This window comes from Physcomitrium patens, chromosome 25, assembly GCF_059467195.1.
Source record: "Physcomitrium patens ecotype Gransden chromosome 25, ASM5946719v1, whole genome shotgun sequence".
NCBI classification, from domain to species: domain Eukaryota; kingdom Viridiplantae; phylum Streptophyta; class Bryopsida; order Funariales; family Funariaceae; genus Physcomitrium; species Physcomitrium patens.
This window is the reverse complement of record NC_143434.1, coordinates 2721943-2866121: the sequence shown is the minus strand read 5'-3', so window position 1 is coordinate 2866121 and position 144179 is coordinate 2721943. Positions and strand designations below refer to the sequence as shown.

Here is a 144179-nt window from a genome sequence, read left to right as displayed (position 1 = left end):
TACAATAAAAAAATCCTAATTCTAATAGAATTCTAAATAAACTCTAATTAAACCTTAATAGTACTAAATAAGCTTTAATTAAATTTAAAATAAATCTTAAAGAAATTACAAAAGAAATAATAAGAAATCTTAAGAAAATTGAAAGAAAATTCATAATAAATCTTAAAAGAGTCCTTAAAAAGTTCTAAAAACTATTAAAATAATCACAAATATATATTAAGTAAATTTCAACTAAGTTCTAATTTAATCCTAGTTGAAACTCTAATGGACTTCAATCAAATCCTAGAAAAATTCTAAATTAAATCCTAAATCTTAAATCAAATCCTAAATTAAATCTTAAATAGATCTTAAATCTTAAATCAAAGCTTAGATCAAATTCTAGATCTTTAATCAAATTTTCAATCAAATCCTAGAAAAATCCTAAATCCTAAACCAAATCTTAGATCAAATCCTAGACCCTAAACTAAATCTTAAATAAAAAAAATGAATATTAAACTTTCACCACCAATATCTCTTTATTAAATTATTGAATTATTCTCAATTTTTACATGTGTATAGAAAATCAAGTCTATTACTTTTAGACACAAATTTTAACTCAATCCAACTATTAAATTGCTAAAGATCTTAGAAATCCTAATTATCCTTCAAAGTCTAATTTTTGAGACCTCAAACTACTTGAAATTCAATAGCCTTTACTTCAATTGTTTGATCAAGCTCAAACTTGTAGCATATACTTTAGACAACTATTTTCATAAGACATCAAATTTTGAACTGTAGATCTACTATCAGATTCATAAAATTCTCTAAAACATAATATCTTTTTTATTTCATAAATTTTAGAATCAACTAAAATAATTGTAATTTTACAAAGCTCTTACAAAGTCATTACATACTCAATTCCTTCAAAATCAATGCTTAACAAAATTCTATTAAGTTTGATCTCAAATCTCATTCTTTAATCTACCAAAAAATCTCCAAATTGCCATAGGTGCTCAATTTTGTGCTTTAGGATCTAATTTTGATCCATGTTAATAACTGGTCTTCTTTCGGTATCAAATTTTATTCTTTTAAGTTAATTTTTATTCAAACCAACTTCTAACTTCTTCCTACATATATTCATATTCTTTATTTTTCTAATCTACCTTATTTTCACTTATTCACGGCCTTACAAAGTAATTAGAAGCCTACTTTGCAAAATGGTAGCATTTAAATCTTTAGTTCTATTTTCTTTTGGACTATTGTCTATTTACTAAGATAATTTGCTATAATATTTGAAGTAAGATCTTATATAATATAATAGATTCTTCACTTATTTTATCTATTAGCCATGTTACATCACAACATTATATTGATCTTTTTTCATTCTTAATTTTTTTTTCATTGCGCCTTTATTGTTACATGTAGCTATAATAAATAATTTTCTAAATTTTTTTCCATAAAATTATTAACTTTTGAAAAGTCAAAAATATCAAGTTGTAGATGATAACCATAATTAGAAAAAAAATATTTGTTGCATAGAAAAATACATCATATTATTAAAAGTAAACTTTACCAATGGCAAGAAAATTATCGAATTGTCTTATTGATAATTCATGGTACATCTTAAGTATTGCTCCAAAATTTGATTTATGTACTCCATTTGTCTATTAGTTTGAAGATAAAAGGTCAAAAAAAGCTTCAACTCTACTTTTAGAATCTTAAAAAAGGTTCTAAATATAAAATTGGTATAGAAATAAATATCAACTTCAAGGCTTTAAAAGATGCTTTAGCTTCTTTGCTTCAATTAAGTTTGTCTTTGCATGTAAAAAGTATAAGAAAAGCTACAAGTTAAGAAAAATTCTTGATGAAGATTTGATAGTAATTAGTAAAGTTTAAAAAGCATTGCACATCTATTATTATTTTTGGAATCTTCTAATTTATAATAGTTTGAACCTTCTTGAGATCCATCATAAGTTGTTTGTTGGAAATGATATATCCTAAAAAATCAAATTGAGTAGTGTAGAATATACACTTTTTTAACTTGGCATATACTTTTACATCTCTAAGTTTTTGTAATACACAAAAAACATGAACTTCATGTTCTTTTGTATTTTTAGAATAGATTAAAATGTCATTTAATAATAGACAATAAAATCATCTAGAAACTCACAAAAAATATCATTCATAAGATGTTGAAACGTAGTTAGTATATTTGTGAGTCCAAAAGGCATGACATTATATTCAAAGTGTTCATACCTTATTTAAAATCCACTCTTCTATTTATCTCCTTCTTTAATGTAGACCAAGTTGTACACTTCTTGTAGATCTATTTTTGTATAGATCTTAGCTTGATTTAGTTGATTAAGAAGTTTAGATATCAAGGATGAAAAATACCTATTCTTGATAGTAATCTTATTGAGTCCTCAATAATCCATGCACATTTGTAGTGATCCATCTTTTTTCTTCATAAATAAGATAAGACCTTTAACATGGAATTTTGAATGGTATATGAAATTCTTGGCTAAGTTTTCATCAATGTATTTCTTAAGTTTAGTTAATTCATTTTGTGATAAACTATAGATTGGACCAAATGGTGGCTGACTTTTCTCTTTAAGGTCGATTGAGCAGTCATATGGACCATGCTCTGAGAAAATATTTGTATTCTTTTCCTCAAAAATATCTTTAAAATTTTAATATTGACTTAGGATACCATTTAAATTCTTTTTATCATTAAAAATAGATGTGGCATAAATAACAAAAGATGATCTTTCTTTTGCAGTATGTAAAAAAGGTTTTGCGTCTATAAGTATAGATTTGGCTATATTAAACTTATGTTTTTCTATAAAATTCTTAATAATGCTCTATAAAAAGTCAAATTTATGAGAAATAAAATCTATCAGAGGATTATACTTTTCTAGCCATAATAAACCTAAAATGATCAAATTAGAAGGAAACTTAATTATATTAAAAATTACGCAACTATTATGACTATTTATTGTTACATCCACAAAAAGTGTTTCATGAATAATATCTCCCAAAAAATAATTGACGATTACCTATGACTTTTATATTTATGGATTTAATTTTTTACACTAATAATATTTTATGGCTTTTAATAAATTATTCATCTAAGAAACAAGTTGAAACTTTTGAATCTATTAAAGCAGAGGCTTTGTGATTATTAGGTCCTAAACCTACATTTATTATAAAACAAGGAGAAGATTGTGAGGAGAAGATAAGACCTTTATTTATACAAAATTTGAGTGGCTTGATCTCCATTGTAGCTTGATAAAAAAAATTCCAATATTTTATTAACTTTGACACTTGTACTCCTCATTTTGTAGTTGTATCGTTTCTTTGGACAATATCAAATAGTGTGCTTAGCTTCTCTACACTATAAACATAGTCCTTCTTCATAATAATGAGTCTTTTCTTTTTTAGTAAGAGATTTAAAATATACTATATTAATTAGTATATCTTTTACTTTTAAATATTTAGATTTAGAAGTTATTCATGTTGACATTAAATTCTAATGACATAAATATTTTCTTGCACAATTCTTAGATTGAAATTCAAAAAGTTGATTGTCATACTTTATAGCAAAGTCAATTATTTGACTTAATGTTTGAAGATCAAATAAGTCGAATATTAATTTCTTTACCTCATATTGTAATCTATAGAAAAATTGGCTGATAAGTGTAGCATCATCCTACTTGACATCAATTGCTAGATGTCAAAATTATAAAAAATATGATATCAATGATTAATTGTCTTGTCGCAAGATAAGGATCTTATTAGTTGCAACACAAATTACATCATGTCTTCCATACATAGATCATAACTCCATCTAAAAAGCCTCCAAATTATTCAATATTAGATCTTGTTATTCAAAAAAAGATAAAAACTATGATAATGTCAAATCTGAAAGACATGTACTAATGAATCTAATTTGTCATCTTGAGGTTGGATAGATTTGAGATTGAAGTTCAATCTTGAATTATACTTAATTGATAAATCTTCAAAACTTAGATCTTATATCATTGAACTTCTCAATTAAGGCAAGTCTGAGTTCTCTAACACTAGAAGGATATTTTATTATAGGAAAAGAGATGTGATTTGGAATAGATGTTGAAGCAGCTCCAATGATGTCTATATCTTCACTTTTTGCCATTTTTATTGCTCAAAGTGGTAATAAATTGAGTTGATGTATTGCAAGCATCAACTCTCTCAATTATTCTTGCATTTATACTATTATACTCTTCATTTCAAGAGCTTCTACCATAATAACACTTACAAAAAAAAAAAAAAAAAAAAAAAAAAAAAAAAAACCTAGTATCGCTTAAGACAAGCAAAAGAGAGGACTTAAGAACAAAGAAAATACTAAGAACAATATTAGTTTAAAAGAAAGTAATCTACAACTTCTAATATGCTTATGTCTCATCAAGAGAAATGAATAAGCTACTTTTAATCAAGAAAAGATAAAGCTCTAATATTATAAGTGCACTCTTGTTAATCTATTAAGAATATGAATTCAAAAAAAAAGATATATAAATCTAAGAAATTTGTATCAAAAGAAAATTGAAAAAAATTAATTGAAAAAAGTATGTATATTAAAAGAAAATTGAAATAATTATTGCTAAAAGACAAAGAAATTAGAAACTCTTGAAACTTAATTAAAAATAAGAAAGGAATTGACAAGAATAAAGAAGGCTTCATTCTTGCCTCTATATATATTATCTATCTAGGATCTATGTGGCGATATTTTATAAGATCTCTAAAAATGAGTTGACTTTGGATGACATGTATCTTAACTTGTAAAGCAAGTTTTTTATATGGGCGCGACATAGTTAGCTTGTTCCACAAGCTATCAATACATGTGGTATGTGAATAGCTTGTTGATCAAATTTCTAACCTACCAATCAACTACAAATATATGTAAAGTCAAAACAACATCTAAGAAGATTCTAGGAAGTTTTTTTAGAAGATATTTTTAAATTAATCTACTTTTATCTAATTCTACTTATTCACATTATCTAGGTAGTAATTATAATATATATATATATATATATATATATATATTCTTGACATAATGTCCTATAAGACGTCTAAAATGTGTTGGCTTTATAAGATATATATCTTAATTTGCAAGGCAAGTTTTTTATATGTGTGCTACATAGTTAGCTTCTTCTACAAGCTATCAACATGTGGTTAACTTGATGATCAAGTTTTTAATCTATCAATCAACTACAAATACATGTAAAGTCAAAGCAGCATCTATGAAGCTTTTAAGAAGCTTTTGTAGAAAATATTATGAAATAAATCTATTTGCATCTATTTCTACTTAATCATATAGATAAATATTAAAATAAATATGTATGTATGTGATAAGATGTTATAAAATTTGATAGAGTATATTTTAATTCTAGAATTATAAATTCATCTTGTTTTCAAAGTAAAGAAATTTTGATCTATTATTTATAATAATAAGCTCAAATTAACACTACTTATAATAATTAATTATATTATAACCACTTAAAGAGCCATTTTTTAAATAAAAAAATAAAAAAATAACTTATTAAAAAGAAAAATATATATATAAAAAAGATTGTATAATAATAAATAATAGTTTGGATATTATTATACTATTATATGTAAAAAGATACATGTCAATAAAATTAATTTGTAATAAATTGACCCAAATTTTTAAATACAAAGATTTTATTAAAATACATTTTAAGACTAAACTTAATTCTATTAGGAATTCACTTACATAATTAAATAAGAAAAATATTGAGAAAAAAAATTAGCAAAAAAAAATTAGAAAAGAATACTCTCAAATCTACAAGAATAAGATTCTACATAAGACAATATTATTTTTTGAAAGAAAACCTAATTCATTCAAAAGTCTAAAATCAAATTTATTTTGGAGACTTTGCTTCCAAAAACCCCCATAAGGGACATTGTTTATTGATCCTACTTACTAATTGGTCAACAAGATTGCTATAAAGGATGATGTTGCCTCTCTTAATTCCTCTATATTTGTTGAAAGAATGAATTAGACTCTAAAAAATAAAAAACTTCTATTAAAAATAAAATCAAATGACATTATTATAAATCATATTTAAAATTATAAATAATTAATCTAATATTTTGCTATGATTGATACTTAACTTAATGTCTATATTTTAATATAAAGTATAATTCTTTAATATTATATATTTATAAGATTTCTATGTTATTTATCAAATTTTAATATTTAATTATTAATTTTTAACTTTATATAAGAATTTTTATTAATGATGTAAATATTTATATTAATATAATAAATTTCTAATTACTTTATATATACATAGATATAAATTTAATTTTAATAGATATTAGAAGAAAAAACTTAATTATAAGGATATATTTTCTAATATCAAAGTATCAAATAACATAAGAAATGATACAAAAGTAACTTTTTCTTCAATTACAAAAAGCTAAGACATGAAATTTTTTAATTTTAATTCTTAAAATCAAATAAAAAATTGATAATAATTTCTAATAATACTAATCATATTTTATTCAAAATTAGAATTAGTCGAGACAAGCACCAATTATATGAAGTATTTTGTTTGTTTGTTTGTTTTTTCAGTTCAACCAATAAATCATCTCGAATTGATGATTTTTGATATGTAGATATTAGAGCCATCCTACATATGTCGTATGAAAAAGAAAATTTTATAAATTACAACAAATAGCCAAATGGTTCTATAGTTTATATAAATAACAATACTATCTATACAATCAAAGGTCAAGGAAATGTTGCAATAGAATTATTCAACAATAAAATAAAATAAAAATACTCAGTTTCTTTTTATGTTTTCTTGGTCTTGTTGAAAATTCATTCTTAATAACACTATTTGAAAAATATAATAAAGAGCTTAAAATTAACAATAGTAAATATACATTAAAAATATTGTTGTTAAAATATTTACTATTTGTTTATTAAAAATGATTTTTATAAAATCATTTGTGCCAACAAATTTAGTTTCAGTATAGCTCTTCATTCTACCATTTTTTAAAATAAAACTAATTTATGTCATCATTGCTTAGTTTATATAAACAAGCAGGTACTTCATCAACTAAAATCAATGTGTATTGGTGTGGATGTTTATGATGTCAGCAGTATATTATAATGTCAACCTTGTCTTATTGGTAAACAACTTAGAATTTTTTTTTCCAACAGCACCATTTTTACTGCTACAAATTTATTAGAATCAGTTCAAAGTGGTTTATGTAGACCTATTAGTTTACTAAATCATTTTAGACTTTTACATATCTTAACTTTTATCAATAATAAGTCTAGATATACAATGGTTTTATATTTAAAAATAATTTAAAAATATTTGATAAATCTTAAATATATAAATAATTTTAAAAAAATCAATACTTTTTGGAGTTAATTATTCCTTTAGGAATCATAAGTAAAAGATATAAGAAAGTAAATTTCTTAGTTTTAATTCTGCTTTTCTTCAGTAAAAGAGCTTTTTCTTACTTTTTAAGGCCATAAAAATGCAAAAAAATGAAGATTAGACACTAAAATATTGTGGGCATCTTTAATTGAATGTCAAAGATAGTTTTTAGCAAAAATTATCAAAGAAAAACATAAATTGATACCTGAAAAGTATTAAGTACTTAAAGTATTTTGAAACTAAATTAATATTTTTTAAATTTTTTTATAATTTCATAGATTATAATTTTAAAATGATATAAGTAAAATTTTGTTGAATTAAAATATTTTTGAAAGATTAGGATTGTACAAAAGATTTATTAAAACAATTCATGTATCTTTTTTGGATTATAAAAAATAAATTAAAGGGTGATTTAATTTCTTCCATAATTAGATACCTTGTATATTATTAAGTTAAATTTTTCATAACAATAATAAAAATTATAAGGCATTTCTCATCTTCGATCTTTATTCAAATTAAAGCTTGTATTAATAATTTAATTCATCAATAAACATTGATTTTAGTATTACTTGGCATCTTAGTGAAGATAATATAAAATACATAAATGTAGCTAATTTACATGATTTATTTTCTAAATTATCAAATAATCCTAGAAAAGATGATTTTTTTAAACTTCTATAATTTTATTTATTATTTATAAAAATATGTTAATAAATAATAAATCGTTATTAAAATTTTATTTTATTTTAAAAAAGATAAATTCATCTTGAATAAAATTTTTAAATAAAATAAAAAGCTTTGATTAATAATGCCATTAATAAATTTACTGCTCTTAAAGAAGCTTTTATTAATGCTTGTGCTAAAAAATAAAAATTATCTATTATTTTTGAGATTTATTCTTTATTTTAAAATAAAACATAGAAAATATCTCTTCTTTTAAAAAAGAAATTAGATCATAAAGTTTAAAGATAATTTTAAAATTAATTAAAATATTGATGTTTCTTTTAATAAATTTTTAATTAATATAATTGCCAAAGGCTTTACATATGTAGTTAATCTTAATTATACAAAAAATATTTTATCTAATCTTAAAATAGGCTTCGATTAGGATATTTCTTACTTTAGTCATTCAATATAATTTTAAAGCACATAAATTAAACTTCAAAATTTCTATTCTTAATAGAAATATAATTAAAATTATATACATAATAATTTCAATTGATATAATTATTCTTCTTTTTAACTCAAATAAGATAAATTTAATATTTATATAAAATAAATTAATATAAATTTTATTATATATATATAAATATATGATTGTATGTTTTTAAGTGATAATCTTGTTTCTATTATTTGTCTTTAAAAAAATTGTATAAAAAATTTGAAATAAGTGAAGAAGTATCAAGGATACACTTAAAACTTCAATCCAAAAAGAACAATTTCAAGTATTGAAGACTAAAATGTAGATAGAATAGAATAAATAGCTAAAAATTTAAAAATTAATGATTAACTTCAAGAAACAAGAAGGCTATAAGGCCAAAGAAAAACCAACTCAAGAAATGAGATGACAAGACTTAAGAAGGCATTACTCTTGTTTCTACTTATATTACTTGTAAGGCCAAAGGCTTAGAATCCAAGCCTCTTATGTCTTGCCAAACAAATCAGTAGATGACTTGTTGGTCAAGTTTCAAAAAGTCTCTCAAGAAGCTTTTTGAAAGGACTTGTGGTCTAAGCCATACTACATGGCTTCTTTTCTAAGCTATTCTAGAAGCTTTTTAGAAAGCCGATTGACATGGCTTAGCTTTTAAGTTACTTTCCACATATTTCTATAAAGTTCTAAAAATATTGTAGAAATATCTATCATAATAGGTAGATTCTTAGAAGGTTCTAAAATCTTCTTTGTATGATTGTGACATCACTTACTTTTTTAGTAATTAGTTTTACAAGCATCATTGATATTGTATTTTTTACATTTATAAAAACTCTATTATTTGTTAAAAAAAATTTATTATAAATGGGTGCTTATTAATCTATATTCAATAAATTGTCACGGACACAGAATACAGACTTGATATCTACCAAGAAGTTCAAGAAGAACTGGCAAGAACTAGATTAATGAGATGAATACAAGAACAACACCAGAGAGGTGAGCTAGAGCTCAAAGAGATGTGTTGTTGAGACTGAAGAACTCTTCAGCCTCGATTCCAATATATACTCCTATTTAGGAAGCTTCTCAAGCAACTTCTACCAACTAGGAAGCTTCTAGAAGGTTCCAGAGACTTGCTTCTAGAAGGTTCTAGAAACTTATCTCTAGAAGGTTCTAAGGACTATGTCCCTAACATCTTCTACCAACTAAGAAGCTTCTAGAAGGTTCCAAAGACTTGTTTCTAGAAGGTTCTAGAAACTTGTCTCTAGAAGGTTCTAAGGACTATGTCCCTAACATCACCCCTTCCTTTAGCTTCGAGGTCTCTGAGAAGTAATGTTGTCAATCAGTACCAATGCAAGAAAATGAAGATTTGTCGCATAACGTCTGCTATGAACTCCAACTGTTGTTCACGAGGTAAGTGGTTCATCGGCCCTTGAAGCCAACGGTAGTGGCCCACTCCTTCAACTTCTGACCAAGCATGAACTTCCATGTCTTCATTGTGAAATTGTCCTGCAAATATGCCTTCTGGTTGACCATCGTAAGCAGGCTCGGACTCAAATACAATCACTAGTGATCGGTTACTTGGTATCCTCCGTCGTCATCGTGGTACAGGTGGTTCTTCATCTCGGGATCGCCTTTGTGAACTAGTTGGTTGAGATAATCTGACTCGCATAGTATCTATCTCTTGGCTATCCATATCGGAAGACCAAACTATGGCTACTGAAAAAATTCTATTTTATCTTGGAGAAAATAACTACATCAACTACAAATTTTGGTGGTGCTCTCTCCCTTTCTTATATTTTTGGGTGAGCAAGCTTCAGAAAGAAGCTATTGTCGAACAGGCTTAGGTTTATGAGGATGTTGTTGATGAAACTCCTGTACCTTTTGCGGCGCATTGGTGAGATTTTCAGCTGGCTCCCACGTTCGCTCATTAATGTCGTAGCCGCACCAATGAACAAGATACTCCAACTTGCCCCACCTTTGCCGAGAATCTAGCACCTTTTCAACCTCATATTCCTCGTGGTTCTCGATCTCAATACTAGGTGGCGGACATTGCACTCTTCCAAGAAAAGATGACTCTCGATAAGGCTCCAACAAAGAAACATGAAAGACTGGATGTACCTTCATAGAAACTAGTAATTCCAGAAGGTATGCCGCTGGATTGATTTGCTTTTGGATGATAAATGGTCCCAATCTTCGATAGTCCAACTTATCACATGGTCGCTTGGTCTTGATATTTCGTCGAAGAAGCCATGCTTTATCTCCAATTTTGAAAGTAGGTGCTTGATTCCGAAATCTATCTGCAGATGCCTTGTAGGATTCTTGAGCGGATTATAATTAAAGCTTCAACGTATTTTGAAGCTCTGATAGTTGTTTCGCAAATCTTTCAGCAGCTGGATTGTTATTTATTGATGGACTCAATAAATCAAGCTTTGGATGATACCCATAGTTGGAAAAGAATGGTGTGTATTGAATCGATGCATGGAGGGTGTTGTTATATGCAAACTCGGCTAGCGGCAGATATGTGGTCCAATCGTCTTGCTGATAGTTGATGCTGCATCGTAAGTATTGTTCCAAGACTTGGTTCACCCGTTTCGTTTGACCATCAATTTGAGGATGAAAAGCCGAAGAAAGCTTGATATCCACCTTCAGTATCTCAAAGAGAGATCTCCAAAACTTTGACACAAACTGGGTTCCTCGATCTGATACGATATCATCTGGTAGTCCATGATATCGATACATATTATCGAGAAAGAGCCTTGCTGTGACTTCACTGGACGATGTCTTCTTGGAAGAGATAAAGTGTGCCATTTTTGTAAGTCGATCTACCACGACAAAGATGCTGTCAAATGAGTTCGATGATGGCAGGTCCGTGATGAAGTCCATGGAAATTGAAGACCATGGTCGACGTGGAATCGGCAATGGCTATAGGAGTCCATAAGGGCGATGCCGAGGATTCTTGGATCTTGAACAGATGTCGTAGGAGAGGACAAAATCTTTCACATCCTTCTACATTTGGGGCCACCAAAAATTTCGAGAAATAAGCTCCAAGGTCTTGTTGAATCTAAAATGTCCCACCTTTGGAAAATCGTGGCGAGATTGAAGAACTCGGAGTCGTGCTGGTCTTTTTGGGATATACAACCGCTCTTCAAAGTATAAAAGATCTCCCTCCACCTTGAACTTGTCATCATTGGCACGTTGCTTAATATCAATGGCTACTGAATCTTCAATGGTTACGGCACGTACTTGATTCAGGAAGTCAGCATCAATTGGCATAATAGTAGCGCAAAGCTGAAATTGCTCTGGCTTCAACAATGTCGTACATTGTTGATCAAACGCTGCTTCTCCAGCCTTTGGTACAAGATATGATCTCCTCGATAAGGCATCAGATAGTCCTTGCTGCTTTCCAAGTCGATAAGTGATAATAAAATCGAACCTAGATAGCAACATACTCCATCGAGCTTGACGTCGATTTAGAACTCGAGCTGACATGAAATACTCCAAATTCTTGTGATCTGTGTATACGGTCACTGGATGTGCAGCTCCTTCAAGAAAGTGACGCCATTCTTGGAAAGAATCCACTATAGCAAGAAGTTCCTTATCGTGGATCTCATAATTGATTTCAGCAACAGAGAACTTTCGAGAATAGAATGCAACCAGATAGGGCTTCTTGTCTTCTCCCATTTGTGAAAGTACAGCTCCGAAAGCAAAATCCGAAGCATCAGTTTCTAAATAGAAGGCCTTTATAAAGTCTGGATGTACCAAGATTGGAGCCGTAGTAAATGCGGTCTTCAGGTTTTGAAACGCCTTCTCTGCTAGAGGTCCCCATTCCAGCTTATCCTTGCATCTCAACCGAGTGAGAGGAGCAGCAACTTGAGAGTAATTCTTGATAAAGATCCGATAGAAGTTGGTAAAACCAAGAAAGCATTGTACGTCTCTAACCGTCTTCGGAACCTCCCAGGACACGATTGCTTCCACCTTCTTGGGGTCCATCTTCAAGCCTTCCGTAGTCACAACGAACCCCAGAAATTCCATCTCTATTTAGTGAAATAAACACTTCTCCAACTTGGCATATAGTCCTCACTCGCATAGTTTCTCCAATACCAAACGAACATGTTTTTCATGCTCTTCCTCATTTTTGGAGAATATCAAAATATCATCCAAATAGATGACAACAAAATCGTCAAGGTACTCTCGGAAAATGTCATTCATCATATGTTGAAAGACCGCTGGAGCATTGGTAAGACCAAAGGGCATGACATTATATTCAAAATGGCCATACCTTGTACGGAACGCTGCCTTCCACTCATCTCCTTCCTTGATTTGTACAAGGTTGTAAGCTCCCCTTAGATCAATTTTTGTAAAGATCCTTGCACGTCCAAGTTGTTCTAAGAGACCAGAAATCAAGGAAAATTGGTAACGATTCTTCTTTGTTACCTTGTTGAGGCCTCGATAGTCCACGCACATCCGCAACGAGCCATCTTTCTTCTTCAAAAATAAGATGGGTGCTCCAGTTGATGATTTTGAATGACGGATGAAGTTCTTGGCTAGATTCTCATCGATGTACTTCCGCAACTCCGCCAACTCCATCTGCGATAGATTGTAGATTGGACCAAAAGGCGGTTGTACTCCTTCTTGTAAGTCTATAGCGCAATCATATGGTCTGTGTTCCGGTAGCATGTTAGCATTTTTCTTTTGAAATACGTCTTTAAAATCCTTATATTGCTCCGATATACTTGCTGTCGAGATCTTCTCCCCGGTAGTTGGAGCCGCATAAATGACAAATGGTGTGCCTCCCTTGGACAATCTTATAAACGCTCTTGCTCCAATAAATAAGGATTTCTCTATTCGGGGTTTTCTACTAGGCTTGCTCTTGGGTGATTTTGTGAGAAAGGTCATCTTCCGCAACTTCCAATCTATGGATGGATTATGCTTTTCCAATCAAGAAAGACCAAGAATAACAAGATTTGATGGGGTTCTAATAATATTGATAATAATATGACTACTATGGTCCTTAAACATCACTTCTATAGGTTCTGATTCATGGGTGACACTACCAGACAATAAAGGTTGTCTATCTTTGACCTCAATGTGGACAGGTTTGGATTTTTGTACTAAAAGGATCTTATGATGCTTTGCAAATTCTTCGTCTAAGAAACAAGCAGATGCTTTTGAATCTAATAATGCTAAGGTTCTCAGTTTCTGAGGGCCAATAAGCAAAGGGATTGTAAAACAAAGGGCACGTTGAGCGGAAAGAAAGGAACCTGGATGTTGTTGCAATATTTCACTGTCCAGCCGCACGGTTCCTATTATGGCTGGGCATCCTCGTTTTCCTGAATAAACGCGCTTCTAGTCTTGATAATACGTCGATTTTGCTTCTTGGGGCAGTTTCCAACTTTGTGGCCTTCTTCACCGCAATACAAGCATAGACCTTCCTCCATACGCCGCTTTTTTTCTTCTAGAGTAAGAGATTTGACATGTACAATATCAATTTGTATGTCTTCTACCTTTGAATGTGAATTCACGCTGCTTGCCGACATAGTTGAGGTGTGGCAAATCGTATGTTGTCTTGAACGTTGGTCTTGGCGACGTTGGAATAGGCGATTATCGCACTTCACAGCTTGGCTAATAGCTTCGTTGAGCGTTTGCAGATCAGGAAGAGTTAACAGCAAATCCTTCACATCGTCTCTTAAACTCCAATAGAATTGACTCATCAACGCTTCTTCGTCCCAATTGATGTCGCATGCTAATTGCCTGAAGTCCGATGCATAGACTGATGTAGAACGCATCCCTTGTCGTAGTGACCGGATCTTTGTTGTAGCCCATCGAACCTTGTCGTGTTCACCAAATGCTTCCGCAAATGCCTCCAAAAAGGTTTCAAAGTTGTTTAGTATGGACGATCGTTTCTCGAACAAATGAGCAAACCATGATAGAGCTTGTCCTGTAAGTAAGGTTCCAACAAGCCCAACACGTGACTCATCCGTTGGATAGCGTTCGGGCTGTAAAACTGTTATCAACCTGATTTGGTTGACGAATCTTCGAAATTTGGAACATATACTATCGAACTTGTCCAGAAGGCTAACTCGAGGTTCCTTATGTTGTAGAACCGACGGTGCTTGTCGAACCTGAGGTAAAGCTACTTCTCCAAGTGTAGAAGTTTGAGGCTGGTGCAACCTAGATTGTGCCATCCCAAATGCTCCATCATTATGAAGGCTTGCCACGACTTCTTCAATCTCTGCAGTTCTTTGTGATAACGTAGCGAGGGCATTCATGATAGCATCTAACTTGGACTCTGAACTTTCCGTCATACTAATGTCTTAGCCCCCGACCATTCTAAGAGAAGGACAGAAATGACTCTATAAGAAGACAATATTGGTTTAGAGGACGGTACTCTGCAACCTCTAAAATGCCTTAAGAGCTTCAAGAAAAGGAGTAATCCACTCTCTCCAAGAAGAATAAGACTCCAATATTGTAACAAAAGAAGTATCAGTTTAGAGGAGGGTAATCCACAACCTCTAAAGTGCTAGTATACTTCCAAGGAGAGGGGTAATCCACAGTCTAACAAAGAAGAAACTAGCTCTGATATCTGAGGTGAGTGAAGTCTCAAAAAATTATCATGGACACAGAATACAGACTTGATATCTACCAAGAAGTTCAAGAAGAACTGGCAAGAACTAGATTAATCAGATGAATACAAGAACAACACCAGAGAGGTGAGCTAGAGCTCAAAGAGATGTGTTGTCGAGACTGAAGAACTCTTCAGCCTCGATTTCAATATATACTCCTATTTAGGAAGCTTCTCAAGCAACTTCTACCAACTAGGAAGCTTCTAGAAGGTTCCAGAGACTTCCTTCTAGAAGGTTCTAGAAACTTATCTCTAGAAGGTTCTAAGGACTATGTCCCTAACATCTTCTACCAACTAAGAAGCTTCTAGAAGGTTCCAGAGACTTGCTTCTAGAAGGTTCTAGAAGCTTGTCTCTAGAAGGTTCTAGAAACTTGTCTCTAGAAGGTTCTAAGGACTATGTCCTTAAGATAAATAAATAGGTCCATCTAACCATTGTTTGTGGCCAATATTACTTAGAGCCAAAGAATATAACTATAAGACTTGACTTGAATTGAGATCTTCAAAAGTTTCTTAAAAAATAACATCTTAACTTCTTGGTTCAACACTTCTAACTTGCAACACTACAACAAATGCTTGAGCATCTTCTTAAAGATTTCAATGCTAAAATGGATTATAGAAAAGATATATCCAACATTCAAATGGTCTAACTTTGTCTCAAAAATACCTATATAATGGTGATTACTATGATAATTGATGGATTTAATCTTTTAATGAATGTTCAAGTTTAAGATCTTCAAACTCTGTAAAAATATTCAAATTTTACTTATTAAAGTTGTAACAAAATAATTAAAAAATATAACTTAAAAAAATGATTAAAAGATTGATTATAGGATGTTAATTATATTCGTGGTTGAATCTCCTTTTTTTTTATATTAGATTTCATGATAAAGTATCTTTTGAAGTTGTTTTTGAAAAATTCATACCTATGACATTCTGATCTTCAATCGCTTGTCTTTGATTTGTAACAATTATGGCAAAAAAAGTCATAATCTTGTGTGGTTTATTAATAACATTACATGAAGGTTTCCATAATTATTCATTGATATCATTACTGATACACCCAAATTTTTTGCCACTTTTTTTTTTTTTTTTTTTTTTTTCCATTTTTTGTTCTATGAGAACCCCCATTCTTCTTTTGCCTCTGCTTTGATTGCCCTATTCTCCTTCTTTCAACGTCTCCTTGTCTCCTTCACCATCCTCTGTAACTACCTCAGCCTCTGTCATCACCTCTAGAGATTCTCCGACTGCACTATTGCCCATGTTCTCATTTGCCACTGCCTTGATCCCACGACCTCTTTCGAAACCTCTGTCCACCTTCATTCATTCTTCTCTACCAACAAATAGTAAACAATAAGATCCATTCGGTTCCAATTGACCTTTGTTCCTCTCAGCAAGTAATCCAGTTTCCTCTTTGACGCGCATGAATCTCCCTCAGACAGAATTTGGCAAACAATCTACTCAACCAGAGCTCCCGCAGGAGCTTGCCCAAAACATGACCCTATTTGGCGGGCGGGAATTAATTCTTGAATCCTCTCCCCACGTGTAAGATAAAAAGGGAGAGCCATCTCATTAAAACCATCTCACATTCTCACAAGGAATTCATGCTGTACACACAATTTTTCATGAATAGAGCCGACCTTGTTTATTCAATAGTCATGTCAAGAGAACTTGGAGTATGGACGTTGTGATTTTATTTTGTAGAACTGTACGAGAGTCTGAATGGATTTGATGTAAGCCTTACGAGAGCAAAGAGAATGAACACCATGACTTGCTTTAGTGACTACTCACGATGATGAGGAAGAACAAAACATTTTCCTAAAGGGTAGAAGATTGAATTACTTGCGTGTGTGGTCATATTCAAGACAGAGAGAAAACAATGAAGTCCCAGATTGACTCATAGGTAGAATCATCTTGACGATTATACATGACTAGTATTGTGAACTTGAAATGGATTGATTTAAGGATCTCTTTTGTAATATGCAATGAATGGTGTTTGTTTGGTCCATTTATTTTGTTGATAATTTATGCTGCAATAAAGAAATTCCTTTAAAGTTTGATTTATTTTTTTGTTTAAGCATTAGTTTATAGATGAAATGCCAAAGAAAGATTGATCTTTATTTTTAAAGTTTATAATAATCTCCTCCCACAATTAGAAATAAATTGTGTATATTTATTTGATATATCATTGGAAAGTCCATGAAGTCATTAAATATTAGTAAAAAGTACTTTAATAGGTTCTTTTTTAATTACTATTTTGTTGCATAGAATTAAATATGTCATCTTGGTTAATCTACCAACTACCACAAGAATAGATTCTATTGATTTAGACCTTAAAAGATCTATATACTTTTGCTCTTATAAAAATATCAAATGATTTTATGATCTCTTTCACAAATTTCTAGATTTGAAGCCATGAATAATTTCTAAATATCAATTCTATAGTGTTATTAAAACCAAAATGTCTAGCAATTAAAAAATCATAATATATTTATAAGATCTTTAGATATATGAATTCAAAAGGTATATATAAAAATTAATTGTAATAAAAAAATATCTCTTTTGAATTTAAATCCTTTCATAGTTTTAAAAAGGTATTTTTTAGTATTTAAATATTTTTTTATAGTCACAATAAATGCAACTTTTTTGATAGATTATTGGATTTTTTTAAATACTTGATATTTTGAGATAAAAAATATTAATAATTTTAATTGTAAAATAGATGGTTTTAATATTATTAGTTTTTGTTAATTTAAAATATCATTACCTGCTTTAGGAATCAAATTTAATTGCCAAGTTACACTATCTAGTTTTTTTTGAAGTTTTGTAGGTTTAAAAGTAACCACAAAATCAAAGTAGAATAATAATATTCTCCAACTTACTTACCATTGATTCAAAATTTGTGCACTCATAAAATATTTAAGGTTCTTATGGTTTGTATATATTGTGATTGTATATTAAACTCCTTCCAAAGAATATTGTCATTCTTTAAATATATTAATAATAGGAAGAAGTTTTTTATTACATATTTCATAGTTGATTTTAGATATGAATAACTTATGATATGAAAAAGTAATGGCATGAAGTATTTTATTTTTTTATATTCAAATAATATTCAGTCCATAACAAATTTTGATACATATACTTTCAAATAAAACGATTTTAAGAAATTTATATAAGTTTGTAATGGAGTTGATATAAATGATAGTTTTATTACTTTAAAAAATTCTTTGGTCTTTTTATCCCAAGTGAATTCTTTCTTTCTAATAAGAAACATATGAAGACCGCTCCATGAGAATCTAATTCTTAGAATGGAGAGGGAAGAGGATAATGTCATAGATATACATACGTATTTTAATAAATACATATATGATTAGATCAACATAGGTAAAAGTAGATAAATATAAGTTAATTTTATAATACCTTCTAGAGAAGCTTCCTAAAAGCTTCATAGATGTTGCTTTGACTTTACATGTATTTATAGTTGATTGATAGGTTAGAAACTTGGTCAACAAGTTAACCATGTGTTGGTAGTTTGTTGGATAAGCTAACTATGTGGCACACATAGAAAACTTGTCTTGGAAGTCAAGATATGTGTCTTGCAAAGTCAACACATTTTAGAGATTTTATATGACATTGTCATATAGCTCCTAGTTAGGAGTATATATGGAGGCAAGAGTGAAGCCTTCTTTACTCTTGTCAATGCCTTTCTAATCTTTAGTCATGTTTCAAGACTTTTTAGTCTTCTTTTTTTTGGCAATAGCCATTGTAATTCAATATTATATCATCTTTGAGTGACTTTCTAGTTTCTTTCAGTAACACAAGGATGTATTAAGGATTTTCTATCTTCAAGATTCATGTACTTGACACAAGCTTGGTATTGTAAAATAGGTCCTATTACAAGTAATTCATTTTTGTTGTCTCTTTATTTAAGACATGGATATATAATATGAAATTCAATTGAATTAAATCAAGTAATTACTTGTAGCTATAAAAGATAGCATTTATTAAATATAAAGTAAATAATTAATATAAATATTATTAAAAATAAATATTCATACCATTATATTTTAAATTAAAAAGACCATGTAATTAAAATCAGAATTTAAAAATATATACAATAAATATATCAATTAATAACAATTCATTTATGATTTATAGATACATGTATAATTTATAAAGATTAAAACTAATATTCTAAATTAAACATGAATAATCAATCAATATCTATTTAGAATAGAATTTGATTAAGGTGATTTTAGAATCATCAACAAGAATCCTATATATATATATATATATATATATATATGTGACTATTAAAAATATACTTTTAAAATTATTAAATCTTAAAAATTATGTAATTTCTTAGAAAACTTAAAGAATTTTTATATTAAGAATATTTTGATTTTAGAAAAAATTAATAAAAGATTTACATGTCTTCTTCCAAGAAATAATGGTGTAGTATTTTTAAATTAATAGACTTGTAATTTAATGAAATTTATTTTTTATATTTTATTTTTTGGATTATAACTAAATATTTTTTTATAGACGTAATAAGGTTCTTATCTTACTTAATAGAAAGTGTGATAGAAGATATAAGCATTATTTTTTATAATAAATTTTTTAGTTTTCTATTTTAATTTATATAATCATTTTTTTATACATATAATTTTTAGTTAATCATATGAACTTTTACAAACTTTTATTTATAAAAGATAATATATAAATAAGATGAAATATATTACATAAATTAAAAGGTGATGTATCAATCTTATATCAAAATATATAACAAGCTAAGATTAATTAATTTAAATTGATCAGGCAAATTCTACAATTGGTTTATGCCAAGATAAGCAATACAATGAATTAAAAATAAGATTGATGTAGAATAGCACTTAGCATAGAAAATATCATCAAGAAATGGATTTATGTAAACTTAGTCAAAAAAAAATTTAAATAAATGGTCTTATTTATTAATAAGTACAAATTTTAAACTAAAGAATATCTAAAATTTTATAAGCATTATTTTTACTAATTAGTTTTATTATCTCACTTTTTAATAATTAGACTTAAGAATATATATATATATATATATATATATATATATATATATATATATATTATTTAGTATAAAGGTTTTAAAAATTATATAATTTTACATGCACTTGACAAAAAAATAAATTTTATAAATAAATTTAAATTTTTAAATTTTTAAATTATTTGGTTAATTTTATCAAAAAATCAATAAAGATTCACAATTTTTATTCTTATCTTTTTATCTTTCATTTTGAATGTTTGGTGCAACGATTGTCAATTTTTTCAAGTGTTTAGATCCAAATAGATAACACATAAAAAACAAAGCTTAAAGACAATTCTGAAATCTTACAAAACTTAGTAACTTGATTCAAAATTTGAGAATTGATGAAATTTATGATTAATTTTTAAGATTTCATTTTTTGTTAAAAATTGCAATATCATACTACCTAACGGTAATTACCAGTTCTTTTAATTTTTAATGAATAATAAATAAATAAATAAATTTTTATATTGCAAAATACAAATCTTTAATGATACTTTTGTATATTGTAAAGACTCAAGTCTTTTAAAAAAATCATTTTTTTTTTATTTAAGCTAAGTGTTTAATCTTTGAAGATATCTTTTTACATCAATGATTTTAACACAAAATAGTAATAATTTTAAAAAACAACAATCTTAGAAAAATATTGTTTTAAATGAGGTAGATCTCTGGAAACCCACAATAAAATTCCATGTCATGTTGAAGACCCATCTTGTAAAAGCAACCCAACTTCCCACACCAAAAATCACTCAACAAGCTGCATTCTCATAAACTAGTTTCACTTTATGTCAAACTTCATACCAACTTTTTTAAACTAGATATACAACACGCATATGTCTTCACCGTGAGTCATTTCACTAAGTTAGAACCACAGCAATCTAAGAAAAGCCTTACCCACATTACTCAGCTTTCAGTTCAGAGGAAGACATAGTTTGCATGATGCCTGCAGCTTGCGCAATCCAAGCTTTGCATGCCAAATGCTACATAATACTATGAGGAGCTGCTAGATTGCACAAAACTGCCATTTATATCAGTTTTTTCAGTTCAAGTTGTACTGTATAGGGCAGATCATCACTAATGATTTCTGAGATTTTCTCTTTTTTTGTTGTAGTAGTCTGCAAATGAAATAGTGCATCCTTAGAGAGTACCCACTAGTAAGTTTCAAGGTGATGAGCAGTAATGGATACAAGGTCAAGACTTCATGACCAGTTTTGTTAGGCTTGTGTCTTGGACATCGAAGGCTGTGTTTGTTAGTAGCATTGTTTTGTCACATTGTTTGACAGCATTTGTGGCAGATTGCATGTTGTGAGATAGGTCGAAGAAGTCTCAGGTTATGTTTTCCCACACCAGTAAGGCTTGATGTAAGTATTAGATCAGTAGACTCAAGCTTCGCAGAAGCAGGTTGTTTCGAAACAATAATTTTGATGTGGCATAGCCCGAGAGTTGTCCAAATAAGTGCATGATTCGTATTGAGATGGACCACATGAATTGCAGGAGTACATGCCAACGTTCCATGACATGACCACGCTGAACCGCCCCCTATGGCTGTAGCAATGCGTCCTTTTGCTGCAAGAAAAGTCACTGAACTTATGAGCAATTTTAGAACTGATATTTGGAAAGAGGAATATCTGGAAGCGTTATCTAGGACGCTTTAGATGCTTGATGTCATTGTGTTTGTTCTTTCCGAATACACCAATCTCAACAGTTGCGTGTCCGTTTTCCATTCCGTGTAAAAGAATTAGCACACAAACAATCCTTCAATTGTCTCAACGTCTCGTGATCGTAGGAAGTGCAAAATCCATTCCGAGTTCTGATAACGGCTCGGTGGTTCTGTGAAAGGGTAGAGAACGGGTTCATGAACCCCACAACATCAAATCATTTCTGAAGAATTTAGGTTGGCGCATCTGTATACGGAACCTCTGTAGATACACAATGACAACAGTGTGCCAACGCTCTAACATAGCGTGAGATGCACGGAATGCAAGGGCTTCCAGGAGGCTCTACAAGGAACGAACCTTTGAAACAGCGTCCCTGTGTGAAACAATCTCTTGTCTCTGTTCATCGTATTGTTGTGTTGACCATCGTGCAATGTCCTGAGTCACGTGATCCGTTACCTCCCTTCAAATAGTTAAATGACCAGCATCGCGCTATATGCGCCCCAAACTGTGCGAGCTTATTTTACCCTTAGTTGTTTGGATTGCCAATTAAACTGACTCGCACTGTCATCTTCGAAACCGTTACTTTCGCGGGTACAGTGCTTCTTTGGAACACATGCGTAGGCAATTCGGACGTAAATGACCAGGGGTCATTCGTCACTTTCCTATGGGGTCTTCGAAAGGTAACAGACAGAGCCCCGATATTCTACAACAACGAGAATGCCATCAACCATGTCATATTGACCCCCCAGCACAGCCAACAATAGCTGTGCTTGGAATTACAAGGTGGAGCCTCCCGCGTCAACAACTGCAGTTGAAAGGCGTTGCTCAGGTCCTGAAAGGAACCTGCCTCTGGTGGTGGATGACTACCAGGAGAGGGGGAGGGCGATTTGAATGGCACCTTCGGGCCAGCCTTCCACTTGCAATTGTGTCTTCCTCAGTCGCTCTCACGTCGCCGTTGGAGGCAGAGTGTCCCCTCTCTCTCTCTCCCTCACTCTCTCACTATCTCGCACATGCAGGGTCTTCGAGGGAAGCTCCGGAAAAGGAAAATCGGTTCTTGACCAATTCGGCCAAAGGTGGGAAGCTTTCCGCGCTTGAAAGTTGCCATCCTCTTTCCATGATTGAAGCGACGACAACACTCGCTGTAGCTGTTATTACTCACTAACTAAAGGTAGGATCAGGGTGTCTTTCGGTAGGTCAAAGGATACGCCCGTTTTCCACCACCCATTGACGCAGATGAAAGAAACCTCGGACTAAATTGGCATAGAAAACAACGCCGTTTTACCTCACTACTCACGCGGACTTTTTTCTCCTCCCTCACCCCCCTAAACATTGGAGCTCCACGATATTGGCACCAACCTACCTCCCAACCTCAACGGCATTGCCGAACGCTCAGCGATGGTGTGGAGGTCTGTGACGAAAAGCGAGCTAGCCTAACACCCTAACCCTAAAACCCTAAAACCCGAAACCTTCATCGTTGCTGTGATACTATCCTTCACTTGTCAGCTTATGCATGTTTTTTCCTTTTTGGTCTATGTATCTGTATGTTTTTTTGGTGGGTGTAGGGTTCTCGTGCTTGCTGTTGATTAATACGCACTTGGTTGTGAAAGTACAATCATTGAGTCCTACAAAAGATGTGGTTTGTTGAACGTGAAAGTGCCACTTTAAAGGGATGGTGTTGATGCTTTTTGTGTAAGGAGAAAAAGAATGTATTTAATAAGGAAGGATGGGTTTTGTGTGTGGAGTGAACGAGTGGAAGAAGAAAGCAGAACAAACAGACATAAATGAGTTACCTTCTTGGTGAAAATGATGCTTTTACGCTTTATCAAGTAGACTGTTAACTTAGGTTTATTAAAGTTGTTTTTGTGCAAAGAAACAAAAAAATGATTAGAACTTGTTAGGAAATATTTTTGCAATGCAAAAGTATTCTTTATAATCTAAAAGAGAATAAGATGAGATATTTGTAAATTATAATATCAAGTAAATTTCACAAATAGTATTTTTGCACTAAATGACTCAAATTTATGCTGGCAGAAAATTTAATAAAAATATTTAGAAGACATCAAATAATATAATTTGCAAAAAAAAACAAAAAAACACAAAAAACCAATTGATGATAATAGGGTCTTTGTTTGTTTCATTTTTTAATTTTTAATATTTAATTACATCTAGAAAATTAATATATTATATACAATATGTAATCTACATAATTACTATCTTTTCTATCTTCACATATTATATTGAAGAGGTTATTTTTAATTATATATATATATATATATATATATATATATATAATTAAAAACAAATGATATATGTGATTAATACTATTATCATTATATATATATATATATATATATATATATATATATATATATACATACAGTTTTCTTTTATCTCTTATAAATTTAGGTGTAAAAAACTATTAAAATTGAAAGTGTAAGAGTATCAATACCAATAATTCTTAAATATTTAAGTGATATATTTTTTTATTATTATTCTATTCTAAACTTTCAAAAAACATAAATATATATATGAAAATATAATTGTCAACATTCAATTTTCTTTTAAGGTTTTTTTGTAGCACACTAATACTAGGCATTATTAAGATAAAAAAAACATAAAAAAAAAGGTGTTGGCAAAGTGATCCATAAGTATGTTTAAAATGGGTGACTACTTCAATATAAAATCTTGGATAAAATATAAAGTATAAAAAAAAAAAAAAAAAAAAAAACTGATTTGCTAAATAAAATTAAACATCATAATAAATCAAGTATTTTTAAATTAATTGTGCTCTGACTAATATGGTACAAATTATTGGTTTAAATAATTAATCAATTCATATTCATGACTTTAGTATGATCATCTTGTGGTTATAAATAGAAAAAATAAATCTTTTAAAATTTGTAATGTATTTAAATTTCTAAAACAGTTGATAATGTACAAAGCACAACAAATTGAATTCAAAGTAACAAGAAAAATCCTATAAATGAATAATACTTTTTCAATTACAAATTTAGTGCACATTATAAACCAGAAAAAACTTTCAAATCAACATATGACAACATATATCAAATTTTAAACCTATAATATGTTTTAAAACTTAATAAAATTTATTGAAATAAATTATTATTTTCTTAAAAAATAATAATATTTATATATTTACTTCAATTTGAAAATAATAAAAATAAAATTTAAAATAAATAAAAGATTTAATTATTTTTTTGTTCACAAATAAATAATTTTTACAATACTTAGACCTTGAGGTAATGTATATATATATATATATATATACATTTACTTTAAATAATATTATAATATTAAAATAAAATATTTAATTATTTAATAAATTACAATTATTTAAAAAAGATATATCTTTACAAAAATTCAATCAAAAGATGGTACATTTAAAGATCCAATCTAAAATTTATACATGTTTTGTTTTGTTTTGTTTTTTTTTGTTTTTGTTTTGTTTTTGTTTTGTTTTTGTTTTTTTTGTTTTTTTTTTAATAAAATATTACAATCAACATATGTTATAAAAAGTTTTATTACCAAATCAATTATATCTTAATATATTATATATTATTAACTTTGTAACTTAACAAAAATAAAATCTAATTTTTTTACACGTTCAAAAAATATTTAAATTTTATATATAAAAAATTAGATGTCTATCTATCTATATATATATTCTACTTAATTTTATAATCTTAGAAGATAAAATTCTTAAAACTATGCAAGGTTTTATAATTTATATGGAGATATGAAATTTATGGTTCCTAGGTAATTACATGTATTTTTTCAAATAATAGAATAAAAAGGTATCAACTCCTAAAGTCATTTCTTTATACCTTTCTCATACTTAACTTAATTTATGTGCAACTAAACTCTCTCCCTATTTTTGTCACAAATATACTTGATACTAGTTGTTACATAGACAAGAGGAATTAAGTAGTAGTAAGTAGAAGTAAATAAATGATATGATATCTTGTAGAATAGCTTCTTAGAAGTTTTATATATGTGGATTTGTTTGTAAGTGATTGATAGGTTGAAAACTTAACCAACAAATTAGCCACATATTGTACATGTTTGTCACTTGTGGTAAAAGTTGGCGATGTAGAGTATATATAAAAAACTTACTTTGCAAATTAGACATATTTCCTATAAGTTGGACATGTATTGGAGGTCTTATAGAACATTTCAATATAACTCTTAATTAGATAGTATATATAGAGGCAAGAATGAGGTCTTCTTTGCTCTTATCATTTTTTTTTTTTTTTTTTTTTTTTTTTGCTTTTAGTCTAGTTTCAAGAGTTTATAGCTTTTTATCCTTGGCAGCAACTATTATGGTTTCTTCTTAAATATACATTCTTATTCATCTCTTTTGACATCTTTTTTTCAGACACATTTCACAGATTTATTTTTATCCTTCAAATTCTTATCTTTGATAGTTTGATAAGAGTGTTATTTCACTATTCTTATTTTTTTTAGAAGTAAGTGAATTATCCCACTTTACTTTTTGTATTTTAAGGAATTTAGACTAGCCATCTTAAAAATAATATTCTTTTTTTATATCATTTTAATTTTTTTTTTAAAATATTCTTTTTTATTTAAATTTTTATTTTTCATTAAAAAGTAAGAATTATCTTCATTTAATTTGACTTATGGATTTATTGAAGTTTTTGTTGTATAAATAGAAACAAATTATGGGTGCTTTACTTCATAGAAGTAAGAATAAATATACAACTATTGCAGATTTTTACTAGCTTGTCAATACTCTTATGGAAAAACAATCATATATTACTAATATTAATTATGAAAGTACTATTCTTATGTCTATCAAAGAAATTAATAATAAGGTATAATATTTGTACTACGAAGTTGTATAGTTAAAAGAAGCAAGTAGATCAACCTCATAATTGAATCCAAAAAGTCTTGCTACCAAAAGAAAAAAAAGAAACAAGAATTAGTATTCCAAAAAAGCTACACATAACAAGATTAAAATTTGAGGATTCTTACAATCAATCAAGCTCTATTTAAATTCATATTTTTTCCAATATCTCAATGGATGTATTCAAGTTGAATTTATAGAAGCATTCATATTTCAAAATACTCTCTTTTGATTTTTACTTTTAATAAAAAATTATTTACAACATCTATATAATCTAAATCCATTTTTTAAAATATTTATAGCCATATTTGAAAAAAAATAATCAAAAAATGATAAAAAAGTTAAAAATTCAATCTTTACAATAAAGATCATGATCAGTTATTATCCATACTACATGGATTAGAATGATAAAACTTTTATTAATCAAATTCAATATGGATTAAAATATAATATCAAATAATTATTATCAATAATACTAAAAATAAATTTATTAAAACAATTGATTGCTTAAGCCATTGCATGTAACAATCAATTTTATGAAGGATAATAAGAGTAAAGATTTGGTTGAAGAAAAAAAGTCAAGTCTTAACAACAATTTCTAAGTTTTTAAAAACTTTTTTGTTATGGTAAATTGAAACAATATGTTTTAAAATTTTTACTAAATATAAAAAGCTTTGAATTTGTTAAGAAATATTATATTTATATTGTGAAGAACCTAAGTATATTACTATCACAAATATACATATTTACATCAATTAAAGGAATTCAATAGAAGCAATAGAATTAAGTAAATTTGAGAATATCTTATAAAAATGCTCAAAGATGCAGTTTTGACTTAAAACATTCATTTAGATGATTGGTTGTTTGAAAATTTAGTCACATATCATATATATTGGTGATTTGTGGTACAAATTGGCCATGTGGCGTACATGTAGGAAACATGTTTTGTAAGCTAGATTTGTGTCTCCTTACTTAAAAATGTATTAGAGGTCTTGTAGAACATTGTCACAAGGATCTTAGTTGGATAGTATATATAAAAGTAAGAGTCTTCTTCACTTTTGACAAGGCCTTTCTTATCTTTAGTCTTATTTCAAGAGCCTCTAATCTTTTTATCTTTGGCAATAACTATTATAATCTTAATATTATACCATCTTTGAGTGATTTTCTATTATGTTTTAATAACATAAGAATATGTTAATTTTATGGTTCTTTGTGATTTATATCTTTAGTGCTTTGACTAGAATAATAATTTACTATTTCTTATTTTATTTAAAAAATAAGTAAATTATCTTGCTTCTTTTATTCTACTTGAAGATTATGAACTATCCACTTTTAAATCAATATTTTTTATTTTATAACATTGATTTTTTCTTTAAAGAGAATAGACTATCCATCTATTTAAATTTTATTTTATTTTTTATGAAAATTTGAGAATTATTCTTTTTTAATTTAATTTCTAAATTTATTTAAATCATTTGTTATTTAAATAAAAAGAAAAATTATGGATGCTATACTTGATGAAAGTGAAAATAGATTTGTAATTATTTTAAAACTTCACAAGCTTATGAATATTTTTAGGATATAAATATCTTGTATTACCAACATCAATTATAGAAATACTATTGTCATGTCTCTAAAAGAAATAAAAAATGAAGTTGAATGTCAAAACCAAAATGTTGTACAATCAAAAGAAGCAAGTTGATCAATCTCACAATTAAATCTAAGAAGTCTTGCCATTACAAGTATAAATGAAAGAAGGATGAGTATGCCAAAGAAGTTTGATAGAAGAAGAATAAAATTTTGAAGTTTTTTATAATAAATCAAGCATTATATAAAGTTGCATCTTTTCTAATATTCTTAAAGATTTATTAAAATTAGATTTATAAGTTTATTTTTATTTGGAAGTAATTTTTCTTGGTTTTTATCTTTGATAGAAAAGAATTTTTGATTCTTTAATGATTTAAATTTATTCTTAGAAGTATTTACGATCACATTTAGAAAAAGTGATTGAAAAATGGTAATAGAGACTAAATTTCTATTATTATCACAAAGATGATATTCAACTACTATATATGCTATTGAATTCTAAAACCTTGCTTGCAATGTGGATTGCAATGACAAAGCCCTTATCAATCAATTTTGATATGAATTAAAAAATATTATCAAAGATTTATTATTGATAATATTAAAAATATATTTATTTAAATGATTTATTGTTTAAGCTATGACATGTAATAATCAACTTCTTAAAAGGCAAAAAGAACAAAGATTTGATTAAAGAAAAATAAGATTTGTCATAAGAACAACTTCTAAGATTATAGAAACTTATTCATCAAAGACTAAATCTATGCAAATTGATGTGATTTAACTTATTCATCAAAGACTAAATCTATGCCAATTGGACCTCTATTATTCAAATAAAAAATTATAAGTCCAAAACTTTATTGATAGATAAAAGAGCCTTCATACAAGTTGCAAAAGAAAATTCATCTTTTGCTATTTATACCACATCCATTTTGAATAGTAGAAAGTTTTTAAAAGGCATTTCAAGCTAGTATCAAGATTATTAAGATGTTTCAAAATAAAAACATAAATATTTTTCTAAAGCATTTTCCTTATGATTCCAAGTTAAAAGCCTTTTGATTTCTAAGAAAGAACTCAACTCCCATTTGGATCAATTTATAGCTTATTAAAAAAATTTAAAATCATCTATTTATTCAAAATATATATATATATATATATATATATATATATATATTAGATTTTTTTTTCTCCTTATCTTATACCAAAAAAAAGAGATGTAATTTTGATCAACAACAAAAAATTCTTTTAAATCCAATGCAATCATATCTTTGAGCAATGAAATCAACATTGATTGTTGATTTAATATTTCTTAAACAAATTCAATTAAGTATATTTTTTGATCTTCTTATTTATGATATTAATAATCTATTTGAATCTAATAATACTTCTAAATTTGAATATAAGAATAAGCTTTTCTATTTTGAAAGATTCTTATATATTCCAAAAAATAAAGATAAATTTATATATTCTTTAAGCTTGTCATAATTTTCTCACTGCAGAACATTTTAAATACAACAAGAACTTAAAATTAATACAAGAGAATTTTAATGGCTTCAAATATAGAAGACAATTAAAAACTTTGAAAAATCATATGATATTTGTTTAAATTTGAAAATTCCTTATTATTGATCTTATAGACTTTTTTAGCCATTATGTTTATAAGAACAATCACGGTCTTTTATTTTTATAGATTTTAGTACAAAATTTTTAATCTTAAGTTTTTATGACTTTATATTTGTGATAATAGATTATTTTATCAAGATAGTATATTTTGTACTATATGTAAAAATTGTTACATGTCAAGAAATAGCTAAATTTGTAAAAACATACTAGTCATATGTGGTATAAAATATAATAGAAGTAAATAAGAAAAAATAGAAAAAATAAATCTCACACAAAAAATATCACAATACTATAGTTGTTATAAGTTGAGAGATCAATTACTTAATTTTATAGATAAATGAAGGTACTTATAATCTTATTATCTTTTGACATCTTTCAATTGAGGATGTAGTCTTTTAATTACTATTGTCTTCAATTAAAGGCACTTGTCATCTTTTAATACCTTTTCTATAATTTGTTCTTCTACACTCATTTTATTTAGTTTTTAAATAATTTTTATAAAAAAAAATTACTATTAGAATTTTTAACGTTCAAAGATGTCATATTGCTATGTATGTGATTTTTCAAATTTAGCTTGGTCTTGTTAGTTTCATGTCTTGTTGCATTGGTGTCTCTTAAGAAGATGTTTCATCTTTGTTTGTTGTATGCTTTGATTCTTATCTAATTAAAGGACTTTGTTTATTTCTTATTTGTTTATGTATTATGTATTGATGATGTTATCAATGTTGATGAAGGAATATTGATAATAGAGGATACTTCTCCTATAACTTTGGCAATAAGGTAGGATCTTTGAGTACTTATGTTTAAAAACTATCACCCTAAAAAATCCATAGTATTTTATAAAGCTTTTAACTTGGAATCTATATTAGTTGCAAAGATTATAAGAAACAAATTGACTGATATAATAGAATATAACATATAATTTTTTTAACTCTTACAAAAATAGAGAGTAATTATAGATTACTTTATGTATAATTTATTTCTTTGAGTGACTTAATACTAAGCTATGATCTGAATTTTTTTAAATTTAATTTTGCTCCAAGATTTTGATAAAATATCTGTTGGTTGATTTGTAATTTTGATAAATTTTATTTTTATTGTATTATCTTTAGATTATTTTTATATAAAATACTAGTCTATTTTAAAGTCTTTCATTTTTTTATGAAAGACTATGTTCTTTTTATTTTACTATTTCTTTAATTATCATATCAAATTATTATTTGCTTCTTATTTTAAGTCTTAACTTGTTTGTTATTTATTTTAGATAGATTACTTTATATGTATACCTTGCCAAAACTTAATATTTTGATTTGTAAGAGGAACTTGATATTGATTTTTTTTTTTTTTTTTTTTTTTTTTTTTTGTTTAGAATACCAAGATATAGGTATGGAATTACAAGTAAGCAAATAAGAACTTGTAGAAATTTGGTTGTCTAAATCTCTTTTGTAATTTGCATCTAAAATTCTTAAAGTAAGTTCTTTTTTTCTTCTCGGAACTAAAGACCAAGATATGAATTTTTTGTTGAGACAGTTGAAAATTTTTTGTATAACATTGTGGTGGATTTATTAAGAATTATACATGTATTGACTTATAAGAGATGTAATAAAGCCAATCTTTGGTCTTGTTTTTATAAAGTAGAAAAGTTGTCTTATAAATCTTTGATATTTTGTTATATTTGTAAGAAAATTTTTAATTTTTTTGAGAAGTTTGAGGTTTGGTAGAAATAAGATATTATTTAGATAGTGAGTAAGATAATTGTATTTTTAAAGAACAGAACAAGTATAATTGATTCGGTGCAAAAATATACCACAAGGAAGTTGTAGCATTTAGATACCAAGAAATCTAGGCATTAAACTGAGATACTTCATTTTAAATTCTTTGTATAGGTTTGTTTTGAGAGAAGTAATGTGGACAATGTCAAATCTAATTAGGAGTAGGTCGTTGATATATAAAACTAATATAGTAATAAGAGATCTATTTTAAAAGAAGTAAATATTAGAATTAGCATGGAACTTGATTATTCTACAATGGCAAGGATATGTATCAATGAGGGCATACCATGCATGGAGGCTTTAGCAAAGGTTATAAAGAGAGTGTAAAAGATAACATACTAAATATTCTTTCTTGAAGATAATACAACTTGACAATTATAGCATGTGAATTGTGTCAATGAGATCTTTGTTTAAAACACAATGATAATATCAAGGTGATAAATAAGGTAGCCTTGATGAAAAATAATTATTTTGATAAATTTTATAGACTTCAAATAAATAAAAAGAACTAATGTTTTTTTGAAAATCTATGTTATAAATCTATTTATTGCTTCTTGTTATAATATTGGCTTTGAAGATGATTTTAGTTGTAGGATAATTCTTGGAGCTATGTTTATATTTAAAAATCCAACAAGCAATGATAGATTGTATGCTTGATGGTAGAAATACAAATATCTAAGTTTTTTTATTTTATTTTTATTTTTATTTTTAATTAATAGAGCAAAATTTTGAAATCATGGCTTTGATCTAAAATTTATTTGAATAAGCTTCTTGAAAGTTGATAGGTTAGCATCTTTCTTCAATAATGCCAATAAAATTCTTAAGAAATTATTGAATATATATTGTTGCAAAAGATTACATTGTTGTGTGGACTATCAAAGCAAAGATGGTAGAAATACCGGTAAAAAAGATGAATCTAATTGCTGATTATTAAGACTTATTAGAGAAGTGTTGTTAGTAGTGGGTGATAGTAATATTTAAGTAAAAATTTATAACAACAATGGTGACAATTTCTTTGCATGTTTAAAATTGTTATTACTATTGAATAAAAAAATGCATATAGTCAGTTTAAATATTTGTGTAAATTTCGCTTGTACTTTTGTTGGTATGGTTGGTAGATTTTTTTAAAAAAATCATATATTCTTAAGAATTATTACTTATTTTCAAGCAAGATTGTAATATCTATATCATTTTATATTATTGTTAAGACTAAGATGAATACACGATAAGATTTTAGGCTCTAATTTTTTGCTCTATGGATTTGATTCATAGACATATATTATCATGCTAAAAACACAAAGTTTAGATATATCAGATTTTTGTTTTAAAAAAAGTTCTTCAAGAGTCTTGTGAAGAAATAACTTTGAGGTGTGTAAATTAATTATGTAGCATGCAATATTTATTACTTCAGGCCAAAGATTGTTACAAAGATCTATACTTCTTTTGTTTTGTCACTCCATTGTAATGTGGAATATATAGTTGGATCAATTGTCTCCAAATTCTATATTTTGTATAATATAAGTTAAATTCTTATCAAGAATATTCTCCATTGTTTTTGGTCTTTTAGATATGTATCTTCTTATATATATACTTTTTTTTCTTTCTTTGTAAAATACTTAAAATTTAGAGAAGATTTGATTCTTTGTTGAAAGTAAATGTATCCATATCTTCTTTAGAAAATTATTAATAAATGTTTCAAAATATAATATTCTTCTTAAAGATTTGAATTAAAAAGGTTCTATTACATTAAAGTAAATTAGCTAAATAATTTTAGTTGTTTTTGAGGTTCTTATCTTTATTTTTATTTTTTTTTAAAACTTGGCTTTCATGGAATGCATGTTGAGCAATAGAGATATTTGACAATCCTTTCATAGCTTTCAAACTTATGATTTGGTGCAATCCTTGGAGATGGAAATGTCCAAGGCCTTGGTGCCAAAAAATAGCACTGGAATTTATGAATTCAAGTTTTAAATTAATGTATAGATTGTAAGATTATACTTTATTTTTGAGCATCCGTTCATTTTATTTTCTTCTAATTTATATAGTTCGTTAAAGGTATCTCATTTTTGGTAGTTAGTTACTTTTTTATTTTATTTTAAGGATATATTTATCTTTATTAAAGCTTAATGTTGTCATATTATGTAAAAACTAAGCTAAAAATGCACTAAGCATTTAAATGTGGAAGAATTTGAACTTACCTTGAAATTTAATTTATAATCCAAAATAATACATAAGGTATTTAGAAACACTTTTTTTCATCCTTAAGCAACTTAAGTAAATTGAAAATTATCTCAAGTACATCCCATTAAATTTAAAAAATCCTACATAAATCTTATTATATTTTCATTAATTTTAAAATAATCATTAAAAATATTTAATATAATTTAATTAAATATAAATTAAATTATAAATAAATTATAAATAAATACCTATAAAATTTATTATGCAAAATTTCATCTTAATCTAATCATAAAATTGTTGAAAAACTTTGAAACCCTCACTGATCCTCCAAATTCTAATTTCTAAGACGACAATCTACTTAAATTTCAAGAATTTTAAAATTAATTATTCGACCAAGTTTAAAATTACAACACATAATTGATAAAACTATGATGACAAACTTGCATATTTTTAATTAAAAATCAACTAGAAATCTAAAAAAAAATTCTAAAGTATAAATATTTTTTATTTCTTAAAAATTAAAGTAATTTTAAAACAATCCTAAGTTTGCAAAGCTCTTATGTAATCATTGCAAATTTAAATCACTGAAAACCAACATCCAAAAAATATTTTTCTTGTCTACTCTAAAATCTTATTTTTTAATCAATAAAAAAAATCAAGAGTTGCTATGGATACATGGTTTTATTCCTCAAGATCTGATTTTCATCCTTATTCATAACTGGTCCTCTATAGGTATCAATTCTTGGTTTCTTAAGGTAATTTTTTCAAAAAATTATTCTTAACTCACTTCTTAAGATGCATGTATTATTTATTTTTGTAATCTACTTTATTTTGTCTTATTATTGGCTGTACTACATAAATAGAAGCCTATTTTATAAAAGTTAGCATTAGTACTTATTAATTTTAGTACCACTTTTATTATTATTTATATTTTAAAGATAATTTTATACAATATTTTTAATTAAGTTTTTCTATAATATGATTTTTTTTCAATTAGTAGCCATGTTATAAAAGAATAATTCAATTCTCTTGTTTGCTAAAAAATCAATTGACATGAGATTCTTCAAAATGCTTAGAGATTATAAAATACAAAATATCTTGTGTATTTCCCTCCTTGGCATGCAAATTACGACATAGATAATTTTTATTACATTATGTTCTTAGCCTCTTGCTGAAGTAATTATAGTTCTTTTATTAACAAAAATAAAGTATATAAGTTTTCTATAACATGTTTTTTTCTCTAATATCTAAATATTATGATGAAAATTAAAAATATGAGTCTAAATTATTTATCTTTGATAGATATGTGCCTATAATTTGTAAAGCATATTTTTCATCTTTATGTATTTTTTCTTCCAAAAGCAAATCTTGATTAAAAAATATTATTTGATTGATTTGTTTTAATATTATATGCTTATATTATTATGCCTCTTTTATTTTTTTTCTTTTTTGTATAGCTTGTTTTTGAGTTCCTTCATTCTGATAATGAATGTCTTAATTTTATTTTAAGTGACTCTATCATTTTAAAATGTTTAATTCTTGATCTTTGCCATGGCTTTTGATAGCAGTTGAGTCTATTACCGTGGTGGTAGTAGTCTTGATTCAAGTTTTGATAAAATATTGAGAACTTAAATTTTTCTCTTTAGCTTAAATTATTAAATTTTTAAGAAATTAAATTTTTGAGTTCAATCTTCTTTGGTGATAACATTTAATTCTCCTCTTTTGATTCATGAAGCTTCAATTATATAGACAACATGCATCTTGTCAATGTATAAGAGCAAAAGCTTTAAGCTATTTTTTATATCTATTATTTCTCTTATTTATTTCTTCATTCAGAAGTTTAGTTTTTACTTCTAAAAAAAATATATATATATATATATATATATATATATATATCTTGTTTAATATTACTTATTTAATTATATTATAATATGTAAGAAGGTTCTTCAATATATAATAGCAATTACCTTTTTTATATAATCCTATATCTACTTCCTCCATCCAATTTTTTGCTTCTTTCACATAAGCTAAATAGGTGTTTATAATATTTATTTTTTGAATCTTAAAGAATTTTTTTATCAACAAAAACTACATTAATATTACATTATTTTTAATACTACTAATGATGGCATTTAAGGTGGTATATTTGCCACGTTTTTTTCACTCACTCATGATGAGGTTTGATACAAAAATAAAAGATTTTAAAGGCCATTTGTCATAAGAATAATCTTTATTTAGAACACCTATGATCCATAGTTTTTTATACATATTAAGTAATAAACTTTTGGAATCAAAGTGTAAATATTTATGTTTGAGCATAATATGTTTTTTGATGCACTTATTGTTAGAGTTTACAACTATATCAATACTCTTAAAGGATATTATTCTTACATGTTTGGATTCATTGTCCATTATTACTACAATTTACTTATAATTTGTCTATTGATTTTTTTATTGACTTATGGTTAGATACCATGTAGAAAGGTATTAGTGATTGAGAGGTATATGATATAAAACATAATACAAGTAATTGAAAAGAAGTAAAAAATAAAAAAATAAAAAAATAAAAAAATTATATAGAGTATCAAAGTAATATACTTGTCAAAAGTTAAGAGGTCAATTATCTAATCTCATAGATGAATGAAGGTACTTATGATCTATTGATTCTCCAACATTTTTTGATTGATGATGTTTGTTGTCTTTTAGCCTTTATCATCTTCAAGCAAGGCCACTTGTTGTCTTTTGGTAAAATTTGTCTTTTAATTAAGAGCACTTATTATTTTGCAAAATTTTTTTTTTAATAATATTTTTTGCTACCAAAAATTATCAAAGAATATTACATTGGATAGATTGACTAAATTTGTAACAAGGTTATTAAGAACCATTTTTAAGACTTGAAAAGATTTTTTGATTGTGCCTTCATTACATGTAAAAATGGAGGTACAATCAAAAAAAGCTTAAGAATGATTAAAAATCAACACAAATGTCTATTGCAAGGAATAAACTTAATTCTATATTAGCAATAAGGTATGAATACTTTGTCATAATATTAAGACTAATTGCGTTTGTGACTAATTTGATTACTGTAGATATGAACCATTTCTTATTTTTGAACAAATCAATCTAATTTCTTATTGATTACACCTACTAAAGTCTATAAAGATCTATTTGTTATTCTATATATACATTCTTGAGCTATACAAGACAATGAATATACCAAGAAGAAGAAAAATATCACCTTTTTAATAGTAGTAGATAATAATTAAGAATTTGAAATTAAAGAAGTTTTAGATTCAAGATGATATCAAAATAGATCATAATTTCTTGTATATTAGCATAGATATGATATTTTTTAATGCTTTTGGGAACCAATTAAAAATCTTGTAAATATAATAATAAAAATTTATATTTTTTATTAAAGACTTCTATCAAAATGAAGATGGAAAGTTAAGAAATTTCTTGTTAAAAAAATAATTATTATTAAAGATTGCATCATATCTTCTATTTTTATTTTTATTATAGATATGCATATTTAATTAGATAAGAAGTAATAGATAGATGATAAACATAGGTAGATTTGATATTATCTTATGATGAAACTTCTTAGGAGTTTTATAGATGCATATTTGACTTTATATATGTTTATAATTGATTGATAGATTAAAAATTTGGCCAATAAGTTAGCTATGTGTTGCTTGTATAAATAGCTTGTGGTACAAGTTAACAATATGATGTATATATATGAAACTTACTTTGTAAGTAAAGATATGTGTTTTATAAATTGGACACTATTAAGGACGTAAATTTCAAAGAAAGAAATCCTCAATACACTTTTATGTCATTCAAAAAGACTAAAAAATCACTCAAAAATGATATAATATTAAATTAGAATGGCTATTGCTAAAGATAAGAAGATTAAAAAATCTTGAAACAAGATTAAGGAGTAAAAAGGTATTAATAAGAGTGAAGAAGGCTTTCTTCTTACTTCTATATATATTCTTAATTAGAAGCTATGTAGCAATGTCTTGTAAGACCTCCAAAATGTGTTGATTCTGTAAGACACATATCTTAACTTGTAAAACAAGTTTTTATATGTACACTATAAAATTATATATTTTATAAGCTATTAACATGTGAGTAACTTGTTGACTAAGTTTTTAACCTATCAATCACCTATAAATACATATAAAGACAAAATAGTATCTATAAAGCTTCTAAAAAACTTTTCTAAAAAATACTATGAAATAAATCTACTCCTACCTATTTCTACTTAATCATATAGGTAAATATTAAAATATATATATATATGTGTGTGTGTATCTATGATACTATCTTTCCTATTAGATATGAATTTGATGAGGAGCAATCATCATTTTTTGAAGAAATCTAAGATGCGGCAAATTATATTCACCACATACTCTAATCTTTGTTCTCTTTGAAGATGATTGATAGGCCTTCTTAGCCATTGATAGTGTTCCATATTAAGGTAGAAAAATCACCTTATTATTTGATTGTTGTTGAAGCCTTAGTAACTTCCTTCAAATAAAATATTTGAAACATCATCAAAAATTGTTTCTACCTCTAATAAAATCACCAAACATCAAGAGTCTCTTTCAAGGTTGTGTTATCAAACATGTTGAATCTCGCCATCTATTTGAGGATAGATATGTTATTTTTAAGGATCTTCATCTTGATTACGTTATCTTAAAGGTTATAATAATTACAATATTTTATCCAATAAGTCAGCAAATGATAGCTCTTGAATTGAATATGATGATTATTGATTCTCTAACTCCTTAGCATCACAAATATACAAAAGTTACAAACAAGAGTAGAAAGTAGAATACTATCTTCTTTAGATCTTCTTTCTTTTATAACAAAGATTTATTATTTTTGATCTTGATTTTGGTAGATGTTATCAATGAAAAGTATCAACCTTCTTTGTTGCATTTACAAGATTCTTTATTAGCTTCTATGTGCATTCATTAATATTACACTGTACCAATGAACATGATATTCTAATCCATTTTGAGGCTGCATTAAATTTAAAACTTCTTCTATCTCAAATTCTTGATTATTATTCACTTTTATAAAAAGAAGTGGCATTTGTCTTCTTTCCAAGATATTTCTTGTTTCATATGATTAAAAAAGAGATATGAAAAAAATAAAATGTATCTTTATAGATTCCAATAGATATAATTGATATGCAATAAAATTGATTCATTTATAAATAAAAATAAGTCCAAGCTTGTAATAGTTCAACTTATTACAAAAACAAATAGTCTTGATATTGCGATGAAGTAGCCATACCTTGTCACCAATAATAAATTGTGGTTGTTTTTTTGTAATAGGCATCTATATTAATCTTTTATTTTTCTTGAGCTTGCTTTAACTACATCTTTATTGTTGCATATAACTCTAAGAAATAATTCGCCAAATCTTTCATTGTAGGATTATTAAATTTTAAAAAGTCAAAAGTATCAAGTCATGGATGATAATCATAATTAACAAAGTAAGATATTTATTGAGTAAAAAAATATATTGAATTATTATATATAAACTCTATTAATAGTAAAAGAGGTATTGAATATCTTAATGATAGTTGATGGTATATTTCAAATATTATTTTAGAACTTGATTCACCTATTTCATTTGCCCATCAATTTGAAGATGAAAAGCTAGATAGAGATTCATATTCAACTTTAGAATCTTAAAAATAATTCTCAAAAATCTTGATACAAATTGAGTCCTCTTATTTAATATAATATCTTTAGGCAATCCATGATAACAATAGATATTGCCAAGAAAAACTTAGTTGTTTTTTTACTTGTGTTAGATTTTGTACATAGTACAATATATGCTATCTTTGTAAAATGATCTACTATTACAAATATAAAAGCATATAAACGTGAGATTAAAAGATCTATAATAAAATTTATAAAAATAAAAGACTATGGTTGTTTTGGAATAAGTAATTGCTAGAGAAGTCCACAAGATTATTGATGAGGAATTTTTAATCTTAAACAAATATCACATGATTGTACAAAGTTTTTGAGTGCCTTCTTCATTTGAAGCTATGAAAAATCTCTTGATGTTAGCTCCAAAGTCTTATTGTATCTAAAATATCTAATTGTTGAAACGTCATGAAGAGCTTGAAAAATATGTAATTGTGCTTCATCTTTTAGAATATATAATCATCTCTTAAAATAGAGTAAATTATTCTTAAACTTAAACTTAAAAGTATCATGAAACTTAAAAGAATTATTATTGATATTGTAAACAAGAAGATTAGAAGATCTATTTGATTGAATTTTCTTATCAAAGGTTGAATCAACAATCAATATTGATTTTATTCCTCAATGATGAATATGCTCTAGTTTTAAAAAAAATATTCTTTATTGATCAAAAACTATATTTTCTTCTTTTGACATAAGATAAAAATCTCTAGAAAGAAAATTTGACAAACCTTGTTGTCTTTTGAATCAATAAATAATCTTAAAATCAAAGCTTGATAAAGACATGCTCAAACAAACTTGATGATAATTCAAAACATGAGTTGATATAAAATACTTAAGTTTCTTGCAATCTGTATACATGGTGATTGGATTAAAAGGACCTTATAGATAATGGTACCATTCTTAAAATGAATCCATGATTGCAACAAGTTTTTTGTTATGGATTTCATAGTTAATTTTGGCTACTAAAAATTTCTTCAAATAAAAAGCTACTAAGTAGAGCTTATCATCTATTTCCATTTGTAATAAAAAAAACATCTATAGCAAAGTCTAATGCATCTATTTCTATAAAAAATTCCTTTGAAAAGTTGATGCAATACAAAATTGGTACAAAAATGAATGTTATTTTAAAAGCTTTAAAAGATGCTTCAGCTTCTTTGCTTCATTCAAGTTTGTATTTACATGTCAAGCATGTAAGAAAAGCCACAACTTGAGAAAAGTTCTTGATGAGGTTTCGGTAATAATTTGGCAAATCTCAAAAAATATTACACATCTTTGATTTTTTTTGGAATCTTCCAATCTATGATAATTTGAAACTTTTTAGAATCTATCATAAGACCATTGTTTGAAATAATGTATCTTAAGAAGTCAACTTAAATAATATGAAATATACACTTTTTCATCTTGGCATATAATCTTGAATCTCTTAATTTTTGTAACATACAATAAACATGAACTTCATACTTTTTTATATTCTTATAGTAGATCAAAATATTTGTTAAATAATAAATGATAAAATTATTAAAAAACTTACAAAAAATATCATTCATTAATTGTTGAAAAATAATTGGTACATTTGTGAGTCCTAAAGCATGACATTATATTCAAAATGCCTATATCTAGTTTGAAACATAATTTTTCATTTGTCACTTTTTTAATGTATATAAGATTGTATATCTTTTATAGATCTATTTTTTTTATAGACCTTTGCTTGATTTAATTAATCAAAAAGTCTTAAAATTAAGAGTAGAAGGTACATATTTTTGATGATAATCTTGTTGAACCTTTGACAATCCACATACATCCATAGAAATTTATCTTTTTTCTTTTTAAATAAAATGAGAGTCCAAACTCGAGATTGAAAATGGCATATAAAATTCTTAGCCAAATTTTTATGAACGTATTCCTTGAATGCAGCCAATTTATTCTTTAATAGGCTATAGATTGATCCAAATGGTGGTTGAGCTCTTTTTTGAAGATTAATGGAACAATTATAAAGACAATACCTTCAAAAAATATTTTTATTCTTTTTTTTAAAATTATCTTGATAATCTTGGTATTAACTTAGAATTCTACTTAAAATCTTTTTTCCATCAATAGTAAATATAGTGTATATAATAAAAATTGATCTTTTTTTTGGAGCATGCATAAAAGTTTTTATACTTGCCAATAATAGTTTGGATATAACAATTTTATAAGTTTCTACTTGCCTAGAAAAATCTTAAGTTAAATTATGGAAAAAATTAAGATTGCAAGAAATCTAATTTATCTGAGAATTATATCTTTTCAATCACAATAATTCTAAAATAATTAAATTAAAAAGAGATTTAATCACATTAAATATTACTAAACTATTATGACCACTAGTTGCTACTCCTACAAGAATATTTTTATGCATAATATCTCCAAAAGATAATAAACAACCATCTATTACTTCCATATATACAGGTTTGATTTTCTTAACTAAGGATATATCTTATTTTTGATAAAGTTTTCATCTATAAAACAAGCTGGGACTCCTAAATCTAATAAGGCTAAGACTTTGTGATTTTTTTAATTCTAAAGAAACTTCTATTGTAAAATAAGGTAAAGGATTTAAGGAGAGAATAGGACCTTTACTAAGAATTGCATAAGATTCCAACATCACAGTTTCTATTGTAATTAGATAGACTTATTTTCCAATACATCATCCTTTTTAGCGACCATACTCTTTATTTTGTGATTGTATTGTTTCTTTAGATAATATTGAGAAATGTGCTTGAATTCTCTACAATATAGGCACAAATTTTTATAATAAAAATAAGTCTTTTCTTGCTTAGTAAGAAATTTAAAATATACCATATTAATTTGTATTGATTCTAACCTTGATAAATAAATTTTTAAAAATTTAGGAGCTACCATTGCTATGATGTAACATGACTAATGAATGAAAGAAAGAAGAAAACATCATATTATAAAAGATATTATTTTAAAATATTATAAAAAATTATCTCAAAAATATAGATAATAATCAAAAAGATAAAAAAAAAAAAATGCTAATTTTATCTTTTTCCTAAATAGATTTTTTATTTTATTTTATTTTATTTTATAGGACCATAAATAAAGTAAATCAAATTAGATTAAAAAAATAAATAATACAGGCATGTGTAGGAAGAAGTTAAAAGTAGATTGTAGTAAAATTTATCTTAAAAATTAATAATTGATACCTAGAAAGAATTAGTTGTCAACTTGGGTTGAAATCAGATCCCAAGGCACAAAACTATGAACCTTTGATTATTTCAAGATTATATTAGAGATTAAATAGTGAAATTTGAAAGCAATCTTAAGAAAAAAATTAATATTAATTTCATATCATTTGAATTAATATTGAGATTTTGAAGGATTTTTAAAATTAATAATGTTCTAGATAGAATTAAGATTTAAAAAATAAAAATTTATTTATAAATTTGAAGGTTCTTTAAATTTTAGTGATATATATTTAAATAAAATTTGAATAATATATTGTTGTACTAGTTGTAAATGTGTATGCAAATTTTAAGTTCAATCAAACAATTAGATTGAAGTATATGAAGATTTTTGTAAATTGAGGTCTTAGAATTTGGAGTTTGAAGGTCAATGAGTGTTCCTAAGATCTTCAGTAATTTATCAAGGAGATATTGGAGTTGGAAGTTTAGCATTTAGGTTGGAGTAAGAAGCCATCCAACACTTAATTGAATTATTTTGCATTTCTTTCAATTGGTAAGTGCAATCATTTTCATCTTTCTTATGTTTGTTCATAACTAAGACATTAAGAAGTATGAAAATTTTAAATTGATATCAAAGATTTGATCATTAGCTGTTGAGGTTCTATTTTGCTATAGGATTTATTGAAAGTTTGTTTAAGATTTAGAAATTAGGATTTGGTTCAGGATTTTATCTAGGATTTGGTTAGGATTAAGATTTACTTAAGATTTGGTTTAGAACTTATCTAAGACTTTTTTAGAGTTAAAAGTTTTATTTAGGTTTTATTAAGATCTCACCTTTGATTTGATTAAAATTTAATTAAGATTTTTATTAAAGTTTTTATGTTTAGTATTTTAAAAGATTCTTTGTATTTTTTTTTAACTTCTTTTAAATTTATTTTGATAGATTAAAGTTTGATTGGATTTATTAGAAATTACTTGAAGTTTATTTAAGGCTCTATTAGAATTAATAGAATTTTTGTTACATTTTTATTTATCTTCCATAATTAGGTATTTAATGCATTATTAAATAAAAATATATGTAATACGATACTATTATTATAAGCATAGGATTAGTTGGCACTAGTGATACATAAAATTTTCATCCTAAAAGTGTTAATAAATTTGTAAAGATTTGTAATAATTACAAAACTATTATCAATTTTATTAAATATAGCATCCATGATTTTTCTTTCTATTTCAAATTACATGATAAATCTATAAACTAAATTAGAGGAAGGTAATGTGTAATCTCTAATTTCTAATGAAAATTTCTACAAAGAAGAATAATTTACTTTTTTTAAGAAAAAAATGAGTTTTAGAAAATTAAACAAGTTGTTTAAAGGTAGATAATCTAAAATCTTCAAAATACAATAATAGAAGTAAAATAATCCACTCACTTTTAAAACAAGATAAAAACAATGAATTAGGATTCTTGTCAAACTGTCAAAGATATGAATTTTAAAGAAAGAAATCTTCAATATATTTTTGTATCACTCAAAAGAATTAAAAAATCATTCAAGGTAATATAATATTAAATTAAAATAGCTATTACTTAAGACAAGAAGACTAAAAAGTCTTGAAATAAGATTAAAGACTAAAAAGGCGTGGACAAGAATGAAGAAGGCTTCATTCTAGCTTTCATGTATACTCTTAACTAAGAGCTATGTGGTAATGTCCTATAAGACCTCTAAAACATGTTGACTTTGTAAGACACGTATCTTAACTTACAAGGCAAGTATTCTATATGTGGGCCACATAATTAGCTTATTTTGCAAGCTATCAATATGTGAATAACTTTTTGACTAAGTTTTTAACCTACCAATCAACTACAAACACATATAAAGTCAAAGTAGCATCTATAAAGCTTCTAAGAAGTTTTTTTAAAAAATATTATGAAATAAATCTATTTTTATCTATTTGTATTTAATTATATAAATAAATATTAAAATAAATATATATATCCATGAAAAATATGTATTAAAGGTCCCATAAAATGTTGTCACATACCTCCTAATTAAATAGTATATATGAAAGCAAGAATGAAGTCTTTTTTATTCTTATCAATGCCTTTTTAGTCCTTGGTCATATTTCAAGTCTTTTTAAACTTCTTGTCATTAGTAATATCTATACTAATTTAATATATTATTATCTTTGAATTATTTTTTAGTCTTTTTGAGTGACACAAGAATTTATTGAAATTTTTTTTCTTTGAGATTTGTGTTCTAAACAGGTTGAAAAGAGTCCTAATTTATTGTCTTTTTTTGTATTAGAAGTGAGTAGGTTACCTCATTTCTATTATTATATTTTAAATATTTTAGACTATCTATTTTTAAATTTACTTTTATTTTTTTAATATTGATTATTTTTCTTAAAAAGAATAGACGATCTTTCTTTGTAGAAATGTTCATTTTATATTAGACATTGCGGATTACTCTCTTCTAATTTGACTTTTAGATTTGTTTGAATTATCTATAGAAGAACAAATTATAGATACTACTCTTGGCAGAAGTGAGAATAGATTTGTAACTATTGTAGATCTTCACAAGCTTGTCAATACTTTGAAGGTAGAAATTTCATGTATCTCTAATATCAACCATAGAGGTAGTATTTTTATACCTATAAAAGAAGTCAATAATAAAATTTAAAGTCTACATTAAGAAGTTATACAATTAAGAGAAGTAAGTAGATCAAGCTCACAACTAAATCTAAGAAATCTTACTACTCCTAATATGAGAGGAGAGCATAAATATGTCCTAAAAATTTTATAGAATAACATCAAATTATTAAAAATTTCTACAATAAGTAAAGTTCTATCTAAACTTATATTTTTTTTAATATTTTGATAAATTTACTTAAGTTGAACTAGTAGATGTACTTCTCTTTAGGAATGTTCTTTCTTAGTTTTTACCTTTGATGGAAAAATATTCACCTCTTTTCTATGATCTAAATTCATTCTTGAAAGTGTTTATGGCCACTTTTGAAAAAAATGATTGAAAATGGGTAGCAAAGTCCAAACTTATATTTTTATAACAAGGATTATATTCAATCACCATATATGTTGTAAAATTCCAAAATCTTGCTTGAAATATAGATTGGAATGATAAAACTCTTATTGATCAATTTTGATATGGATTAAAAGATAACATCAAAGATTTATTATTGACAATATCAAAAGCAGGCTCATTACAAAAATTTATTGCTCAAGCCATTACATACAACAATTAACTTTTTGAAAGATGACAAAAAAAAAGATTTGGTTGAAGAAATATAAATTAAGATATGGTGACAACTTCTAAGTTTATAGAAGCTTATTCATTAAAATCAAAACTTATGCAAATTGTCACAATATATTTTAAGCTTTTTATTAAGCAAAAAGAAAATTGACATTATAAAGAAGGTTTGCACTTATATTGTAGAGAATCTAAATACATTGGTCAATATTATCTAAAGAAAAAATGCAACCAAAAAATAAGAAGTATGATTGATAAAAAAGATGGTATGTCAGAAAAAAAAAAAAAAAAAAATTCAACTACAATAGAAATTGTGCAGCTAAACTTTCACATAACATCTAAAAATGTCAAATTCTCTCTTCAAATCCTTTACCTTGATTTATAATAGAATTTTTTTTAGAAAAAAAAAAAAAAAAAAAAAATCACAAAGTTTTTGTCTTGATAGATTTAAGAGCCTCAGCTTATTTTTATAGACAATGCATATGTTAAAAAAAATAAGAATAGTTTTAATCAAGAAAAATAAACCCTTACATATAGAAGTCATAAATGGTTGTTTATTTTTTTCTTTAAAGACATTATCTATAAAATAATTCCTTTAGATATAGCAACTAAAGATAATAATAGTTTATTATTATTTAATATCATTAAAAAACTTTATCTAATCTATTTATTTTAGGATTATTGAAGCTAAAGAAGTATAACCTTCAAATAGACAAGACTTCTTGTAATTTTGATTTTTTCAGTAGTTTAATCTAAGATTTTTTTAGTCAAGTAGAAATCTATTAGGTCAATATAACCAAATCCTTATTGATTGATACAAGAGCTTTTATGCATACATAAAAAAAAAAAAAAAAAAAAAAAAAAATTATATATGCCACATATATTTTTAATAAAAGAAAGACTTCAAGTGGCATTTCAAGTCAGTACTAAAATAATCAAGATGTTTTTTAAAAAAAGAATATAAATATTCTTTTGAAACATCATTCTATTGATCTTAAAGATAGAGTTCAACTACCACTCAGATAAATCTATAATTTATCACAAAAAAAATTGGCTACACTCAAGGAATATATTGATAAAAACTTATCTAAAAACTTCATATTCTATTTTAAATTTCTAATAGGAGATTCTATCTTATTTGTGAAGAAAAAAAATAGATCTTTGCAAATATATGTGGACTATCAAGGATTTAATAAAATCACCATTAAGAATAGATATCATCTACCTTTAATTTTAAGACTTCTAGATCAATTCAATGAACAAAGATCTATATAAAAATAAATCTATGATGAACATACAATTAGGCATACATTAAAAATTAGGAGATGAATGAAAGATTGGATTTTGAACTAAGTATGGGCATTTTGAATATAATCGCATGTCATTTGGATATATAAATATATTAGCTACTTTTCAGCATTTAATTAATGATGTCTTTTGTGAGTTTTTTTATAATTTTATCATTTATTACATAGAAAATATTTTAATCTATTCTAAGAACATAAAAGAACATGAACTTCATATTTGTCGCATGCTACAAAAACTTAGACATATAGGATTATACACCAAGATAATATATATATATATATATATATATATATATATATATATATATGTATTTTATACTATTCAAATTGACTTCTTAGGATATATTATTTCAAATGATGGTCTTATGATGGATTCTAAGAAAGTCCAAACCATCATAAATTAGAAGATTTCAAAAAAAATTAGACATGTATAATGTTTTTTGGAATTTTCCAATTATTACTCGATTTTTATCAAGATTTTTTTTCAAATTGTAGCTCCTCTTATATGTCTAATATGTAAAGACAAACTTAAGTAGAAAAAAGAATCTAAAGCATTTTTTAAAGCCTTAAAGACAACATTTATTTTTACATCAATTTTATATCATGTTGACTTTTTCAAGGCATTATTTATGGAAATAGATGCATTAGACTTTAATATGGCTATAATTTTGTCACAAATCAAAGTAGATGATAAGTTCTATAAGATAGTTTTTTATTCTAATTTTTTTTTAATAGTCAAGATTAACTATGAAATCTATAATAAAAACTTCAGACAATTGTAGATCCATTTCAAGAATGGTGTCATTATCTAAAAGTTGCTTTTAATTTATTCATCATGTATACAAATCATAAGAACATTGAGTACTTTTTTTGAATTGTCACTAAGTCCATTGGAATATGTTTTTATTAAGATTTGATTTCAAGATCAGTTATTGATCCAAAAAATAACTAGATTTATTGAATGCCTTTTTTAGACATTTTTTTCATGTATTTAAAGAATGAAATGCAGCTTTTAATCAAAAAATAAATAATTTTCTTTAAGCCAGAGCATTTTCATCTTCAAGCAATGAAATTAACATTGATTGTTGATTGAATGTTTTTCAAGTAAGTTCAATTGAATATATCCTCTAATCTTCTTATTTATAATATTAAGAATAATTCTTTTAAATTTTATAAGACTTTTAAATTTGAATTTAAGAAGAATCTATTCTATTTTTAAAAATAATTATATATTTCTAAAAGCAAAGCAAAATTACATATTCTTCAAGCTTGTCACGACTTTTTGATGGTTGGAAATTTTTGATAAAATAAGATTTTGGAGCTAATATAAAGAGATTTTTGGTGGCTTCAAACATAAAAGGCAATTAAAGTCTTTGTACAATTATGTGACATTTATTGAAGATCAAAACTCCTTATCATCAACTTTATGAAATTTTTTAATCATTACCTATTTCAAAAAAATTATAATATTTTGTTTCTATGGATTTTATATTAGATCTTTGAATTTCATATTTATATGATTCTATATTTTTGATAGTAGATTATTTTATCAACATGGCATATTTTATATTATATACAAAATCTATTATATATAAAGAAATAGCTAAGCTTTTATTTGATAATACCTATTACAATCATAGATTTTTTAAGGATATTATATTAAATAAGAGGACCCAATTTGTATTAAGAATTTAAAGAATATTTTTTAAGATTTTAAAGGTAGACATAAAACTATCTTCTAACTTTTATCTTTAAATTGATAGACAGACGGAGTATATAAATTAAGTTTTGAAGTAGTATTCAAGGTATATCATCAACTACCAACAAGATGATTGGAAAAATATTTTTCCATTGGCAAAGTTTACTTATAATAATACTATACATTCTTATATATAATAAATATCTTTTTTTTTACTAATTATGGTTATCATTCATAACTTCATGCTTTTAACTTCTCAAAAATTGATGATCTTGTAGCAAAAGATTTAAAAAATTATTTATTTGAGCTACATACAACAATAAAGGCACAGCTAAAAGAAACTCAAGAATGACAAAAGATTAATATAAATACCTATTTCAAGGGAAATTTTAATTCTATATTGGCAATAAGGTATAGATACTTTGTTGTAATATCAAGATTAGCTATTCTAATGACAAGTTAGATTATCATAAGCTTGGACCATTTTCTATTTGTGAATAAGTCAATCTAGTTGCTTATTGATTATAACTATCAAAGTCTATGAAGAAGCAATAACATCATAGATATATATATATATATATATAAACCTTTGCCATAAGATAATATCAAATCTATCTATATTTATATTCTATTTAGTACTTTTTATTTAAATAAATATGTATGTTTATGATATTATCTTCTTTTTTAGAGACAAGTAATCAATAAGCAACTAAATTGACTTGTTCACAAATTGGTTGAATTATATGTGACATAAACCTCCCTTTTAGATCTATTCCCTATTTCACATGTCTCTCCTTAAGCCAAATAAGATAGTGAATATATTAAGAAGAAGACAAATACCACCTCCTGCTATAGAAGTGAATAATAATCAAGAGTTCAAGGTAGAAGGAGTCTTAGACTCAATGTAATACCAAAATAGATTGAATTATTTTGTTCATTGGCATTTTACCTTCTATCTTTATTTGTAATTTTTGTATATTTGTAATAATAAAAAGATGGAGAACGAACAACTAGTAGATTTAACTCAAGAGCTATTATTTATTGACTTATCAAATAAGACATTACAATTGTCACAACTTTCAAGACAACATAATCAAAATGAAGACCTTCAAAAACAACACCTTTTTTTTAAAATAGATGCCAAATTATAATCCGTTTGATATCACAATCTTAGGAAAAACTCTCAATGATTGGTGATTTTATTAAATATAGAAATGATTCTTAATGGTCTAATAAATATTTCATTTGAAAAAAATTACAAAGGCATCAACAACGATCAAATAATGGGGTGGTCTTCTTGTCCTACAATAAGACATTATCAATGGTTGAAAGGATCTATCAACCACTAACAAAGGAAATAAAGATCAAACTATACAGCAAATATAATTTACTGCATTTTAGACTTCTTTAATATATGATGATTGCTCTTTGTAGAACTTGTTCCTAAAGAAGGAGATAATATCATGAATATGAATATTTACTAGATAAGAAGTATTAAATAGAAAATAAATATAAATAGATTTGATATTATCTCATGGCAAAGCTTCTTAGAAGTTTCATGTATTTGTCTTTATACATGTTTATAATTGATTGATAGGTTGGAAACTTGGCCAATAAATTAGCTATGTATTACATATGTAAATAGTTTTTGATACAAGCTAATAATATGGTGCACATATAAAAAATTAGTCTTGAAAGTTAAGACATGTGTCTCACAAATTGGACATATATTGGAGGTCTTAAAAGATGACATTATGTAGCTCTTAATTAGATAGTATATATGGAGGCAAGGGTGAAGCCTTTTTTATTCTTGTCAATGTCTTTCTAGTCATTAGTTATATTTCAAGTCTTTTTGATCTTCTTATTTTTGGCAATATTCATCTTAGTTCAATATATTATTATCTTTGAATGATTTTCTAGTCAATTTATGTGACATAAGAGTATATTCATTTTTTTTTTTCCTTTAAAATTTATATCTTTGATGATTTATAGTTTTTATATATTTGAAATATTTAAGAGATGAAAAATCAACAATCAATAGATTCAACTTAGAAGATATCATTTGTTGAATTACTAGATAATGCATAAAGATTGTCATAACCTTCAAGTCAATGTAAAAAAAATAAAAATCCTCAAGAACATCACATTTTTTTTTCAAATTGATAATAATATATAATACTTTTGGTATGACGAATTTAGAAAAAACTCTCTATGTTTAGTAATATTATTAGAAATAAAAACCAAGCTTGATGGTATATAAAATATTTCATTTAAACAAAGTTATAAAGAATTTAATAATGATTAAATAACATAGTGGTCTTTTTGCTTTAAAATGAGACATTATTAATAGCTAAGATAACTTATCAATAATCTTTGAAGAATAATAAGATCAAAGCATGGAACAAATATAATTTACTACATCTTAGACTTCTTCAACATATAGTCACTGCTTCTCAAAGAACTTATTGCTAGAAGAAGAGTGTAATGTTACAAATGTAAGTGATACTAATAGTTACTTAGATAAGAAGAGTTTGGTAGTAATATAAAAGTAAATAATTAATAAAACAACTTGTGAAAAATTTCTTAGAAGCTTTATAGATACAAATTTGACTTTATATGTATTTTTAGATGATAGATAGGTTAAAATTTTGGCCAATTAATTGGCCATATGCTGTATATGAAAGAAATTTGTCTTGTAGATTAGAGACTTGTCTTGCAAGTTGGACATGAGTCGGAAGTCTTATAGAATGTTGCCATGTAGTTCCTAGTTACATAGTATATATAGAAGCAAGAATGAAATCTTCTTCACTCTTACCAATACAATGTAAGAGTCCATGGCTTTTTTGTCTTTGACAATATCCATTCTAGTTCCTTCTTGAATACATATACTTATTCATTCATTTCTTGACATCTTTCTTTGAGACACATCTCACATGTTTATTTTCATTCTTTACATTCTTATTCTTAACAATTTTTAGCATAATTTTATGCAACAATTTTAGCATAAGTTTAGTTAAGAATATACAATTGTATATTCTTAACAACTTAGATATTGATAAAAGCAAAAAAATTAAATACATACAAAAATAGATAAATTTAAAGATCTGAAAGCACAATTAATTTGATATCTAGAAAGAAAAAAAAATTTAAAGATACAATCAAAGCAACTTGTCGGAAGTAACCATATAGATGCAAAATAGACGTATGGTTGCCAAAAAAAATCCTCACTTAAACAACCTCTGTTCCAGCAAATTTTATTAGGTGAACAAGAAGCATTACTAAAGGGGTATAAATTAAGCTTACATCCGTATATATGCACAAGAACATTCATTTGCCACTTGCATGATTTTCGGCCTATCGTTTTCATCCATTCCAAGTCCGTTGAAAATCTCGAGAGCGATGCCGACGCGAGCATGATTTGCACCAGGAAGCATCGCAACTGCCCTTCTCCTTCCCCCAATCGTGGAAGGAGAGCATGGCGAACAACAACAGAGGGGAAGGAATGCCGGGGGGGGGGGGGATGGGGAGGAGCGATGAGGGAACACCATGGGAACATGCGCACTGCAGTGCACGCCAGAACCACCACCACTCCATTCCAAAAAAATGCTTTTTCAGATGGCCGTGGATCGCAATCGCCTGCTTTCCCGCGGTAGCACCGCCCCCGCCAAACACACCAAATCCTGTTAAATTATCTGCATCACCCTCATCCTGGATTCCCGCAATCACAAAGTCCCCTCTCTCACACTCTCGCCATTGGGTACAGCTCAAGTGCACAGTAATTGCGGGTGATTATGACACACCCAGCGCTTCTTTGAAACTGCACTGTCTGATCTCCAAACGCGTTTCAAGCTCGGTAATCCCTAGCCATGACTGCCGACGACCTCTGCCATACCTGGACCAAGATCCGATCAAGGACCAGTCGCAGCTGCCTGAGTTGGCTGCTGGGTTTCCAACGGTGACTCTGTGTCATACTTAAGGAAGGAAGGTCGCCACGACACGCCCCCCGAGATTTGCCTCACGGTTTCCGAATCCTTTTCCAAGATGCAGTGCGCGCAGCTGTCGTTGAAGGATCGCGCTTGAAGGCGCGCACTGTCGAGACAGTATCAGGGAGACGGAGACGTCCATGGGGACGACGAGGGTCTGTCTGTCGGGTTGCAAGCCAAGCGTGGGTCAGTGGAGGTCGGATCTCGTCAAGGCACGGAGACGCAACTCAGGTGAACTGGAAGGGGAAGAGATGAGATGAGTAGCATGTGATCATCATTGTGGAGGTGACGCGTCTGACATCGTTCGACTGGTCCGTCTCAACTGGCACAGGGACTCCTGGCGATTCTGTTTCTGTGCAGGAGGTTTGCTCGTGGCATGTGGAGCGGTAGTTGATAGCGACCTGATGGGTTGCACTAGTCGTTGTGGTGGTGCTTCTCGAAATAAAGGCTCTTGATCTGTTGTTCTCCAAGAGGCCGTGTACCCACTGCAGCAGTGTTTTTGTGGCTCGGATAGTGATAGAGATGATAGGGGTTTTCTCGTAGAGAAGTGACCAACGTGTGGCTGTTTGCAGAGGAACTGGATATGCCCAGTTTGGTTTCCGAACATCAGCATCATTGCAAGAGTGGGTTTGGTTCTGTCAGACATTAGAGGCAGCGTTGGTGCGAGGAAATGTTGGTAGTCGCTTCCTATGCAGAGGGTTCTTTGTTCGAGGTCTTGGGTCGAGGGCAGCGTTCACGAGCGATGGAATACCGTCAATCTCTCAGCTGATTCGGCAAATGGAGCTCGTGTTGGGTGACGTTGGAGTTGGTATTACTGTTGCAGTTGAATGGGTCGAGGATGGGGGGCTTTTGTTGGTAGGGAAATAGAGAGAGTGGAGATTGTGCATGATCCATGGAGAAGTTGGGTCTGCCCTGTTGTGTGACGTTGCTCCTGGTGTTGTGGATCATTGCACGTCCCAGCGCAGGACAAACGCCCGAAGAGCAAGAGAGATTTTTAGATGATAAAGAGAAGAAAGTGCGTCTCCTCGCCCAGCATGCTCTGTTCCTGCAGCTTGCGGCAGAGTCGACCGACTGCGGTAATCGTGTACATTGCCAGCTCTTGGGATCAGTTTGCCCATTCCTTCTTTCTCAGAAAATGGAAGAATTCCTTTCGTAGATTTTCTATGTACAGACGGCCTTGTATAATAATCGTTGGATGGTGGTCTCCTGAAGTCGATGACGTTTTTCCTCTGTGCTCGTTAAAGTGAAGCTGTAGTTTCGGTCAGGATGGTGGGAGTATCTTATGGTGAATTCGAACGCTTTCTACTACGATCAAAGCGATTGTGTTTTCTTTTTTACTTTTTACTTTTATTCACTTCGGAATTAGTTGGACGTGCAGGTTTGTCGAATTGCGTTGACAAATGCTCCCGTCATTCGTGTTTGCCAACGCTGAAAGATCATTTTACATGTGTTCAAGCCCCCAGAAACGTTACAGATTGTCGGAGCTCCGGCAACAGCAGTGGGGCGTGCTTGCACATGAACGTAGACTTCACCAGAAATGGGTTTGTGCGGTGAGTCGATTTTTTCTCTTCCCGGATTGTGATAGAACTGGGTCTAGGAGGAGACTTCCAACACAACTCAAAGGATCATCTGATTATTTGATTTCAACCCGAACATGCTGGCTCGTGTAAGTCTGTAGCAATCGGTGCTCTACTTCTTTTGTAACCCAGCTTGCAGGTGCCGATCGCAGATGCTGGGTTTTCCTAAATCGAAAGCAAGTGAATTAACAAATGTTTCATGATAGCTCAATGAACCTGAGGTCTACTTTAGTCAATTTGGTTTAAGGGATTTGAGCGAAGTTGGAGGAATTGCTGTGAGAAGTAGAAAGCTTAGCAATCTTTGAGGCGTTTGAGGAAGATCGTAGCAGATATGGAGGTTGTGGTCAGGAAAGCCGTGAACTTAAGTCCTAAAAGTAGGAATGCTTTTTTATTGTTGTGGATTTGGTGCAGTGTGGACTTCTACAACATGACACTCCATTATGTGGACATGACCTTGTCATCCCTTTCTTTGAGTTGCGTTGTCATCCACGCTCAGGTGATTTTTTCGCTAATACCCTCCTGGGGATTCTCTTTTTCGGTTGCAGCGTTCCTCCACAATTCCGAGATTATTCAAATCTGAGTCCAGAGCTAACGAGAGCAATCTGCTCTCAGTCGAACCTTCAATTCCCTGCCAGCAGTGAATCCATTTTTAACGAACTTACCTTTTGGAATTACTTTGGATCTGCGGAAGGAGCATGGCGTACTTATCCTGGCCGGGTAATGTTGTTTTGGGCCATCACTAGTTTGAACTTCTTTCCCCTCAGGAATTCTTGTTTACAGAGTTTATGTCCATCCATGAGGAAATACTGTGTTCGTAATCCTTGAAGAGTGAATCAATGCAGGTGCAAGTACTAAAGTTGTTAGATCGATTTCTTTCAAACAGGAAGCTGATCCTGAGAAAGGTTGCATCGAGTACGACCCTCGCAAACGGCCCTGGTAATGTAATGTTAAGTGTCTGCTGGTGAATTCGTGCAGTTTGGCATCACTTTGTCGTGTTATTTAAGAAAGGGTTTATCTCTATGGAACCGAGGTTGCGCATCTTGTAGAAATATTGTTGTGTTTTGTAATTGTTTGGAGGTGCACTATTTTTCTCTGCCGGCTGACTGTGAGGGAGAATTGAGAGTTATTTGCTTTTTGGGAAGGGATTTTGGGTTATGTTCTTATTCGCAGTCCGCAAACATTGCGTTTCAATCATATGTATGTTTCATTGAATCATTGAATTCGTCTCTCCCTAAATATAAAAGAGCTGCCCTTTGCAGGTATATATCAGCAATATCTGTTGTCAAGGATCTGGTAGTGCTTCTAGACACAGGGCAAGTAAACGGTTCCACTTTCACAAACACGAAGACTGTCATCCATGAGTTATTTGGCACTTTCAGGCCCGATGATCGCATCAACCTGGTTACGTTCAACTCCACAAGTGCTACTCTACTGCAATCAACCTCCGTAATTCCTAAATCTCTGACGCCCTTGCTGTCCTGCTTATGGCGTTAATCGATTCTGACTATTACTTTTGTAGAAGCAACTCGTGCTTGTTCCATGGAATTCACACTCCTCTGCTGTCCGTGCAATTGCAGGTAATTGTAAAAAAGGATGAACCTGTTAACCAGCTTTACAACACTTTCAAAATTCCTTCACTGTTAAATACTCCTTACGGATTCTCAAACATAACTCGAGGATTTGCGACAGCTAGAACAGCCTTCAACTCGACCAGCTTACTCAAGGTACATGTCCTAGTGTATTTAAATCAACTGTGTGTACCTTAGGATGGATTTCATTGAAACAGTTGCTGTTGTTGAAGTCACAGATATGTTTTTTTTCTTGCTCATGAATTTGCTTTCTTGATCCGTCTTGGATAGATGATCGTGGTGCTGACCGATGGAAACTTCGCAAGAAGTCCTGGATTCAACAATGACACTGCACTCCAACAGATGGTTGCATCCCTCAGCTTGGTCAACGTTATTGTGTTCTTCTTCAATTTAGGAGCAAATACTGTTCCTGACCCACTTCGTGAGCTTCGGAATTTATCTTGTCAGATGAATAGTACGGTCACGTATGTTAGTCCTGTAGATGCTCAACGGAATCCGCTTTGGGCCTTACGCCCTTTTTTTGATTACCAAGCCACGTTGAGACAGACAGTCAACAATAGTTTCTGGATCGAACCCTACGAAGACTTTGATGGATTAGGCCTTGTTGCCACTGTCACAAATCCAGGTCAGTTTACATACTCCGATGTTTGATAATCCTCTGCGTAATGTTCATTCCGTCTTCAAGGTGTCGAGCCTTCTTTGAAGTACTTGATATTGCATTTGACGTTCTTATTGTCTGTCTTGTCTTGTTCAGTTATGCACGAAGGAATTCTTTATGGAGTAGCAGGTATAGATGTTGTTGTGAAATCAGATGTTTCTAACGCCATCAAGCGGAGAGTGGTAGATGGCAACGTTGGCCCGCTTCCACTGGTTTGTCAACCAACTCAGGTTCGAATTACAATTTGAACCACCTTGATAAATTTGAGTGCATTGCTACAATGATAGTCTTAGCTATTGGTTTTACTATGAATTTGTCTTGCTCTTGTGCTCTCTATTTTTTTACCCAACCTGGAGCATTTCTGAACCAGTTGCAACTTGAATTTAACAGGTCAACCTTACCAAGTGTACCAAGCCAGTGGGACCAGAAGATAAAGCAATCTGCCCGCAGAGCATGTACCTGAACGATCCGCCCACAGAAGTTTATTTAAAGAACTTATGCTGTAATAACTGTGTCTTCCAGGGACCTCCCCAGAAAGACATTACAATGACGTTGTTAGCCGCGATCATCCCTGCCCTCCTCGTTCTCATCATCATTATTTTCGCCTACTTTATTTTGAAGCGAAGAGCTGCTCGGTCCATCATTCGAGAAACTAAAGAAGGCAGGAACACGAGAACTTTAATCTTCTCTTTTATGGATTGAGTTTCAGAGTCTGATTGCCTTACCGATTGTACCGCACCAATCCATGTAATCTAAATCAACGTTCCTTTAAAAGTGCTATTAAATTTTTACTTAATTTTTTTCTTTTTCGGGGTGGGGTACAGATTTTGCAAGGCAATCCATTGCAACGAATCAATACAGCTACAAGGAGCTGAAAGCATGTACGCAAAAGTTTCATGAGGACAAAAAGCTAGGTGAAGGTGGCTTCGGAGAAGTCTATCAGGTTAGGCACCTGACAAATTATCAACAAAAGTTGCGTAGTCAAATATTCAAATACAGAAAGTTCAGTATTGAACGATGCTGTTCCAAGTACTTCGATTAGATGACGCAAACACCAATGGAACTTCTACAATTGCATGCGGTGTTTTACTGCTAGAGAGATTTTCTGTACTTATTTTCTCGAGCTTAACTTGGGTTTCATATTATCAGGGGAAGTTGAAAGACGGCTCACTGGTCGCCGTGAAGAAGCTATCTGAGAATTCAAAACAAGGAGCTCGTGAGTTCCTAAATGAGGTGATGGTCATTAGCAGAGTCCAGCATCGAAACCTTGTCAAGCTGCGGGGATGTTGCGTGGAGGGGCGTCATAGGCTGCTGGTCTACGAGTTTCAAGAGAACAGAAGCCTTCGTCAGGCAATACTTGGTGAGCCAGTGTCCTGCTTGCAATTTTATATGTATCCCTCAAAGGTTAAGGAAGGCTCCAGCCTCAAGTGCTCACCGTACTTTCGACATAATCCAGACTCTGTGCCTCTGACAGGTGGTCCTAATGAAGCTATTGATGTTAATTGGGAAACCCGCTTCAACATAGCCTTGGGGACGGCACGAGGTCTGGCCTATCTCCATAACGAAATCACCCCTCGAATCATTCACAGAGACATAAAAGCTAGCAATGTTCTGTTGGACCGCAATCTGGAAGCCAAAATTGCTGACTTTGGGTTGGCTAAGTTGTTTCCAGAGGAACAGTCTCATTTCACCACCAACGTTGCCGGCACATTGTACGTCAATTTTTCTTTTCCATCCATGATACATTTGAAGTTCTATTTCACCTGAACGTGAAAGATCCAACTTAGTGCACAAAGCTGTTTGTGTATCGTAGAGAGGGCTTGAAGGACATATACCTGATTGGCTGATTGGCTGACATTGCAGAGGATATGTTGCCCCCGAGTATGGGACGCGAGGTCAGCTAACGGAGAAGGTGGACGTATTTAGCTACGGCGTAGTATTGATGGAAATTGTGACTGGTGAGCTTAACAGGAAGCGCACTCCTTCAGGATCGTTGCTTTTCCTCGTTGACAGAGTAAGCCTCTCTTCTTAGAAGCTTGAGCGTGCGAGTCTCTTACATTTATCTTTTTATTCTGTGTTCATTTGGTTGGACTATGAATTTGTGATATCAGCTGACAAGACCCAGGCTGCGAATTCATTGCCAGGTCAGGTGCATGTACAAAATGTCGCGAACATCACATGACGAGCAGGTTTTGGTGAATCTCTTGGATTCAAGGTTAGATGAAAATTTTGACACTAAGCAGGTCCTGAGGGTTTTGAAGACTGCCCTCCTGTGCACATTGGACACGCCGGAGGCGCGACCCACAACTCCCCATATCATCACAATGCTCTTGGGTAGTGAACCTATTGACGAAGATCTCCTGCTACCCCTTGTAAAACTAGAGTATTCTAAATCTTTGCACGCTGTAGACTATGGATTGAATGAGGAATGGTCTGGGAGCGATGAACCACCTCTTCTTAGTGAAGTTTCATCAAGACGTTAAAACTGAGTAGAGGATGACTTCTACTAGTTAAATCTATAAACCCTAAATATATCTTCTAAGTGTACGAAAAAAGATTGGAGGCGGTAGTGACCTGTTCCACCTCGGACCTATAGAAAAGACACATTTGATTTGGATTCCCGTATTGTTTAACCTCCGCAATTTCCCTTTGGAAGGACGGGGTCGGCATTCAACTCAATTGTTTCAGAATGCATATGTATTACAACAAATTCCACTCGCCAAAATCATTGCAATACAAACTACATCTACTCGGTTCGTTTTGACAATTAAGAACGTCGCCAACACTTAAGTTGTTACATTCTCCTAAACGAGTTTCAATTATATCTTTTTTCTTGATTTCTCTATTGTCAACATTCTCAGGGAACTCTCATTCTCAATACCATTTGAAGAAAATGAAAACTGGTATGGTTTCTGGTACACATTCATTCCAGTAACACCGTCGATGCGTACTCAACTTCTTGAGCTGCTATGGCTGTCTTCTAACTAATTTCGTTGATCAAGGAGACAACTGTAGGTAGAAATTCCCGTACACAATTTCAATGTCAGGCCGTTACAAGTTCCATACGTCTCTTAAAACCAGTCACACGTTGTCTAATTGGGTCGGAGCCAAGAGAAAGGAACCAAGCAAATGATTGCTACAAGTTCAGTTCAATAACTACTGCCACTATTTGTTGTAATAATCCCAAAAGTACAAAAATACATATGTGAGACAATCTCAAACTCCAAAAAGTCAAGTACGCTACAGCACCAAACTTTTACTTCTTCGGTTGTTGATCAAATGTGTGTTTGGGAACAACTGAGTATCTTGTCAAAGATACAAAAAAACACTCAAACAACTTGACTGTTATGAAATACAAAATAGATATGAGAATACTAAAACAGAACAAAGCAAAACTAAAACCAAATCATCAAGCCCATTAAAAGCTGTAAGATAGCTTAGAGGAGTGGACAGTCAAATTCACAATCCTCACATTCGTGGAAAAACAATGGGCCCAGGATATCTGCCTAAACACATAAATAATCGTCATATCAAAAATTATTTACAGAAAGTGTCCAATGCCTGAATGAAAAAAGAAATTACACATGTACAAGAGAGTAATAAATGACAAGTTCGGGAAATCTCAAAATTCTGCAATAATAACCTCTCAACAACCGCATGCACCGCCGGCTGCAGGAGATGGCAAATCCGCGGTCTCCCCAGGTCTGAGCACATTCTTCTTCAGCTGCGCAACATTGTCAATCAAGCTCGGAGTATCCAAAATCTTCTGCACGAGCTCATCGAAGCACCGCTGCACGTTGATGCTCGTCTTAGCACTAGCCTCCAAGAACAGACACCCGTGCTGCCGGGCAAATGCAATCCCTTCCTTCTTGGTCACCACTCGCTCCCGCTCCTCCAAGTCCACCTTGTTCCCTATCAGCATCTTGATACAGTCCGGCTTCGTGGAGAAACGGTCCACCTCCTTCAACCAGATGTCCGACAAATCCGTGAACGTCGCCCGTCGGGAGACATCATACACAAGAATGATACCTTGCGCCCCCCTGTAATACGAGCTCGTCAGGGTTCTGAATCTCTCTTGCCCCGCAGTGTCCCAGATCGTCAGCTTCAACCTCTTTCCCCCGAGCGTCATCATTTTCACCTTAAAATCCACCCCTATTGTTGGCGATAGATCATCAAACGTGTCGGCCGTAAACCGAAGCAGCAAGCTGCTCTTCCCCACCCCTGAATCCCCTATCAACAATACCTTGAACAGGTGATCAAACTCCCCTCCCGATGCCGCCATCGCCATCAAAATCTCTTCCGAACTCCCTGAACCTTCTCAAAACCTTTTCTTAAGCTTCAAATTCCCACAGCAGCTCCACAATTCGCAGACTCCTTATGCGAAACCCGCTCCAACGCTTCTGCGACAGCAAATACCTTACCCTAAATCACACAATCTGTGCCAAATTCGCGCAAATTTTACACCGAGTCAGAAATGAAGACTCACTCCGTACACTCGTGAGTCGTCGCGAAAGCAAATCCCTCGCGAACAGCGATGCTAATCCTCGCTGGAAGCTTGGCGACGTCGTCGAAGCTCAAAGCAGAGCAAGGAGGAAGCATGAATGCACTAGAATGGAAGGGAGGGGTGATTAGTGAGTTCGCCACAGCAATGTACTAAACCTTTCCGTCGTAAGACCAACACGTCGGCGTCTGACTTCGTCATGACTCGAACGATCGTCTTAAACAATCGTCGAGAGTGCCGGTCAGCGGAATAAGGAAACAAGAAGAAATTTTAGGCGAGGTCCGTTGCTTTTTTATGGCCTTAAAAAGTCTGATCCGTTGGATCCGGAGCGTGGCGATCTAAGCACGTCCCCTGAGAATTCATAGTTTAAGATAGAGCGGATACTACGGAGGTGTCAACAGTGCCACGCGTGCTCAGTAACCCTGCACACATGGCATTGGTTATCTCCTACGTGGCGCCCGGAGCAGTCCAGCTTGGCTTTTAACAAGCGGCTCCCATTGCCGTGTAGATGTTCGTTGGGACCCACGGGAAGTCAGCCTTGGTCAAGGAAACCGTGAGAAAAGGGCATTTATGGAATGAAATTGGATAAACTGATATTATTTGGAAAAAAATGAACATTGGCGTATCATCACTTTTAATAAATTTGTACTCTCAACCAAAAAATAATATTTTTAAGCTAGTAGAAACTTACGTAAATAGTGGATAGACAGTCTGTGACTTCAGCATTGATAATTTTGTCCTTTTTTCTTTTTCTTTTTTTTCACACGAATTAAAGTATAAAAAACATATATTAATGATAGGTATACAAACTACACTATAAGAAACAGAAAAAATTGTATTCAAATATTGACTAGTAAATACAATTCATGTCTTTTTAAAGGATTTCAACACAAATAAATATTGATAAATTATTTAAATATCATATATATATATTTATTTAATCATTTAAATATCATTGATATATATAAATATATATATATATATATATCATATCAAATATATATCAAATATTAATAAATTATTTACTATTTCAGTGTTATTTTTACATGTTGGAATTTTTATTTTCAATGTTCATATTTTGATATGATTATTTTAGTATGTAAAAAATAATAATAAAGTATTGTAATAATTTTATATTATTATTTCCCAAATTTTCAAGTTTATTTATTATCTACCATCAAGGCTACTATCTTTGAGTCATTCAATACTTGAAATATGTGTAGTATTAAAAAATAATATTAAATTAAAACTACAAATAATTATTTAAATAAACTAAAAAATTAAACCTAAAAAAATATATTTTTATTTTAGATGTTTAAAATTTATAAAATTTTATAAACTCAATTATATATATATATATATATATATATATATATACTAGTATAAAAACATAGTTATTAGCTATTAGTAACTTAATTATTTTTTTTAAATAAAATTTTAGAATTCAAGTTTAGTTATGATAAGTTACCATCATGAATTTGAAGAATTTATATTGATTTTTTTTATTATTTATATATTCCTATATAATTATAAATAAATTAAATAATCTAATTAATTTTATTTCACAAAATCTCAATGAAAAGTTGATTTGAAATATTACATATATATATATATATATATATATATATAAGAAAATTTTATTTTAAAATCTACTATTTTATTTAATATAGTCAAAGAATGTAGGTGGCATAGAGTAGATTATAAGTTGTGGTGGCAATAGCCAAATATATAGTGACATGTAACAAATGGCAAATTGTGGTGGTAGTAGGAAAAATTGTCAAAGTATTATTAATACCATATAAAAATTACAAATCAAAATAATGTATGTTGATTATATATTAATGTAATTATCATTAATTTATTATAAAGACTTAAATTTTACCTTATAATTATGTTTATATTTTTATGCTATCATAAAAGAAAAAATATTTATGGTCAAAATATAATATAAATATGTAAGAATAAAATTGATTTTTCAATCCAAATTACAAAAAGACCTCAAATAAGAGTTTGCATGTAATTGGTGGTGTGAAGTGAGGCAAAATTAACAAGAAATAAAGAAGAATAAGAACAAAACAAGTCAAAGAAATACAATCAATAATTATTCACTAAAAAAAAACCATTCATAGTTTGTTTTTTAGATTTACATTTAAAAATAAAATAAAGTAAAAAAATTAACATTAAATTTATAGGTAGATAATTTTTTACGTCTCTTATGACATAGAGAACCTTAAATTCTAAGTAACTACGATTAAGTTATGATAATTTTAAGATAGAAGTTAAAAAAATAAAATAATAAAGTGAGTATATTAACTTACTTAAGGAATTGAAGGTTTGAGCCTCACCAAGACTTACAAGTAAAGTATATGGGTGTTCTATAAAGGCTTTAGTCTTATATTTGTACCTAAATTTAAGGTGCTACAACCAATATAGAATATGTGCAATTCTATTCCTATAATTACTATATTAACTTTTGGTCTTCATATTTTTTATTAATAAGAATATATATATATATATATATATATATATATATATATTGAGTACAATGTAGTATTTTTATACACTCAATTAGCCTAAAGACCTTGGTGGGCCTTCAAATCTTGTTTGAATTCTTCTTAATAGCATCCCAAAGTGTTAAAATATATATATATATATATATATATATATATATATATGTTTTATAAATATATTAAAAAATCAATTTAAATATTTTAAAATAAATTCTAAATATAGTCTAAATATATTATAATATTTCTATAATTTTAATTTCAATTTAAAGCTATGTTATCCTATATTGTTGATTTTACATAGTAATAAAAGAAATTTAAGTCAATTAAAAATATTATTTTTTACATAATTAACTAAAAAGACATAAGATTTATTATTATACTTCTTCTATCAATTAAATAACATTTAGAGTTATATATATATATATACATTTAGATATAAGCCTAATGTAGACATTGAGCTCAATAAGTAAATGGTAGTTCTCACCATGAAGGAAAAAAAACTAAATTAATTAAGGTAATTGTCTCTAAGACTTAATAAGGCTATTTTTATGATTTATTTTCTAATTAAATTTTGGTGACTTATGAACCCTTTTAAATTATAATAGATACTCAAATAATCAAATAAAATATCTAATATAGATATTCAATTTTTAATATAAGCGATAGCTAATGAAAAAAAATATATTTTAAAAGAAAATTAATTGTTGTGTTAAAAAATTATAGAAGTAGATTTTTTTTGTAAAATAAATAAATATATCAACATAATTTTTTAATATTTTTTAAAAAATATATTATATTTATTTTTAGAATAATATCTATACTTTTTTAAATACCATCAAAGTATGTTTATAATTAAATATAAATTAAATTTTATCACATTCTTATAATAATTAAAAAATAATTATAAGAATATTTCTTATATTCTTTGATAAATGAGATTTTAATAGTATTATAAAACTTAATAGTTAAAATTAAATAATATTAATTCTATATTTAAAATAAATATTATTTAGATATAAATAAATAAAATGTAAAATATGTTCACATCATAAGTTTGTTTATTAATTAGATTTGATAAAAATAAATTTTTATATATTATTTTATGAAAATAAAATATAATCAATTATAGAAATAAAATCATAATCATTTTTAAACCAATTTAAAAAATATTTAGTTCTTTTAGTTTAGATTTTTTAAAAAATATCTATTTAATTTATTTGGATATTTAGAATCTAGATTTTAACAATTTTACCTTGACATGTAGATACAATATTAATTAGACATTCATAAATTTGTACAAAAGTTGGAAAAGAACATCTTGTACAATCATGATCATGAATACTCTCTCATATCATTCAACAACTTCATTTCTCATTATCCACATATTAGTTAGTCTTTTTATTAAATAAGCATTTGTACATAGTCATTATATACTTCATTATATCTACAATGTACCTGTAAATAGTAATAAAGGCACAATGATTTGAATAGGATAAAATGCACATATTATAGTTTTTGTTGTATTATAACTCAACTATATGATAAAAATATAATCAAAAATAAATTTTAATTAATATCTAATCATCTTAGTTTAATAATAATTCAAGATATTTAAACATGGCTTTTGTAAAAGCCTCTTAGTTTATTTTCTTGTCTTAATAGCTGATAAATTAAAAGTTGGTGATTTTACCTCCTAGGCTGTAGAAACTTTTTTACCGCCTTAGAAAGGCCATAAATTGATAAAATTAGGTTAAAAGAGGTAAATAATTAGCATGGTTGATACTAGGATTAAGTTGAAGGTAGGATTGGGCTAAAGAATCCTATGATATTTTAGATTGATATCCGGGGATCAACCATTTGTGGGACAAGGTCAAAATCAGACTTTTAGCCACTAAAATGATTGCCTAGGATAAAGTAGGAAGGCCTTCAAAGATCAGCAATTAGGATTTGGGAGCTAGCTTCAAGCTAATTCCAAAAATGTAAGGCTTCTTTTCAAAGGATTTGAAATGACTTTGCTATTGTTATTCAAAATCAAGATTTGTATCAGTGATTTGGAATTTATATAATACAATTAGAGCTAGCACTCTTTGCTAGTTTGTGCAATTGGTATTACTTATGTAGTTCAAAATTTAATAATAACTGATTGATTGAGTATGCTAAGTATATATAAAATTTTGTATTAATCTAATAGTGCAATTGGAAGATATCTAGGTTTTGATATAAGAGATTATTAAAAGTTGGCAGTTTAGAGTTGGGTAGGATTTCTATGATATTTAGAGATCTACTAGTCAAATCAAGGTGAAATTTGGCTTAGTGATAGAAGACTTCAATGTCAAGCTATACATTGATTTTTAATTGAAATTAACAATTAAAAAAGGAGAAATTGCTACTAGAATATTTGCATCAACTTTCAAGTTTGCAGGCAAGTGACATCAATGTAATTTTTGGGCTTTTTTTCACAATTTGTATATTGGATTGGATTGAATTTTTTTTGAATATATAAAAGGCTTATAATTGCATTTGTATGAAAAATTTTGAACTAAGTGGACGATCAAATTAGGAATTATAGCTTGCCAAAATTCATTGACTAGAATTAGGACATGTAAGGAGAAATCAAAATTCTCTAATTATGAAAGTAATATGGCAATTGAGATTTATGTATAGTTGAGGTTACTAAGAAGAGTATTTTTGAATACTTTGTACTAGCTTTAAGTACTTTTGAATTAAAATTAAAATTACATTCTTCTTATATAGATAAAACCTATTAAGATTTCTTGGATATTTATAAAATACAACTTCACCTTTTATAGCAAGGTGCTTGGTGCATTTCCAAATAAAATAATATGTAATAAAACACCATTCTCTTTGCAATTTTTACACATCCAAACTTTTGTTGCTACTTCAACGCCTTCAAATTGTGAAGATATACTTTGGATAGACAATTTTATAGCAAATTTTCTTATACAGTTAGGTATTTTATACAAAAAATCATTCTATGTACTTTGTAATGATGGATGGATCAAATTATTTAAATCTTGATTTACTTTGGTATTTTTTATATATATTATATCTTTCTATATATATTTATATACTTATTTTTATGTACTAAACTAGTTTGCTATTAATTTTATATTGTATAAATATCTTATTATATCTTTAATATTATATTTAGTATTTAAAAAGATAGAAAAAATTCTATTATTAAATTATATGGATTTTATAATAAATATTTTATTACAAATATATTCTGCAGAAAATTGAATAAGAAATTGAATAGAAGAGTTTTAACAAAAAAAGCTAGTATGAACTTAATTAAACCAAATAAGTATAAGATCAAATCAATAGAGGTGACTTAGAATTCGAAGAGATATGTTGTCAAGACTAAAGATCTCCTTAGCCTTGACTCCAATATATTCTAGGTATTAAAAAGATTCTTGAAAAATTCTCATGTTGATTGGAAATGAAACAATCTTAGGATCTTCCTTAAGAAACTTTCTTAATTCTCTTAAAACTTTATAGAATCTATTAGAATATTTTAAAATATTTTAAGAATCTTTTAAAAATTTCTTATTGAAATATTAAGAGAACCTTTTAAAACCTTATATTAAAATATTTTAAGAATATTTTAAAAATATTTTTTTTAGATATCCATAACATCACTTCTTTTTCTAATTCCACATTTTATAAGGAGCATTGATTTCACATTTATAAGAATTTAAGAATTCATTGGATAATAGTTGCAACACATCTTGTTCATTGATCTCTATTCATAGGATAGACTAGTCTACTTACATAGCAATAATGGCCACCTCCATTTGTTTGTGAAAGATCTATTTTTTGGACTTAATTAGTTTTAAGGCCTTCAAAACATCAATAAAAAGTGACTTCAGCTCTATTAGGTTCTATTGTACCAGATTACAATAGAATAATTAAAGCTTGAGCATTATCTTAGAAGTTTTTCTGTTTAAGCTTAAACATTATCTTGGAGATTTTCTTATTGATTGTTGCATGGACTTCTTCTCCTTAAAAAGTTCTAGCTTCATCTTGAGGATGATCTTGTAAAGGTTACAAGAATTAGAATGGTTGATTTAGTAGCTATAATTAAAAAATCTTTAGGTCTAATTTCACTTGAGATTTATTATTTAAATATTTTTTAAAGAATTTTCAATTTAACATATTGGATCATAAATTAAATATATTAAATTCTAAGGTTTTTGTAAGTAATATCTATTTTTTTCTTTATATACAACATAGTAATAGAAATTTTATAGAAAAGTTATTTTAAAATCGGTTTAGGTTTTTGAAAATAATATTGATGAAATTTTTATACTTTTTTTTGTGTATTAATTAGATTTTTTGTTGATTTTCATGTGTATTCATTGATATTGTAGCCATACTAATGAATAAAGTATTCCAACTTGCCTCTCTTTTGGTAAGAATTTAGGATTTTTTCTACCTTATGTTCCACATGATTATCTATTTTGATACAAGGCAATGATGATTGTATTCTTTCTAAAATAGTTGATTTTGTATAAGCCTCTAAGAAAAAAACATGAAAGACTTGATGTATGTTCATAAATGTAGATAGTTCAAACTAATAAGCCACTAAATTGATTTGCTTTTGAATACAAAATTTCTTCAATCTTCAGTAGTCTAACTTATTGCAAAGCCAATTAGTCTTAATATTTTGTCAAAGAAGCCATATTTTGTCTCTAATTTGAAAAGTGGAATATTTTTTTAAAATTGTTTTTGAAGATGCTTTGTAAGAAACTTAAGCTCTTTATAAATGGAGCTTCAAAGTTGTCAAGAGTTGTAATAATTATTTTATAAGATCTTTAGCAACTAGATTTTTATTTTTTGGTGTTTTAAAAAAATTAAGCTTTGGATGGTAATTGTAATTGGCATAAAATGATGCTTCTTGAGTTGAAGCATAAAAAGTATTCTTATAAGTAAATTTTGCTTAAGATAAATATAAGATCCAACCATCTTGTTGATAATTGTCAAGAATTCTTAGATCTTGAATAGATTTCATATAAGAAGACAAAATCCTTTATAGCCTTTCACATTTGAAGCTACTATAAATCTTGAGAGATAAGCTCTAATATTTTATTAAATCCAAAATGCCTTGCAGTTAAAATCATGACGAGATTAAAAAAACACAAAGTCATATCAGTCCTTCTAGAATATATAAACTATCTTAAAAATACAAAAGATCTTTTATAAACTTGAACTTGTCATTGTTACAATATTATTTGATATTACAAACCAATGAATCCTTAGCTAATATTGTATAGATTTGTTTAAGAAAACTTGAATGAATAGTTGTAATCATAAAAGTAGTACAAAGATAAAATTGTTCTAGCTTCAAGAAAGTTACAAATTGCTAATCAAATATTGCTTCTTCGACCTTTGGAATAAGATATGATATCTTTAGTATAACATCTAATAGTCCTTGGTGTTACTTTGATTGATATGTAATTACAAAATCAAAATAAGATTATGACATATTCCACTAAGTTTGGCAGCAATTCAAAATTCAAGCTGATATGAAATATTTTAAGTTTTTATGATTTGTATATATAGTCATAAGATGTATAGTATCTTCTAATAAGTATTTCTATTTTTGAAAAGAATCTATAATTATAAAAATTTAAAAGCATCAATCTCTAAATAGAAAATTTTCATAAAATTAAGATACATTAAAATTGAAGTTTAATAAAAATTACCTTTAAAACTTAAAAAAATCTTTTGTGTTTGAGATCTTTGTTCTAATTTGTCTTTGGATGTCAATTAAGTACGAGAAGCAGTGCCTTGGGAGTAATTCTTTATAAATATCTGATAGAAATTAACAAATTTAAGAAAATATTTTACATTCCATATTATCTTTGGAATTGCTTACTCTATTATAACTTAAACTTTTTTTGGATCAATCAATAAGCTTTAATAAATATAATATATCTAATAAACTCTATTTTTGGCTAATAGAATAGATATTTTTTAATTTGGCATATAATCCTAAATCTTGTAATTTTGTAAGACTAATCTCACATATTCTTTATATTCTTTAAGAATATTAGAATAGATTGAAATATCATGAAGATAGAAAATAATAAACTTGTTTAAGAATTCTTAAAAAATATCATTCATCAAAAGTTGAAATATAGCTAAAGTATTTGTTAATTGGAAGGCATAGAATTATATTTAAAATGTCCATACCTTGTCCAAAATATTATCTTATATCCATCTCTTTCTTCAATCTACACCAAATTAAATGCTCAATAGAAATCTATTTTGATTTAGATCTTAACTTGATTGAATTTTTTTAAAATCCCTAATATCAATGGTAATGGATAACAATTTCTTACCTTTATTTTTTTGAAGCCACAATAGACATTCACTAAGATCCATCTTTTTTCTTCATAAAAAATGTAGATGCATGTGTTAGAAATTTGAAATGCCAAATAAAGTTCTTTGCAAGATTTTTGTCAATATAATCTTTCAATGTGGAAAGTTTGTTTTTTAATAGATTTTAGATTGAGCCAAATGGTGATTGATCCTCTCTTTCAAGATTAATGGCACAATCATATAGTCAATGCTCCGACAATATGTTAACATTTCTTTTTCAAAGATATCTTAAAATTCTTTATATTTCTTTGAAATAATTACTAAGAAGCTTGCTTCTTCATGAGATGGAATTGCATAAATAACAAATGTTATTTCTTTCTTAGCCTTCTTCATAAAACCTTTGTTCTAAAAAATAAAGGCTTTATAGTTGATGTCTACTTGATAGGTTTTATCCAAAAGATTTTTATAGGAAATTTAACCTTATGAAATTTCCAATCTATAGATGGATCATATATTTTCAATAAAAAAAACCTAAAATAATAGGATTGAAAGGAATTTTAATAATATTGGGTACTATTTTGCTACTATAGCCTTCAAATGATATTTCTAGTATTATGGTCTTATGAATAAATTTGCTTGAAAATAAAGATTGACCATCTATAATTTCTATATGTATAATTTTGACTACTCTTTTAGAAGAATTTTATAAAATTTGATAAAATCTTCAATTAAAAAATAAAAAAATACTCTTAAATCTATTAAAATATTGTTTGAAGTTTTTATAGACGAAGAAATAAAAGTATAATAAAACAACAAGTTAATTGAGTAAAGAGAGAGGGACCTTGATGAACTTAAGATGTTATAATGTCTAGCCACATAGTTCCTATTATGGCTAGGCTTCTTTGTTTTCCTAAATAATTGCACTTCTAATGTTAGTTGTACATTATTTTTTTAGATAGTTCTCAGATTTGTGACCTCCTTCACAATAATATGAGCATAAGCCTTATTCAAATTGATACTTCTTCTTCTTTGCTATAGGAAGTTAGAATTATACTACATCAATTTACATATCCTCACCTCTGCAATGTGGAAGTAATGTATTTATTGAAGAAGTGAAAGAATTGGCTCATAATATACTATTGAATAGGTAAGTTTTCTTATTGTAATATAAGTGCTATAGCTTCTTTGGATGTAGAAGCTTGAGAAAGTATCAAGGATATGAATTTTGAAGAAGTAAAAGAATAAGACACTCTTGTGTCACTTGAAAAGATTAAATAATTACTAAAAGATGATACAATATTAAACTAGAATAACTATTATCAATGATTAAAAAAAAAAAAAAAAAAAAAAAAAAAAAAACTAAAAGACTTGAAACAAGTCTAAAGTCTAAAAATATATTGATAAGAATGAAGAATGCTTCACTCTTGCCTCCATATATACTATCTAATTATGAGTTATAGAATGATATTTTATAGGACCTCCAAGAAATGTTGACTATGCATGAAATATGTCTTAACTTATAAAACAAGTTTTTTATATATGCACCACATATTTAACTTGTTTTATAAGCTATCAATATATATGGTACATAGTTAACTTATTAACCAAATTTCTAACCTATCAATCAACTACAAACATGTACAAAGATAAAATTGCATCTATAAAGTTTCTAAAAAACTTTTTTAGAAAATATTATAAAATTAATCTATATTTACCTACTTCTATTTAATCAAATAAGTAATTATTGAAGTAAATATATATATTTTTTATATTATTACTCCTTTAGAAAAAAGTTCCATGAGAAATAGTCATCATCTTTTATAGATCTTGCTAATTTTTATCTTAATTTTGATAGATGTTATCAATGAAAAGCCTCAATTGTCTTTGCTGCATTTGCAAGATTCTTTGTTGGCTTCCATGTGCATTCACTAATATCATATTTTTACTAATAAATAAGATATTTTAATCTATTTTGGTACCTTCTTGAATCTAAGACTTCTTCTACCTTGAACTCTTGATTATTTTCTATTTCTATAAGAGAATGTAGCATTTATCTTCTTTCCAATATATTCATTGTGCTATATGGCTCAAAAAGAGACATATAGAATATGGAATGGATCTTCATAGATTCCAATAGATATAATCAATAAGCAACAAGATTGACTTATTTACAAATAAAAAAAAGATCGAAGTCTAAAATAGTTCAATTTGTTATAATGACAAGTAGTCTTGATATTATAACAAAGTAGCTATGTCTTGTCATTTACTTTATATTATATTATCTTTTAGTCATTATCTAACTATGAGCTATGTGATGATATTTTATATGACCTCCAATATCTATTGACTTTGCAAGATACATGTCTTAATTTGCAAGGCAAGTTTTTTATATCTATTTTGTATAATTAACTTATTTTATAAGCTACCAACATGTATCATATGTGATTAACTTGTTGACTAAGTTTTTAACCTATCAATCAACTACAAATATGTGCAAAGTCAAAATTACATCTATGAAGCTTCTAAGAAGCTTTTTTAGAAGATATTATAAAATTAATCTATATTTACTTACTTCTATTAAATCATATAAGTAATTATTAAAATAAATATATATATTTGTGATAGAAAGTGACTGCACTACAAGTTGAACTGATCCAAGTCTTATATCATCATAAAATCTTGCAAAAAAATCCTTCAATTTCAACAATTTTACAAAATAAACCATTCAACATGTTCATAATAGCAACTTAGACTCAATAGATTCAATCATAGCAACATTTTTACCTTTAGCCATCCTAAAAGATAATTAGAGAATTTCTAAACAATACCAATTCAGAGGAAGATAATATGCAATCTCTAAAGTACTTAGATGCCTTCAAAAAGAGAGATAATTCACTCTCTATTAAGAAGGATTAAGCTCTAGTATTAATAAGATCGCAATCTTAACAAATTTTCATAGATACACCATATAAAAAATTCAACAAGAAGTTGAATAGAAGAGTTTCAAGAAGAAAGCTAAAATGAACTTGATTAAATGAGATGAGTATAAGATCAATACCAAGAGGGGTGAACTAGAGCTACGCAAGACATGTTGTCAAGATTGAAGATCTCCTCAATCTCAACTCCAATATATACTAGGTATTAGGAAGCTTCTTGAGAAGTTCTTATATTACTTGAAAATTAAGCAATACCTAGGATCTTTCTTTAATAACTTCTTTAATTCTCCTAAAATATTATAAAATTTATTAAAATATTTTTGAATTTTCTAAAATCTTTTGGAATATTTTAAAAATATTTTTATAATTTATATTTATTTATTTTTAATTCTAAGATATTTTATTAGAATATTTTAAGAATATTTTTAAAATCTTCTTATTAGATATCTGTAACATATTATGTGGAAAATATTTCATCTATCAAAAGAAACTTTTGATTTTTTTGAAGATACAAAAGTGAGTATAGATGAATTTGTATGTATTTAGAATTACATTATTTGTAAGAAATGATCTAGTATGAATCACATTGATTTTAAATGTGAAAAAAGATAAATTTATAATAAGCAAAATAATCTTAATTATCAACAAAATATTTTAGTAGATTCTATAAATTAAAGCTGATTAATTGGATGTCCATTAGTATTGCATGTACAATATATTTAAGGTACTATGTAATGATACTTAAAAATATGAAATGGTGAATATATCTCTCACCTTTCAACATTTCTTATAAGATAATTGATTGCACAATAACTCCAATCAGCAAAGAAAGAGATGACAGCTTAAATGTTTGTAGCAAGAATACCACCAAAAAATATTGTAACTATCCTATATAAGTGAAATCCTCAAAATCGAGTTATTGTGCATATTAATTTTAATAAATACTAACAACTGTATTAAATCACTTTTATTAGTCATGTTCCCATTTTTTTTTTAAACTCTGTATGACAATGAATACCAATTTATTTATTAATATGATAAGAAGAACTAAGTCATTTTTTATTTTTTTTGCAGTTGCTAAATGTATTGAATTAACAAAAAAATATTTGACTTCTATTATTATTGATTGTATATATAAAAAAATTAAATTTAAGATATATATGTTGTATATATAATAGAAATATACAATTTCAATACATCTTTCATAATTGTTATTATTTTCTATGAAGAAATAAAATTATTTTTTTATTGGACCTTGATCTAATTTGTTCAATTATATGGAAATATCCAATTTATTTACATTGGATTTGATTAAAATTTTGCATTAATAAATGCCATCAAAAATATTTTTCTTACTTCTAATGCCTTATTTTATATATGTCACATTCAAAAAAACATCTTGGCAAATTGCAAAAAGTATTTTGCCACCAAGTTCAAAGCAAAATAATCTTTATTTCTTAGATATTGGACCAATATAATAAATATTCCTTTTGAGGCACTTTACAATATAGAATAGATTGTACTTTCTACCAAGTATACTCCTAGAACTGGCTATGTGATTATTAAGTATTTTTAAAATATCCAAATACCACAAAAAATATGTTTTATTAAATCTTGGATAAATAAATATCTTTATTTTGGAAGTGTAGTAACATCTTTAGTTAAGAATTAACATTGAGTTCTCAAATTGTATTTAAAAGTTTCTACTAAAGATTTACAAGAGGTATAAATTTATTTCTCTAATATTTTTTAGAATACAATAAGAGAAATAAATATACATGAAAGTATAAAAGAACTTATATATTTTATCAATATATCATTCTTTTTTTTCATAAATATTATGAAATAAGTATCTATATATGCATTCAATCTTATCTTTAAGCATATAAATGTACAAAAAAGCTGTTTGATGTAAATTCTTATACAAGGACATTGACAAAGAAATTAAAAATATCATGGAAATATAAGATTCAAAATATGCTATGTAATAAAAGTATTTTGATAATGGATTTTTTTTATCTTTAATATTATTTGGTAAATATTGATACTTTTATACTTCTATTACTACCTCAAAATGAATTTTCATCTTTAAAAGACCTTCATTTCATCTTTAATATTATTTATTGAACATTTGAGTTGCTATCTCCTCCCTTTCTCCCACCAATAGGAAAGGATGTGTATTCAACTATTGGAGCTTGCATTGACAATTGTAAGGTTAGAGAATTTAACACTTAGTTGTTAAAAGAACCAACCGCATAGAGCACCTAACTATACAAGCCAATTTAGTATAGAATCATCTATCCAACATACATCTTTACAATTCAAAGATATTGAAGCTACAACAAATGTTTAGCTTTGCAAAAATTGCAAAGAGTATGATTACAATATATGTACCTTATTCTATTCAAATTATTGTATCTTCACAACTATCCATAAGTACATTGCAGATATAATGAAGTATATAATAGCTATATATAAATGCTTATTTAATAAAAGAATTAACTAACATGTGAATGGTGAGAGATGAAGTTGTTGAGTGATATAAGGAAGTATTCATGATCGTGATTATATAATTTTTTTTTTTCTAGCTTTTACATAAATTTATAAATATCTTCATTTATTTAGTAGATTTAGACTTATTTATATATATAGACTTATATACTATATTCAAATGCAGCATAATATTATCAAAAGTTGATAGATACACTCTTGTGTTAAAAAGATGGATTTGTAAATATTCAAAGAAAGATTATATTTTCTAAAGATTTTTTTTTTGTGCAACAAAAAAAACCCAATTCTAACCTTTATCTATATTTTTTTAACATCAAAAGAGAAATAGTTGTAACTACAATAAATGTATCAGTATAGCCATCATAATTAAAACATACTTCAAAATATGATCATTCTTCATTCTTCTATTAATACATAATCTTGTTGCCTTCAATAGATAATGCTGCAATTTGTTGCCCATGACTAGCACCTTGCACTCTATTTTATAGTGCTTATCCAAACATAACTACCATACAAAATTTTCATCTTAATGTTCAGTCAAGTTTGTTACAATTCTTTATTGTCTGCAACTTGTTATACTAATAGAACAACTTATAAGTAAATTTTTATATATGACAAAACTAAATAGAAAGTCATTAATATAAAATATATATATATATATATAATCATGATATTAATAAAAATAAGCCTATAACTTAAACACCAATATAATTAGGTGTATAGTACAACCCGTAAAAATAATTGCATGTATTAAAAATTGGTGCACTAGATAAATTCAGCAATATTAGAAACACAAAAGATTCACTCAAGAGGTTTGCATGTCTTTGGCAAGGTATTAAATATTTTAATCTTCAAAGTTTTAATGCATAATTCCTTATATTTTTTTGATGGATAGTAAATCCATGCAATAGAAGTGTTATTAAAAATATTTAAGATGAAAAAAATACTTGTATTATTGATGTATAAAAAACTTCCAAAAACAAGCATATGCAAGCCATAATGTCTACTAAACTACTTCACATACTTCCAACTCAGCTTGCTCTAATTAATTAGTCACTTACAATTTAATGCTAGTTGTCACATAGATGAAATCATAATTGGATAACTTTTATATCATGATTCAAACGTATTCACAACAAAATATGCTTTTAAAAAAAAAAGATAAGAAGTAGCTCTACAAATCTTTGTTGATCTATATTGCAACTAACATAGCCTCACTTAATACTGCAAACTAAACCAAATAACCAAAAATCTTCATAAATGCATGAAACTTCTTCTTGTACAATAACATCCAGTTCCTTCTACCATGATATCTTCAAATAACTTCCTTAGAAATTTTGTAAAATTTCTAAAATATTCCAAATAAACATTCAACATTTAGATAAATAATCAATTAAAATAATCAATCCAATCACATGAAATCATGTAAAAATTGCAAGTCTAATGACAAACTAAAGCCTCAAAATGAACACATATCAAGTTTGCCTCTACTAGTAATATGAAGCTTATATTTTAATGCTAATTTTTATGATCAAGTAAAAAAAAATAACATACAATGTGAAGGCATGTTAATCAAATGATAATAGATTTATAAAAAATTTAGATTCACTTACATAAAAACAAACAAGTCCATCTTTTATGATCCTCCATTTTCAAGCAAAGACAATGTCCATTATCAATCTATTCTAATTTGGCTCTAAGCTCCATTTGCACTATGTGTGATGTTTGACATGCATTGAAATTAAAAACAACCACTTCAATTTCTACTTTAAAGTGAAATCTGAAACCTTCAATTTGACTTTCATATCCATTATTAATGTCATATATGCTATATAATCATGCCTTGCAACTACAAAGGCACAATGTTCTTCATTAATTTTGCCCTACATTCCAAACAAGTGGCATCTTAGAGTGTATATTGTTCAATGACCTCTTTATTAATGACAATACAAAACAATATAAAAATACATAGAATAGGAGCATGTTATTTATTTGAATAGGCATGGAACGTGCATCAAAAGTCAACCAACAAATCTTAAGATGTAAGCGTGTCCAAGTAAGTGAAGAAAGAAGAGAATAAGAGAGAGAAGGAGAGTGAAGGTAAGAAAAACAAGATACAATGTAGGCCAAGAACAAAGCACAATGCAACATAATACGAGAGGAAGATAAAAGGCATGACAAGACTATTGAATTGAGATCTATTTCTTGCTCCCTTTTAAACAAAAAAGTAGGATTTTTTTTTCTAAAAGTAAGAGATTGAGTAGCCGCAATTATTGCAATAATAATAAAGATTGGGATAATAATGAATTTGGTTGGTTTTTATTGATTGCACATCTAATAGTAGAAAAATGAATCCAAAGGTCATTTATTTTTTATGATGGTTAAATCAATTTAGTAAAATCCTATGTCATGTTTATCTATATATATATATATATATATATATATATATATCAATTCTAAAATACTTGGTACTTCTATGCTAAATTTCTTCATAGTTGTGCCCATATTAATTTCAAAAAGAAGTTCAAGTACATGGCATGGCATGTTGTGATTTAAGATTTCAAATCTAGTTGTTTGATATTTATCAAATCATCATATCCAAATGCAACTGTATCTCCAACTTCTCTCTAATTAAAATGAAAAACAATGGATCCATAAAATAAATATCTAATAATCAATCAAACAACTCTAACTTAAATTATAATATATCCTTATATCTCTTTTACTCACTAATAGGCCAAAATCAATTTCCAAATACTCTATACTACTACAAGTGTAATTAAGAAAGTATTGACATAATACAATGTCTAGATCATGCATATCATACAATTCTTTACAAGCACAATTTAATCATACATCTCAAAAACTATAAGCTATTGTTGTCACTTTAAAATTAAGAAATAAAGATCTAAAGACATATATTGTATCTATACTAGAAAAATTTGTAATATGCATTAGTAATTTATTTTTGTTAAGATTTAAGAAAGATAAATCATTTAATTACAATGTTCTAACATTACAAAAAGGTTACAAATCATTTTTCAACAACTACTATATGGGACTTTATAATTGAGGTTTCTATAATTGTCTCATTTATCTTTAGTAATTCCAATCCTCATATTCTTAGTTTGATGATTTTAACTCATTACCTTTAATTTTTAGATATGATTCAATTAAAAACATATTATTTGCTACTTTATTGGATCTATTGGATGAAATTCTTAAAATATTGTATATTTTTCTTTTATCTTTCAAGATCTAAGTAAATTTTTTATTAAAAAAATTAAAAATCAAAAAATTTATAAAACATATATCATCAAATTTATATAATTCTTATGAAAAATTAATCATTTTTTTTATTTTATCATTTGGTCTCTATGTATGTCTTGTCTCATTATATAATTATCATACTAAAAAATAATTAAAAAATATAAAAATTAATTATAAGATTAAAATGGTAAAAAATAAAGTATTATGTTTAAAATAAATAGAATTAAAAAAAAAAAAAAAAAAAAAAAAAAAAAAAAATAGAATGAATCATTATTTTAGAGACATGTTTCTTTTAATTCAAAATCTAGAAGTTTTGATTTTTGATAAGTTTTTTTTATTATTATATATACAATGTCAACCAAGCAGTTCAAAATCAATATTATCATATGGATCAAGTAAGTTCTAATTTGGACTAGTATAGTGCAATCCACAATTTTTATTTAATAAGTGTAGATTTATTTTTAAAATTTTAAATATAAAATCTAAATTAATGTAATGATAACTTCATCTTTCAAAAAAATTAAATCTTGATGATTTAGAGCAAGAAAATATTTAAAATAATAAAATAATAAAAAATAAATTAATATATAAGTAGATAATATAATATAAAAAAATAATAAAAAATTGATGTAATTTAATCAAATTATGTGTTAAAATCTAATTGATTTGTTGGTTTGAGGTTGTCACTTCAAAACTAAAATATATTAAAATAAAGCATGAAGCTTTATAATATACTTTATAAAAGATATTAATATTTATATCAATTAATTCAAAAAATTTAAATCTAACTAACATTTTATAAATTATATTTATAGCAATGATAAAATCTTAACTTTTCATCAAAAGAAAGTTTTTTAAGATTCTAGAAATAAATTTTAAAAAATCTATATAACTTTTCTAATATTATTTTTTAATTTGGTAGCAAGTTTTTTGAGTTTTTAGTGCTATTTCTAGACTTAGTAGTAAAAATTTAGACTTTAAGAATGATATTTTTATGTATTGCAATAATTAAATTATATGGTATAGAATAATGTTGAAGTCCAACATTAGGTCAAAGTACCATCATAGTAGATTTAGATGCCTAACTAATAGTTATTTTTTGGTCAAAAATAAATAAATTTAAAAAATACAATGATAAAGAGATATTATTATATAATGGTTTTAGAAAAAAAGAAACATGATTAAGATCCATAATATTATGATAAAAGTTTAATTATTATGTATGTTTAAAAGTATTAAAAGTTACAAATTTTGGATATGAAAATTAAATCTTGATAGTGTTTATGATTTTATTTTTATTTTATTTATGACTAAATCATTTTGATTATTATTAAACCGAACTAACTAAAGTAAATAATCACAATATAATATAGTGACATAATTATTTCTTTGCTAAATGTGAGCAATCTAAAAATCTTGCTGAGTTGCTGCATTACGATTGTTGCTACATTAAGATCCTAGATTCAAAATATATCTTAATTATTTGAAATTATATTATTTGCCCATCTTAACTTTTTTTTATGTAAATAGTTGCACAATCATCTTTTCATTCCATTATCATTAAGCTTTCATGAGCATTAATCTCTAGTTGGGTACAAATTAAGTCTTGTAAGAGTGCTAATTTTGACACTGATTTCCACAACTGTTTCACTGACATTCCAATGTATATCATGTCAGGGTAAGGTTTGTTTTTCCTCTGATCCATGTGTTTGACATACATGAAGAGACAAGTGGGAAACATGGTGCAAGCATTACATTGATATTCTAAGACAATGCATTGTATAAATACGTTCTGTGCGGGAACATGTAATGTGATACTCGTGAACTTGTAATGAAATGTGATACATGTAATGTAATGTGAACATGTAATGTAATGTGATGCTCGTGCTCTCGGGGAGTCTCAACTCTGGGGTTGAAATGTAGTGTTGAAAATGAGTCTGGTGTGGAAGTGGGTTTAATTTTCTTTCAGTGCCAGGATATGCAATTCAGAGTAGCTGAGTCGTGGGTTCACATCTCATCCAAGACGTAAGAGGCATTGCAGGTCGAATCATGCAAAATCAGTCTAAAGAATTGTCAACCAAGCCACATATGTCACCAGTGATGGGATTGAATCGAGCTCATCCTAATAAAAAAGATCATGAAGATGAAAATTGAACATCAAACAGATAAACCGTGTTCTGTCAAAAAGGATTAAAAGTTCTCTGTTGATACTAGTACAGTTGACTCGATGGTGTACCCTACTAGTGTACATGTCAAATACCATTTTGGTAAAATAATAAATGATGCGTCCTACCGATATTGTCCTGTACAAAAGACTACAAAATTATCGGGGTGTGAGGCACTCCACACCGAAAACGCCCTTCATAGGTGAGTGTACAAGTCGCAACTCGTTTAACCTCTGCTTCTCTTCCAGGATTTTGACCTGCAATCACCGGATCGTAATTAGTTTGGAATGCCCCACTGTCTTTCTACTCTTTTCTTGTTTCTTTCTGTCCCTGGCTCTGTCACCGTCTCACTCTCTCTCTCTCCCTCTCTATATGACAATTTTGCTACAACACTAGTCATAAAGTATAATATCACTGGTAACATATCGGGAAAGAATGCAAAAGTACAAGACAGCTTGCGAGTCAAATCGACATTTCTGCTGCAGCTGACATCGTCCACAATATAATGGTTATAGTAACTTCGATAACCACGTCGCACAAAGCAGTACCTTAAGTTTACTATCCTCAAGATCTTTTACGGTGGAAGCAAGACGGATTTTAAGTTGCAGGAGAGCTTCCAAGGCCATTGGTAGTTCAGCATCTCTGTTGGATTTTGAAATGCCTGCAGCCTGTCCATCAGACTCACAAGGTCAGTGGAAACTATAACACTTAAGAGCCTACATAAGTCGAGCACAAGAACAGGTGCCATAACTGGAGAATACACAAGATACTCCAAAAACAACGCAAGGTCAAAAGTGCCATAGGTAAAGAAAGTGAGACCAGGTAGCTGAATCATTAGCTTCTGACAATATACACACAACAACTTTAATAAAATCCATAAACGTTATGAGAAAAACCCACAGTGGTATGGGAGATCTTACCTCCATAATACGCTCACATATGTCCACTAACTTTTGAGACAAGTCAGCCTTCCCCTCCTCAAGTTCCTGAAAATGCGCACAAAGGATTGTTAAGAGGAGCAGAAATAGAATGTGCTCCAAGTCTAAGTCTTGTTAAAACAAGAAAGGCCCCTCCTAACATAAAAACTATCACAAGGGATGCGTTGTTGTTGGATAACTTGAGATAATTTTACTTCACAGTAGTTGTCATTTGGAAGTGTGAAAACACCTGGACTTGAGAACGGAGGCGCTGCTCTTCATCGAAGTGAAGCAGAGGAGTTTTGCCTTCCGCAGTGCGATACTTCGCCAGCTCATCAGCATTACGGGTATGAAGAAGTTCGGCTCGTCTCAGCTTCCCAGTCAATTCATCGTTTTGAATTCGTAGCAAGTTGTTCTCTTCCTGTAAAAACCAAGGACAATGCTTGACATGGTTAATTAAGTTGCATCCTGAAATAATTTAAAAGAGAGGACTGGAAAGAGGTTACATTCCTTTCTGTAGCAGTTTTTAAGTGATTGGATACCTTAATCTTGGCGTGATGCTTAATACGTTGTTGAAGATTCTGTTGTCCAGAGAGTTTCTTGACTTCTTCTTCCAAGTTTCCTGCTTTTTTCTGTTGTACTCTCAGCTCATCCTGCGAACAATGCTAGGACGTTGATGAAACTACCACAATTTTAAAAGCGGTAAACTTTAGGACATGAGGTCAATGTCACCTACCCATAGTTTGACGCAATCAGCCTAGAAAAGAGGTTGATAGATGCGCGTGATATACCTTAATATTCTCGTTCTCTGTACGAAGTGCTCGTTCACGTTCTTGTAGTTTTTCTATGGTAGCTTGAGCTGCAAGTAGATCGGACTGCCTCCTACTGATTTCCTCTAACCAACTGCAATATGTGCATAGTCCGTTGGTCCAAATTAGAATCTAGGTGCATGCATCTCACTCATAAAGTAGCATTTGCACTTAGTCTAATGAGACTCCAGACAACGAGGGAATAGGAGGGCAAGGAAATGGGGCAGACCTTTCTCGCTCTTCGATTACGTCGTTGAGTTGCTGCAGAAGGCGCTCTACTCCTTCATCCTGGATAAAGACAGACATAAAAACTTATCAGAATTATTCGGTCTGGAAAGGACGAATCCGCCACTCTTGCGTGCAGTAAAGTAAATGCAAATCATACAGTTTATGAAGTAGCGAGAGTAGCGAGGAGCAGAGCAATCTCCACCCTTGCACGTGTCACTCTCAACGGCCTCCACTACGCACATGTCGGCAGATCTCTACATATGACCCATGTGTTGATATGGAACAAAAGGCTGTACCTTTTCCAAAGAATCTTTCTGAGCTTGCATAGAGTATTGCTCCTCCTGCTGATGACCAAGAAGATTCTGCAAAAATATTCAAAACAGAGTTATTGGACAAATGTACTTCACCACTGTTTGGATTTTTAAGGATGATTAAGAATGAAATATTATGATAGACTTCGAAACATACCGCCACATTAGTCATGTCTGATTTTACTCCAAGCAAATCTTGAAGGACTTCACGGGTCATCCTCTCAGCAGCTCCGAGTTTTCCATTCAAAATAGAGGCCTTCACGCACAGAGAAAACGAAGTTCAAGATGTAGATTCCCATACATGTTAATTTGAATGTTTGCTTCTTGAGCATGGATTCAAGGCTTCCAACATACATGTTTACCTCTCTTTGCTGGTCGCTGAGCTCGATCTCTAACTCCTCAATGCGACGCTCATACATTTGCCGCTCAGCATTCAACTCGGAATTTACCTGGTGACCCATTCCAATGCAAGCGAATGTTGACCCTGTCCCTTTCAGTTTGGGTCCCTTTGACAATGTAGGTTGAGAATTAACCCGTTCTTCCAATTTAGTTTCGACTGCTTTAAGCTGCTTAACAGAAACCAATAACAAAAACGATTAGATGACTTGACGACATGGTTCTCGACACTGAATCCTAAGCGACAGAAAGGCGATTGTAAAACCAGTATTAGAACTAATAACAGAAATAAATGATAAAACCTCAGGTGAGATATCACAGTACAGGGAGACTCACCTTATCCTCATATTCAGCTGCTTTCCTCTCAGCCTCGGATAGAAGCTCTGCGATTTGAGCCTTAGAATTCCGAATCTATGGTCAAAACAGGAGTTACCAAGATCACAAAGTTTGAGTCTACAATATAAAGATGCTTGGAAATCCATGAACCTACAAGACATAGATGGCGGAAGAAAAAATTGGATACATCATTACCTTCAAAACTCAAGAATAAACATACCTTCTCAGCCTTGGCCTCTGAATCTTTCTGAAGAATTTCGAACTTCTTCTGTACAAGTTGCATCTCAGCGTCCTTCTCTTGCAGTTTCCTGCTCTTACAAAAAAACAAACGGCAGTTAGATAGAAGATTCAAGCAAAAGGCAGCCGATGCAAAATATGTAGGAACTTTGTTTACCTCTAACATGGTAGTTGCGTAGGGGCTCGCTCGTCAAGACTAACCTTTCAGCTTCTTCCCGTGCAAGTTGAGCTACGATAATGTCATCGTCACTTCTCGTACCGGCCTCTTCAAGAGCGGCTTGCATAATTGACAAATGATTTTGTAGCCGCTGTAGCTCCATTTCCATGTCTTCCCTCATCAGTCGTTGTCGCTCACACTCCCTTTTCACAAGCCCGAGCTGCGACATGATCCCATGATCAGACAAATCGACACCTCTGAAACCCAATTACTATCGAGGCGCATTTTCTAGCATAATGCGGGAAATCCTAATTACAGATTACTTGAGATATGGTACATACCTGGGATTCAAGAGCGTATACTGTACTTTCAAGCTCCACTATAGATCTGCCCAGAATTTCAGCTTCAGCTTGCTTCTCTTCAGCACGAGCTCGAGTCAACTCAGCATTCTGGGCCACACGAAGCACTGGTGAATACTTGATAAAGATGAGGATACGCCTACGTTTTATGAGCATGGTGAGCAACATAACACAAAGGCAAATGCAGGTCAGTGTTAAAGCACCTGACTAGCTTCAACAGCTAAAGCTGCTTGTTCATCAGAAAGAGCTTGAGTTGCTTGAAGCTGCTCAGTAAGAGCACTAAGCTCCATTTGAAGGTTGTCTCGTTCAATCTCCAGCTCCCTCATATCCACCGAGGCATCTTCGAGGCATCGAGCCATCGTCTCCTGGACCGTCGAAAGCTCCGCTTCTAAGTTCTTGATGGCAATCCGCTTTCTTGTGATCTCCTCTTCCAAAGCTGAAACTTTTTCCAGCAACTCCTGAACTTGACATTTCAATTCAAGGCTCTCATGGGCAACCATATCTGCTGAGGCACGCGTGGTCTTTAATTCCTCACTTATTCTGCTAAGTTCCTCGTTCTTTGAAGCTAGATCTGCCTCAAGCTTAGAGCGCTGAAATGAAATTGTATCCAGCTTTCCATTCTGCACCTCTATTTCATTCTGAAGTGACTCTATCCGTAAGAGCTCCTTCTGAAGGCCCTCCATTTCACGCTGCAGACGCTCTATTTCAGCCTGCGAACGTTCCGCGCGAGACGCCTTCTCCTCATATACGGTGAGCTCTGCATCCAATCGCTCCACCATAGACTTGAGCTCGGCTTTTTCCTCCTGAAGGGTGTGGAGAACTTCCCACTCTGCAGCAGCCTTATTGGAGAGAGCACGAGCTTCACCTTCCAATGCACATTCCTGCTTTTGTAGCTGCTCGTGGAGTTCAGCAAACGCTACTGCCTGACGCTGCATCTCCTCTCTTAACTCCATTCTATGGTTTTCTAATTCGCTGACATGTCGTGCGCTCTCTTCGAGCTGCTCTTCGAGTGATTGCACTTCCGCTATCCAGTGATCATCGCTTTTCTGCAAGTGTTCAATAGTGGACTCCAAAGCTTTAGTTTTTATCTGTGCTTCCTGTAGTTGCTCTTGTAGCTCAGATTTCTCAACCTCAAGATTGAAAACCATTGTCTTCAGCTGCTCTTGCTCCTCCTTGAGCACACTCAACGTGTTATCTTTCTCCTCAGTTGCCTTGTAGGAGAATGAACGTCTCAAGCTAGAGATATTATCCACATCTCTTGTTAAGCTCTGCCGCAGCATATGATCTCGGTTCATGCTTTTATTGAGATGGTTCACCTCATTGATAAGCTTCAAGATCATGTTCTCTTTTTCCTGTAGTAGTGCTTGCGTTACCGCATGTTGGGTTTGAACTCTGGCGACCTGCTGCCGGGCCTTTTCAACCTCACCTTGAAGAGTACGTATTGTTAATTCCTTCTGATTCAGAACTACACTGGCAGCTTTAATTTGCTGTTCCCAAGACCGGCGCTCGCTATCCAAGCACTTCACCGATGGCAACAACCCAACTGACTCTGCGTTGTCGTAGTCATTTCCTGGGATTTCTCGCTTGAGTTTCAAGATTTCATGTGCTATATCCAGCCTAAAAACTTGGATCTCAGAGACAAGTGAACTCAGTTCATTTTCTGCATGGCCCTTGGTCAGGTCAACTTGTTCCTTCGTACAAGCTACTGCTTCTAGCATCTCCTGCACTATTTTGTTAGTCTCCTCAAGTTGTGCTGATGCAAGCCGCTCTTTTTCTCTCTTCCATCGCTCTTTCGCTTTCTCGTTCACTCTTACAAGCGCGTTGACCATGGCATCAGCTTCTCTCAATGTAGTTTTCCATTCCTCAAATTTCACCAACATAGCTGCAGTTTCGTTTCTTTTTTCATTCGCTTCAATCCGTGCACCCTCTCTCTCGGATTCAAGTTGAGTCTTTTCATCCCTCCATGCTTGCTCGGCAGCATTCATCTTCTCTTCAGACTCGAGTAGCAGCATGGTTAGTCTCTGCAGTTCTAATTCACAGTTTTGAAGTTGAGCATGCTTCCTGCTGGCCTCTAATGCGGTAGCCTCCAGCTGCGCCAGGTAATCTTTCTCCTTCTGGATAAAATACTGGTTCTCTGTGACTAACTTGTCAATCTCAGTTTCCAAATCCTTGCGTTTTGCGTGCATAGCTGATAACTCCATTCGCACACACAAGTAGGCTTGATCCTGCTCTCGTGCTCTGCTGCGTAATTTTAAATTTTCAGTTCTCATCTTGTCCAGATCTTGCCGCAATTTGTCTGCATTTATGTTGAAGGAACTAGCCTCAGGTGCTGGAACTGATCTATTCTCACTCAGACGTCGAAAAGGCTGATCCGAACTCCTGCGAACATCTGACTGCTGCTCCAATCTATCAATCTCCATTCTTAAGTCTTCCTTTTCAGCAATCAGGTGTTGTCTTTCTGCACTCCAATCTTCGCCCATGGTAGATACCATGTCTGTTAGCAATTTCACTTTTTCCTCTGAACTATCCAGAGCCGCGAGTGCTCTCTTGAGTTCCGCCTGAGTGTTCTTTCCTTCTTTCGATGTTCTGTTGGCATGAATCCCCTTATTCTCATCCATCTCAGAAAGCTCCTTCAGATAATTGTCCCTTTCCTTCTGGCAGGACTGATATTCCAGTTTCAAGTCTACTAAGCAAGACTCGAGTCTCGCAACTTCTGATTTAAGAGACGCCTTCTCGGAAAGCCAACTCTCTTCTGAACAATTGAATTCTTCAATCAACAGTGTGAGTGCTGCTACTTTTGATTCAGCCTGTTTCTGCTGCTCTTCTGCATCCAGGAGTCTTTTATGCACAGAAGAATAATCTTCCTCCTTTTGTGCAACCAAATGGATCTTCTTGTGAGTGTTACTGGATAACAAGAGCTTCTCGTTTCGAAGTTCCAAATTTTCAGCAGTCAACTGGTTAACTGCATTACACAGTTCTTCCATCCTATCTTCCAATGGAGAGGCCACATCGTCTTCAGGACGTTTGTGCAACTTGCTTTCCCGTAACCGAGGTTTGTAGCCAGCTCCTGAAACCTGGCCTTGAAGCTTAGCCATGGTTCTTTGCAGATTCGAAATTGTCTGATTATTCTCGGTACAGCGAGACTCTGCGTCTCGGGAGGCTGCGAGGAGATCTGATCTCTCAAGAACCCAGTCTTCATATTGGTCTACCATCTGCTCCTTCAGCCTAATATTCTCCTGATCTTTCGATTCAACCTATAACAGAGAAATATTCAGCTGTTTAGTGATACTTGGCACATGGAAAGTAGTTCATATTACAGAGCGATTCCAGATGTATGGATCCGAGTCGTGACCAACTTCATTCTCACATGAAAAGTTGGAAGAGAAGATATTCCAGGTATATCTGTTTATGAACTGTCGCTTGTTTACGTCAGTGATAATTTTATAACAATTATTAGACGTTAGTTGAAGATGAGGCATTGAGTGAAGTACCTGATATCGGAAGTCGTCCGCAATACGCTTCAATTCCTCCCCAAGTTTGACCTTTTCCTTTTGCAACTCGTCCTCCCGGGCCTCTGCCGCGAGAGTACGGGCTTCAAGCCTTTGAAGCTCATTTTTCATGGTACTAAGCTCCTCCTTAAGCTGCGAACACCGCTGCTCAGCTACAGATATATTTACCTTCGATGCAGATATCTTGAAGTTCCAGTTCTCTTTGACAATGGCCAAACCGTCTTGCGCTTTGACAACCTCTGATAACTTCTCAGTAACACGTTGTAAACGTTGCTCGGCGGTCCGCAGTTGCAGATGGAGGTGTTCTGATATCCTTGCAATCAAATCCTGCGTTGGTTTTAAACGAGCAGCATCAAATGAAGGCAAGTCAGGAACAAATTGATCAATCAACTTTGCCGCCACGTCCTCCCAATCCTGCTGAAGTGTGCAAATCTCAGCCTCTTTCTTCTTCAGCAAGCGCGATAATATTGCAATACTATCTCCGGCTGATGATTCACTCTTCATAGAAACGATTCTCTCGACTTCCACCGTTGTTCCTTGAACTTTAGTATCCAAAGTGAATTTCCTTGCATCGTTGCTTGAATCATGGATGCTCATTTCCGTTGCCTCTGTTTGGATGCTGAGAAGCTCTCGTTCCTTGCTGAGTTTCCACTCCAGTTGAGATATCTTCTGATTCAATTTGGTCTCATTCTCACCCGCTTTTCCCATCTTCTCCAGAACGAGTTTATGGTCCAGGCGAAGAGCGTCAAGTTCCAACTCTACCTGAGTTTGACGATTCCTAAGAGATTCTGAGACTTCCTTTTCGGAGTGAAGCTGAGAGACGGTTTCTTCCACCTGTTTCTGAAGACGTACGCTAGAAGTTTCAGCCTCCTCAAGACATCTTCGCTTCTCTTCTAATTTGTTCTCTAGTGATTCCAAGTCCAACAGAAGCTGCATAATTGTCACCGAGTTCTTAACCTCTGAATCGTCCATTTCATCGGTGTTTCTAGTTTCTTCTTCCCATCTGTGACTCTTAAGATCACCGTCACTTCTGTCTAGTTCCATCTGTAGTTGCAAGATAGCATCACGATGCTGTATACTTCTCCTTCGTCCTCCTGGATCCTGGAATTCAGAACTCTGAAGATACTTATGATTCGTTTGTCTTCTGTGTTCTCGTCGTTCTTCATCAGGGAAATGTTCCTTAAATCTACTTCCAAGTGAGCGCTGATCTTCTGATGTAGCATTTACTTCACCAAGTTCAGACTCAACTTGACTTCGGATGACTCTTACCTGGGGTGACTTTTGACTTTGTTGCATAATGACCTCGTGCCCTTCAGATTTTTCCAATGAGTCTTTGGTCCACTGCACAATGAAGATCAAAAGTGAGAACATCAGTTAAACAGGAATCTAATTTCTAATAAAGAATCCACTCATTCAATTATCTACTTTCGGAAGGCGCAGAATTTTCACAAATTGAGTACAAACGACCTATCGAAAGATTGAAGCAGACAAGACATGATATGCACCTGAAGTTCTGTCTGAAGGTTGGTGGACTCTAGCAGGGCCTCTTTCAGTTGATTATCAAGCTGGCTTCTCTTCCTGGCTTCTTCGGCAGCTTTCTCCTCACTCTGATTTTCAGACTTGAGAACATCAGTATTGATTATTCACCAAGAACATATTTACATAACTCCAGTAGGATGAGCATAAATAACGACTACAACCCAAGACATTTACCTTCTTGAGCTGACTCTTAAGCTCAATAACGTACTGCTCATGCTGAGCTTGTTTCAACTCGAAGCAATCCACTTCCAAGGCGTTCTCCTGCAATGAAATCGAAGCTTTGGCGTTCATATCTAGGCCCTCGACTTCTTGACACTTACTACACAGTAACACAAGCATCGGAACTATGAAGCCAAGGAAAAACAAACTGGCAAAAAGTATAATACCTGAACATCTTGAAGTTCCTTTTTGTACTTGCCGCAAGCTACATTCGCCCTTTCCAATTCTTCACGTAACTCACCCAGCTGTCTGCGAGTACAGAAAATGCTCGTGATCTGCATGAACTACTGCCGCATTTTTTTTTGATGACGACATGACCAAACAAAGGGAAAAGCAGTTGAAAACCGTAATCGTAAAAGATTATGTCAAAAATGAGGATAAAGTTAGTACAGAGATCTAGTTCCTGTAAGAGGTATATGACATCCTGCAGTTGATACAAAGTAAGGAGAATACTTCAAATTCCATACGCCTCAGAGAACCACCGTCAGCAGGTGGAGAAAAAAGGTTTGTACCTTTCCATGTTGTCGTTGGAAGTCAAGCAGGCACTGAGTTGAGTCCGACATTCTTCAAGCTCTCTTCGGTAGGAGTCAACCTAAACACCCGACCGAGCTTATCAAAAAAACTAAACCTAGAGTTTGCAATCACTTCCAGGTGCCACTACAAACCAACATCAAATTACTGCACACTTAATCAAGTACATCCAAATTATCACCTCTGTAAGAAGAAGCTCCAGTTGGCGGCGCTCTGCAGATGCAAGGGCATCTTTCTGAGGACAAGAAATGCTCAGCAAGTCAAATCCATTGGCAAATCAGGAGCAGAATGGATTCAAGAGTACAGCAAGATATAAAGGACATGCCATCATCGTAAATCATTGAAAAACAAACAAACCTGGGAATCAACAAGAGGATCGAGAGAAAGCTTGCAGTCTAGAAAGCCCACCAACTGCAAGAATTGTGGGCACGTCAAAGTAAGCAGGGTTTGGGGGAATGCACACCTTGAGACAACGAGTCAAAACCTAAGATCAGTAGACATTAAGATCAAAGTTGGAACATTGTAGACAATCACTTACTTGATCACGAAGATCCGCGATCTCTTGAGCCATAACTTCTCGTTCTCCATTGTTATGGAAATCTTCAAACCTACACATGAGTGCGGTATCAGAGGAGAGACGCAGAATGAAGAGAATGAGCAACCCGAAGCATGATATACCAGGCAACAGCTGAGCAAGCTCAAATTCTGAACAGGTAGGAGAAATGCAACTTCACTCTAGGACGTACTTGCGAAGCAGCTCTTGGAGGCGCATATTCTCTATAGAAATCCTTATGACTTCGGAATTAGAAACTTTTTCGTCACGCATTAGCTGCAACTCTTTATGATCAGCAATTTGTTCTTCTGCGAGTTTAGCGTCTGTAGACAAAGAACTGTCATTAAATACCTCAAGCCTTTGTATTTTGACTTCTCGGAACCGCAAAACCATCTTGCAACATTTTGTTTCTTCTTCACGCTGTTTGACCTGAAAGACTCAAATAAAAGCCGGTGCTCAGACATTAGCATTACTGAAGTGGTGAACGGGTTGCTTATGAACAGAACCTCTTCCGCAACCGGCATAACTCCAGTAACAATCAATATACCCGCCAAGCAGCAGGCAGAGGAGGAATATTGATTAACCTACCAAGCGAGTCAAGTGTTCAATCTCAGTGGCTGATCTCTTCAATGAATACTCCGCCGCCCGCTCGCGCCGAAGGGCACCCGCCAACACAGCTTCCAAGGACTTAATCTGAGCTCTCAAAAGCAGCAGCACAGGAATGTCAGCAATTCGTCAGATAATCAGAAAAAGCACCACTATGGAGACCAGCAGTCAGCAACAGTGGAGCCCAACGAGAAACAGGCTTTTTAGGTACCCAAATCATTCAAATTATGCACTTATGATTGACAACCTTTTTATTAAGAACAGTGGGACTTTGAAGGGTATTTCCAAAATTTAAGAAAGAGCCTTCAATGGAACTATTGAGCTTCTCCTTCGAATTGAGTGGGGTGCATTCATTTATGACTTCTTCCCGCAAAACTCCAGATGCTCGTGCAGTTGGTATTCGTGATATGCTCTGTCTTCGCAGACGTGCTAACTCATCCTGCAAAACAACGTCGTTTTCGTCAGGAGTTTCCTCAGAAAAAAAATCACAAAGAACATTACATTAAAGGAATTGAAAGTTGAAAGTAAAACCAATTGAAACAGTATAAATTTTGAGTGACCGAAAATGAAAAGGACACATCTCCCACCTTCAACTGTTGTATATGCTGACGCAAGACTTTCACATCTCCAGCCGCATCTTCGTTAACTACAGCCTAAGCATCCAAAGTTTGGATTAGTCTATTTGACTTGAGCTCATCTCAAGGAAAGCGTAAAAACAGGAAAACACATCAAGGAATAAAAGGATTTCGTACATTGTTCCGGATAAATTTTGCCCGCTGTGCAAACTTGAGAGTGCTCAAAGTCTCCAACGATGCACTGCAGTACGACAAATATTTGAGCTCGCAGTGTACTTCGACGTGGTTGCTGCAAAGAATAAATCGAAGGAGGCAACTAAGAAGGGCTACTCGACAAGTAAACAAAATCAGTACCAGATAGATGGACTGATGTTGGCTATGATCGTTGTCTTCGAATTGCCACCAAGTGAATCCTGCATTTTAAAAGAACGATGATTACACCACTCCTTACATCCCTCAAACCCATCGATGAGTGAACTATCCCTAATTGCAAGTTTCGTTATAACTGCATTCACCACTGTAGAGTGACATAACGAATTTCCACGTTAAGTCCAAAAAGAACCACAAGTGACGGAAACTGCTAGAACCAGCCGGAAGAATCAGCCCCCAAGACAGACATGATGAGGGCATTCTCTTCGGAGTTATCTTATTACCACGACACAAAAAAAATACAACCACATGGGAATAACAAGAATTTAAAGAGAGATTTGCGTTGCGACTCCAGTTGTATTCAGATAGAGAAACCTAATATGGCATTTTGAACTACGAGGATGAGCCTAAACATCAAAAAGATAACATACCTGTAGAAGGAAAGTAAGTTTTGAATCACGATATGGGACATGCCTCTGTTTCCCGTTGGCCGTGTCTACCAGCACCATAATGACAAGCCTACAGATCAATGAAAATCTCAGTAATTGTAGTACCTCACAATCTCTTTCATCGACAATATCAAGACACTTTGATGTTAGAAACTTCGGTAGGAAAGTGAATTTGGACATACCCAAGAGTTGAAAGTGACTTGTTGATACTGGCTGCTTCCTTCAATCGTTCACCTTCAGCACCAGAAGCCCTTTGCCTGATAGCTTTAAAGACATCTTGTCAGGAGCTGATAAAACATCATCACGGATCTCACCAACATTGCATCTACTGCGAAGTACCAAATACTACATTATGAGCCAACATTACCTTTCAGAACCTGCAAGGTCAACAAGATTTAAACGCCCGAATCGGTAATTGATCATCTGATCGCACTCCCACTGCAAAAGAAAGATGCATTTGAGTTAAGATTACGTTGAAGATTTGGGTCACAGGTACCCAGTATGAAGCGATGATCAAAGCAAACTCAGATTGGTGAGAATACACGAACCTGACTTTCAATTATGCACGTGAACACACTATGGGAGCGACTGCTCTCATTATTCATGTTTGTAGCAGCCACTCTTCTATTGGCAGCACCCTTGGGAACAAAAGACCAGGATAGACATGTACATTAGTAAAACTGTTTTTCAGCTTGGTGACCATCTCCATGTTCAGAAACCTTAAGGCTTTAGTAGGCACAAAAAGTGCTTTTGAGGTCAAGTTGCACAGATAGGATCTAATAACCAACTTCGAACGCACGCAGCTTTCTTCTTAACACTCAAGAGCATGTATATGCAAAGTTTGCGGACTTACCAACAGGAGAAGGTGAAGTACATCTTGCTCATTTTGCACCTCCACTTCCGTCAAGCCCTCAACATAAACACCCTTGGTGGCATCCTCTCGCACCTGGTTGAAGACAAACATTTGAACTCAGGATGTCTACAAACAAATGGTAATACTAGTCACAGATACTTCAGTGTATGATACGACAGAGAGAGAGAGAGAGAGAGAGAGAGAGAGAGGAACTCGTCTAAGTCAAAGTATCATGCATGCATCCCAACATGGCGGGGCTATGACCTGTAAGTTGGAAGAGGATGGCTCGAGAAGGTCTGTAATCTGCTCATTGTAAATTTCCAGAAAAGAGCACCTGCACTTGAATTTCAGATTCTCGTGCTTCTGTGCTTCTTCAGCCTGCACGATTACACAATCTTTCTGCCCTTAGTGAAAGTCATGAATTAAATTAAAACTTACTAAATACTCCCAACGAATCACTTCGAAAGAAGTAGCTATCGAACAAAGCACCCGATCATTTTAATGAGAATAGAGTACATATTTCTCAGGCTGAATAAATGTGTTGGATGGAAACGCATTGGACAAAGAATGTAGATGGTATACCAATTTCATCTTAGTGAATAGGGACTCAAACACTCGCGGAGTCATGCCTCGGTTGTCACTAGGTTGGTGACCAAAATCCGAGATATCCCCGAGCATTGTGTGGGTTTTACCGCTGCCTGTCTGCGAAGGATTTCCCATTACGCTTGCACCAGTTAGTTTCCATCGAAACGATGTAGACATGGATATACTAAACTGATGTAACAAAGTTACAGATGTATCGCTAGAGTCGAATTCCAGCATGTACTTCAGTAATGCTCATTGAAAGTAAATGTCGATTTGGTTGTCAGAGGTTCTACTCACCTGGCCATATGCAAACATGCAACTGTTGTATCCAGCTAAACAATTCTCAACCATAGGCACTCCCGCCACTCTGAATAATTCGGCCTGTATCATTTATCACAACGAGCTAATCGTAAATTTCACAGGATCAGTGGGGTCTACTCGTTAATAAGAGCACTGACAATATAACTAAAGTAGCAGCCACATGTTGAAAGGATGGATAGACAAGTACCTCCGAGGAAACATGACCCACTTAAGGAGGGAAATAAAATAATGTGTGAACTGAAAAGCTGAAGAATGACACTCATATCCAAGCTCGTCTACACCTACAAATTCCCCATGTAGTACTGTAACCTACAGATGCAATAGTGGACTCGGTAAAGGACAGTATTGCACGATGAAATCATCGACCCACATTCCAAGAACTTATGCAATGTCGCCATTACTAAGCCATCGTGTCGTCGAAGACGCGAAACGTACTTGCGTTATGGATTCACCAGCGACATGATCGAAAGTGAATCTCGTCTCCGGTTGTCCAACCCAGGTGACAGTGTGCGCACTATCCTGCTTCACACACCTAGCAAGTCCTTGTTGCGCGACTTCTGAGCCGTTAATTGGCCGTAACCGAATCAGGACCTGGAAAAGAAGACAAACTGCGCTCAGTTCTAAGTACTTTGGAATACTGTTCGGGATGACGCAGTATCTTGAACTTCTACAGACGGCAGGGGATATCTTTCACAAGATGGAGGTGCTGGTTGCAGTTCAAGCTCTCTCGCTGTTCTACCAAGGTGCAAATCATTCCAGAGTCAATTGATAAGAAAACATTACATAGATCCTTCTGTCAAAGGTATGTGGCAGTCAAATACGGGAAACGAAACTGTAACGAAATTTCAGGTTGAGTAATAACCTGCACGTTGTGATCCTGCCAGAACGACGGGTCCTCTTCTAAGTGAAATTGCGAATTCGTGTAGAGCTGAGAGGTATGTTGATTTCGAAACAACGCCCTTGGATCATTTCCGATCACCCCTGTGGTTAGTGTGCTTATCAGACCCCCTCCATTGGAAATTGAAGAAGAGCTTCCGTAGCGCAGCGATCGACTTGCGCTACGAGGTGTAGCATTTGAGGTAACTGGGCACAGAGAAGTTGGGCTGTTATTGAGGTCAGCATCGGCAAGTTTCTTTCTTGACCCCCGCGGAGGAGTAGAAGGCAAGGTGTCAAGTCCCTCTTTCTGAGATGCTTGTACCAATCGACAATTGTCCAAACCTGCATCTTTATCACTGATATCAGAGAATGAGGCAGACAGTCGCAAGCTTTTATTGGACGCAGCATCTTGCGCGGTGCCAAGCCGGGAATTATCAGATCGACCGCGAGTTAACGAAGGTGATCTCCTGTGCTTCAAATTCTTCTGTCTGTCGGATGGCTGACGAGAGCGCCAAGTGAGCTTTAAGTGGCGCTTCGCAGGCCGTTCAGGTGTGTTGGCACCAATCGGCTCGCTCTTTGCACCTTCGGAAACTCCTGCATTGCACAACGCAGTTTGAGATCGTCCCTCTTGAATCATTTTTGGAGGAGACAAATTGTGCTCGTTGAAAGTCCCTCCCACAAATCCATGGATTCCTTTCGGTGGTGACAAATCGCTACTTTCGGTGTCTCGCCGTGTGGTCACAAATGCGAGCCGTGGCTCCGCTGAAGCCGATCGAGCTCCGTCCTTACCTTCAATGCCAACCTCCTCCCCTTCGCATTGCTCTAATGCCAGCTTCTTAGGGGACTCGACCTTCGTAAACATCCGAAGCGGGTACATCCCTCCTTCCTACGAAACCCCCTTAATCCAACGTTCTTTCTGATTCCGCTCCCTTCTCTGCTCTCCTCCACCTCACCATCACCTTGACCTCGCACGAGGTTCGCCAACCTACTCGCCTCCCTCAATCCTGCACTCCGGTACCAAGAATATGGAAACCAGCTCTTGCCATCTCAAATGCAGCTCACCAACTTCAAAGCAACACTCCCTCACGTCTCACGGACTGTACACCCGCTTCACCTCCCCTCTCGATCGGCCAGTCGTCAACAAGCACAACGGGCTTATGCTTAGCTACAGCATACGGGGGGGCAGAGTCCAAAAAAAAGAGATAACCGCGATCGAATTGGTGCCCCAGATAGTGCCAAGACGGAGCAAGTAGAAAAAATTGAGCTGCAGTTGGTTGCACCAATCGTCCCCGATGGACGAAAAACTTGAACGCAGGTCGCTTCCATGACGACGCATCCCCAAAGGCAACGGTAACCACTTCGGAGGACGGGTCCCGTCCCCTCACAAACTCACTCACACTCTGCCAACTATTTCTTTCGGCCAGAGCTTTCCTTCCTAAGCTGCCCCAGACTCCTTAACCATCGCCGCTGACCCTGCTACAGCACCTCCTGTCTGGGGTGGAATTTCTCAAACTGGTAGTATTTTAATTCCGAAATTTCCTAACCTTATCTCGTAACAGTGGTAGATTTCACCACCATCTCGGAGCCTCCCACAAACTCTGCGAGAAGGGTACGCCATGCGTGTGAAACTCGCTTCCAAAGTGAACTTCAAGTCAAAAAGGGCATCGTCAGGGGATAAATCATCGAAAAGTTGGATGAATGAGGACCGCGGTCAACGGAGCCCAACGCTCGTAAATCCATACCCCTTAACCAATGATGCTGCGTGGGCTGTCAATGTGACCCACAAACCGTGGGACGCAGCAATATTTTATTACTATTATTAGTCCGGAATTAAGACCAGCATTTAAATTCGCACAGTGTGTGTTTGAAAAATGGCCCCACGATTGAGCTGTGGGATTTGCTGAGGGAAAATAGGCAAAACTTTCTCCTAAAATTGTTGTATTGAACAGAAGAGCTTTTTATTATTTTTAAAGATTGACTTGGGAATCCTCTGTCTTAAGCCATGGAATTAGCAATGACCACTTGCATTACAAAAATAGAATTTTTTGTTTCAAATATTATTCACCAAGACTAGTGTAAATTTAACACAAAAATAAATAAATAAATAAATAAAAATAACTGGCTATACTGGTTCGGTTCGAACTCAATGTGAAAATGTATTTGTACGATACAATGATTCAGAATCAAAACATTGGTGATTCGTCTGCTTTGTGGTCATAATTCAAGCTCACAAACAATTTGTACCTTTTGTCGTGCTTGCAATTCCATTTATGATATTGTATTTGAAAATGTTGAGTGTTTATTTATTTTAAGTTTTGAGGGGCATTGAAACGTTGGTGGAGGTTCATTGTGTTAGAATATTCTTCAATTCCAACGGACGTCTTCATTGTTCCAAACTTTATATCTTGAACTAAAATACTATGTGAAATTGTATAATAGTTGTTGGAGCAGATGAAAAATCAGTAACAGCTAGAGTATCTTTAATTGAGAATTTTGAGAAGCATTTAAGCCACTTAAAAATTATCTCAGTGTGCATGATTACAAATGTTATATGATATTATTATAATGCTAAGTATTTTAATGTTAATATACGTACATGATTGGTGAAAGAAATGTTTTAGATTCAACTTAGTCATTATCAAAAAGTGTTACAATTACTGGCACTTTGATGAACAGATGATGATCAAATTCAAACTCTTGTGTATTTGAAACTTTCAATTGAGGTATCACATTTGCACACTATTGATGTGTGTTGGCAAACATATTCAAGGGCTTCTCATGTCGTTACTACAATATTGCACAATTATCATGTGAATTTTACATTTTTGGACATATTTTCAAAATAATTAGAGCTCATTTAAAATAATAACAATAATAATATAGTAATTACACAGTATATTAGACAAGTTTTCCATTGGAATACATGGTTGCATGTATCAAATATTAATGTTAATCTAGAATGAATTTACACGGGCTTCACTTACTCTTTCTTTAGATCGATTTGCTATCTTCATTTGATTTTGTCTTTTATATTTTTTGCCATTCTGATTTTAAAGTATAAATTCTCGAAGCTACTTGGACAAGGTAAACAATGCTTTACCCACATTTACAATACAGTACACATGGTATAGGCTTATCAATGGCTTTGGAAACATGTTCACTAAATTTACTCATCTACGTACAGGATGCAAACAAACATAGATCATTGCAACTAAAAGAAAAAGATATAAAAAGGTTGAATGACGAGTTCGAAAACAAATTGGAATAAAATTCAAACACATTACAAACAACACATCAATAAGAAAAAGGCAGTGTCCGTTGAGGTAGCCATGGAGAATTGGTCTCCATCACAAGATGACAAGTGAAACAGCATGTTGGGGATGAATGTCCGTCCAAGTGGATGGACGAAATCTCTTCAAGAGGATGAAAACTGATGTTTCTAGAAACAAGTCACGAGAACATTGTTTGTTTATCAAAACTGCACTCTTCTGCTGAGGAGAGTTCTGGTTCGGCACAAAGTATCTAGCGAAAGGCTACGCGGTGGTCGTAATGTAAGTCTCCTTTTACGCAAAAACTTCATGCGCAGTGAGGCTAAGAGGGATATTTGCATGTTTCTTACGTTTGCGTAGAGAATAAACTGCTGCTTTCTGACAAGGTTTTCATAAAGTTAACTTTGTTTCTGTTATCTCCCAGTAATTGCAGTGTCCTTCGGAGCCCAGTGCTTTGGGATTGCTCACAGGAGAGTTGTTTAGTGGAGGTGAATTGAGGCGGCAATGATTGAACCCGACGATTTTACAAACTTCGACTTCCGGGACTTATTCACACTTCACGGTGCCTTGTAATGAAAGTCGTTGAAGACCGTGACGAATTTCCTGAGACGATGAACAGACACTCACTGCTCATCAACAACTGCAGCGAATATGATGCCTCAGAGACCGACCATCTGCGGCGGAGCTTCCAGCATTCAAAGAGCGGCGGTTACAACCGGAAATTCAAATTGCTTCCAGCGCTTAAAATAGTACTATGTGTTTTAAAAAGTCGAGCGACACTCCGGAGCTTTGGCAAAGCTGCGGCGTGATTCTAATTCATTTAGAGTAATTCATTTTCTTTATTCTTCAAATTAATAAAGTTGCTCTATTCTGCATGATGGTTCCGTCAGGCTTGACGCACATTAACTTTTGTGAACTGTCCTCAGTAGTTGCTTAAATATGTCGGATAGGTATGTCTGTTTCATTCTAGGTAAGCTGTAAAAGCTCGTTGTCCTCGACACGCAAAGTGTTCGTTAAATACAATCTCATGTTCCACCACAGTAATAAATACTTCAACATAGCCTTCTTACTAAACTCCTTCTAGAGTAGTGGGGGTTTACACACCATCCGCCCGTCTGTCTGTTCGCGTTTCTGAGCTCTTCGGAGCTGGTAGCAGGTGAAACATCTTCCCGCCTTCCTCGCGAGGTCGCCGATACGCACCTCCAGTTAGTTGATCTGAGATTACTCTATGCCAATTAGGGCGAGCAGGAAATCTGTACCTATCAGAAAAGTGGAATGCATGACCTCCAGGTGCATCAACCAGCTTTTGGCGATCCCTTCTGAAGTGAGAAACATCACGTGGTATGTTTTCACTGTGGTGTGGTATGTCATCTCTGATGCGATGCCGATGGCGGGGCTGGTATTGGCGCTCTCGAATTGCAGTTTTCGACTCTCAAGTTTGTCCGTGGGTATGAGAAGCAAACCAACCACAAAGGTCATGAGAAAACCTGACTTCTTTTTTGGTTTGCTATGAAACGTGGTTACAATTCTCCAATGCTCCAATGTCACTCGATTCGTTGATCGTCTATACGGCAACCACGGCGCAGGATCGAAGTCAGTTATGAATCGTGTGATACAACAATATCCGAGGGCTTCGAAAAGAACGTCACCTCTTTAAACAACTTGCGACTGATGATTGAAGCAGTGTTGACACAAAGCCTTCGTCGTTGTGGATGCATGGAGTCTCGACAGTTGTGAAGTAAGTCTTCGTGCAATTTCTCAAGAAAACCATTTTTGTTTCGCACAAGGAATTAAGAAGACTGTTTTCATAGAATTAAATCTTATTGAATTTATTTGTTTGGAGCCGAAGGTATTTATTTTTGATTTAAATACTTAATTATTTGACTCATCAAGCCAAGATATTGTCGTGGACTTTCGTTATTATGTTATTTTTATATCTGACCACACATACGGGTAAGAGTGTTTCTTCTACAAAAAAGAAGAAGGATGAAACATGAATCTTTTTCTGTAAGAGTAGAAATTTTATTTATTTGTCCACAATAGTGTATTATTTTAAGCCTAAATATAAAGACACAAATGTGGTATTAACGGTAGGATTAATTGTGATAGAATACAAAGTTGGAGTAGTAAGCACAACTGATTGGAAAATTATGAAAAGGCAATTGAAAATTATCTATATTAAATTAGTCAATTTTAACAAACAACAATGTATTTTTTCTAATCTAATAATTTATTTTTTTATAACTTAATTGTACATATTATAATGTACTTTTTAAAAAATAATAAAATAATATTTGAAATTAAGATAAAATTTAAGATACTGGGTTAAAGTCAATTTTAAATCTATTAATTAGAATAATATAAAACAGGTTTAAAAAAAACAATTATAGACAGAGATAGATTTTATGATAATTTTCCTTTCTAAATTGTAACATTAAACATAGTATGTCAATGTCTTCTATCTTAAAGTATAATTCTTGATGTTTTATTCTAGAATAATACCAGTAATCATATCTTATATTTTTTGTAATACCCTTAATATTTAAAGTTTTATTTATGCTATGTTTTTTTATTTTATTTTATTTTACTTTTCGCAATACAGAATGTTGTTTTCTTTACTAAAATATTTTTATAAAACTTAATGTACTTATAAGGTGCATTATGGCTACTTTTTAAGTCTCGTAGTCAAGATACAAGATTTTAATTGTAAAAGAGAGATTATAATTATAGTGATGTCTTACCTTATTCTTAATTTACAAAGAAAATCATATTTAATATGAGTTTTTAGAAAATTGGTCAATTCAATTTACTTTCTTTGTGGTTTTTAAATCACTTAATTCATTTGAGCCAACAATGTGTATTATGTCTTTTAGAATATTATACATTGTTTTTACTTTTCTACTTGTTCAAATATTTTAATATAAATTTTATTATTTCTTTGCTTTCATATGATCTAAATAATTTTTTTTGTTATATATAGCTTAATTTTTTTTGTATATATATTTTAAGAATATTTGTTAGAAATCAAATTTTGGCTATTGTATATAGAAAGATCATTTTAGATTGAATGTATAAATGAAGTTGGTTTCTTATTTCTATACTTTCTTGGTAGTCATGTCTTTTTGAAATTAAAATAATTTATACTATTTCATATAAAACAAATAAGATACACATGTGATATTGATGTTATTTTTGTATTGAAGTCTTTTGCTTTTGTTTTGTTCTAAAATAGTCTATATAGAGTTAATTATTTATTAGCTTGTAACTTATTTTATTTTATTTTATAAATATTATTAATATTAAATATGTAGAATTTTATTCTATTTTATAATTTATATTGATATATATATATATATATATATATATATATATATTATTGGCATAGATTTATTTATTTATTATTTTTTATATTTTAAAGTTCTAATTACAAATAATTTTTAGTATTTGATTCTAAATTATACATTAGATTATAAAAGGCCAAAAAATTACTTCTAATTATGTTTCATCCTTGTTAATTACAATTCTTATATCAAATGATTCAATGATATTTTGAAAAGCCTTTAATAAAAAAGTTATGCAATGTTTTTATGCAAGTTAATACAGATCTTCCTTGAAGCATGCAAATGTCTTGGCTAACTTATTATATATATCTTAAATTTTATCAATAGTCTTTGTATCTATCCTTGATAATGGTTTAAAAATATCATATAATACTATATAAAATGATATCATAATACAAAGAATAATACTATATAATATATTAATATTATTTATACTCTGATAATAAATAAATATCATTATTAATGATTTGTGAAATATCATATGTAAATTATCACATATTTTGTATTAAAATATTTAAATTAGTAATGATAATATAATTATATCTATTATTTAGTTATATAATTCTATTTAGTATTTAATAAAGAAATCTTGACTAATGATTTATATACACTAATATATTTCTATTAAATCTTTGGTACAAAAAATTAATGGATCTAGGTCAAGGATTATAAATCACTTTCTTAATATCCTATTGATTATGTAGATTTAATTATGTTATTTTATTTTTAAAAATTTGTTTTTATCTTTGAATACTTTTTGTGCTTTTTAAATCTTTCAAAGTAAAATTTATATATCTTTGTTCTTTTTTAGATCATTTCTTATAAATCTTACTAGTAATTAAATATACCATGGACAATGTTATAACTACAAGGTGTTTTTTAAGTACTAATGATTGTTGAGTAAGAAGTAGAAATTATCCAAAGAATTTTGTTTAAGATTTTTTTTTTTATTATTATTATTGTCTATTTTTTATAAGTTATTTATTATACCTTTAATCTAAAACTATTTGGTTCTAAATGTTTTAACTATAATTTTTTTAAATGCCATCTATTTTTTTGGATTTGTTGTATTTTATATAAAAAATTATAGAATTAATAGAATTTTTAGATATTAAAGCTTTAATATCTGCTATGTAGATTGTATATGCAAAACTATTATCTTATTTAGAAAACTAAGCTTTTGATTATAAATGCATTAATTTATTCTAAACTATAAAAATCTTGCCTTTGAATTCTTATTTCTTCTTATAAAAATAAATTTTTTGTAAACATATTAAAGTATCTTTGTTATTATTAATAAGCCATTCTAAATCATGATATATTAATTTATATAATAAAATATTATATAATTGACTATCAAGATTTAACTTGCATAGTTTAATTTTATAGAATATTAATACTTGATATTTTCTAAATTCTATATATTAATAACTTATGAATAGACCTTAAATTTTTTTAGATTTCTAGAGAAATTTTAAATAATTAGTTAATTTTTTTTGTGTTTGACTATTATTAATTATATTTTCTTAACTATTGAGGTTTAATTTTTGAAAGTACAATAATAATGTGAAATCATTTTATTTTATTTTTAATCATAATTTTTTTAAAATATATCTTTATAATTAAAAAAAAATTAATATTTATTTATGTAACTTTCATAAATAAAAAATTATTTGAATATTAGATAAAAATTAATTATTTAAAAAAAATAATATACCTCATTTAATATTGGCTATTTATTGTTAATTAATAAGGATATATTTTTCTAATAATTCTTTTTTAGCTTTAAATAGAAGAAATTTTAATCTATAAATAAGTATCTTAATTTTGATTTTTTAAAAAATAAATCCACAATAAGTTGATAGTAATCAATCTTGATAATTTGTTAGTAAAATTTAAAAAATTGATTTCTACTCCATTTAGTCTTGGATCTTTAGTATTAACTAAGTCTATAATGGCTTTATATAAAATATATTTTTTTTGTAGGAAGAATTTTAAAAAATAATCTAACTTTTTTATTAAGTTTTTTAGAATATCTTATAAAGAGTATGTGTTGGAAGATGACAAATTTTGGAAGGTGAGAAGTGTCTTTGATCAAAAGACAAGAAATGTTGAAAGACAACAAAAACCGTTGATTGAAGATGACAAATGCTGGAAGACAAAGAATGTCTTCAATATCAGGGACATGAATTTCAAAAAACCAAAGGATCAATATATTCTTGTGTCATTCAAAAAGAATAGATAATCATTAAAAATAATATAATATTGAACATAAATGATTATTGTAATAAATAAGATGATTAGAGTCTCTTAAAATAAGACTAAAAATATAAAAGGCATTGACAAGAGTGAAGAAGGCTTCATTCTTGCCTCCATATATATTATCTAATTAGGAGCTACATAGTGACATTTTGTAAGACCTCTTATACATATCCAACTTATAAGACACATATCTAACTTACAAGACAAATTTTTTAAATGTGCACCACATACTCAGCTTGTACCAAAAGCTATCAACAAGTGTGACACGTGGCTTACTTATTGGCTAGATTTTTAACATACCAATCAATTACAAACACATACAAAATCAAATTTGCATCTTTGAAGCCTCTAAAATACTTTGCCACAAGATATTATTGAATCTGCTTATATTCATCTTCTACCTAATACTTCTTATTTGTATAAATATGTATGTTTGTAACATTATCATCTCTTCTAAGAATAATTTCTAAGAAATATAATAATTATATGTTGAAGAAGTTTAAGATGCAGCAAATTATACTTGTTTCGTATTTTGATTTTTATTTCCTACAAAGATAATTGACAAGTCCTTTTAGCCATCAATAATGTATCATATCAAGGCAAAAAGATCGCCATGATATTTTATTATTATTGAGACTTTCATAAATTTCTTCAATATAATATTTAAAACATTATCAATAAAAGTTTCTACCTCAAATAATATCATTAAACATTGAGAGTCTCTTCCGAAGTTGTGATATCAAATACGTTGAATTTTACTATCTATTTGAGAAAGAATATCTTATTTTTGAAGATCTTCATCTCTATTACATTGTCTTAAAGATTGTTAAAATTACACCATCTTGTTTGGTAATTCAACAAATAATAGCTCGAGTTAAAATTCCTAGTTGTTGTTTCTATATCTATTTATCACCACAAATATACAAAAATTAGAAACAAAAATAGAAGATAGAATGTAATCTTCCATAAACCTTGTTTCTTTATAACAAAAATTTACATTTTTTTATCTTGATTTTGATGGATTTTGTTGATGAAAACATAAAATTTCTTAATTGAATTTATAAGATTCTTAGTTGATTCTATATGCATTTATTTATATCATATTTTCACCAATGAATAAGATATTTTAATTTATTTTGGTATTGCCTTGAGTCTAAGACTTCTTTGACCTTATATTCTTAATTATTATCCACATCTATTATAAAAAATAGTATTTGTCTTCTTTTATTATATTTATTGTCTTATATGATACAAGTTGAATATATGGAATATGGAATAGATTTTTATAGACTTTGATATGTATGTTTGGTTAATAATTTGATTAATTTATTTATAAATAGCAAAATAATTAAATTTATTATAATCCAACTTATCATAAGAACAAATAGTCTTAATATTACAATAAAATAATTATACCTTATTGCAAATATAAAATTGATATTGTTTCTTATAATAGGCATGTACATTGATCTTTTATTGTTTTTGAACTTTTGTTAGTTGTGTCTTCATTGTTCCATGTCGCTTGATAAATAATTTGTCAAATCTTTTGGAATATAATAATAAAATTTTGAAAAATAAAAAATATTAAGTAGTAGATGATAATTATAATTAATAATACTTTTTGAGTAAATAAATATAATTTATTTTTATAAGTAAAAAATTTTAATAGAAAAAAATTATCCAATCATCTTATTAGTAATTAATAATATACCTCAAATATTACTCCAAAATTTAATTCACCCACTCTATTTGTCTATCAATTTGAGAATAGAAAATCAAAGATATTTTATATCTATTTTTAGAATCTTAAAAAGAATTCTCTAAAATCTTCATACAAATTGAATCTTCTTATCTAATATTATATCTTTTGGAAATTTAAGAAAGCAATAAATATTATCAAAAAAAACTTAGTTATTTTTTTTTACTTGTGATAAATTTTACACATGGTACAAAATATATCAAGTTGATAAAAAATCTAATATCACAAATATAAAATCATAAGAGTTTGAGATTAAAAGATCTGTGATAAAATCCATAAAAATAAAAGACCATGGTTTTTTTAGAATAAATAATAGTTGAAGAAGTTTGTAAGTTTGATAATGAAGAGTTTTTGATTTTAAAAAAATATCACATTATTGTATAAATTCTTTAATTGCCTTTCACATTTGAAGCCAATAAAAATCTTAAGATATTACTTCCAAAGTCTTATTATATTCAAAATATTGTGATATTGGAAAGTTCTCATAAACTTAAAGAATACATAATTATGCTTCATCTTTTAGAATATATAAGTAATCCTTAAAGTAAAATATATTAATCTTTAAATTCAAATTGAAAATATCATAAGACGTAAAAAAATCATTCTTAATATTATGTACATGAAGATCAAAAGACATGTTTGATTGAACTTACTTATGAAAAATTGAATCAACTATTAATGTTGATTTCATTGCTCAAAGATGAAATTGCTTTGGCTTCAAGGTGATTGTTCTTTGTTAATCAAAAATTATGTCATTTTTTTTTTAGTACAAGATAAGAACAAGTAGAAAAGATGTCTAACAAATCTTGTTGTTTTTTTAGTTGATAAATGATTTTGAAATCAAATCTTGATATAGCCATGTTCTAATAAGCTTAACAACAATTCAAAACATGTATTGACATAAAATACTTAAGGTTCTTATGATCTATATATACAATGACTAGACTAGAAGCATCTTTTAGATAATAAGGCCATTCATAAAATGAATCTATAATTGTAAAAAGATATATATTATAGATCTTATAGTTGATCTTAATTCCTAAATTTTTCTTTGAATAAAAAGCTATTGAGTGGAATTTATCATTTTCTCCTATTTGTGATAATATCCCATCTAAGATAAAGTCTATTACATTTTTTTCCATAAAAATGTCTTAAAAATATTTATGCAATATATGATTGGTATAAAAATAAATATTATCTTAAAAGCTCTAAATAATGCTTCAACTTCATTATTCCACTCAAGTTTGCATTTATATGTCAAACGTATAAGTTGAGATACAAATTGAGATTTTTATTTTTTTTAATTTTTTTATAATAATTCGATAATAATTGATAAATCTAAAAAAAAAAATTATAATCTTTTAACTTATAATAATTTGGAACTTTTTAGGATTAATCATAAGGCCATTATTTAAAATAATATATTCTAAGAAATAAACTTAAATAGTGTAAAATACACACTTTTCTATCTTAGCATAGAGACTAGCATTTTTGAATTTTTGTAATACATAAAAAAATATGAGGTTTATGTTCTTTTATATTCTTAAAGAAGATTAATTTTTTTTCTAAATAAAAGATAATAAAATCATCAAAAATTCACAAAAAATATTATTTATTAGATGTTGAAAAGTAACTGATGTATTTGTGAGTCCAAAAGATATGATATTATATTAAAAATATTCATATCTAGTTTAAAATATAGTCTTTTATTCATTTTTTTATTTTTATTTTTATTTTTTGATGTGGACTAAGTTGTATTCTCTTTGTATAAATCTTGATTCGATTGAGTTAGTCATGATAGTTTAAAATCAAAGATAAAAGATACCTATTCTTTATAAAGATTTTATTGAGTCCTTAATAGTCCATATACATCCATAAAGATCTATCTTTTTTTCTTTACAAATAAGATCAAAGCTCTTTCTAGAGATTAAAAATAAAGTATGAAATTTTTTGTGAAGTTCTAGTTAATGTGTTTCTTCAATGTAACCAACTTATTTTGTGATAAGCTATAGATTGGTCCAAATGGTAGTTGCCCTCCTTCTTGAAGATCAATTAAACAATCATAGAAATAATAATTTAAAAAAAAAAATTGTATTCTTCTAAAAAAAAGACTTCATTATCTTTATACTAGCTTGGAATGTCACTTAAAGTCTTTCTATAATTGAAAATGCATGTGGCATATATAGCAAAAGATGATCTTTCTTTTACAACATCCTTAAAAGCTCTTGCACATAGTAATGAAAGTTTGATTAAATTAGATTTATGGATTTTTGTTTGACTAACAAAATTCTAGATTAAACTATGCAAAAATTTAAGGTTATAAGAAATCCAATCTAATTGAGGATAATACCTTTTTAGCCATAATAATCCTAAAATAATTAGATTGGAAGAAGATCTAATTACATCAAATATTATTAAGCTATTATGATCTTTAGTTGCTACTTTTAAATAAATAATTTTATAGATAATATCTCTAAAGAACAAAAAACAATCATCTATGACTTCTACAAACAAAAAACAATCATCTATATGGTTTTTTTGTTTTTAAGCAAAGATATTTCTTATTTTTTAAGAAAACTTTTATGTACAAAACAAGCTAAGGCTCTTAAATCTAATAAGATACAAAATTTGTGATTTTCTAGTCCTAAAAAAACTTCTATTATAAAACAAGATCAAGGATCTATATAGAGAATAAGAATTTTTTTGAATATTACATAAGATTCCAACTACAAAGTTTCTATTCTATCTAAAGAAACTTGTTTTTCAAAACATTGTTTTCTGTAGTAACCATGCTCTTTATTTTGTGATTAGATTATTTTTTTAAACATTTTTGAATAGTGTATTTAGATTCTTCACAATAAAAGTACAAATCTTCTTAAAAAATTTGAATCTTTTCTTGTTCAATAAGAAGTTTAAAACATACTATATATATTAGCATTAGTTATGGCCTTAATAAATAAGCTTTTAAAAACTTAGAAGTTGTTGTTATGACTTGACTTGTACCTCTCCAATCAAACCTTTATTTTTGTCATCTTTAAAAAAAATAATCATTGCATATAATTGCTGAAGTAATAAATTAGTTTTAAAAATTTATTTTCAACATTATCAATAATTAATCTATGATTTTATCTTTTAATCCATATCAAAATTAATTGATAAAGAATTAATTATTTGAATCTATATCGTAAGCAAGGTTTTGAAATTTAATAATATATATAATAATTGAACATGATTTTTATTATAAAATAGAAGTTTAATTTTTTCTACTTTTTTATTGTTATTTTTAAATATAATAATAAATAATTTAAAAATATATTCAAATCATAAAAAAGTTTTGAATTCTTTTTCATTAAAGTTACAAATTAAGAGAAAGTACTCCTTGATAGAAGTGTACATATGAATCCAACATGAGTAAATCCATTAGGATTTTGAAAAGGATGCAATCTTAATTAGAACTTTATTTGTTGTAAAAATATTCAAAACTTCAATCTTGTTCCATCAAACTTTTTTAGGATACTTATTCTTGCCTTTCTTATATTTGTAATACTAAAGCTTCTTGGATTTAGTTGTAAATTTGATTTACTTGTTTTTTTCAATTGTACAACTTTTTGGCTTAGATTTTAAATTTTATTATTAACTTCTATTATAAGCATTGGAATACTACTTCTATGGTTGATGTTAAAAATATATGAGATTTCCACTTTAAGAGTATTGATAAGCTTATGAAGTTTTGCAATAATTATAAATCTATTTTTACTTTTGTTGACAATAGTATCCATAATTTTTTCTTGCATAGAAAATATAAAAAAATCTATAAGTCAAATTGAAGGAATGTAATCCATAATCTCTAATATTAAATAAAAAATTCTAAAAAAAAGATAACATATTTTTTTAAGAAAAAAAATCAATATTAAAAAATTTAAATATTAATTTAAAAGTAGATAATTTGTAACCTTCAAAATACAACAATAGAAGTGAGATAATCTACTCACTTCTAAAAGAAAACAAGAAAAATGAGTTAACCCTCTTATCAAACTATCAAGGACATAAATATCAAAGAACTAAAGAATCATTGTCTTCTTGTGTTATTAAAAAAAATAGATAATTATTCAAAAATAGTATAATATTAAATTAAAATTGCTATTACAAAAGATAAGAAGACTAGAGTCTCTTATAATAAAACTAAGAACATAAAAAGTATTGGCGAGAGTAAAAAATGCTTCATTTTTGTCTCAATATTTACTATTTAATTAGCAACTACATAGTGATATTTTATAAGAACTTTGACATGTGTCCAACTTATGAGACACATGTCTATTCACAAGATAAGTGTTTTTTATTTATGCCATATAATTAGCTTGTACCACAAGCTATCAATAAGTGCAACACGTGGCTAACTTGTTGGCCAAGTTTTTAACCTACTAATCAATTATAAATATGTCTAAAGTCAAATCTGTATCTCTAAAGCTTTAAAAAAACCTTACCACAAGATATCATCAAATCTACTTATAATTATCTTTTATCTAATACTTTTTATTTGGATAAATATGTATGTCCATGATACTTGATTAATAGATGATAAAGATTAAAAGACAATGTGTGCATTCATTCATCTACAAATTTAAGCAATCAACTTCATTTCATAGAATAATTATATAAATTTATTATTTTTTGTATAAAATTTATCCATTTTACCTCTTTTAGTTACTTAAATCATATTTTGTGCTACATTTCTTTCAATCTCTTATATCATTTTGTATAGTATTAGAATTTAGGTTAATATAAAAATTAGTAGGTAGATTGTGAATTATTTGTAGCAATCTTGGATGATGAATCTAAACATAAAGGAATTAAATTTCTAAAAGTATTAATATAATCACAAAAAATAATAATCTATGCATTAAAAACATATTAGATTTGGACATCACTACTACTAGTTTGATTCCAAAATCTTATTACTTAAAAGAAATAGAAAATTGTAGGTCATGGGCATTTTAAACAAAGAAAATTCTTATGAAGGATAATCTTTAAAATTTCTATATTAGTACACCAAACAACATCATCAGTGAATTAAAAAAACGTGGCAAACAAATTGCCTTGAATTCCATCAATAGCAATATAAAAGTGATATAACATCAAAGTTGCTATAATGCTATTAGAAACCATACAAGTAATGGATGTTCTCAAAATCTTGGTACAAATTCAATAGTATGGCTAAATAAATATCACTAATAAATAAATTCTTCACAATTTATGAAACAAGCAATATAGATGCATATCTAGCTAACACAAAGATAATAACAATTAGATAAAGAAAGTAGAGTTAAGATTATGGGAAAAAATAAGTTATATATTACATGTTAAAGAATCTCTTTATAGATTATAATATCATAAAGCAAGTTAATTCAAATAAGAGAAATTTGTCTTTTTACTCAAAAATGAAAATGAAACTTTTTAATAAAGAATTGAACAAGAAAAATAATGGATTCAAAAAAGAGCTAAAAGCTCTTGCTCTCATATAACAATAAGGTCCATGTTTCTTTTACAACCAAAGACCTATAAACCAAAGAGGGAGGAAACTGGCAATCACCATCAAAGAGGATTCAATTTCAGAAGTCAAAAGAGAAATTTTAAGTCCTTGACAATTTATCAAAATTTAAATCAAGATAACTATTAATATAATGACAGATCTAGTTTTTATTAAAAGCCGCACCAAAGACATATATCTGAAAACTTTAAAAGAACAAAATCACTTGGAATTGAGATTATGACATTTATCATTAAAATGAAGAACCCCAAAAAAAATCTACACAAAAATAAATAAATATTGTTGTTATAATATATGTTGGATTAGGCTTGTAGTTGTAAAAGGTAAATTTTTAATAAATTTCGAAAAAAACCGTAATTGATTCTTAATAATTCTATTCAAACTTTAATCAAATCCTAAAGAATCTTAAAGAAATTTTTGAAAAATCATTAGATGATTCATAAATTAATGAAAGAAATCTTAAAAAATATTAAAAGAAATTCCAAATAAATTCTTAAAAAAATATATTAAAGAAATCATAACTAAAATATAAAAAAAATCTTAAAAAATTCTCAAAGAAGTTATAAAAAAATCCTAAAGAAATTTTTAATAAAATTTTAAACACATCCTAATTAAATCCCACGTAAACCCTAACCAAATTCTAAATGAAAGATAATAATCTTATATGAATCACTGAATTGATTCACTTGGGTATTTAACATAAAAAAGACACTTATTGTGCTTTAGAATACAAGTTTTTTGACTTAGTAGTAGAATTTTTAGGAAGAATAGAAAAGAGATTACTATTAGCGGATATGCAACCTACGATAGAATTTATCAAGACAATTTTTTAAGATGAATAGGTTTTTTTTTTTTAAAAAAAAAAAAGCAAAAATAAAATATCTAATACTAGATGATTGTCCAAGAAGAATAATCTAGCTTGTTGGGGACTTTTAATTAAGATAAGAAGCTAAAAAAAATGATGGATTTAAATCAATTCAAATATATATATATAATAAGTTAGAAGAAGAGAAAAAATATGGAAGAGAAAGAGAAAAAAAGAGAAGAGAAGACGAGAAGGAAAGAAAAAGCAATGAGAAGAAGAAAAGAAGAAGGATGATAAGGGAGAGAGGTTGCAGCAGCCTCTCTGCCGATAGGAGTCTAGGCCGCCCCGAATCCCATCTCTTGTGTTTTTCTTTTTCTTTTTCTTATGCGAGTTTCGAGGTCCGAGCGCTCTAAAATTCATCTTGTCTAGGTTTTTTTGGGCGAGGCGTTCTGAGGCTCCGACTTTTAGAGAGTTCTCTTCCGATGTGTTTTTCCTACAAGTGTTTGGCTACGCGGAAGTGCCATATTTTTGTCACCTTCCTCCTTTTTTTGTTCCTGTTTTTCAATGTGGAGGGAGCCTGTACTGCATGGTGTTGTGCTGCTGGTCGGACAACTCGCTTGGTGGGCGACGTTGGAAAACGGACTGGATTCTCGGCAGTGTTGCTTTGTTGCTGCGTGGTTGCGGCTAGTGGATGCTTGAAAACGGTCACATTATTGATCGTGAGATGCGGCCCTGCTGGTCGTGCAGCGGTTGAGCTCAGTGAGCGCATCTATGCCTTCTGGTTTCTCTTGCATTTGCGTTTGCGGATTTTGGCGGTTGCAGTTGATCAGATCTTCTCAATTCAACGTGCTAGTTTCTGTGCAGCGTAGGCTCGAGTGCGGTCGGAGTCATGCATTCGATGCTGCCGAAGATCGATTGAGCCTTGATTTGCAGGACACAAAGAAGAGACGGGGGCGAACAAGTGAAGATCGCGTCGCACTTCGGAGAGTTGTTGAGCAGGTTCGAAGGTTGTTGACAACACAAGTTGCAAAAGCGTCAAATTTGACTAGCGGTACTTATCCCTTAGGCGATTGATGGTGCGGACGACGATTCGGTGCGATTCGGGATCTGGTACAGGTTGCGACTTCTGTGCGATGCCGGTAGTTGGAGTAGCGCATTGGCGTAGTGTTGGTATGGTTTCAACTTGTATGGTCTAGTGCGTGTTGGCGGTTCTGCGCGGTGGTAGAGGCTTGCGGTGGCGCTGGTTCGACCAAGATTTCAATCACCGACAACTTTTTTTTTTTTTTTTTTTTTTTTTTGTTTGTTTCCCTCGGAGTGATTGACTCTACGGAGGACTGTGGAGAGCTGGCTGTATTGTTCTAGTCTAGATTTGGTGCTGTAAGTGTAATGCGGCAATAGTTCAAGAGAGGCTTGTGAAATCAATTTTTATGTTGCGCTCATGTTAGTAAGAGCATGGTGATGGCCTGTTGGTGAAGGGCAAGTAAGATACGACAGAATCCTTGACTAGTAGCTCAATATCTGCACAAGCGCAGGAAAATCAAGATTTTTTTGAATTTTTCCGTAGACGGCTCATTCACTTAAGCGAAAAAGCCATTATCGACGTGGGAACACTAGACTCCAAAGTTACCTCCAGCTCCTCCGATCGCGCGGTGTGTTCAGTCAGAGGAGTTGTACCGGATGTGGTGGCGCAACGGCATGAAGTGGAGCTGTAGAATTCACTTTGAAGAGTGCAGTTCATGGTCATGTTATTGCTATTCGCACAATCAATAGAGTTAAATTGTATGTACTACAGCTCGGTGTCTGATTGGAGGGAGCCTGCACACTACAATGACAGCTCATCTAGCAATCAGGCAACCTGGTAGACGGTGTTGGAGCTGGCAGCAGGAAGCAGCGACGGCGATTCCCTTCACCCACATTTTGCTCAATAAGCATTCCAGGTTGGATTGGTTAGGCGGATGAATCACAATGGATCAACTATGATAGAATAATGATTAGACTAGGATTTAAACAATTCAGGGTTTAAACAATTTAGGATTTTTTAAGCTTTAAATAAAAACTAAAATTTCTAAGATTAATTCACTTGTTGTGATTTAGAATAAACTTCCAATTAGTATAGTAGAGGTTTATTTAGCTCACACCTTAATAAAATTTAAAATAAAATTTAACAACCTTAAGTAAATCCTAATAAAATCTAAATCAAAAATCTAAAACAAAAAATGTAAAAATAATAAATAAGAAGCAATAAATAAATATAAATTAACAAAAGAAATCACATACCTTCCTAGAATTAAGAAGTTGCAAGAAAACTCTAAGAAAGCTTTCTAATATTGCAATACCAGAAAGGAAATTGAAACCCTATATTTTTCACACATATCCATTTTAAAAATGGATGAACTTCTACTATAGATAAAATTCAATTTGAGAATGAAGACTAATATCTTAATAGAAGTATTAGAAGAATTATTCTATATAATACAGTAGAATATTATCTATTAAGTATTGATCTTATATTAAGAATTGTGACTCTGAGTGTAATTCTTGTATATACAATATATTGTGTAATATTGATCATATTAATACATATAATATTTCTAATAGAGTGACCCAAACTACTACATAGAGATGGCAATATCCAACTCCAGCTTTCTTTTCATTCCATTTGTTATAGAAGCTTATTAGTTTAAAACCATGTTTTTATTGAAACTTGCCTTTGACTTCTATACTCTTGTTGTTGCAATGCCAAGGATTAAAGAAATTATTCTTACTTGATTCTTTTAATTATCAATATTGCATTCTTTTACTAATTATATACTTAATATGTTAGATTGTTGTATTAAGTCTAATTGAATGTTTAGAAGACAAATCTCTGCTTGTGCAACAAACGTATGAATAAGATCATTTTTTGTAGAATAGAATGGAACATGATTATTCCATGATATTTATAGTAGACGGAATTAACAATTGCACGTTCTTCTATTTTTTTACTTTATTTGATTTATGCTCAGTAGGTGTGTGGTGCTTAAAGAATATACTTACAAAATAAGTCATGGAACCTTAGATGTTCTTTTGCGACAATCAAGGTGGAGGTAGATCCTTCTTCAATAAATGTGATAAGAGTGTATATTCATGTGTGGTTTTTTGAAAGCAACAACAAATAATGATTATCAATTTAAAATAATATTTATTTTAAAAAATATTATCTTATTATTTAATTAATTTTTTTAAAATATAAAAATAATTATAATAATTTCTTATGATTTTTTTTATATTTGTGTTATCAATACTTCTAATTTATATACTAAACAAATTAGATTAAAATTCTAATGTTTTATTTACTTTAAAAATATATATATTTCTATTTTAATTCAATGTTATTTGTTAAAGATACTTCTTTAAAGTATTGAAAGAAACTTTGATAATTTAAAATTTAGTGTTAGTTAAAAAAATATATACTATAATAAAAATAAATTATTCTAGTAATTGATATCTTTTTTATTTTTTTTATGAATTACTATATATAATTTTTTATATATATAAATATGAATATATATATATATATATATATATATATATAATCTAAATCCCTATTAAAAGTATACAATTAAATCCAATGCTATAAGAAACCAAAAGAAAAATACAATTGATTTTATGGATTGCATGATTAAAACATCAATATTGGATTTAAGATCCATGAGCCAATCAAATTTTAAAAAAAGAATGAAGATGAAAATTAAAGAATTATAAAATATTTATCATTTTTGGACAAATCATATACTTTACTAAGACAATTGTAGTTTATTTGTGTAGTAACTTTGATTCAATATTTTTGCAATTTTTGTTTTGTTTTTTTTTCTTTGTTTTTTGTTTTTCTTGGCTTTTTAAACTTAATAATTAGTAAAATGATTTTTTTTATTTCCAAAATTAAATTAATTTTTTTATTTTTAAAATAATCAAAATTTAAGCATGCCAAAATATTTTAAAATAATTTTAGAATTTGTTCTAAAACCCTAAGTTATTATTGGAGTTATTGATGATGTTAAACAAAAATGGAGATTTTTTTAGTTCTTCAAATCTATATATTTTTGTTCCTATTTTTAATTTTATTTATTTTTATAAAACTGTGAGCCCCAAATTCACCACTCATTAAATTGATGCCACACAATAGGTTCAAAGGGTGGAATGAAAGGACTCTCAATTGTTAAATTATTGACTTAACTTAAATGTAGATATTTTTAATTCAATTCAAATTAATGCCTTCCAAGCAATGATTATCGACATTAAATTAAAATGTTAAAAGAAATTTACTATATAAACATAGTAAAAGAAAAATTAACTAAGTTGTTACTATTAATTGATAATAAGAATAAAAAATTAAGTTTGAATTAAAAAATAAAGTTAAAAGTTAAAATTTAAAGTTTAAGTTAAAATTTAAAATTATAAGGATTAAGTTAAAAAGTAAAAATTAAAAATTAAGTTTAAAAGTTAAAGTTGAAAGTTAAAGTGAGAATATTAAAGAATGAAAGTTAAAACTTAAAATTTATTAGCCAAAAGGTAAAATGTGGAGATTACAATTCATTGTGAAGGTAATAATAAAAATAAAATAAGAGAGATGAAAGCAAAGGTACCTTAACAACATGCAACCCTCATAGTAATGACTAACAACCTCTAAATTTTTGAGTGTCAACCCTCATAGTAATGACTAACAACCTCTAAATTATTAAATTAAATAAGTTGATATTATAATTTTCTAACTCTTATCTCTTTAATCCTAATTAACCTAATTCAAGGAATTAGGCTATAATTTATACCATTAAGGGTTGTAATCCTAAAAATTCTATAAAATTAAATTTAACTTATATAAATCCTAATCTAATATGCTCAATTATCATAAAATAGGAAAATAACAAAAATTTAAATTTTAGAGTATAATTGAGAGCTCACAAAAATATAGATCAAATTTTCTATTTTTTTGTTGGAAAGTTACAACAAACTATAAAAATAAAATAAAATAAAATAAAATAAAAATCCAAATATATAAAAAATTAAGTTATACTTATATATATATATATATATATATATTTATTGAATGATCAAGAACTCTTAAATTACCAAATATTGTAGAAAAAAATAACCATGATTCTAATTAACTGAAATAAGTTCTTGTGTTCTTTCACAAATCCAATTCAACATATTTAATCTATCAATACTTCCTTTCCCCTCTTAAACTATACAAAAGGCAAAAATGTAGAAACTGTAAAATTATTTGAAACATATATTCTTTGTTATTTTGAAAAAGGTAATTCATACAACAACTATGCACATTAAAAAATAGAAAATATTTTTTAGAGCATATATAAACATATACATATGAATATATATACATATATATAGGTGCATACTGAATTGATGATATAAACCATCTTATTTTTTAAGTCATAAATAACTTATAAAGTGTTATGTCCAAAAATAAATTCAAAGTATTGGCTTAAATTTGAATCGTGTCCCTAGATCCACCAGATTATAAAAAAGATGAATTTTGAATCATTGTGATAAAATTTGGCACAAAGTTCCTTGCAAAGATTGCATTTTTTTTGCATTATATATATATATATATATATATATATATATTTTATGTACATATACATATATGTTATGTATAAAATGTAATAAAGGATATGAAACTTTAATGCATCATAAATGTATTTATAACACTTCTTTTAAACTATTAATTGTCTTGACTTAAGTGGTCATTGCAAACAACCTAATCCGTTCATTGTAAATCGTACTGATGAACAAAATAATACATTCATTCGTCTACATTTCATTCATCCACCCATCTCCGGTCAATGAAAACTGGACACCAAGACTTGACCTGTGTGGAATGGCCGGATCAGCAGTGAGCCACGTCATCACAATGCCGGAGCCATATTTGCTTACGTAGCAAATATCTGACGTGGCTCACGAATGGTGTCCACGTCAGATTGAGCAGCAAATCTTCACTACACGAGGGGCAATGGCGAGGACACGCGTCCGACCTAACCAGAAACGAAGATGGTGACGGATGATTTTTTAATTCATTCATCTCTCGCCATCAATCCATCCACAGATGTCGACGTCAGCTCAACTGGACGTGGCGGGCGTGGAGTTCTGCACCAGAATAGGGCCCTTCTTTCTCTCGCTCTCTGCCTTAAAGCCAGGTCTCGAGCTTGTGGCCATCGTTGAGGTCGTTTCCCGAGGTCACCGATTGCGTCTCCGGTGTCTCGGACGGGAACCGTCGCTGCTGATGCTGCCACCGCCAAATTCAACGTGGCATATTCACTTGCTCACGGCGGAGCGCAGTTTTTGCAGCTTTTTTTTTCGTTTTCTTTTTCGTTAGGGTTTCGCGATTTGCATGGCAGGGGCGTTGCACATCCACCTCGGGAGGCTGGTTCTCTCGTCGTTGCCTGATGCTTGTCATCTGAGTAATCGCAGTGAGGCGTTGGTTCAACAAGCTGCGTCTGAGAGGGGAGAGAGAGTTTGGTGGTGTGCGAGGGGTGCGAGTGCCGCGGCGGCGGAGTGTCGGTCAATTCGGGGCGTGTGTCAGGAGCGCTTGATCGGGGTTTAGGGGGTTTTTCGGGGGGCTGGTTGCGCTGTTGCGTAGCGCGTAAGCATGTGATAAGTCGGTGAGTAGACTTTGGAGGTTTGACTGGTATCTCACTTGAGTTTATTTTGTGTCGAGTGACGAGTTTGGAGTTGACGTTCTGAGTGTCCTCTGGTCGGGTCCAAATCAGGATTGCTTCATTCGGGGCCTTGTTGCGTGTCTGTTATAGAATTTCCTTCTTGGCTAGATGTGAGGAGGTGGAGGCTCGACTTGCTAAGTATGGATTGTGGTTTTATATTCTTTTCAGTATATTTGTATTTACGCATACATGTGGTGGTTGTGTGATATGTTTACTTCGTCGTGTTGTATTGTAGGTTATGTTACTCTATAAATTATCCTGAATATCTTTTAGATTTGGGGGTTCATTACTTCTTAGTACCAGTTTTCAGTTCAAATTCTTTTGTAGTGGTATAAATTGTACTCCTGTCTAAAATAATTCAAATGATGTGTAATTTTTATTATAATTCATTAAGGCTTGGAGTATATGTTTTGGAATAAGTAGTGGGATGATTATCGGAGCTAGAGTGAGATTCGAATATGCGTTGGGAGATAGATTACTCTGTGCCCTTGTCCACTCACAGTTGCTGCTGTATGATGCTTTTGCAGGTTCATCTGTAAGCTGCAGGCATGCGTATCCTGCCTGTTTTTAAATTGGACCAAATTCTTCGATCCTCTCGCTCACGCGATCGGGGGCGATCAGGTTTCGACGATGTTGCTGGTGCATTCTTGAGGTCGTTCTGGTCGGTGAACTATCGTAAAAAGTTACCTGATTCAAATGGGCGAGCTTATTCTTTAGTTTCAGATGCTTATGCTGGCTGTGCGCAAGCACAAGCATGGGTGACCTTCTCGGTGTCGAGGCGGAAAATTTTCGGAACAGTTGCAGGGACAAATCCTTCACAAGTCATGCGTCAAGAGGGTTCTTGGTCTATGTTTCAGGCTTGGAAATTGTGGCGTTCGAACATTCTGTACCGAGGGTCTCGAGAGTCCTCGTATCGAGAATGCCACCCTAGTATCTATTGGAGACCAGCGATTTTTGTCAGTTTGGCTGACAGAAAAGGTCAGGTATATCTGGTTACTACCTACTTTGCAGGTTGCAACTTTCATATCTCTCGCATCATCTTCTTTTCAGTGGTGTTCGTCTGTTACGTTATGGTTTCTGCGTTGTATTTGAGCTGGCATGTACAATTTCTTACCAGATTCATACTCAAAATTGATTATTTAGGTTCAAGCCCACTTTAGTTGCAAACGTTAAGTCGAATGACTCGCTCGGTTAAAACGTATTTTTTATTCATTTGGTTTCAGGTATTTTTACAATCTTTAGCCTTGTTTGTGGCGGGGGCTTGGTACCAGCAGTACAAGGCACCCTCCGCGGCTGAGCAGCTTCATGGTAATTGGGAGTTGACCAGTCAGACTCACGATTCAAGCATTGTTTCAGTGATCAAAGAGGTATGTGAATAAAGTGTTATTCGAGTCAATTGATGTTGACGCACAAACGAAACTGGACCTGGAAGTAAACACATATGTTTGTGGTGTAATGTCGTGATTTAAAGCAGACAAACTGACATCTGCTTTTGTCGGTTCTGGCTGGCCTTTGGTTTGAAAGACAGTCGAAGCAGTATTGCTGTGGTGCAGGGTAGTATTTTTGGTTGCACTCTTCACTCCGGCTCTTCTTGTTGGGGCCTTTGTCTCCGATGCCGACGGTCCACTACGAAGATTTTGGTTGCATATTTTGTTGCGGTCTCTGGAGGCTGCAGGTAATGTCTTCATATATCGACTTTTTTGCCGAAGCTCCATTGTTACATCGAGTCTATCTTCAAATTGTCGGTATTCTGTGAGTGGGAGAGGTGATTTCTTTTCTTGTAATTTGAAATGTTTCCCGTGTGTGAGGCAACTGTCTTGACTTCTTTTTTTAAAAATAGTCTCCTCGATATATCTTGGACTTTTCCTTTGATAAGTGCATTGAATGTTGTTATGCTAAACTATTCAGGCCCTGCATTTATAAAGTGGGGACAGTGGGCTTCGACACGGCCTGACATTTTTCCGGCTGACATTTGCGATGAGCTGTCTAGGCTTCATATGCAGGTTTTTGAAATTCATACTTGGATTTTATAACCAATACGAGTTCATTTATTCTTCTTTCTTACACTAAATGAACTTTTTTATTTTTATTTTCTATAATTATATCTTTTATGTGTATTGAAGTTGCTTTCGTATCTCTGGTTGTTTTTGCAGGCTCCTAAACACACCTTTGCTGAAACTAAGAAAATTTTGCTGAAAGCTTTCAGAGTTCCGATTGAAGCATTGTTTGAAGAATTCGAAGAGGAGCCTGTAGCATCCGGCAGCATTGCTCAGGTGTGCGTTGTAGCGTAGACATTACTTAAACTTGTAGCAGTGTCGAAGGGTTTTGCAGTTGTAATTGTTGATCACGATATTTGGGACATCATGCGATAAGCTACACGATCTTTTTTCGTGCTAATATATGTGTGATTGTGGTCTTCACAGATCTACCGAGCCATATTAAGGAAACCTCTAGGCAATGGTCCTCCGTTAGTTGTTGCTGTGAAGGCAAATCATTCTATACCATAAACCTCATGATGACCTTAAAGACTAGTAATGAGATTAGAATGGACTACTTGCACTTTTTTCGACAATGAACGCACTTCTCTTTCCCCTTTCAAACCCTGATTCCTTCCATGCTAAATCTAATCCCGATGGTCCAATTATACGCGATTTGTGGGTAATGTGACTCAGGTCCGGCATCCAAAGGTGCACGAACTAATGCAGAAAGATTTTGTTATCATCAGACATTTAGCCGCTTTATCTACAGTACTACCAGGTCTTAAGCATTTGCAATTGGATAAGACTGTGCAGCACTTTGCTGCTTTCATGACCAAACAGGTTTGTAGCCACGTCTTTCTCATTAAATCACATGCACAATATCTTTTGTCAACTTTAAAGTGATTCTCAAGTATATCCCATTCTGGCATGTGCTGTAGATGTGGGATGCTACCTTTCCTGCCTTATAATAATGTTTTAAGACCATTGCTCAACTCAACGGGACTAGAAGTGTCCAATATTGAATTTACTCGTTTAACTTTTTATATTACTGGTGGTTGACATTTACATAACCATTTGTTGTGAATAGGTTGATTTAACCTTGGAAGCTGCTCACCTTCAGAGATTTATTTATAATTTTAGAAAGTCGAAGGATGTTTCTTTTCCGACACCTATATATCCTTTGGTTCATCCCACAGTTTTGGTAGAGGTTAGTTTGGCTTTACTGCTCAAATTTGTTTGCAACTTTTGTCAGCGTCCTGTTTTTCATGACTGTCGAGACTCTTGTTCTGTTGTTTTCTGTGTAATTTTGAGCGTTTTTTTTTTTTTTTTTTTTTTTTTTTTTTTTTTTTTTTAATCTGTTTTTGCAATTCGTTCTTTCAGACTTATGAAGAAGGGCTTTCAGTAGCAAAGTATGTGAACTCAGGCCCTCTAACCAAGATACACTCACGGCTTGCATACATTGGCAGCAGTTGTCTCTTGAAAATGATGCTAGTGAGTTCTTATGATGAGGCTTTTTATGTTCGTCATTGTAATATGTACCAATCTTCTTTCTTTTTCCTTTTTTTTTTCAATAATTATATTCATTTGTTTTACTCAGCGCTATAATGTTACGCGGTGCGATGACTGATGTCTGTCTTGATGCTGTTAGGCACATATTTAAACCTTTTTATTCATCTAATGTTTGGGGGACTTTGTCTAGGGCGGTGATTGTATGAGTGAGTACTTTGTTTGCACGAGGTCTTACATATTTCTTCTTGACTTTACAGCAAGACAATTTCATTCATGGAGATCTGCATCCAGGAAATATATTTGTGCGTTTTGTTAATAATATTCCCAAGGTTGTTCTACTGGATGTGGGCATGACAGCAGAATTGAATGCTCACAGTCGTGCGGTGATGCTAGGTCTTTTCAAGGTAAGTTGTATTGAGCAGGTCTCAAACAATTTCTCACCTCGGCATTTTTACAACTATTATTTTAAATGAGTGGACTTCAGAACAATGCGTCTGACCTTTTCCCTCGATGTGATACCAGTCTCAGTTTATGGCTTTGTTCTTGGTAATTGGTACATGTTTTCGTTTTTCTTTTATTTACAATTTACAGTGCAAGTGCTGTAGCACGTTCGATAACTGACTGCCATGTATTATAGGCTATTGCGGCTAAAAACGGACGTGATGTTGCCCATTATACATTGCAATTTTCGGAGGACCAAACTTGTCCTGATCCAGAAGTGAGTTCTACTGTTTTCTTTTTCCTTTTTTCATTGTGTAGTGTACGATGGCATGCGAAATCACCAAAATTTTCCTGTATGTACACTGTTTTGCATGTTGAAACTAGACCTGAAGTTGTTTTTTCGTATTGCATTCAGGCCTTCAAGAAAGCTGTAGACGATAAATTTAATGAATACTTATCCATTCGGGGAACAGCAAAGAACACGGGCGAATGCATGACTGAATTATTTGACCAAGTTCGCCAACATCGTGTGAACATGGATGGCGATGTATGCACTGTTATGGTTACCACTCTGATTCTGGAGGTAATCTTTGTTGCTTTCTTCCTTATCTTTGTTTGCCGTTCTTCTGTATTCGATGCCCTAATCTTGTTTTCGGTTTCTTATCTTAATCGACATTCACCGCCTGAATGTCATTTCCTGATCAAGTAAATCATGTAGGGAGACGAAATCTGGCTTCTGATGTTGCTGGCAACTTTTTGATGCAGGGTTGGCAGAGGAAACTAGATCCGGATCTTGATTTATTTAAGATGATGGGGGAGTTGTTGTCGGAAGCTGAGGATGCAGTTCCTTTTTACTATACCATTAGTGCTATTGCAGCTCCATGATCGGCCATATTTTGGTGACACGGCTCTAATCTATCTTTCTTCTACCCGTAATGATGTGTCATATGATTTGATATGAATTCTGGGCCAACGTGGTCCCCTGATTTGAATGTGTGGTTGTCGTTTATCATTACCACTTTATGTTTACTTAGTTTTATAAAAATAAATTATTAGAATCGTGAAACACAATAACACTTGAAATTTAAACTATAGAGGAACATTTCAAAGCATTTCGAACGAGAACATTAAAATTAAAAATATACTCAACATAATTATTTGCAACATACATTACAAACTTTTAACTAATTATTGCGACTCTTATAACATTTTTTATTACTCAAGTTCGTTTCTGTTAATATAAGTTAGCTATTCGTTCATAAAGTTGGGTAAGCATAAAAAAATGATTAGAAAATTTTGTTATATCACTATATTATACATTGTGCAATCTGACAAATCATTCCTTAAAATATATCACTAATATTACAATAATGTATGAACTTCAATTCTAATATGCATTTGATTGTTATTTTGTACCTTGTGTTGCGTCTTGATGACTGTCAAGTTTGCAGCATTTACTCTTTTTATGAGCTTCGCAATGGATTATTGACAGTCTCACAATTGTTTTTTTTACTTAAGTCAATGTAGCCACATATTTTATGATGTCTCAATATCTGAGTAGCAATTTTTCATTTCATGTATAAAGATTGAAACTTGTGTCTGTTATCTTCACTCATTTTTTATGTACAAGCATTACTTGGTTAACAATTAGTTATTCTGTGTTAACACTCTCTGCATCATTATTAACATCACAAACAGAAAGTATTTTTGTGTTACATTATATGCATACAATTGAAGAAATAACTCAAAACAAAATATAAAAATAATAATATTATTATTAAGAGATAATAATATAATAGGTTGTTATGTGGAGAAGGATATAAATTCTTAATGAACTAAATATTCGCTGCCTGAAATATATATTTTTTTTAAATACATAAGGAAGGAAATTCATTTAAACTTTGAAGATTTTATATTTTACAATTTTGTTTCCAGATATGAAGACTTTTACAGGCAGACAATTGGAAATGGTTAACAATGAAAAAGATAATAAAGATTTTAATAATTAACATGTCAATAGAAAAATGCTTTTAAAACTAATTTTAGGAGACTACATTTTGCTTAAATTTTCATTGATTAAAAGATGAATATAAGTAGGTTATTCTAATGCAAGACATTTATCTTTAAATTAAGTCCTTTTGATATAGGATAATTCACTTAATTTAGGATGGCAACATGCAATTATTGGGCTTTAAATGTAAGGCTCTCTATCTTGTGTAACTATAGCATGCACAAGATTTGAAGTTTTCTTTTATATCCTTCTATTAGTATTATTCATTAGAAATTTTGTGTCCTATACTACTAAATATGGAACAACTAAAACAATATCTTATGTTAAAGGGCAAAGATGTAAGAAATATACTTTATTAATTAAGAATATTTAGCCAATAATTAAAAATATTATATATATTCATGACAAATAAGCCAACACCTAAACTTCTTTTCTTTTCTTTTCTTTTTGAAACAAATGTACAAAGTATTTAATGAATCCAATTCTTTTAATATTCAATGCAAAATACAATTTTAATATGTATTTTGATTGATGGAATTTAAGAGTCTATACTTGTTATATTAAAATAAATTTAAATATAAAAACTATATACATAATATACATTTTTAAAACTTTAAGTCTTTTTATGTATAAAAGTATGAAATAAGTAAAAAAAAAAAAACAAAAAACAAACAAACAAACATACAAACAATTAAACAAGCAAACAAATCTTTGAATAATATATATATATATATATATATATATAGATATATATATATATCTTTGTGTGTGTCTCTGTGTGTACTCATGTATAATGTTTTTAGCATTATTATAATATAAATATATCCACCTAAATATTAATAAAGGAATAATCTATTTTTATATTATTTTCATAAATAATAATAAACAATGTAAACCAATTCAATAACTAGTTTTTTTTCTTAAAAAAAAATGAAATATAAGCCTAAAAAATTCATATTCTAAATTATATGTATACATGTATATGTGTTAATATATAAAAGAATCATTTTCTAAAAATATATTTTTTTACAACTTGTCTTTCATGATTGATTAAATAATATCCAATCAATAGAAGAAAAAAAATGTCATAACATGAAATTTCTAAAAAATATCCTTTTGCAAATAAAAGATATATATATATATATATATATATATATATCATGTTTGTTTGTCTATCCACAAAAATCAATAATTAGCTAATGTTATTAGCACTCTTCAGAATCACACATTTAAGCTGTTTAAAATCAGTTCTATTTCACCTAAATCGACTTGCATCTTTGTTCCCAATACCCATCTCCCTTTCCCCCATCCTCTATATCTTAAGTAACATATATATATATATATATATATATAGTACTTAAGATCCATTATTGTTTGAAATGGTTAAGTTATGATGGTACACATGCTACAAATAAGAATTGTAAAATAGTAAAGCAAGTTTTCAAAGTTTTGAAACTATATTGTTTGTATGTTTATTTTCTTTAGAGACGTGATAAAAAATAAAATAATAATTAATTCCCAATATACATACATAATGCAGTAACTTGCATAATTTTATCTATCATGTATATTGTGTTGAAATTGGATCTTTCCTACAAAAAAATATTGTACAACTTTTAAAGATTACAATACTTTTGGGTAATTTTTTTATGATACATTTATATATATAAAAAAAAAACACTCTTAATTGATTTCCTCTCTAGTGTATATGTATATTTCTTAAACCATTTCAGATCTTGAGTGAAAATTTGGTAAAAGAAAGTAAAATCATTTACAATGACAATGTTTATGTTAACTAAGATTTTTAAAATCTTCATGCCTGAATATTTGAGAATATATCCTTAATATAAAAAACTCTTTTTACTTATCAATGATCCTACAAGTGATTCTGGTTTGTAGCACTTTTTATCTCTTAATGAAAAGTGAGAAACTCATTTGAGTTTTATTTTACCTTAATTGAGATATATCTTGTTTTAGAAGTGCCCAACATGCTACTAAATTATTTTATGATTATATATATATATATATATATATATGGATTTGTTAAAGCTGCACATCATTGTTGTTAACGCCATACCCCATATAACCATCTCATGATTGATTTCATCCTTCATTTATCTCTTTCTCTTGTTTCATATGTGTCTCCCATCTCTTGTTCCTTGTTCTTCAAAATTAATCATCACATGGTTTGGGGGTGTGGCTTTAACAAGATTGGAATGTGGCTTTAACAACTCCCTGTATGTATGTACGTATGTATGTATATGTATATCAATAAAAACTCTAAGCTTCAAAATTTTGAGTCCATTGTCAACAAAAATGTAATATCTCATTTCTTGATATCTTATACAAGAGTGATAGAGGGACTCATAACCATTATTATAAAAACCCATTATTTAAGAACCAGTATCTTACAAAAGACACACAGTATAATGTACACATAGCACATTTATGCACAAAAAAATGATGAACAAATAATACTAAATAATACATCAACCAAAAAGTCCTTTAACTACAAAACAAGAAACTACTTAAATAACGGAAATAATTAAATATTAAAACGCCTCTAAAGTACTATTTACAATAATAAACCACCTAAATGCTAAAACGAAATTGGATGAAAAATATTATTTATTCATTCATCGAGCACAACAGCTTTCGTCGAAAATCGCCGACATACACGAGAACGGGTCCGCAGCATCCCCGGGACAAATCCCCGCCCGGCCCGGCCCGGCCCGGTCCAGCCAGGACCCCCGCTGTTCGGGCTCTTCTACTTGCTTTGAATTGCATGAAATGGAGTTTGCTCATGCTTGTCGTCGTTGATGTGATTCGTGATTCGCTATTGCGGCTTCCTTTCGCGGCAGCCCGATCTTATGCTTCACATGTTTTTATTCTCTTCAGATCGTTGCTACCACCGTGTCTGAGCTGGAATTGGTCCCGGAAAGCTGCGAACGTCTTGCATTAGTTTAGGGTTCTGATTCTGCGTGTTGGTTCGTTCGGAGATCTCTTCTGCTGGATTTGCGTGCTGGTTTACGGGGTTTGTTAAGCAAGTAGTTATCGGAATTGAAGGCATCGTATCAGAGCTTCTTGTAGTACCGCACATGGATTCCTTGACAGTATTGTGATTGGATTGGGAATTGGCACTTGCTCTGAAGGTTCGATAGGAACCTTCAAGAGCTACATTTGAGTTTCTGAAGGTGCAGCCTCGAACTATGCATTGTTTGATGAAGGTTGATATCCTGTTTGCCATCTGAGAGTGGATCGGTAGGCAGGTGTCATACTAGCGATCAAGTTAAGAATCAAGAATGTCGTTCTTCAATAAGTTGAAGCATCTCGATGCGTACCCGAAGATTAGTGAAGACTTTTACAGCCGGACTCTATCTGGTGGTTTAATCACGCTCGTATCTTCCGTATTTATGACTCTTTTATTCATCACGGAATTTCGTAAGTGACTTTAGATTCTGTCTTGTCTAATTTGATGTTTATTGGATTTGTCTAATGGAGTCAGCTGTTCTTGCATTCGGAGTGATTAATAATTCACAAAACACTTACATTGATTCTGTGCTGCAATTAGTCCATTTAGTACTCTGATTTCAACGGTAGTTTGTTCCAGAGGGTTTATGCTTGGCTCGCTATTTCTCTTGCCACCTTCCATGAGTCACTCAGATAGCCCCCCAGCTCTGCAGCTATTGCATGGTTTCATTACCTCTAAGGGAATGGCGGATTGAGACAGCATTTATGTGTTATCCTCCATGGGTGATCATCTACCTGCTTCGCTGTGTTTCAGTATGCAATGGATGCTCTCTAGGGTTTAGCCGTGAGTTTTTTGTGATCTCTAGTTATGAAGAAAAACATGGTTGTTTCAGATGTAAATATTCTTGTTGGCCGAAAAGAAATCTACATAATAATTTAAAGAACGCTGTGGAGGCAGGCATTAGCAATGGTGTTCCCGCAACTAGCAACTGAAATAACGCTCTTACTGGCTTTCAGGGATATATCTAAGTGCCCAGACACAGAATCAGCTGGTGGTGGACACTTCTCGAGGGGAAACTCTTCAGATAAATGTATGCTTAGGCTCAACTCTTCATTATCACTGTTGACGTTTTGGTTGCGCATTATTCTTACCTTTCCGCTGATTGGTCATTGTATATGTTTCTCTTACCTAGGAATGTTGGCTGATCTTTCGGGCCGTTTGTTCGAGTGGCATGTGTCCTAAGATCATAGAAGTCGATGATGAGTGCAGAAGCTATTTCTAAATTGTCGCTTCGTAAGTCTTTGCAGTTGGACATTACGTTCTCGGCATTGGCGTGCTCTGTTGTCAGCTTAGATGCAATGGACATTAGTGGTGAGCAGCACCTGAATGTGGTAAGTTCGTTTGGCTATTGCATGTTCCAAACCTGCTCACGACATAACACATATTTGGTTGCGACAGACAAGTGCTCTGTTTGTTTCCTTTTCTACTTTTGTGCTCATCCGAACAACAGTGATCTATGAGTTTATTACAAAAACAATTTCGCTCTTTTCCACCTCATCTGTGCATCTGCAGAGGCACAATATCTTTAAGAAAAGACTCGACGTCCATGGAAAAGCTATCGACGCCCCGAAACCTGATGCCATCAATGCTCCTAAGGTGAATCTCGAAATTCGCAACTTAGATTTGGATAGGGAAGCTTTCAAGAACTCGTCTCTCTTAATTTGAAGCATAATCCGTAAGACCAAGGTAGGTGTCTCTGTCGTCACTTGGAATACTTTCTGTGTTAAAAGCTTGTTCCATTTGAATAAGGAGGAAATTGTTAACAATGACACGTATTTAAACTCAGGTCCAGAGGCCGTTGCAAAAGCATGGTGGAAGACTTGAACACAACGAAACATACTGCGGCTCCTGTTTTGGCGCTGCGTCAGTGAGTCTCATATGCCAACTTCTTTGCGTATTTTAGGCAGTAATGCGTTGTTCAGAAAATCATTTTACATCGTTACACTCTATGTGGGTATCGCCATCAGTATGCATGGCCATGAAGACAGACTGCAGGTGCAGGGTTCATACCTTGAGAAGGATGGAGTAATCAAATGAAATTGTAGTACAAGGAAAGAATCGGACTTAGCCTGGCCTAGTTGAAAGCTGATTTACCAAAGTTTGGTACAAAATGGAATATGTTGACTGCTGCAGTCAGATGATGAATGCTGTAACTCGTGTGAAGAGGTGCGAGAAGCGTATCGAAAAAAGGGGTGGGCCTTGATCAACATAGATATTATCGATCAGGTCGGTCTTGCTTAATCTGTTACGAGTTGAATGTAGTTGAACCAGTTACCTAGTCAATAGTTTCCTTTACTGTGGAATACTCTGTGGATGCGTCAAAATTTTGTTTGTTTGCTGCTCATGTCTGAACTGATTCGAATTCTGTCCGCCGTCTTATGTTCATTTTATTTGCTCACGCGTTGGCGTGTTGAGTCCCTTCAGTGCCACAGAGAGGGTTTCATCGAGAGGGTTAAGGAAGAAGCTGGAGAGGGTTGTAACATCTATGGAAAATTAGAGGTGAATAAGGTGGCAGGGAATTTCCATATTGCTCCAGGAAAATTGTTTCAGCAATCGGCTATGCATCTTCTGGACCTTTTGGGAATCCGCAGCGACAGCTTTAATGTAATTATCGATGAACTTTTTCTTACCACTAGCATTTATGTGCTTCTGCGTCATTCTTAGACTTCTGAGTATGCAGCGGTTGAGGTAGTAGCACATCCATTGAAACAACTCTTAGACTGGACTCGTTTACGTTGTGTGTCTATGTTCATGTCTTTATTGTTCACGATGAAAGAACATGATTCAGAATTGGATACCAGATTGGCTGATTCGTTTGAAGGGTTTTTATTCTTGCAGGTAAGCCATATTGTCAACGAACTTAGTTTTGGTGCTCATTTTCCTGGACGGGTGAATCCTTTGGACAAGTAAATTAACTATGCTCTCATCTTTGTTTTCATGTATCACTTCGCTTGTGAAAGGGTCAGGCGGTTAAGGATATAACGAATTTAGCGCCTGATTGGACTTCTTAAGGTTCTTCATGCACAGTTAGAGCCCACAGGCTGCTTGTTCGTATTAGTGTATCTGAAGAAGTAGTGTTAACGCTTTTAGTTCACACCTTTGTACTCGACGACTACTTAATTTACACGCATGCTCAAAAGAAATTGAACCGCTTTGTCTACTTGTTGCAGGATTACGAGCATACAGAAGGACCAAAATGGGATGTACCAGTATTTCATCAAGGTGTTTTATGTCGTTGCATTGCCTTGCAGCTTTCTGCGATGAGAGTTTGGTTGTGATCTTTGATGGATGTGGTGTTCTTAATGGGAGTAGATGGGAAGATTTTCTTGTGGCTACGCTCATTTATGATTGGGATCATGCAAACAGGTTGTGCCTACAGTTTACACCGACATAAGAGGCAGTGAAATTGCTACTAATCAGGTTTGTCAACGTCCTTCTGTGTGAGAGTTTTGTGTGCTTGGTTTTGTTTTGTGCTGGTTTTCATAATATTGTTTCACTTTGTTAGCAGTATTCTAAGCAAAAATAATAGGAGTTTTATTGTCTTAGTTTTCTGTGACGGAGCACTATACAGCGGGAGACCACGGACCAAGAGTCGTTCCTGGTGTTTTCTTCTTTTACGACTTATCACCCATCAAGGTACCCTATCCAACCGTTTCTGTGACGGACCAAATTTTACGTTTTTTGTACACTTCTCGTGCAGAGCATAAATCATCCCAATGGGCTACCTGCCATTCAACTTTAGTTTGATGGAGAGAACTATTAACTTGTGCTGGTGTGGGTGCATGCTCCGCTGGTAGAATATGGATCTGGGCCAACATGTTTTGCAAGAATAGGTTCAGAATTCTGTCAGTCAAACATTTTGCAATTTCGCTGGAAGTTAAGGATGACCATTTCTATTTGTTCTTTCTGCTTCTTCTTCTTCCCACCCTATCTTCCCTCTTTATTGAAACTTTTTATTTAATTATTTAATTGTTTAATGGTTATTATGTGATTTTTTTTTTTTTCCGGTGGTTGCAATTGCAGGTGAAGTTTACAGAGAAGAGACCGTCATTTTTGCATTTCTTGACAACAGTTTGTGCCATTGTTGGAGGTAAAGTCTTTACATTTGTTCTTTGAGAACTCATCAAACTACATAATGTATTTTTTCGAAACCAAGTTTGATGTTTATCGATGTACGGGAGAATCTCAACGTCACAGCAGTGTTTTTGAAGGGAGTTGATTTGGATTAAGTTCGCGTTTTGCTGCAATATAAAATATATGAAATCCTTGGCCACCTAATGCAATTTTGTGTTGATCATGACTACTGAAAGCTGCCTTACCCTGATATTGAAATTAGAGAAGGTGCAAAAACTTAAATCGCTACCATTGCTATCGACACTGATCAGGAAGAAAACTGCCGGTTGCTATGCAGGAGTGTATACAGTAGCAAGCATAATTGACTCTTTTATATACCACGGACATCGAGCAGTCAAGAAGAAGATGGAGCTAGGAAAGTTCAGTTAGTGGATTTTCTTTATTGATTTGAGGACAGCGAAGAGTTCACTTCAAGCAAAGAGTAACGAATAGTAGGGAGAGCTATCATGAATATTTTTGGTTTCTTGAAACGACGATAATTGAATTGAAGCTTGGGAATTTTACTACATATACGTGTTCCTGAATTCTGAATGTACTGTACATTTCGAATGTGCACCGTACATTTTATCAGCTATCGAAAATACTTGCAACAAAGAGTACATACATCCTAATTCTGGTCATCAACTCGGTACAGGGTGGGCGCCACAACTCTCGTCTACATGTGCAACAACAGATGCGCACTAGTAACTAAACTTTTGCTTCCGTTTCAGCCGTGCAAAACTACTCTAGTATTCATCGTCATCCTCATCGTCTTCAACAAAACTGTCCATCTGGTCGTTAAGTGCACCCTGTTTCAGGGCCTGGCGGATAGCCTGCTCATCAACTTGATCATCCTCGTACAGCGATGCAGTGGGACGAACAAACTCTTCCGCCCTAATCTGCCACTGTGGCCGTTGCTTCTCTTCCTCTATCAAGTCTTTCTCAATGGCACTTCTGATGGGTCTAACGATCAGGAAATACTGATCACACCAGCGCGAAAGAAAAATCAGCCATGAAAACAAATAAAAAGAGAAGAAACGAAAGAAGCTAATTGAAAATTGCACTACGATTTTCTTGGATGGTAACTTGCCATTTCTGAAGAACATTGGAACCTTGCAGCAAGAAAAGATGTCTAAACAATGGTCGACAGTAAAGAGGTGAATCTCACATACCTGAGCCAATATTATCAGAGGAATCCACCACTTGCCCTTTCCATTAGCATTGGGACCATCAATCAGCTTCTGATCAACGTGAATGGATGGGGTAGCTCCTGTTGCCACCTCGGCTATCCGATCAACCAGAGCTGGAAGCCAAACCGAGCCATTGGGAAGTACCTGCATCAATAGAAGGAAAACATAACGGGACATTCTTTAGTCAAGTGCAAATTACACCTAAATGTTTCGCCTCGTCAAAATCAGAAGACTGAGGAGAGAATTGATCAATGCGGCTATATCGTCTACATCGACAGCCAGTATTGTATCTGCAAAGTTCCACCAGTACCAGCTCTACGAACTTTGCTGCAACAATTAATCTCAAGCTAATTTCCCGCAACGTCAGTGCACAGATTCCTGGTTCGCATTCAAGCGAATCTGAATAAAGGATACCCTTATTAAGAACACAAATCCTCCACTTGGAATTCAATACCCGAGATTTTCAACAAGCACGAACAATCGATGAAGGCGATTACAGGAACATACAATAGAAATAATTCATGAAATAGGTGAAAGCTATATGCCTTTTCTCCTTCCGAATTTGTGTTGCATCGACCACTATTTTCCACCAACATGTAGGATATCTGCGTGCCATTTCACAAAAATTACAGACATTTGAGCTATCAGGTGCGAGAATTGCAATAATAGATTCCATCAATTAATGAAATTACCAAGCGGCACACATAATATGTCAAGTTTGTGAATAAAAGCCAATTTGTGCACGAATACTAGCATTTGAGGAGCTTTTCTCACCTCTCCCTCGCTCTTCTTGAAACCTGCCTCTTGACGAATTGCAGCCCGCAAGGCAGCTGATCTATTATTCACAAACTCGGTGTAGTCCACACCGTCAGGAGGAGACAATTGCGCGTGGGTAAGCGCGATTATCGCAATGCGCCAAAAGTTAGGTCCAAAGCTCCGCGCTAGAGCCCTTATAACCTGCTTGTCTAAGTTGTCCACACGATAGCCATCTAAGCGATCAACATAAAGAACTACATCAATAGTCTTGTTCAATAAGAACCTGCAATGAGAAAACACTTGTTATGATCCCGAATTGGAAAGGTGAAATGATATGCCATGTCTGGCATTTAAGCACAAATATTCACAATCTCGAACCCTAAAACTTCAGCTAACCTGAGTAATAACCAAGCACTCGGAGTTCAAATACGAAGTATCTGGATTACAAATACCTTTTGATAATGTCTAATGCTTGGTCGTTAATACAACCACCTTCAATCAGGCCGGGTGTATCAATGACATTCAACGTAAACCCTGCCCTAGTCCTTGCACATTGGAGCGGTCTCAAAGTCTCTGACTGTATCATCAAATCATCAAGTCGTCAATGACGTATGCGTCGTATCTCAAACATTCCGGTAGCGATGACCTTGAAAACGCCATTCAAACAACATCTTCAGGTTGCGCCTAGTAACATTACCTGAAAAGCACTGACGACTGTGACCCTTTCGCCAATAATTGAATTAACAGTTGAGCTCTTCCCGACACCACCTTTTCCCACCACTAAAACTGTCAGCGACTCCTTTTTCTGCACGAATCCCAGCAAGGGGCATCAACAAAATGCGATCACTGTCAATACCCATCTCAGAGAATTCCAGTGACCGAGTTGAAAACACAGAATGCTGAACACAATCTCCAACAATCTCCCCAGCAACAAAAACCAAGATGCTAATTCTAGAGAACGTGAAGACTGTGATTGATTCCAACCGCGGGTTACGAAAAAGCGCTTCAACACCGAAACCGGCACTTAAACCACACTCAAAAATCAAAACCCAAAACCCAATACTAACCTGCTGTCGGAGTTTCCCAAGAATGTTATGCAGAGCCGTCTGCGTGGCCACGGGAAACTGCAGCAGTCCGGTCCACTCACGCGCTTGAGTTGCCGCCATCGCTCTCTGCCACACACACCCCCCCCCCCCCCCCCCTCCCCTTTACCCCTTTCTCTCAAAAACTCAACCAACCCAAAAACCTCAAAAACCCACTTTAAAATCAAAGCATGATTTCCTCAAACCCACATTGCTTGGAATCTCAAGCCATACTCGGAGTGACGCGGAATTCAGATGGGTCTGCAATCAGAAGACGGGGTAAGCATGAGCATAAGGTGCGAAAGGGGACTCTGAGCCTGGAACGGAGCAGCTGCTGAAAGAGAGGCGAAGGGAGCTTTCAAACCATCTGCAACGTTATCACATTGCTCTCTTCCAGCCCACGTCCCATACCAGGTCCTTTCATTTCCATGTCTCATTCCTTATCCCGTTGGTGACCAGCTCATTGAGACTGTCCGTCACTAGATAAAAGCTTTGTAGTAATAGTCGCTCGAAAGTTTTAGTTGTTAAGAAAATATCACTGAGGCTTCAGTTTCTGGAATAACACGCTTCAAGTGAAGGATTGTGCAAAAGGAAATGCCAGATGCCAAACATAGCTGCAGAATACAAAGCCATATACACCATGCTTCAAAAACAAACACAAGATGTGTCCTTGCGGTGTTGGTAACCTGCACGAAGTGTGCCATTGACAGATGGGTACATACGCAGAGGAGAAACAATCGGACTAAGAAGTGGAATTCGGTTGTGATTCCTTTAAAAGAATTCTCTTGCAATGCACGAGCACAATACGCTGCAAAAATGGGGTTCTACCGCGAGACTGAACACGGAAGATTCACTTCGTAGCTTACATTTACACAGAACATATCTGAAGCCTCTGCTCACGTCAACGGTAACAATGCTTCGCGGAATCCACTTGGGTCATTTGGCAACTCCTAAAAGAGAAAGTACAAACAGACGTTGCATTTCAGCCGTCAAACATGCCGTATGTGTAAGCTCAACGTCATAATACCGCTGGCCTTCGCAGAGATCCCTCTATGATTCGAGAAATACCAGAGGAACTAGTTACAATCCGTAAGATCTCACGTAACACTTCCACTACTAGGATGCAGCGGCCAGAAAGAAAGGTTCTCGATTACCAAATCACCTGACAGACATTGAAAAAAAAACACATGGAAAATTTCTATCCAATCTGAACATTATATACTAGACCGACTTGGTGGGTTTTAATTAAAATCCTTGGTACTATTTGGTCGCAGCAAGCCCACAATCTTCGCTAGATTATCAGGAAGTCTGGCAGTTCTCAAAACGTGATCAAGTCTTTAGCATGCTCCCGCTCTGAAGATCTCTCTCTTCCGGTTCCCCTAACAATGGCTCTACTGTCTGTACTTACAGCCGGGACACTTGGCAACACAGTTCTCACAGGATTTTTTGCAGAATTGGAGCTCTGAGAAGGACTTCTAGATGCATAGAGCGCTTGAAGTGCTGCAGCCTCCTCTTTCAGCAACTTCAATTTTAGCTTGTTTTGCTGCAACCGATCCCAGAGTGACATCGAAACAGGACACAAGCAGTATTCCAACAGCTTTGTGAGTGAAGCCTGGTAAGTTGAAGAATGGTGAATGGCAGCAAGGGGGTGTAATTGTCCTCTGTCATTTGTAGACTGTTTCATAGCTTGATTATATGCAGCATGTTCTTCTGCATAGAGTATTTCCTGAAGAGCCACTAAGGAGCTCAAAGGATGCTCAGCTTCCATGCGGCTATGGCCAGGCAGTATTTCCAAAGGAACTTCCTTTCGAATATACTGAGCGTCACTAATATCCAAAGTTGACAAGTGCAAAGCTTCTTGCATAGTGAAAGCATCGTCCTCTCTTACATAATCGGATGAAGCTCCAGAAACGGAAGGCTTATTATCAGATATTGCAAATAGATTTTCAAGTGGTGCACTGGAGCCATGCTGTTCCATATTCATCTTTGTAGCAAGCTGCATGTCTAGGTCCATTTCAGGATCCGCGCCTTCTAGGACACCACCAAAATCAGGAACAGTGGCGGCTGGGGGGTTAGCGTTAGAGGAAGTACCCCACACTGGAACAGGTCTGGAGCTGCGCCCATCTCGGGATTGGAAGGCAATTGCTTGGATTCTCCCAACCTTACTAGAGTCCTCACTGAAACAGGAAAAGATAAGACCCACAAAACCTGGATCAAGCATTTGGTACATGCCTTGTGTCCGCACATCCACATGAGACGGCATAACAGTGATGTGGGGATGCGAGTGGTACCAACCGATCACTCTCGTGGTTTTCCCAGTTGCTGCTGTCATTCTGTCCGCCTGTGCGGTCGCCGCAGCTAATTGCTCAGGGTTCGTCTCAACTCTGTCTTTTCGCCGGTCTAGGCGAGTTTGAGGTGCCGCTGCCCAAACAAATGCGACTGCGCCACCCTTAGAAGTGTACTGAATGTCGCCAAGAAGAAGCCCCATAATCTCTTCTGTTTCGGTTGAAAGAGCGTGAGTGACGCATGTGAGCCAAACCTCCTGAGTCACCTTTACCCCCTCCAATGCCATCTCTCGTGTCCACACACAATGCTCCTCGCTTATAACCTCTACAGATTAATTGCCGCATAGAAGAAATCACTATCTTATACCAAGCCTTCCTTACAAGTGATACAAACGGTCATTCCACTACAGCTTAGTACAACCAATGCAGATTCCTGCATACAAACAGCCCCATCATCAGACACAATTGAATTCCAAAGCTTGCTGCCCCATCCAAGATCCATAACACAACCAAGACATCCACTTCCGTTATTCATACCTCATCCAATTGTGATGCACCATATTCCCTAAAAATTCAAATGCGATTGCAATTCAGCCGCAAAACTTTTGTAGGATTTATAACTTTTTTTAAAAACGATCTCACTTTCAATTCATTCGGAGGGTCTAGAGCACAAACAAAAGATAAAAGAATGAAAATTAAAATTATTTATCCACAAAAACAACAAATGCAATTGTACACAATAAAATGTACAGAGTCTGCAAGAGATCCGTCCATCCTTAGCCCTAGTTCCCACTACCTTGATGAAAATTTCTGGAGCACATCCGAAGCGCTGGTTTTTAGACAAATTACATTACCCTACAAACACAACTCGTGAGCAGCGCAACTAGCACAACACTGCACGAGATACGCAGAAATTCAGATAACGTCAAACAGTCGAAATCCCAATTCCCAAACATGTAATTACCAGTAAACGACACATAAGAACAACAAAAGAAAAGGATGCACACCTTCAGAATTTCCACAACTTTCGTCACTCAGGAGTTCGGCCACAGCAAGGTGATGATTGGCGCCACAAAGATCTTCTCACAAAGCGCTCCAACACCTAATCCCCGCCCATCAAAGCTTGCGAACATTGCCGAAAACGAGACAAACTCCACTCGCTCCCCGTGAGCTCCACCCCGCAACATTCAAGACATACGATCAAAGATTGATAACGAGCAGATGGGTCCCTACGAAAACATCCGAAACGCTTCGTCTAGCAACAGCGGTGGAGTGATCAATAGGAACAAATCGTGTATTGGAGTTGCACCACAAATGGGCAGCGTCGAAGAACATTCAGAGACCGTAAACGCCGACCATCGCCAGGTCACTATAGAAAGCAGTGGGCTCTGCCGAGGCCCTTAGTCTTAGAACAGAAGCCCCCATGACCGAGAATGCGACAACAGACACCGACCCACGGTCAGCTCTCACCGCAGCAGTAGGTCAGTATTCGATAGAACCTGTCCCCGTAATTGTTTAAAATGTCCTTCAAAAGAGTGAAAATCATGCAGTTTTCAAGTTCAACAGAAACATTCTTTTTCGTGTGGGAACTCGACTTCATACTTCATTTTCTGAATTTAAATTTTTTTTACAATGGATTTGAACATAGAAATAAAGATTAAATGTATGATAATAATGGAAGAGGGTGAAATAATTACAAAGAAGTAAGAAGGCTCTCAATCTTATAAACATAAAATGGTTTTAAGTTAGAAAAAATGTCTGATTTTAATTCAGAATTTATTATAAATATATCTAAAATTAATAGTAATACTAATATTAATGATGATAAGATAAAAATATTTTAGATAGAGATATTTTATCTTATTTATTAGAAAATTTAAAAAATATTTAAAATAAATTATATATATATATCAAAATAATATTAGTAGTATTTTAAAAAGACATGAAGCATTTTAAGCGGACATCTTTAAATTAGGGTTTTCTTTCTAAAAAACCCTAATTTTTCTAGAATAAGCTTAGTAAGATGCCCTACAATAAGGCTCCAATGGTGTTACTTTGTATGGTTCGAAGAGGTGTTGCATGATACAATTTGTGCAAAGGAATACTAATCTACAGTTACAATAGTCACATTAGGGTATACATATCAAATTTATTGTGGTGAAAGAATTGCATACCTTTTAGAAATCCTTTGTAGAGATGAAGTTTGGCCTTGTATAGAATCTACAAGATGAGAATACCGACCAACTTTTATTAGTGTGGTACTTGTTTTGTAAGGAGCTTGAGAGTGAAGAAATTGATCTAACAAGGCATAAGCGAAAGCTAACAATGGATGTGAAAACTTTTTCAATTCTTTTTTGCATAGGCAACATTATGACACATATGAAGTTACACCACGTTGTTATACTACACAAGTTCTTATGTGAGAATGCACCAGGCATCTAACTATAGAAGATAAGTAGAAATGCATCAATAATCCTATCAAGTCTAATAGAATCTCAAATAAATTTTAAATAAACCTCAATAATCCTAATCAAACTTTGATCAGTCTAGTATAAATTTAAAAGAAGTTATAAAAGAAACACAAATAAGTCAAACTAATTTTAAAGAAAAATAACAAGAAATCTTTAAAAAATATAAAATAAACCTTTAAAGAAATAATAATAATCTTAAAGAAATACTAGAAATAAAAAATTTTAAAGAAATAATAAAGAATCCTAAAGAAATACTAAAAATAAAATTAAAAAAATAAATCCTAACTAATTCTAATTTAATCCAAACTAAAATCCTAATGTCTCTTAACCAAATTCTAGATCAAATTGTAATGGAATTTTAATCAAATCTTAATAAAATCCTAATACAATCCTAATAAATCCTAAATCCTAGACAAATCTTAAATTAAATCCTAAGCAAAACCTAATTAGACTCTAAATCTTAAACAAACTCTTAATATATCCTAGAGCAGATTGAAACCTCAATAACTAATGACTGAACCATTAATATGAACTCAAAATTTGTGCACTTTTTAATATCTTAGTAAAGAATAAGCACAAGAAAGATGAAATTTATTGCACTTATCAATTGAGAAAAATGCAAGAAAATCCAATTGAGTGTTGGCGACCTCCTACTTCAACCTAAATACTAAACTTCTAGTGCCAATATTTCATTTTTAAACAATTAAATTTCTCTCAAATTTTACCTAAACATTGTAAATCAAGTCTGATATATATATATATATATATATATATATATAAAATTTACTACAATCCAATTGATAGATTGCTAAAGATCTTAGAAATACTCACTGATCCTCAAATTCCAAAATCTAAGACCTCAATCTACAAAAGCCCTCATATACTTTAATTTAATTGTTTGATTGACATCAAAATTTGCATACATATTTACAACTAGCACATCAATATATTGTCCAAATTTTACTTGAACACACATGACAAAACTCAAGAAATCCTTAAATTTATAAACATATTTTTATTTCTCAAACCTTCATCTTTCTAAGAACATCACTAACTTTAAAAATCTCTCAAAATCTCAATATTGATTCAAATGATATGAAATCAATGCCCAAAAATCTTTCTTTTAGTTTTCTCTCAAATCCACTTCTTTAATATATCAAAGAACCTTCAAAGTTATTGTATGGATGCAATTTTATGCCTTGGGGTTTAATTTTGACCTTGGTTGACAATTAATCCTCTTCAGATATCAATTTTTGGTAATTTGAAGTAATTTTTTTTAATCTAATTTTAATTCTTTTTTAAATATGTCTATATAATTTCTTATCTCATTTACTTTGATTTGGCTCATTTATGCCTCTATAAAGTGAGTAGAAGTTTCTTTTAGAAAAAGCATTATTAAGACTAAATTTTTTACTATATTTCTATTATTTATTCTTATTTTTCTACTACATCTTTTTACTAGGCTCTTCTATAATAACATCTATATTTTTATTTTTTTACTTTATCATTGCATTGCCACATAACAATGCTAAAGCATGGACAGTGTACAATACAAATGCCTCAATTAAGCAATTTTTTAACTAAGTGAATTTTAAAAACACCATTGCAATTCATTTCAAGACTGAGAAAGTACTCATGTTTATAATTAATTGGGACATTGTGGATGTGATTATTAGTGACATGTTCAATGCCAATGATAAGGAATCCATGTCTACTCATGAATGAACATTGTCAATTTTCAAGTTATTCAAAGATGCAAACAATGACCAAATTGAGCTTGATAGAGAGCAAGATCTGAACTATAAAGTATACAAGGTAAAAATCAATTATTTTTCATTGTTCCATTTTATGATTGACTTTGTCTCTTGTGGAACCTCATTTTGAATGGCAACATATCTTGTAGATGTCATAAAGATTTAATTACATGTGGAATATTTCAATGGGTGCAATAACAACCGTGCGGCTTCATTTGTAAAGGTAGTTTGTGCTATGAGTTTCTAAAAAATCACCAAGCTCCTCCACATATAGTGGACATTTTTGCTCACTCTTGACATTTGCTTAAAATAAGACACTTCTTATCTTAACTTCTGAATTTGATTTGAGCATTAATCAAAGTTGTACAACTTCCACCTTCTTTCCATTTTGCTTTTCAATCATAAGACAACTAAATTAATTTTCAATGCAAGTACAAAACTTTTTGATATCATTGCTCCAAAATATAAGACACAATTAGTTAGAATTAGCACAAATGGTGAGTAAATAATAAGTGGGCAAGTTTTTGGCATCATAATGAGAATGACTGAGGCAGTTGGTGATGGAGCTAAGCAAGTAGAGTATGTTTTGCATGAACTTGACCTCGTGGTCTAAACCAAATATGTTAAGCTGAATGATGATCAATTCATCAACATCTTGATGGGCCTTATTTCTTATCTTTGTTGGTAGTACAATTTCATTGGGAGGATGGATTGTACATGCTCAAAATTCATGGACATACAATTATTATTTATAAAAAAATTGAGTGGATTTTTGCAATAAGAGTCTGCAATGATGTATAAGTACCTTGTATAGAAGTTGCTTGCATATATCTCTTTGTCATTTTGGTAGATAGTACTACTTGTACTTGATGATATTGCAGAGATAATATCCAGTATCATGATATGCTGTCAAGGACAAGAACTGGATGAAAAAGCAATTCAGACAAGTGAGCCTTCATTCAAAGAAAGGTAACAAAATATAAATAAACAAGTATGTATATTGAAAGAAAAACTGGAATGGCTATTGCCAAAGACTAGAAAAATATGAAGACTCTTGAAACTAGACTGAAAACAAGAAAGAAGTTGACAAGAGTGAAGAAGGCTTCACTCTTGTCTCTATATATACTATCTAACTAGGGGCTACATGGCGACGTTGTATAGGACCTCCAACATGTGTTGACTTTGTAGGACACATGCCTTGACTTACAAGGCAAGTTTTTCTACGTGTGGGCCACATTGTTAGCTTGGTCTTCAAGCTAATAACATATGTGGCACATGGCCAACTTGTTGACCACGTTTTTAATCCAAAAAGTCAATTAAAGACACCTATAAAGTCAAAGCAGCATCTATGAAGCTTCCATACCAAATACTATAGAATTAACTTATTTTTATCTACTTTTACTTACTTCTATCTATTTATATATGTAATTATTGGCTTACATGAGTATGTTTGTGACATATGCTTGCAAAGATTGAGTATTCTTTTAAATCAATAAAAAGTTCAACTTGAACGTTTGATTCAATCTTTGGTAGGTTTATGCAAAATGCAAGGTCCATACATTATGAAGACTTTGGCCATGGCTTATGGTCCTTCAAATGTGGTTATTTAAAAACCTTGGTATGTGGCTTTTACAAGTACATAGACTCTCATTCAAGATCAAGGCACATTCTTGATGAACTTCATGGCTTTACTACTTTCAGTCAAGGCCGAGGTCGTGGTTTATAAAGTAGTAGCCTTATTTCTTATATTTGTCAATAATATTAAGTCTATTATTTTCAAATATAATTGCAAGAATAATGTCAATAATGAGGACATTCCAAAAGTGTTGCCTTATAATTTGTGTATACTATAAACATCTCCACTATGGATTTCTATCTATTGGTATATGCTACAATT

At 31.2% G+C, this 144179-nt stretch overlaps 8 protein-coding genes and 3 long non-coding RNA genes across 31 annotated transcripts; 6 read left to right on the top strand and 5 right to left on the bottom strand.

Moving 5' to 3' along the window:
- Positions 1 to 21287: 21287 nt before the first annotated feature.
- LOC149986257 (uncharacterized) lies at positions 21288 to 23423 on the bottom strand. The gene is made up of 2 exons (XR_016501014.1): positions 22295 to 23423; positions 21288 to 21845 (listed from the first exon to the last, which is right to left on the bottom strand). It is a non-coding gene; the product is annotated as an uncharacterized LOC149986257 (long non-coding RNA).
- A 29677-nt stretch (positions 23424 to 53100) lies between these two features.
- On the top strand, positions 53101 to 59751 carry LOC112278396 (uncharacterized). 5 transcript variants are annotated; one of them, XM_090247363.1, is made up of 15 exons: positions 53106 to 54236; positions 54539 to 54710; positions 55283 to 55454; positions 55621 to 55673; positions 55997 to 56183; positions 56315 to 56461; positions 56597 to 56951; positions 57081 to 57214; positions 57375 to 57645; positions 57809 to 57927; positions 58134 to 58344; positions 58459 to 58527; positions 58657 to 58696; positions 58848 to 58998; positions 59129 to 59751. In XM_090247363.1, exons 1-15 carry the CDS (start codon positions 54053 to 54055, stop codon positions 59465 to 59467), a joined length of 2604 nt encoding a protein of 867 aa, XP_090103489.1. In that variant the 5' UTR covers positions 53106 to 54052; the 3' UTR covers positions 59468 to 59751. The 5 variants fall into 5 exon arrangements, with proteins under 5 accessions (XP_024367583.1, XP_090103489.1, XP_090103491.1 ...); XM_024511815.3 differs by having other exon boundaries at positions 53101 to 54236; positions 58459 to 58696; XM_090247365.1 differs by having other exon boundaries at positions 58459 to 58696; positions 58848 to 58942.
- A 734-nt stretch (positions 59752 to 60485) lies between these two features.
- LOC112278397 (ras-related protein RABC1) lies at positions 60486 to 61600 on the bottom strand. The gene is made up of 2 exons (XM_024511821.3): positions 61471 to 61600; positions 60486 to 61384 (listed from the first exon to the last, which is right to left on the bottom strand). The coding sequence occupies exon 2, from the start codon at positions 61270 to 61272 to the stop codon at positions 60631 to 60633; it is 642 nt and encodes a 213-aa protein (XP_024367589.1). The 5' UTR covers positions 61273 to 61384; positions 61471 to 61600; the 3' UTR covers positions 60486 to 60630.
- A 19632-nt stretch (positions 61601 to 81232) lies between these two features.
- Positions 81233 to 96986, bottom strand: LOC112278300 (kinesin-like protein KIN-12F). 7 transcript variants are annotated; one of them, XM_024511563.3, is made up of 40 exons: positions 95944 to 96986; positions 95517 to 95672; positions 95058 to 95141; positions 94758 to 94877; positions 94440 to 94553; positions 94176 to 94268; positions 93871 to 93960; positions 93690 to 93760; positions 93505 to 93579; positions 93305 to 93392; positions 92859 to 92917; positions 92682 to 92745; positions 92517 to 92582; positions 92177 to 92368; positions 91912 to 92016; positions 91517 to 91752; positions 91309 to 91378; positions 91128 to 91181; positions 90952 to 91005; positions 90752 to 90831; positions 90407 to 90488; positions 90195 to 90281; positions 89987 to 90088; positions 89751 to 89822; positions 88464 to 89597; positions 85176 to 88226; positions 84955 to 85062; positions 84658 to 84833; positions 84440 to 84527; positions 84220 to 84294; positions 83850 to 84053; positions 83645 to 83743; positions 83473 to 83538; positions 83178 to 83236; positions 82931 to 83042; positions 82682 to 82792; positions 82390 to 82560; positions 82143 to 82208; positions 81771 to 81890; positions 81233 to 81479 (listed from the first exon to the last, which is right to left on the bottom strand). In XM_024511563.3, the coding sequence occupies exons 1-40, from the start codon at positions 96832 to 96834 to the stop codon at positions 81381 to 81383; spliced, it is 8844 nt and encodes a 2947-aa protein (XP_024367331.1). In that variant the 5' UTR covers positions 96835 to 96986; the 3' UTR covers positions 81233 to 81380. The 7 variants fall into 7 exon arrangements, 5 of the variants coding, with proteins under 5 accessions (XP_024367331.1, XP_024367333.1, XP_024367329.1 ...); XM_024511565.3 differs by having other exon boundaries at positions 88464 to 89582; XM_024511561.3 differs by having other exon boundaries at positions 88464 to 89822.
- On the top strand, positions 91344 to 92253 carry LOC149986256 (uncharacterized). The gene is made up of 2 exons (XR_016500802.1): positions 91344 to 91483; positions 91827 to 92253. It is a non-coding gene; the product is annotated as an uncharacterized LOC149986256 (long non-coding RNA).
- A 2442-nt stretch (positions 96987 to 99428) lies between the features above and the next one.
- LOC149986255 (uncharacterized) lies at positions 99429 to 100112 on the top strand. Its single transcript, XR_016501023.1, has 2 exons — positions 99429 to 99508; positions 99651 to 100112. It is a non-coding gene; the product is annotated as an uncharacterized LOC149986255 (long non-coding RNA).
- Positions 100113 to 113339: 13227 nt separating this feature from the next.
- Positions 113340 to 115072, top strand: LOC112278334 (uncharacterized). 2 transcript variants are annotated; one of them, XM_073531914.2, is made up of 2 exons: positions 113340 to 113700; positions 113811 to 115072. In XM_073531914.2, exons 1-2 carry the CDS (start codon positions 113424 to 113426, stop codon positions 113858 to 113860), a joined length of 327 nt encoding a protein of 108 aa, XP_073388015.1. In that variant the 5' UTR covers positions 113340 to 113423; the 3' UTR covers positions 113861 to 115072. The 2 variants fall into 2 exon arrangements, with proteins under 2 accessions (XP_073388015.1, XP_073388016.1); XM_073531915.2 differs by having other exon boundaries at positions 113806 to 115072.
- Positions 115073 to 119463: 4391 nt separating this feature from the next.
- LOC112278391 (uncharacterized) lies at positions 119464 to 124525 on the top strand. Of its 3 annotated transcripts, none has more exons than XM_024511798.2 (14): positions 119464 to 119603; positions 120188 to 120643; positions 120884 to 121027; positions 121185 to 121335; positions 121569 to 121663; positions 121814 to 121933; positions 122084 to 122146; positions 122333 to 122479; positions 122727 to 122846; positions 123020 to 123130; positions 123406 to 123552; positions 123786 to 123866; positions 124005 to 124172; positions 124355 to 124525. In XM_024511798.2, exons 2-14 carry the CDS (start codon positions 120209 to 120211, stop codon positions 124472 to 124474), a joined length of 1902 nt encoding a protein of 633 aa, XP_024367566.1. In that variant the 5' UTR covers positions 119464 to 119603; positions 120188 to 120208; the 3' UTR covers positions 124475 to 124525. The 3 variants fall into 3 exon arrangements, with proteins under 3 accessions (XP_024367566.1, XP_024367568.1, XP_024367567.1); XM_024511799.3 differs by having other exon boundaries at positions 119575 to 119798; XM_024511800.2 differs by lacking the exon at positions 123020 to 123130.
- A 3878-nt stretch (positions 124526 to 128403) lies between these two features.
- On the top strand, positions 128404 to 133273 carry LOC112278393 (uncharacterized). Of its 5 annotated transcripts, none has more exons than XM_073531987.2 (14): positions 128404 to 129041; positions 129276 to 129353; positions 129588 to 129661; positions 129879 to 129962; positions 130144 to 130227; positions 130418 to 130498; positions 130765 to 130857; positions 131056 to 131235; positions 131470 to 131537; positions 131802 to 131853; positions 131998 to 132051; positions 132178 to 132267; positions 132655 to 132721; positions 133043 to 133273. In XM_073531987.2, the coding sequence occupies exons 2-14, from the start codon at positions 129350 to 129352 to the stop codon at positions 133132 to 133134; spliced, it is 1023 nt and encodes a 340-aa protein (XP_073388088.1). In that variant the 5' UTR covers positions 128404 to 129041; positions 129276 to 129349; the 3' UTR covers positions 133135 to 133273. The 5 variants fall into 5 exon arrangements, 4 of the variants coding, with proteins under 4 accessions (XP_073388088.1, XP_024367572.1, XP_024367576.1 ...); XM_024511808.3 differs by having other exon boundaries at positions 128907 to 129041; positions 129284 to 129353; XR_002968686.3 differs by lacking the exon at positions 129276 to 129353 and having other exon boundaries at positions 132161 to 132267.
- On the bottom strand, positions 133245 to 136110 carry LOC112278394 (translocase of chloroplast 34). 2 transcript variants are annotated; one of them, XM_024511809.3, is made up of 8 exons: positions 135983 to 136110; positions 135758 to 135862; positions 135388 to 135495; positions 135143 to 135267; positions 134709 to 134973; positions 134480 to 134539; positions 133917 to 134078; positions 133245 to 133724 (listed from the first exon to the last, which is right to left on the bottom strand). In XM_024511809.3, exons 2-8 carry the CDS (start codon positions 135854 to 135856, stop codon positions 133491 to 133493), a joined length of 1053 nt encoding a protein of 350 aa, XP_024367577.1. In that variant the 5' UTR covers positions 135857 to 135862; positions 135983 to 136110; the 3' UTR covers positions 133245 to 133490. The 2 variants fall into 2 exon arrangements, with proteins under 2 accessions (XP_024367577.1, XP_024367578.1); XM_024511810.3 differs by having other exon boundaries at positions 136007 to 136110.
- Positions 136111 to 136689: 579 nt separating this feature from the next.
- Positions 136690 to 139430, bottom strand: LOC112278392 (uncharacterized). Of its 3 annotated transcripts, none has more exons than XM_024511801.3 (3): positions 139065 to 139430; positions 138854 to 138951; positions 136690 to 138490 (listed from the first exon to the last, which is right to left on the bottom strand). In XM_024511801.3, the coding sequence occupies exon 3, from the start codon at positions 138342 to 138344 to the stop codon at positions 137091 to 137093; it is 1254 nt and encodes a 417-aa protein (XP_024367569.1). In that variant the 5' UTR covers positions 138345 to 138490; positions 138854 to 138951; positions 139065 to 139430; the 3' UTR covers positions 136690 to 137090. The 3 variants fall into 3 exon arrangements, with proteins under 3 accessions (XP_024367569.1, XP_090103703.1, XP_024367571.1); XM_090247577.1 differs by having other exon boundaries at positions 138854 to 138912; positions 139065 to 139383; XM_024511803.3 differs by lacking the exon at positions 138854 to 138951 and having other exon boundaries at positions 139065 to 139425.
- Between the last annotated feature and the right edge of the window lie 4749 nt (positions 139431 to 144179).

Excerpts from the sequence above, each read along its gene's own strand:
- LOC112278396 (XM_024511815.3), top strand. The coding sequence starts at position 54,053 with ATGGAGAAGTTGGGTCTGCCCTGTTGTGTGACGTTGCTCCTGGTGTTG. Across the intron at positions 55,455-55,620 it reads GGCGTACTTATCCTGGCCGG|GAAGCTGATCCTGAGAAAGG; the intron begins GTAATGTTGTTT and ends TCTTTCAAACAG. Across the intron at positions 58,345-58,458 it reads CCTTCGTCAGGCAATACTTG|GTGGTCCTAATGAAGCTATT; the intron begins GTGAGCCAGTGT and ends TGCCTCTGACAG.
- LOC112278397 (XM_024511821.3), bottom strand. The coding sequence starts at position 61,272 with ATGGCGATGGCGGCATCGGGAGGGGAGTTTGATCACCTGTTCAAGGTA.
- LOC112278300 (XM_024511561.3), bottom strand. The coding sequence starts at position 96,834 with ATGTACCCGCTTCGGATGTTTACGAAGGTCGAGTCCCCTAAGAAGCTG. Across the intron at positions 94,554-94,757 it reads TATTCACTAAGATGAAATTG|GCTGAAGAAGCACAGAAGCA; the intron begins GTATACCATCTA and ends GTAATCGTGCAG. Across the intron at positions 91,379-91,516 it reads CTCCAAGAGCTGCTTCGCAA|GTTTGAAGATTTCCATAACA; the intron begins GTACGTCCTAGA and ends ACTCATGTGTAG.
- LOC112278334 (XM_073531914.2), top strand. The coding sequence starts at position 113,424 with ATGTGTTTTTCCTACAAGTGTTTGGCTACGCGGAAGTGCCATATTTTT. Across the intron at positions 113,701-113,810 it reads TCGTGCAGCGGTTGAGCTCA|GCTCGAGTGCGGTCGGAGTC; the intron begins GTGAGCGCATCT and ends TGTGCAGCGTAG.
- LOC112278391 (XM_024511798.2), top strand. The coding sequence starts at position 120,209 with ATGCGTATCCTGCCTGTTTTTAAATTGGACCAAATTCTTCGATCCTCT. Across the intron at positions 121,664-121,813 it reads TGTCTAGGCTTCATATGCAG|GCTCCTAAACACACCTTTGC; the intron begins GTTTTTGAAATT and ends TTGTTTTTGCAG. Across the intron at positions 121,934-122,083 it reads CATCCGGCAGCATTGCTCAG|ATCTACCGAGCCATATTAAG; the intron begins GTGTGCGTTGTA and ends TGGTCTTCACAG.
- LOC112278393 (XM_024511804.3), top strand. The coding sequence starts at position 128,903 with ATGTCGTTCTTCAATAAGTTGAAGCATCTCGATGCGTACCCGAAGATT. Across the intron at positions 130,228-130,417 it reads ATGCCATCAATGCTCCTAAG|GTCCAGAGGCCGTTGCAAAA; the intron begins GTGAATCTCGAA and ends ATTTAAACTCAG. Across the intron at positions 132,052-132,177 it reads GTGAAATTGCTACTAATCAG|TTTTCTGTGACGGAGCACTA; the intron begins GTTTGTCAACGT and ends TTATTGTCTTAG.
- LOC112278394 (XM_024511809.3), bottom strand. The coding sequence starts at position 135,856 with ATGGCGGCAACTCAAGCGCGTGAGTGGACCGGACTGCTGCAGTTTCCC. Across the intron at positions 135,496-135,757 it reads TTGGGAAACTCCGACAGCAG|AAAAAGGAGTCGCTGACAGT; the intron begins GTTAGTATTGGG and ends GGATTCGTGCAG. Across the intron at positions 135,268-135,387 it reads CAGTCGTCAGTGCTTTTCAG|TCAGAGACTTTGAGACCGCT; the intron begins GTAATGTTACTA and ends TTGATGATACAG.
- LOC112278392 (XM_024511801.3), bottom strand. The coding sequence starts at position 138,344 with ATGGCATTGGAGGGGGTAAAGGTGACTCAGGAGGTTTGGCTCACATGC.